This window comes from Emys orbicularis, chromosome 4 (assembly GCF_028017835.1).
Source record: "Emys orbicularis isolate rEmyOrb1 chromosome 4, rEmyOrb1.hap1, whole genome shotgun sequence".
In the NCBI taxonomy this organism is placed as follows: Eukaryota; Metazoa; Chordata; order Testudines; family Emydidae; genus Emys; species Emys orbicularis.
Genome location: NC_088686.1, coordinates 140,190,576 through 140,332,472, shown reverse-complemented (window position 1 = coordinate 140,332,472; position 141,897 = coordinate 140,190,576). Strand labels below are relative to the sequence as shown.

Below are 141,897 nucleotides of genomic sequence, written 5' to 3'. Positions count from 1 at the left end.
CTGAGGTAAGAACACACCTTTTTCCTAGTGGTGACAAGGCCTTCCAGCACTAAGTGACTTCAAATTAGAGCTGGTTGAAAAGTTTTTGTCGTAAGTTTTTTTTTTTTTTTTTTTAACGAGCAAATGGCTTTTAAAGGAAAATCGAAGCTTGCACCAAATAAAATTCTGATTTAAAAAAAAATTTTTTTTTTACAAAAGAAAAGGAATGCAAACACTTTACACTGTTTTTTGTTTAAGTTTTTGCTTTTTGATGGAAGGTCAAGAAATTTTGATGCAAATTAAAATGTTTCCCTTTCATTAACATTTTTTGTAGGAAAAAATAAATGTTATATACATTTATACACTTTATATAACTGCCCCTTCATTAGTATTATCAATTTCCATTCAGTCTAAAGAACGTTTTCCTTTGTTTTTGAAAAGAATGAGCCGGTGTTTGAAGCAAACAGATAATATTCCAGTGTGTTGATTTTTTGATAAGACATTCCTTTGTCAGAAGCAGAAGTTTCCTTCTTATTGGACCTCAATCATTTGATCTTGCTATTGAAGGCATTAATTGCTTTATAATCTCAGCACCCAAGAAAAGAAATGAATTTGTAAATACACAGAAGGTGTTGACATTGGATTAGTGCGGTGAGATAGGAAATTGGGTGTCAGCAATTAATGGAACAGGGGGCGGTATCCTGGGGACAATGCCCATGGTATAAAAATAGGGACTCCATATCACAGACTTCAGCCCACTTTTGCTGCGGTGGCTGACACATTCTGTACACGAGCCAGCTGGTGGAGAAATCGAGCACCATGAAGTGGCTCATTCTGGCCTTGATTTGCCTCCATCTCTCAGAGGGGTTTGTGAGGTGAGTATCCCAGTGCCGGTATTGTAGTGATGAGGACATAGAAGTACCTAGATAGGTAACAGACAGACATCAGCATTTCTGTATTCAATTAAGCCATGCCCTTATCTTTCTTTAGACCTTCTACTATTTCTGTGATATGGGCAAATCTATTTATGCCCCTGCACGGCTTTCCTCACTTTGGGTGGTAAAATATTGACCACTAAGAGGTCTGCAAGATGAAGGAACAGCATCATGGCAGGGACAACATGTCAGGTGATGGAAGGATGAACGCTTTCCTTGCTGATTTCTGAGTTCTCTTTTTCATTCTGTGCAGAGTCACACTGAGGAAAGGCAAATCTGTCCGAGAGGTGATGAAGGAGAAGGGAGTGCTGGAGGACTTCCTGAAGAACCACAAAGTTGATCCAGCCAGAAAGTACTACTTCAATAATTACAATGTTGCTGAGGAACCAATAGCCAACTATCTGGATGTGAGTATTAAGGCTCTTTCTCTCTTCCTTTGCTGTTCTATAGCTTTAACTAGCTAGTCCTTCTTTATTACCTACCTGTGCACATAATTACCTAATGCATTTATGTGCTTGTATGATCCCATTAGAGTAGTACCTATTTCTTGTTCTTTATGGCGATAAGTCAATAGAAGGTTTTGATCCCTCTTCTCAGACCTTGGAAAACGGTAAGTATTTGTAGAAAAAGCGGCGCTTGGGTTCTGCTGTTTATTTTCTGCTCTGTTACTCTGCTGTATGTTCTCTGGGACATTTCCAGAGAAAGGTGTTAGGATTGTAGTATAGGACTGGGAGTCAGAAATCTGGGGTCTATTCCTGGCTGTGCTACTGAATTCTGGGTGAGCTTGGGCAAGTCACTTCCCCTCTCCATGACTCCTTTGTCCAGTATGCATCAGGGGAATAATGGTAAACATCTTATCTCACCCCTTGTGAAGCTTAGCTCATTAATGGCACTAAAAACCTTTAGGATCCTCAGCTGGAAGTAGTTAGAGAAGGGCAAAATGTTATTTAAAAATGATTAATAGCGCAAAGGAATCCACCTGCCCACGTCTTCTCTTTTTTGCAGTCCTTCTACTTTGGACAGATCAGCATTGGAACTCCGCCCCAGAACTTCTTGGTTCTCTTTGACACTGGCTCCTCCAATCTGTGGGTGCCCTCTACGTACTGCCAGAGCCAGGCCTGCAGTGAGTACTGCTCGACTCCTTAGCGTTCGGTGGGTGCATGTCCTGGGTGCATTGTTCCTGAGAAGCATAGTCAAATTCCAACCAGGCAAGAAGAACTGGTCCTCTCAGACAGGCTTTGGGAATGTCATACACCCGTATCTGCTACTCCCGTTCTGGGGCGCTTCACTAAGCTATGGCGACAATATGGATCGCTCTTTCCTCATAAAAAGGTACTATAGTATTCTAAAGTCGTTGTCGACAACGTCAGCAGTGATGCTGCAGTGTATTCTGAAGTTCAAGGAGTCACACTGGGAGACGACTACTGCTTTGAATGGCATAACTATTGGCCAGCCTTCAGCTGATGTAAATTGACATAGGTGCATTGATTTCAAAAGAGCGACACTGATTTACAACAGAGGATCTTGCCCAAATTTCTTAGCTACTCTGGTGATGGGTGCAATAGAGATAAGAAGATAGATAATGTTGGTGACATAAGCGCTAATCCCAGTGGTTAGTGCAGAGGTCAGGCCTAAAGGTTAGAGGAGAGGGTGGTAGTCAGGAATTGGAGCTCAGGGTCTGAACTGGAGTCAGAGGCCCTGTGCCAGAACTAAGGGTCAGAGAGCCCAAGTTAGGAATCAGAGCCGAAAGTCAGGACAGGGTTTCCTGGAGCGAGGCAAGGCGGGAGGCACAGGAGCTATCATAGCTGTAGGCAAATGTTGTGCTGCTGCTGCTGCCTTAGGCACTAGTTTGCTGACTCTTCACAGCAATCAGGCAGCCTACCACAGGCCAGCTGCGCTCATTAGGTTGCCCAGAGACAGGCTCTGCAACAGACCCTGATTCCTGACAGATAGGTACATACAGAAGACGGACGTTAAAAAATGAGGTGATGCAGTTTGCATTAGTGCTCATCTCTGTTATGCAGAAACCGCTGGGCTAACTCTTGGATCTGTTTTTTCACTCCATGGGAAGTCAGCTGTTGGGAAGTGCTGCCCTGTCAGGCTACTCAGTCAGCAGGTGGATGGGAGGCGGTCAAATCCAAGAGAGTCACCATGATCTTGTTTTTAATCCAGCCAATCATGCCAGGTTCAACCCCAACCAGTCATCCACCTTTTCCAACGATGGACAGACCTACACCCTGAGCTACGGGAGTGGCAGCCTGACTGTGCTTTTGGGTTACGACACGGTGACAGTAAGTGAAATACGCACCGCCCTATCCTGCATCGTCGTTCACGCAGTCCAAGACCAGAAGGCACCATCGCGATCATGGAGTCTGACTTCCTGTATAACACAGCCCATAGCACTTCCCCAAAATATTTCTTAGAGCAGATCTTTTAGAAAAACAGCCCATCTTGATATCAAAATTGCCAGTAATGGAGAATCCACCACAATCCTTGGTAACTTGTTCCAATGGTTAATTACCCTCATGGTTAAAAATTTATGCCTTATTTCCAGTCTGAATTTGTCTATCTTCAATTTCCAGTCATTCGACCTTCCTCTGTTAGCTTGAAGAGTCCACCGTTAAACATTTGTTCCCGTGGAGATACTTTTAGGGTGTAATCAAGGCACCCCTTAACTTTCTCTTTGTTAAGCTAAACAGATGGAGCTCTTTGAGTCTATCGCTATAAGGCATGTTTTTTAATCTATTTGAGCTGCATAAATCAGACTGCATCAGACTGCATTAGTATTAAAAACAGCAGAGATCACTGATAAAACTTTTCTCTAAAATATGTGACACATTGCTCTAGTTTTACTGCATGGGACTTGGGGACATTTATCTGAGGACCCTTTATGAGCAAAATGAATCCATGATTGGATTCCATTGGTTTCAGTGTTGTGACACCAGGGATGAATTTGTTCCTGTACATTTGATTTTTATGTTGTTGATTAGACCCTGTTAATACAGGACATAATAAGGGCTTGAGTACATGAGAAACTTGCACCAGTTTTAACTTAAGGTGTGAATTTAAACCGACTTAGTTAAATCCATGCAAACCCCAGTGTCGACTGTCCTATGTCCGTTTAACAGTGGCTTATTTGGGTATAGCTGAATTGATCAGAAACATAAGAGGGCACAGTCATCTGATTTCGTTACCGTAATTTTGTGTAAAATTCCAGGTTAGAGCAATTGTTTTCTTCCCTGCTAGGTCCAGAACATTGCCATCACCAATCAGGAATTTGGTCTGAGTGAAGATGAACCTACCAGCCCCTTCTACTATGCTCATTTCGATGGGATTTTGGGAATGGCTTATCCTGCCATGGCAGTAGGGGGCTCCTATACACCTATGCAGGAGATGTTGAAGCAGGGCCTGCTTACTGAACCCATCTTCAGTTTCTATTTCTCCCGGTAAGATCTCTCTCAGTACCCCTCTCTCTATCTCTATTACCACATATAACACTCTATTTTCCCATTTCTCTTTCACATTGTATCTGTCTATATATATCATATAGCAACTCACCCACCCACTCTTTATCTGACTCTATTTATCTATACATCACCCACCCACCCACTGCTATGTCTCTTCACCCACTTGGTGACAGGGGATGGATCACTTGATAATTACCTGTTTTGTTCATTCTCTCTGAAGCATCTGGCATTGGCCACTGTTGGAAGACAGGATACTGGGCTAGATGGACCTTTGGTCTGACCCAGTATGGCCATTCTTATGTCCTGTCTGTCTACTACCATAAGTACCCCTCTGTTTATTTTCTCTTTGTCTAACCATTGACCCCCGCCCCACCACACATACCATCCCACCTCCCATCCACATATATGTTACAGCTCCTGCTCCATCGGAGGGTAGTTTGTGTAACATATGTCTGATGTGTAACCACGTGTGTTTCCAGCCAACCAACATATAATTATGGAGGAGAAATCATCTTTGGAGGCATTGACACCCAGCTGTTCTCTGGCCAGATTACATGGGCACCCGTGACCCAGGAGGTTTACTGGCAGATTGGTATTCAGGAGTAAGTTCTGTTTGCAACCCCTCCAACCCCCCTACCCTTTATTAACATAGGCAGGAGCCTTTCCTCCTTATGGTCTGTAGGGAGCTTTCTGGCTGTAATTAGTGGAGTCAGTTGCCCTGTGTCAACTCAAACTCTCCATGGAGGAGGATGAATTCGGATCAGATCTGGATTTCAGGCACCCTAAAAAGGAGTTTGGATCCAGATTTTTGGTTCTAGTAATAAAAACTCCTAACCTAGGTTTCTATTCTGCAAACCAATTTGAACTTTAAACACGTGAGGAAATCCCATTCATGTTAATGGGACTTAAGCGTTTACTTAAAGTGAGGCGTATGCTTAAGTGCTTTGATGAACAGAGATGGGCTTAAGCTTGTACTAAGAGTTAATCATGTGCTTCTGTGCTTTGCTGAATCGGGGCCAGGGACAATGTTTGGCTGTATAGAATAAGGGTCCCAGGGCTGCCGGTTATTGTGTATCCAAAACCGGGTCTCATCCTGCATCAGAGGCAGTTCCTTTTGCTGACAAGTTGCTATAATGATGTTTCTTGTATTTCCCTCCTTAGGTTCGCTATCGGACAGCAGGCGACTGGCTGGTGCAGCCAAGGCTGCCAGGCTATTGTGGACACTGGGACGTTTCTGCTCACCATCCCACAGCAGTACATGGGGTACTTCCTGCAGGCTGTGGGTGCTCAGGAATCCAATGGAGAGGTAGGAGCAACAGGTGCCTTGCCGTGCTGCCGAGGACGTCTGTGAGGGATTTTGCAATGCCTGACATGAGGAATTTGGAACACAAGAAGATGAGAATGATGGGCTTTTGGGTGATCAGGCAAGGGTTCCTAGAGGAGCTCAGGGACAGAGTCTTAAAGCTGGTGATGGCACTAATTACATCTGGGGAACAGGAAGTCTCTCCTGAGGTTGGGGAGAGAGCTCCTGATCTCCCGTTCCCCGATGTAGATCAGAAGTAACTCTACCGACATCTGTGGGCCAGACCCGGCTGGTGTAAATCAGTACAGCTCTGGAGTGATGCTGATTTACCCCAGTTGAGGAGCTGGCCCAGTGTAAAATCAGCAGGAGATCTGAAGCCAGCGTGGTGAACGTAACCTTGCTGCTGTTCCCATGCAAGGCAGGGGAGCGTGCGTGGGGCTGGGGAAGCTGCTGCCCATGGGAGGGCGGAGTGCAGCAGGGTGGTTTCTCCCCTCTATTGGATAGAAGGTTCAATACCTGGTAGTGCTACTTGCCTCTATTGGAGGCCCTGTAAGGGCAGCTTCTGCTCTCGATTGTCACAGTTGTAACCTTCATTTGTCTTTTGTTTCCACAGTACGTGGTGAACTGCAACAATGTCCAGAACATGCCGACCATCACCTTCGTCATTAGCGGATCCCAGTTCCCGCTGCCCCCCTCTGCCTATGTCTTCAACGTATGTATTATTTTAACAGCATAAAACACTTTTATCTCACCGAGACAGTGACCCAGCAGGGAGTCAGAGTTTCTGTGCAAATGCAGAGACCTTTCTCCTGCACTGCAGCTCTGTTTGCCTGTCTTTCCTACCAGCACTCTAAATGACGGGGTGGTTGCATTCCAACACTGTGAGCTTGTAGGGCCTGCTGCTGCTCCCATCAGTCACTGCAAAGCTGCCACTAATTCTGCTGGGCCTTCCGTGGCTAGCCTACATAGCCCTCTGCCTAGTCAAACAACAGCCCTGATGCGACCTCTCTCTGTTTTTCCCCCTGATAGAATAATGGCTACTGCACAGTTGGGATTGAACCCACGTACCTGCCTTCCCAGAATGGGCAGCCCCTCTGGATCCTGGGAGACGTCTTCCTCAAGGAATATTATTCTGTCTATGACATGTCCAATAACAGAGTGGGCTTTGCCCCATCAGCCTAGACAAGCAGTTCATCAACCTGAACCGGACGAAGCCTTTCCCCTTCCTCTTTTCCGCTGGACACTGATGGAATCAGACTAAGTTCACATGGACAGACTGCATCCTTCTTAATATGCCTTCCGTAGCTTTTCTTTGGCTTGCATGCAGCAATCAGTGCTCTCCAAATGTATCGTTACAAATAAACTGCAGTGAATCCAATGGTCTTGTGTCGTCTTTGGAGTTTGTTGAGTGAAGGTTGAGCCCAGCTGTCTGTCTGTGGGTCCTGCAACCTTATGATGGTGCACACACTACCCACTGGGACACAAAGCAGCAAGTTAACCTCTTTGGGTCCGTCTACACTGTCGTAAAACCCCTGCAGTACCGAGTCTCCGAGCCCAGCTCCGCTGACGTGGGCTGGGGCTGCAGGGCTACAAATCACAGTGTAGAGGTTCTGGCTTGGGCTCTGAGACCCTCCCCACTCGTGGGGTCTCAGAGCCTGGGCTCCAGCCTGAGCCTGAACATCTACACTGCCATTTTTAGCTCCGCAGCCTGAGCCCCGCAAGCCCGAATCAGCTGAGCCAGGCCAGCTGCGGCCATGCCCTGGGTTTTTTATTGCAGTGTAAACGTACCCTCTGTTATCCACTCTGGGCCAGACTTTTGAAAGAGCTGAGCACTTAGGGTATGTCTACACTTCAATGTAAGCCTGGGCTCAGACCCAGACTTGAGCCCAAACCCCTTTCTGTCTACACACAAATCCTATCATGAACTTTCCTATTATAAATCAACCTCTGTGGTCTATGAGGGCCTGCTTCCAGACAGTTATAGCAACCTGCTTCTGGACTGGCAAGGCTGCCCCCTTGCATGTATTGTTACACTGGAGGGTTAGGCCAAGCTGCTCACAAAGTTCCATATGCAAATTCTGGACCCGCTGCTGGTCAGCATGACAATGTGATCCCACCAGTCTGTGCTTGTGGCCCTGCTCCAGAAGGGCCGGTCTGCATAGGGGGTGTCAGCGGCTATACCGGCTGTATTGAGCCACATCAGCCAGTTCACATCTGCAGTGTCTGTGTCCTCCTCCTGATCCATCCATAAAGTCTGCCTTTGGTGGGTCAGGAAACGCCATCAAAATGTCCACCAGTAAGTCATGGAAGCTCTGTCTGTTTCCTGACACAGGAGTGAAAGCGCAAGCCACAGAAGCTCTTCAAAAGGCGCCGCCTCCATGTTGCTGGCACCGGTAGATGGGAGCATACAGACCAAAATGGTGGCTCGGCAGGCTGTCTTAGTGGACTGTTCAAACTTCCTGTAACATGCTGGGTGGACAGGCAAGATTTCCCACTCTACACCACGGTCAAAGGACTAGAGTAGCCACATTTCAGTAGGGTGCTGGGGAGTCCGGGGAATGGTTGATTTGACTTGCGTTTGTGTGCTGCAGTGTGGGCACCAGAGCCCCAGGTTTGCATCCAGATTAGAAAATTCTTAACGTAGGGTTAACCATCAGTAGTTCCCAAACTGGGGTTCACGAAATATTACAGGGGTTTCTCGGGGGGAAAAATCCCTAATGGCGGACAGAGCTGTCCCTAAGCAGATCAAAGCAAGCATATCTATCACACTGAGGAGATTTAAACGTCAAGACTCCTTATAAGAAATGGAAAGGGAGGTGGATATTTTTTGCTGTTTTTAAAATGAAATAGGCAGCTAGTATTGTTTTTAAAATTATTATGAAGAACAAGTTTAAGCTTTGTTGTAACGTGCGCTGTTTGCCTGGACAGCTCAAGACCTGAATGCTTGTGTAGGAGGAACTCTGAGCAGCTCTGAGTTGGCTTCTTAAATACCTTCATGGTCACAGGTTGTTAAAGTTTGGGAACCACTGGTGTAGATGCTCAAGGCTGGAGTTTTTAAGCCAAGGTGAGCTGACTTGAATCCCACTAACCTTGGGCTTACATTGCAGTGTAGACAGACCCATGAAAACAATGGAGAATTCTGCCTATATTCCTATTGGAAACCAAATTTCCGAATTCTCTTTCTTTGCACAGCTGTGATGGAGAGGCTGATAGTTATCTAGCTTGCACAGGGGGCTGGGGAAGCTTCATTCACTGATATTTGTAATATACTTTGAGATTCTCAGATGGGAGAGGGCATAACAGGACAAAATGTGGTTGTGGTGAAGGAGGGAAGGGCCCTCTGTGTTTCTTACCCATGTACAGTACTCACATGCTGTAACACTGCATGGACACCCTGAGGCTCTGGTTCTGTTCCTAGCCAAGACTATCCTAACCAGTGGAGTGGTATGTGGTGCCCCTGCCTTCTCATAGCCGCACCTCTGCAGATTTAGTTTTGCCTGAGACTCGTTACTGTTTCACACGTTGCCAGTGCAGAACCTAATACGGAAACACAAGCTCAGCCTTAAAGAAGTGATGGACTAGAACAGGGGTGGCCAACCTGTGGCTCCGGAGCCACGTGAGGCTCTTCAGAGGTTAATATGCGGCTCCTTGCACAGGCGCTGACTCCGGGGCTGGAGCTACAGATGCCAACTTTCCAATGCCGGGGGGTGCTCGCTGCTCAACCCCCTGCTCTGCCCCAGGCCCTTCCCCCACTCCACCCCTTTCCCCAAGGCCCCTGCCCCTTCCCCTGAGCCTGCCATGCCCTCGCTCCTCCCCCTCCCCCACAGAGCCTCCTGCGCATGCGAAACAACTGATTGCGGGAGGCGCTGACTGCCGGGGCTGCCGGCGGGTGGGAGGCACTGGGAGCAGGGTGGGGGAGCTGATGGGGGGCTGCTGATGTATTACTGTGGCTCTTTGGCAATGTACATTGGTAAATTGTGGCTCCTTCTGAGGCTCAGGTTGGCCACCCCTGGACTAGAAGAAACCATGAGCAGCAGCTGTGCAAACCCTGCGCCCATTGAAGTCTGTGGGAGTTCCGCCATTGACTTCAATGCGCTCAGGATTCGGAGGTGCAGTGCAGGCAGACAGAAGCAGACAGCACCGATGAGCTGCCGGAGTGGCTGAGGATTCAGGACAGAGGAAGGTTCTGTTATGTGAAGAAGCTGATGGTGAGGAGCTGGCTACTAAAACGTCGTCATTTACCAGTGGATGAACGAGACAACTCCATCAGCCATGAATGCAGCATTAGCTAATTGGCCTTTGGGCACCAGTGAAAAGGGGCGTCTGGCCTGGAAAGCGAGAGAGAGATTAGATACTACAGTATACAACATGGTTCAGTCTGTGTCCAAAGCATGTCATCACTTACTGCACTACTAGAAGGTGCTCAGACACTATAACGATGAGCATGGGATAAGAACCTCTATAGAAAAGAAATTCCTAGTCTTCAGGGATGGCATGGAGGGTGCACAGTCTCTCAAAGGTGATGAAATATTCGGCGATATCGCTGGACTCGTCATACTGTGGACATAGTCGCTCCCATTTGTGGATTTTTGGGGAAGTGGAGCCAGCTGGGGGAGGGTTTTGTCTCCTCGACTCCATAACAGTCAGTTCATGTTTCTGGGCCTCCCTCTGGGCCTCCATAGCCCTCTCCTGGGCAGCTGCCTCTGCCTCCGCCCTCGCTCGCTCCCTCGCTGCCGCCGCTCGCTCCCTCGCTGCCTCCACCTCCATAGCTCTCTTGTGGGCAGCTGCCTCTGCCTCCATAGCTCTCTTGTGGGCAGCCTCTTCCCTTGCATGTTCTGCCTCCCTGGCACTAATTTCTAATTGTCTTAGTTCCAACTGTCTCTTATGTTCATTTTCTTTCTCTTTTGCTACCAGCCTGGCCAGCTTTAGTTTATTAGCAGCGTCACTAGTACTCATTGTCCTGCTTGCTTGTGCTGGGCTGCAATCCCTCTGCAGTTCACTGAAACTGAGATCACTAGTACTCATTTTCCTGCTTTCTTGGGCTGGGCCACAACCCCTCTGCAATTCACTGAGACTGAGATGCACTAAGCTCAGGGGATTCTTAGTTAACCAAGACTTTCACAGTGCCCAGCGTTCAGCTTTTCTGGGCAATTTGTACCCTGTGCAGTTTTAGTTTCTTCTGATCTTCCGTCTTACTTATTTTGCTTCCTTTTCTGTCCCTACTTCCCTTTCCCGAAATAAGCAAACAGAAAATAACAAACCAGTAACCACTTTGTCTGTTCTCCAGCCACCACACTTAAAACTCACTTAAAATCACTACCAGTATCTCAAAGCAATCAGCTGTGCACAGATCCTGCTCGACTACGCCACTGTGACGGGTTGGATCACAGAAACCCCCTTGGGAGCTGCCACCCAATGTGCAAAGACTACCCCTGCTTCTGTTTTCCCTGCCAGCTCAGGATTCCAGCACCCTGTCTTGCTGAGCCAGACACTCCAGTCTGCTCTAACAAAGACTCAGGGTCTGAATCACTTGTCCTAAAGCTGCAAGTTTACCCGAAACCAGCTCACAGGAGTGTGCTTGTCTTTAGCACTCAGATGCCCAACTCCCAATGGGGTCTAAACCCAGATAAATCCGTTTTACCCTGCATAAAGTTTATGCAGGGCAAACTCATAAATTGTTCGCCCTCTATAACACTGATAGAGAGATATGCACAGTTGTTTGCTCCCCCAGGTATTAATACATACTCTGAGTAAATTACTAAATAAAAAGTGATTTTATTAAATACAGACAGTAGGATTTAAGTGGTTCAAAGTAGTAACAGACAGAACAAAGTAAGTCACAAGCAAAATAAAATAAAATGCGCAAATCTATGCCTAATCAAACTAAATACAGATAAGTTCCTCACCAGTTCCAGAATGCTCCCTTTTACAGGCTACTCTCCCTTTAGCCTGGGTCCAGCAATCTCTCACAACCCCGGTAGTCTGTCTTTTGTTTCAGCTTCTTTCAAGTATCCTGGGGGGGTGGAGAGGCTCCTTCTTTAGCCAGCTGAAGACAAAATGGAGGGGTCTCCCCCAAGCTTAAATAGGCTCTCTCTTGTGGGAGGGGACCCCCCTCCTCCCTCCTATGCAAAGTCCAGCTCCAAGATGGAGTTTTGGAGACACCTGGGCAAGTCACATGCCCCTGCATGACTCAGTCTTTACAGGCCGACGCCATTGTCCACATGGTATCTTGCATGTCTCCAGGAAGACTTCTTATGTGGATTGGAGCATTCCAAGATGCATTGTTCTCCAAGTGTTTCCCGATCAGGTACTTAACCTGGCAAATTCCTTCCTAAAGAACCTGACCAAATGCCTCACCAAGCTTACTTAGAAATCAAGCAAGCATACAGCCCATATTCTTAACCTTAAGTAGAAAATGGTATATAAGTACAAAGGATGAATAGATATAGTAGACCATAACCTTTACGGAGATGTGTTACATGGCACAGGCAGCACAAAACATATTTCAGTTATATCATACATACATTTATAAACACCCCCCCATAAAGCCTTATGGGGTACGCTGTCACAGTGCAATGTGGCTTTTCTGCTATTATGTTCCCTTCAATGTGTGTGGGGTCCATTGGATGCGACCTAAAAATCAGGATGGTTTAATTCCAGGGCACTTTCATAAGGTGAAGGATTTTCCCTAGAGACCTTGTTGTCATTATCATTACTTAATATTGATATTACAGTAGCATTTAGAGGGCTGAATTGAAACTGAGGCTTATTATGCTAGATGCTGTACAGATATATAAGGTACGGAGCAGCAAATTAACCCCTCTGAAGCAAAGAGAGAACACGCCCCTGGTCTGACATTTTGATAGGAGCTTTCTCTATGCTGAGCAGCAGTTTGGATTGCAATCATTTGACCTCACTATCTTAGGCCTGGTCTACACTACGAGTTTAGGTCGACTTTAGCCGCGTTAAATCGAATTAAGCCTGGACACGTTTACACGACAAAGCCCTTTCTTTCGACTTAAAGGGCCCTTTAAACCGGTTTCTTTACACCACCTCCGATGAGGGGATTAGCGATAAAATCGGCCTTAGGGGGTCGGAATTGGGTTAGTGTGGACGGAATTCGACGTTATTGGCCTCCGGGAGCTATCCCACAGTGCTTCATTGTGACCGCTCTGGACAGCACTCTCAACTCAGATGCACTGGCCAGGTAGACAGGAAAAGCCCCGCGAACGTTTGAATTTCATTTCCTGTTTGCCCAGCGTGGAGAGCACAGATGACCATGCAGAGCTCATCAGCACAGGTAACCGTGATGGAGTCCCAGGATCGCAAAAGAGCTCCAGCCTGGACCGAACGGGAGGTACGGGATCTGATCGCCATCTGGGGAGATGAATCAGTGCTGGCCGAACTCCGAAGCAGTAAAAGAAATGGCAAAATATTAGAAAAGGTCTCCAAGGCCATGAAGGACAGAGGCCATAACAGGGACGCACAGCAGTGCCGCGTGAAAATTAAGGAGCTAAGGCAAGCCTACCACAAATCCAGAGAAGCAAACGGAAGGTCCGGGGCTGAGCCGCAAACATGCCGCTTCTACGCGGAGCTGCATGCCATTCTAGGGGGTGCAGCCACCACTACCCCAACCGTGTGCTATGAGTCCCTCACTGGAGAAAGACACAGGGAAGCGGGTTCGGCGGACGAGGAAGATGAGGATGGAGAGAACATAGATAGCTCACAGCAGCAAGGAAGCGGAGAAACCGGTTTCCCCAACAGCCAGGATATGTTTATCACCCTGGACCTGGAACCAGTAACCCCCGAACTCACCCAAGACCCTGTGGGCACACAGGGGACCTCTGGTGAGTGTACCTTTGTAAATATTACACATGGTTTAAAAGCAAGCGTGTTTAATGATTAATGATTAATTTGCCCTGGCAATCGCGGCCAGTACAGCTACTGGAAAAGTCTGTTAACGTGTATGGGGATGGAGCGGAAATCCTCCAGGGACATCTCCAGAAAGCTCTTCTTCATGTACTCCCAAAGCCTTTGCAAAAGGTTTCTGGGGAGGGCTGCCTTATCCCGTCCGCCATGGTAGGACACTTTACCACGCCAGGCCAGTAGCACGTAGTCTGGAATCATTGCATAACAAAGCATGGCAGCGTATGGTCCCGGTGTTTGCTGGCATGCAGACAACATCCATTCCTTATCGCTCTTTGTTATCCTCAGGAGAGTGATATCATTCACGGTCACCTGGTTGAAATGGGGCGATTTTATTAAGGGGACATTCAGAGGTGCCCCTTCCTGCTCTGCTGAACAGAAATATTCCCCGCTGTTAACCACGCGGTGGGGGGGAGGGGTGAAGTGACCATCCCAGAGAATTGGGTGTGGGGGGGAGGGGAGTTAGTTGGGTTTGTGCTGCATGTTAAACCTGAAACCGCAGCCCCTCCTTTTACATTGCAAACCCATTTTAAATGGCCAACCCAACGGGTGCTTGGTATGGTTAATGAGAGCAGTATTGTTTTAAACCATCCCCACTTGTTAACAAGGTTAAAAAAGCCAAAAGACTGTGTCTTACCATGGCTGCCTGCAAGCTGAAATCTGTGGCCTGGCACTGCGTGAGTGATCTCTCACACCAAACCTGCAGGCTCTCAATATAAGAGGAAAAATGCGACCTTGTAACGAAAGCACATGTGCTGTGTGATGTGAACAGCAAAATCTAACGTGAAAGAGTGTACCCATTGTTCTCTAAAATGTATCTTTTTTAACCACCTCTCCCTTCTCCTCCACCAGCTGCAAATGTTTCTCCTTCACAGAGGCTAGTGAATATTCGAAAACGGAAGCGAAGGACGCGTGATGAAATGTTTACAGAACTACAGACTGCCTCCCACGCTGACAGAGCACAGCAGAATGCGTGGAGGCAGTCAATGACTGATTTTAGAAAAGCCCAATATGAGCGAGAGGAGAGGTGGCGGGCTGAATCGCGGGCTGAAGAGCAGAGGTTGCGTGCTGAATCGCGGGCTGAAGAGGAGAAGTGGCGTCAGCTTGTAAACAGAAAGCAAGAGTCGATGCTCCGGCTGCTGGAGCATCAAACTGATATGCTCCTGCGTATGGTTGAGCTGCAGGAAAGGCAGCAGGAGCAGAGACCGCCGCTACAGCCCCTCTGTAACCAACAGCCCTCCTCCCCAAGTCCCATTGCCTCCTCACCCAGACGCCCAAGAACACGGTGGGGGGGCCTCCAGCCACCCAGTCACTCCAGCCTAGATGATTTCCAGAGCAATAAGTTTTAAAGTTTTAAAGTGCAGTGTGTCCTTTTCCTTCCCTCCTCCCCCACCCATCCCGGGCTACCTTTGCAATTATCCCCCTAGTTGTGTGCTGAATTAATAAAGAATGCATGAATGTGAAGTAACAATGACTTTATTGCCTCTGCAAGTGGTGCTTGAAGGGGGGAGGGGAGGGGAGGGTGGGGTGCTTGGTTTACAGGGAAGTAGAGTTAACCGGGTGGGTGGGGGGGCGGAGATTTCATCAAGGAGAAACAAACAGAAGTTTCACACCGTAGCCTGGCCAGTCACAAAACTAGTTTTCAAAGCTTCTCTGATGCGCACCGCGCCCTGCTGTGCTGCTCTAACCGACCTGGTGTCTGGCTGCGCGTAATCAGCGGCCAGGCGATTTGCCTCTACCTCCCACCCCGCCATAAATGTCTCCCCCTTACTCTCACAGATATTGTGGAGCGCACAGCAAGCAGCAATAACAATGGGGATATTCTTTTCGCTAAGGTCTGAGCGAGTCAGTAAGCTGCGCCAGCGCACTTTTAAACGTCCAAATGCACATTCCACCACCATTCGGCACTTGCTCAGCCTGTAGTTGAACAGGTCCTGACTCCTGTCCAGGCTGCCTGTGTACGGCTTCATGAGCCATGGCATTAAGGGGTAGGTTGGGTCCCCAAGGATCACGATAGGCATTTCAACATCCCCAACGGTTATTTTCTGGTCCGGGAAGAAAGTCCCTTCCTCCAGCTTTCGAAACAGAACAGAGTGCCTGAAGACACGAGCATCATGTACCCTTCCCGGCCAGCCCACGTTGATGTCGGTGAAACGTCCCTTGTGATCCACCAGGGCTTGCAGCAGCATTGAAAAGTACCCCTTGCGGTTTATGTACTCGGTGGCTTGGTGCACCGGTGCCAAGATAGGGATATGGGTTCTGTCTATCGCCCCACCACAGTTTGGGAATCCCATTGCAGCAAAGCCATCCACTATGTCCTGCACGTTTCCCAGAGTCACTACCCTTGATATCACCAGGTCTCTCATTGCCCTGGCAACTTGGATCACAGCAGCCCCCACAGTAGATTTGCCCACTCCAAATTGATTCCCGACTGACCGGTAGCTGTCTGGCGTTGCAAGCTTCCACAGGGCTATCGCCACTCGCTTCTCAACTGTGAGGGCTGCTCTCATCCTGGTATTCTGGCGCTTCAGGGCAGGGGAAAGCAAGTCACAAAGTTCCATGAAAGTGCCCTTACGCATGCGAAAGTTTCGCAGCCACTGGGCATCGTCCCAGACCTGCAACACGATGCGGTCCCACCAGTCTGTGCTTGTTTCCCGGGCCCAGAATCGGCGTTCCACGGCATGAACCTGCCCCAGTAACACCATGATTTCCACATTGCTGGGGCCTGTGCCTTGTGAGAGGTCTAGGTCCATGTCCATTTCCTCATCACTGTCGTCGCCGCGCTGCAATCGCCTCCTCCTCGGCTGGTCCCGGTTTTGCTTTGGCATGTCCTGGCTCTGCATATACTCCAGGACAATGCGCGTGGTGTTCATAGTGCTCATAATTGCCGCGGTGATCTGAGCGGGCTCCATTATCCCAGTGATAGCTATGGCGTCTAGTCTGAAAAAAGGCGCGAAACTAGTATCTGAAAGACCAGGGGAGGGAGGGGCGAGTGACGACATGGCGTACAGGTACAGGGAATTAAAATCAAGAAAGGTGGCTGTGCATCAGGGAGAAATACAAACAACTGTCACACAGAATGCACCCCCCCCCCAGAGATTGAACTCCTAAGCCTGGGTTTAGCGGGCCGTTGATTTGACGGAGGGAGGGAGGAAGGAAATGAATACAGAACAAATCTATTTTTTACATCTTAAGACGATGGTGCAGCATGACTGATAGCCCTCGGCATTTTCTGGGTGCTTGACAGCAAATACTGGGCGCTTGGCAGTATGATGATGACAGATACCAATCATAATATACTATTTATTGCCAAAAGGCAAGGGGTTGCTGCTGTGTAGCAATGTAGCCCTACGTGTGCCAGCCACATGTCTGCCAGCACCCAGATCGCCCTCAGCCTTTTCTGGGTGCTTAGCAGACAATACTTGGCAGAAAATAGTATACTACGACTGATAGCCATCATTGTCCGACGAGGACAGTTAAAGGCAAGGGGTTGCTGCTGTGTAGCAATGTAGCCCCACGTGTGCCAGCCATATGTCTGCCAGCACCCAGATCGCCCTCAGCCTTTTCTGGGTGCTTAGCAGACAATACTTGGCAGAAAATAGTATACTACGACTGATAGCCATCATTGTCCGACGAGGACAGTTAAAGGCAAGGGGTTGCTGCTGTGTAGCAATGTAGCCCCACGTGTGCCAGCCATATGTCTGCCAGCACCCAGATCGCCCTCGGCCTCTTCTGGGTGCTCAGCAGACAATACTTGGCAGAAAATAATATACTATGACTGATATCCATGATTGTCCGACGAGGACGGTTACCAGTCATAATAAACCATCTACTGCCAAAAGGCAAGGGGCTGGTGCAATGCAGCCCTACGGCTGCCAGCCCCACAGCTACCAGCATCCCGATTGCCGATGAAGGCTACCACTCATGCTGCACCGTCTACCGCCAAAAGGCAGTTAGCTGCTGCTGCTGTGTAGCAATGCAGTCCCACGTCTGCCGGCACCCGGAAGACATATGGTGACGGTGAGCTGAGCTGAGCGGGCTCCATGCTTGGCGTGGTATGTTGTCTGCACAGGTAACCCAGGTAAAAAGGCGCGAATCTATTGTCTGCCGTTGCTGTGACGGAGGGGGAGGGGCCTGACGCAATGTACCCAGAACCCCCCGCGGCACTGTTTTGCATCATTCGGGCATTGCGATCTCAACCCATAATTCCAATGGGCGCCGGAGGCTGCGGGAACTGTGGGATAGGTACCCATAGTGCAATGCGCCGGAAGTCGACGCTAGCCTCGGTACTGTGGACGCGGTCCGCCGACTTCATGCACTTAGAGCATTTTATGTGGGGACACACACAATCGGCTGCATACAACCGGTTTCTATAAAACCGGCTTCTATAAATTCGACCTAATTTTGTAGTGTAGACATAGCCTTAGAAACATAAGCCTGGCTTAACTTGCTTAAGCTACATTGAAATAAAGCTAACTGTATATCGAAACAAGAGCATTCACCGAGGGGTTTGCAGTGGTTTAATTAATTGGTTTTAAAAGCTTTTTAAGTTAAACTAGTGCAACTTTTTCATGGAGCCAAGCTCTGACTTAATCAGAGTGTGGGTCAGTTAGGAATAATGTTAGCTACACTGACCATTACTAGGCATAAGCAGGGCCGTAGCAACAAAGAACGTGGCTCCCTCCGAACATATGTCCGGGCGGGGCCCCTTACAATGCAGAAACTGGAATGCGGTATTTATTTTGCCACTTTTAGGGGCCCCCTTCCTTGCGGGGCCCCCTCCGGTCGGAGGGTACGGAGGGCGCTCGCTACGCCTCTGGGCATAAGTTCCACAGCTATACAGATGCCCCCCGACTTACGCAATCGTTCCGTTCCGGAAAGCCTTGCGTCACTCGAATTTTGTGTAAGTCGGAAACGTATACCCATATGTTACGCAAAAATTTCTGCAACTTGAAAATCCTTTTTCCATAAGTGCGAATTTGCGTAAGTCAGGTCTTGCGTAACCCGGGGAGCGTCTGTATATATAAAGATATAGATATTCATTTGCTGTTTTTCGTCTATATAGTGGCCTTGAATTTTCTTCTCTGAGGCAGTGTGGTCTCCACTAACTCCCGCTCCAGATCAAGTATATGCAGCTGTTAAGAAAAGCAGCAGATCAGCCTCTAACCTTTGTGAGATGCTTTATCTCATTTTTTTGAGCATCACTTACCCTTAATAATGAGACAGTCATTTGATTAAGTTACCATAATTTTGTGTAAAATTCTAGTTGGGAGCAATTATTTTCTGCCCCTCTAGGTCCAGAACATTGTCCTCAAACACCAGGCATTTGGTCTGAATGAGAATGAGCCTCCCAACCCCTTCTGCTATTCTTATTTCAATGGGATTTGGGGAATGGTTTATTCTGGCTTAGTGATAGCAGGACACAACACAGTTATGCAGGAGATGGTGCAAAGCAGGGCCAGCTTACTGAACCCATCTACACTTTCCATTTCTCCTGGTAAGATCTCTGTCTCTCTTGCTATAATTCTCTATATCACCAAATGTTGCTTGTCTGTCTTTGTCTGTCCATCCTTCACACACATCCATCAACTAAACCTCCATCCCCATGTATTTTATGTTCCCTGCCTCACAGAAGGGTAGCGGCTGTGCACCTGATCCTTGTCTGATATCTGTTACCATTCGTGTTTCCTGCCAGCCAACGTATAATTATGGAGGGGACATCGTGTTTGGAGGCGTTGACCCTCAGCTGTTCCCTGGTCAGATTACATGGACATCCGTTACTGGCAGTTCAGTATTAAGGAGTAAGTCCTGTTGGCAAACCCCTATTATCAATGTGGGCATGAACTTTTCCTTCTTATTGTCCGTGGGGAGCCTCTCCAGATGTCATCAGTGGAGTCAGCTGCCCTGTGTCAACTCATCCTCTCTGGGCAGGAGGCAGAACAAAGGAAGAAACATCTGTGCCGTCCTCAAGATAAAGTGGAGGGATTACTGCTTAAAGAGAGGTCTGAACTTGGCCCAGGTGAGCTTGGCATTGGGATCTGGATTTCAGACACTCTCAAAAGGTGCTTGGAGCCAGTAATGATAAAAGCTTCTATCCTAGTCCCCAGTTCAACAAAGTTCTTCAGCATGTCCTAGACATTAGATACATAAAAGCCCTTAAAGTTAGCTGCATGCTTTGATGAATAGAGAGGGAGATAAGCATGCATTGAAAGTTAAGCGAGTGCTTCTGTCCTTGGCTGAATCAGGGCCAGTGACAGTGCTTGGCTCTATAGAATACGGGTCTCTGAACTGCAGGTTATCGAGTATCAGAAGCCTTGTGCTCTTGGCTCAGCCTGCATCAGAGGCATTCTCGTGGCTGACAGACGTGTACAGTGAAATCTCGTGGGCTTCCCTTCTTAGGTTCACTATTAAACAGCAGGCGACTGGCTGGTACAGCCAAGGCTGCCAGGTGGCTATTGTAGACACCAGGACGTTTCTGCTCACCGTCCCAGAGCAGTACATGGGGGACTTCCTGGAGGCTGTAGGTGCTCAGCAGAACAACCAGAATGTAGGTGCTATGAGTGCTTTGCACAGATGCTGAGGATGTCCTGTGAGGGTTTTTGCAATGCATGATACTAGGACTCCAAGACCATAAAGCTGGCCTGTGGTGTGTTCAGGCAAAGATTCCTAGAGGACAGGGCCAGCTCCAGGCACCAGCCGACCAAGCACGTGCTTGGAGCTGCACCGTGTAAGGGGCGGCCAATCTTGGGGTGGCGGGGGGCGCTCGGGGTTTTTGTTGGTTTGTTTTGGTTCAGCGGGGCAGCACTCAAGGTTTTTTTTTTTTTTTTTTGTTTCAGCGGGGCGGGGCGGCGCTCGGGGGGTTGTTTCGGCGGGGTGGCGCGGCGGCCCTCGGCGGGGTTGTTTCGGTGGGGTGGCGCTGCGGCACTCAGGGGGGTTATTTCGGTGGGACGGGGCAGCGCTCGGGGGGGTTGTTTCGGCGGGACGGGGCGGCGCTCGGGGGGAGTTGTTTCGGCAGGGCAGGGCGGCGCTCGGGGGGAGTTGTTTCGGCGGGGCGGGGCCGCGCTCGGGGGGAGTTGTTTCGGCGAGGCAGGGCGGCCCTCGGGGGGAGTTGTTTCGGCGAGGCAGGGCGGCCCTCGGGGGGATTGTTTCGGCGAGGCAGGGCGGCCCTCGGGGGGATTGTTTCGGCGAGGCAGGGCGGCCCTCGGGGGAATTGTTTCGGCGGGGCAGGGCGGCGCTCGGGGGGGTTGTTTCGGCGGGACGGGGCGGCGCTCGGGGGGAGTTGTTTCGGCGGGACGGGGCGGCGCTCGGGGGGAGTTGTTTCGGCGGGACGGGGCGGGGCAGGGCGGCGCTCGGGGCGAGTTGTTTCGGCGGGGCAGGGCGGCGCTCGGGGCGAGTTGTTTCGGCGGGGCAGGGCGGCGCTCGGGGCGAGTTGTTTCGGCGGGGCGGGGCGGCGCTCGGGGGGAGTTGTTTCGGCGGGGCGGGGCGGCGCTCGGGGGGAGTTGTTTCGGCGGGACGGGGCGGGGCAGGGCGGCGCTCGGGGCGAGTTGTTTCGGCGGGGCAGGGCGGCGCTCGGGGCGAGTTGTTTCGGCGGGGCGGGGCGGCGCTCGGGGGGGTTGTTTCGGCGGGGCGGCGCGGCGCTCGGGGGGAGTTGTTTCGGCGGGGCGGCGCGGCGCTCGGGGGGAGTTGTTTCGGCGGGGCGGGGCGGCGCTCGGGGGGAGTTGTTTCGGCGGGGCGGCGCTCGGGGGGGGTTGTTTCGGCGGGGCGGGGCGGCGCTCGGGGGGGGTTGTTTCGGCGGGGCGGGGCGGCGCTCGGGGGGGGTTGTTTCGGCGGGGCGGGGCGGCGCTCGGGGGGGGTTGTTTCGGCGGGGTGTTGCTCTTTTTTTTTTTTTTTTTTTTGCTTGGGGCAGCAAAAAAGTTAGAGCCGGCCCTGCTAGAGGAGCCCAGGAGCTGGAGGCTTAAAGCTGTTAACACCATTAACTACATTTTCAAGTAAGTACAGCAAGTCCTTCCCTGAGTTTAAATTTGGAGAGAGAGATCCTGACCTCCCTTATATCGCTGTAAATCAAGAAGCCCGGGGGGCCTATCACTGACTGGTGTACATCGATGTAGCTCTGCTGAAGCCAGAGGAGTTATCTTGACTAACCTCAGCTGGCCCAGTGTAAAATCAGCAGGAGATCTGAAGCAGGCTTGGTGAACGTAACCTTGCTGCTGTTCCCATGCTAGGTAGGGGACAAGGGAGCATGTGTGAGGCTGAAGAAGCTGCTGCCCGTGTGATGGCAGAGTGCAGCAGGGTGGTTTCTCCCCTTTGTTGGATAGAAGCATCGATACCTAGAAGTGCCAATCTTCTCTGTTGGTAGGCACTGCAAGGGCGTCCTCTGCTCTCGTTTGTTACAGACTTAAACCCTCTGTTTCTTTGCTTCCAGAGAACATGGTTGACTGCAGCAATGTCCAGAACGTGCCGACCATCACCTTCCTCATTAATGGATCCCAGTTCCCTCTGCTTCCCTGAGTTTCAGTGCAGATTCAGAGACCTTTCCCCCATGCTGCAGCTCTGTTAGACTGTCCTTTCTAACAGCACTCTAAATGATGGGGTTAGTCTTCTAGCAATGTGACTTTTCCTGCTCCTATCAAAGCCACTTAAATCTCCCAGTATGTGTGCCAGAGCTTCAGGGTTTAGGCTACGTAGTCAAACCACAGCACTGAAGCTGCCTCTGTCTGTTTTCTCTCTTACAGAAACATGGCCGAGGTTGAGATCACTTACTTGCCTTCTCAGAACGGACGACCTCTTTGGATCCTGGGTGATGTCCTTCTCAAGGAATACTCTTCTGTCTATGACATGGCCATCAACAAAGTGGGCTTTGCCCCATCAGCCTAGACAAACCAGGAGTCAGCTGGACAGGACCACGCCATTCCCTCTCCTGTCTAAATCTTCTCTCCTTGATGCTGATGGAATCATACTAAGTTTATATGGACAGAGTGTATCATTCTAAATGTATCATGGGTCCTGTGTGAATCTGCCTTCTGCTTTTGTATATTCATCAGTGCTCTCTAAATCTATGGTTGCAAGAAAACGGCAATGAGTCAAATTGTCTCTTGTCTTCTTTGGCGTTTTGTTGAGTAAAGATTTAGCGCAGCTGTTTATTTGTGGGTCTCGCAGCCTTCTTATTGCACACAAACTAGTCAGGGTATAAAGCAGCAAGTTAATCCCTCTGTCGTATGTTTCTGGTCAGACTTTCAAAATAGCCGAGACCTCAGTAGCTTCCCAGTGAGAACAGTGGAAAATCCCCACTATATTTCTGTTGGGAATCATGGGTACTACTCTGTGCTGAGCACTTGTAAAACTTCTGCCATTTCATTTAGGTGTTTAAATGGGAACTGAGCTTTATGGAAAATATGGTCCTTCCTAGTCCACTTTTAATTTTAAGGGCCACACTTTCCAAAACAGCCCTCTGAAATGGCACTAGCAGATTTCCAGGTGTATGTTTTTACATGGACAAATATCAGGTTGGAGCCTCAGCTAGCGTAAATCAACCGAACTGCATTGACTTCAGTGGAGCTGTGGCACTTTGCACCAGCTGAGGATCTGGCTCTTGCATCTTTGCACACAAATTGGATTGGGGAAGGGGAAACCTTGTGGTTGAGGCACAAGACTGGGGCTCAAGACAACTGGGCTGTAGTTCCCTGATCTGCTGCAGATTCCCTGTGTGACCACTTGAGATCAAATCTTAAACCTGCTGAATACCTTGAATTCACATCGAATTCAATGGGAGTTGCAGGTGCTCAGCACCTTTCAGGATTTGACCCATTACTTATCAGGGCTTCATCTTCCCTACTGTAAAACAGGGATAACACTGACTGACCTCATGGGGGATTGAGAGACTTAAATTAGTTAATGTTTGTAGAGTGCATTGAGATTATCAACTGGAAGGCAGCTGAAAAAATGTCAACTGTTACGGTGTGACTGCTCCGATCAGGGCACAACATACAGAACTGTTTGATTTTCATGTGTAAATGCCATTTGCACACAAAAGTCCAGGTGTTTGCATGCGCACACACAAAAACTTAGAGGTGAAAATGTACGGATACAATTTTAGGGGTTGTTTGAAGGTCTTTTGAAAAACTCCATCCTGAACAGTTGCTCTCAGTTCCAGATGAGCCTGAATTGGGGGACGCGATGTGGAGTGGAAAGTTCTAACCCACCCAAACTTTGGGACAAGTTGGTTTTGGTTCTGAACTGCTAGCCTCACTCTATGACTCCTCTTCAGTCCTCATATTCTATCTCTTTATTACTAACATAGACTCACAGGGTCGGGCGAATGGCTTTATGATCCCTGTCCGACCTGGTGCATCAGCTGCAAGCAGCTTGCAGGCTAATTTGGTAGGTACTACAGCAGAGAGGAAACAGAGTGAGCCATCATATACACCATTTAGCATTATCATGGAAATCCTCAGCAACCCGTCCACATGGAAAGATGCCTAACTTAGGAGGTGTTGGGTGTGCAGACAGAGCAGTGACATGAACATCCCTTTATTGTCTTAAGACCTCAGTGCTTTTCAGCACATAAACATTAAGTCCTATGCACTCAGGGTGGGATTTTCCAGAGTCTAAAGGGTCTAGATGTCCAAACCCCAGTGAAAGCCAGTAAGATCTGGGCTCCTAATTCCATTACACTCCTTTGAAAATTCCAGCCTCAGCAGCTGGCTGTATTCACCTAAACTGGGCTAAAGATTGCTCAGGGTCCAGGAGGATAAGGAAAATGAGTTCTGTCTTCAAATACTAACTCTGAAAAGTTAACTCTAAAGACCCATGGGGAAGAGTGAAGGTTCTATTAATATTTTGCACAGACAGCGGCCTTTCATCTTTGGATCTCGATGGTGAGATAATTTCCCCTCTTCCCTGCAAGGAGGTAAATAGTTTACAGTGGGCAAAACTGTGGCACAGAACGTGGAATTGATTTGCCTGAGATTACACTGTGAATCAGTGACAAAATGGGGAACAGAACCCAGGTGTCCTCCTATCCCTTCTGCTACTTCAGTGTGTGACATGAGTGTAACTGAAGGCTGGCTTTGGCTCACTGATCACACTCCTTTGAGAGATGTATCATGGGCTAAAGGCACCAGGAACAGCCTAACTGTTTATTATGCATAACTTGTGATTGTTATTACCATGTTCTGGAAGGTTTGATCTCGCACTACTATAGTGGGGTTTCCTATGTGATACAATTACAGACCGATTCAGTATTTCTCATTCCCCTGACCCCTTCCACATTCAGCCACTCACCAACTCTTTCTGGATGTGTTCCCAGAATCCTTTGCACTGATTCCTATGCCTAATCAACGGAGGTAGCTGGGGCATCAGGAGAAGATGGTTTAAGAGATGCTCTTGAGGTCTGAGCAGGACCCAGTTGCAGCCAATAGGGCAAACCTGTTTCAGGAATGGAGCTGGTTCATGAACTGCCCAGGTGAGCAAACATTGTACTTCTTTCTCTTCTCTCACCTTCTCTTCTCTTGACCATACTGAAGAAGTGTGTTAGGAGGCGAGCCCGAGGGCTGAATTCCCTTCAGCTGAGTTAATTTATCACTGGTCACCTACACTGAGCAGGGGAACCTGCAAGTCCTCAATCTGTCCCTGGAGCGCCTGCCTTGGCAATCCTGATAGGCTCATGGAAATAACTTAAGCCATTTCTATTTTTCAATATTTGGAGAGTGCTCAGGTACTATAGTGATGGAGACCATCTTGGGGAAGAGATGCAAGCCAGCTCTTTAACATAAACCTATTGAAATTCAGTGGGTGGACTGGAGCTAGATGAATTTAGATTAGCAATAAGGTGCACATGTTTAAATGAGGGTTAAATTAACCACTGGGACAATTTATCTAGGGATGTGGTGGGCTCTCCATCACTTGAAGGTTTTAAATCAAGCCTGGATGTCTTTCTAAAAGATGTACTATAGCTCAAACAGAAGTCATGGGCTTGATGCAGGACTTATTGGGTGACAGTCTATGGCTTGGGTTATGGTGGAGGTCAAACTAGATGCTCATCATGATCCCTTCTAGCCTTAAAAATCTGACCATATAAGCACTAATGCAGGTAGACAGGCAGACTGAGAGGGCAAATGAAAGGGGACATGAAGGAAAAAGAGGGGAGGCTGAAATGAAAATAGTAAGTTACCACTTTTCTATGCCTCAGGACGCAGAGGTTTGTTGGACCCCGTAGACTCCATACCTGGTGTTTTCTGTTTCATGAGCGCCCAAAAAACCTTCTTGGATTTTTCTTAAGCAAAACATACCTGGTAAGTTGAGGTGAACCTTTGCCATTGTTTATTCAGTTTGTGACTGATAAGATTTGTCCACGTACTCACTCCAAGGAAAATGATCTGTCCGCTCCCGCTGAATAGCAGGGGACTGATAAGCACAATTTCCAAAACTGCCTTTAATAAATTAACGTGGATTAAAATGTGTTAGTGGAACACCAACAAGCCCCAGTCATTGGCAGGCAGGATTGAACCTGGGGCCTCTAGAGCTTAGTGCATGAGCCTCTACCGCCTGAGCTAAACGCTGTTAGCTCAGGCTGTAGAGTAGACTCATTTTACCTCTCTCTCTTAAGTGGTCTCAATGCCATATGATGGGACAGAACACCACACCCAGAAGGTGTGTTGGTTACATTTGGTTAACCCTTCTCCATGCTGAGACCATGCAAACTCAATTCCATCTGGACCGGTGTAGTTAACAATGTGTGGACCCTGGTATATCGGTCTGGATACAGCAATGCACCCAAATACAATTGAATTGAATGCGTGTGCATTCAAATTACAAAACCATATATACATATAAAGCATTGGACATTCAAATTAATATGTCAGTCACCTTATTTGAATGTGAAATCAGATGACAGGTGTTGGGTTGACTTTCTAGTTTGGAAACGTGTGCTCTGTATGTTACTGTGGGATTGCCCTTGAGGACTGACTAAGACAGTCCTATAAAGCCTGGTCCATGTTGTTTCTAACCCTATTTTAACCTTGTTCAGTCAAAACAAGATCAAGACCAGCAGAGGTCAAAGATGTTTCTTCAACAGTATTTAGAATCTGGAAACTTCAGCACCAAAGTACACATCCCTACCACTACTTCAGCTAAAGGAGTAACTTCATGAGCAAACAACAGAAGTAGGCTGTTATCCTATATGTAAACCAGCCACTAGAGGAGGACATGACACATACTTTACAAATATTTTACATTAACACTTTGAAAAACATATTATTTCAGTTACATGGTTTAAAAGCCGCAGGAGCTGAATGCTCTGACTGAGGGTAAATCTGGCTGTAATGCCATTAACTTCAGTGCCGTTACTCCAGACTCATTTTGGTTTAAATGAGAACAGAATTCACCTCACAGCATGGACAAGGACTAAAATATTTACACTCTGGCGAAGTGTCTCATAAATAAAATCTGTTTTGCTTAATTTTATAAACACATGCACCAACTAATGGATGTTTTATTTTCTGAAAGAAACTTTGGACTGAGTTGACTAAAATAACTGAGTCTTTTGACTTCTTGATCACCCCAATTTTTTCCCTAATTTATCAGCAAGTTTGTTCCCCCTTATCAGATCCTAATCACTTCATGCTACTGTAACTGGCAATACTTGCTTTTACTGAAAGGTCAGTGGAGCTGTAAGGACTTTCTTAGCATACTTAAGGCAAGAAAACACACAAAGTTTTGACCTTGGGTGAGTGCAGTGATATGGGAAACTGAAGTGTAAACAGATAGGGCACCATGGGGCAGTACCCCGGGTATAAAAGTAGGGATGCTAGACTTCAACTCACTTCTGCTGCATTGCCCAACGTGTCCCGTATAGGAGCTGGTTGGTGGAGAAACCAGGCACTATGAAGTGGCTCATCCTGGCCCTGGTTTGCCTCCAACTCTCAGAGGGGCTGGTGAGGTGAGTATCTCAGCTCAGAGGCTACAGTGGTGATTGTGGTCAGAGTAACTCACTAGCCAGCCAGATAGCTGGAGCAGTGCACACGTATGCAGCAAGGCCGCACCTGGCTTTATCGCTAGCAGAGTAGGTCGTGTTAGAACTCACCCTTGAAGAGCCACAGTAACTAATACTATGTTAAACTCTCAGTGAAGACAAGGACATTGCACCAGCTAGTCATGCTTAACTCGAGGGCAAACTCTACAATTAACCATCAGCTGCTGACATGATGCTAAACACAACAGTCCCTGTCTATAGTGAGTGGTAGTTCATGGCTAACCTTTAATTGCCACAACTTCTCAAGTCCTGTGAGTGGCAACATAATTAGCTGTGGGGGGACCCAAGTGTAGGGAACAGCATCATGGTAGGGTTCCTAGATGGAGAAATGCTTGAAGGATGAGCAATTTCTCTGCTGAGTCCCTGGCCTCTTCTCTTCATTCTGTGCAGGATGACCCTCAAGAAAGGCAAGACTATCCGAGAGATATTGAAGGAGAAGGGAGTGCTGGTGGAATATCTGAAGCACCACAAAACTGATCCAGCCAACAAGTACCGTTTCAATGAGTACAATGTTGCTTTTGAACCAATGGCGTATATGGATGTGAGTAATGGTTTCTTTCTTTCTTTCTACCAACACAAATCACTCTCTGTTCATCTCTCTTCCATGGGCCCTGTCACCACAGGATACATTATCTTTAAGGGACATGGCTTGTACCATGTGCCAGAGAAGATGCCCCCAACTTGCAAGATCTTTGACAGGCTTCTTGTCACATTTCATGTTCATTTGGCCAAGGGGCGCATCTGGAACTCAAATTTCCCGTTCCCTTTGTGAGCGCCCAGCCATCAGTGAAGAAACAGGAAATTGATCTGATTTGGGGATTACTGTCTGTTCTCCAGAGTGTACAAGGGACCAGCATTATTTCTAGTGTAACTCTCTGGCTGCACGGGGAGTTACACCACAACTCAGTCCAGCTCACTGTCCTCTCTGGGAGAACCTCTGTTGAAATTCATATCGCAATATGCCCTCTCTAGGCATCCTACTATGGGGAGATCAGCATTGGAACCCCGCCCCAGAACTTCCTGGTTCTCTTTGACACCGGCTCCTCCAACCTGTGGGTGCCATCTGTGTACTGCCAGAGCCAGGCCTGCAGTGAGTAATCCATCCCGGCCGGCTGTTAAAGAATTTTGCTTCTAGGTGATTAGAGCCTTCAGTTAATGCACAGAGACACGTCCTCAGGACAGCTCGATTCCTGAGAAACCGAATTCATACTGAATTTTCATCAGTCAAGAAGCCACAGCCAACTGGATTCTGAAGGCCGATCTCTATATAATAGCCTCTATAATGAATCATGACTACCTGGCCCTTTCACCAGATGACTGCAACACACTTTCCAGGCATCAATTAGGCCTCACAAACTCCATGGGAGTTCAGGAAGTGTTACTACCTCCAATATACAGATGGGTAGCCGGAGGGATGGAGCCGGAAATAGAACCCAGGAGTCAGGGCTCCCACTTCAACTAGGGTTGCTAGGTGTCCGGTTTTTGACCGGAACACCCCGTTGAAAAGGGACCCTGGTGGCTCCGCTCAGCACCGGCGACCAGGCCGTTAAAAGTCTGGTCGGCGGTGCTGCGGGTCTAAGGCAGGCTAGTCCCTACCTGTCCTGGAACCTGCTGTGCCCCACCCCGAGCACCGGTTCCACATTCCCATTGGCCAGGAACCGTGGCCAATGGGAGCTGGCGGGTGTGGGGGGGCAGTGCCTGTAGGCAAGAGATGGGCGTGGAGCCTCCTGGCCCCCCCGTCTAGGAGCCAGACCTGCTGGCCGCTTCCCGGGCACAGCGTGGAGCCAGGACAAGCAGGGATCCCGCCTTAGCCCCACTGTGCCATTGACCGGGAGCTGCCCGAGGTAAGCTCATGTCCCAACCCCGAGCCCTAACCCCCTGCCCCAGCCCTGAGCCCCCGAGGTAAGCCTGTGCCCCCAAACCTAGAGCCCCCTCCTGTACTCCAAACCCTCATCCCTGGCCCCAGCCCAGAGCCCGCACCCCCAGCCCAGAGCCCTCCCCCCCACACCCCAACCCCCTGCCGCAACCCGCAGCCCCCTCCTGCATGCCAAATCCCTCGGCCCCACCCCCCAGCCTGGAGCCCCCTCCTGCACCCCAAAACCCTCATTCCCAGCCCCATCCCGGAGCCCTCACCCCCTCCTGCACCCCAACTCCCTGCCCCAGCCTGGAGCCCCCTCCCGCACCCTGAACACCTCATTTCTGGCCCCACGCTGGAGCCTGCACCCCCAGTTAGAGTCCTCACCCCTTCCCACACACCAACCCCCTGCCCCAGCCCAGTGAAAGTGAGTGAGGGTGGGGGAGAGCGAGCCATTGAGGGAAGGGGAATGTAGTGAGTGGGAGCGGGGCCTCGGGGAAGGGGCGGGGAAGGGGGAGGGGCCTCTGAGCAGCGGCGGGGCTAGCGTGTTTGGTTTTGTGTGATTAGAAAGTTGGCAACCCTAACTTCAACCCTTCAGAGCTGGGAATCAAACCCAGGACTCTGGTCTCCCACGCCCATCCTCTAACTCTGAGACCACGGAATATATGAATACATATTTATATGGAAAGCAAGATGCGGGGACAACTAGTGGTAAAATTGCATTGTGTTTCTAGGCAACCATGCAAGATTCAACCCCAGCCAGTCCTCCACCTACTCATCCAAAGGGCAGACCTTCTCCTTGCAGTATGGCAGTGGCAGTCTCACCGGGTTTTTCGGCTATGACACCATGACAGTAAGTGTTATTTCTGTGACACAACAATCCGTCGAGTGAGTCAGTCTAGTGATGACTAACAATCATTAGGATCTTTTTGGCCAAAACCTACCGACACAGAGCCCTGGGGCGGCACTCCACCACGAATCTCTAGGCCTTCCCTCCCCTCTCACAATCGAGTTGTTCTGGTGTGAGTGAGAGGAGAACCAGGCCCCGGGGCATATTGTGGCTACGAATCCGAGGCCTTTCACAATCCCTTAGTACTGGTGTGAGTCACCGCTGAGGAAGCTTCCCCTTATCCTTAGGGCTGTGGTAGCCACTCTGCTCCCCATGCCCCTCCCCCCATCACTAGTGGAAAGGGTGACAAGGAGACCCTTGAATGGCATCAGTGAGGCCACTTGGCCATAGGACAGCCATGAGCATTCTACCTTTCCATACCTCACAGGTTGTATCAGTGAGACAAGGTGAGTGAGGTGATATCTGGTATTAGATCAACTTCTGTTGGTGAGAGAGACAAGCTTTCAGCCTACCCAAAGCTCTTGTGTAGCTCAAAAGCGTGTCTCTCTCACCAACAGAAGTTGGTTCAGTAAAAGCTATTCCCTCCCCTACCTTGTCTCTCTCATATTCTGGGATTGACACGGCTACACCACCACTGCAAACAGGCTTAGTGACACTTTCCCGCCCTCTCTTTAGCTCCAGAACATCTCCGTCACCAACCAGGAGTTCGGTCTGAGCGAAAACGAGCCTGGCACCAACTTCATTTATGCTCAGTTTGACGGCATTCTGGGTATGGCTTACCCTAGCCTGGCGGTAGGAGGCGCTACCACTGCTTTGCAAGGGATGCTGCAGGAAAACCTGCTTTCTCAGCCAATCTTCAGTTTCTATCTGAGCAGGTAAGGGAGCAATCGAACCATCCATCTATCCTATTATTTATTTTAGTGCCAAGAAATAAAGGCAGTCCAGGCCCCAAAGTGCTCACACTGGCTCCATCTCTCCACGTTTTCTCATGTCTCTCTCCTTGCTTTGTCTTTTCTTTTCTTTGCTTTTGTCTTTGCTTTTCTTTATCTTTCTTTTCTCCTCTATTTCTCTCTGCCTCAACTATCCACTCGCTCTCTGTGTCTCCTTTCTCTTCTCATTGGTAACATAGTCAGCTGTAGAAATGCTAACCGAGGACGTCATCACTTTTGATGTAACCACTGTTGGTTGTGATGGCCCATGTGGCGCTCCCTTCCTTGCACTCCACTGGCCTTGGCTGTATTGTGTTGTGAATGTAGGTAATGTCAAGAGCCAGAGGGACATGCTTCCTTTGTTTGCGTGTTTTCATTTAATTTACCTTGAATTGAAATCCCATCCCCGTGTTAACTGTCGATCTGTCTCAGACCCATGTGCTTTGCTGGGAAACCAAAGACAAACAAGAAGGGGCTTTTCTGAATGCTGACAAATCCCCATCACCAGGCAGGTTCTTGTCCTTTTAAGTCTGGAGAGCTACTGAAAGTCTCTAATCCCGCCGGATATACAGTGTCTTTGCTAGATTATTTAGAGATTACTGTGTGTAGCTGATCCTTTCCCTTTGTGCTCACAGCCAGCCAAGCTCTCAATACGGTGGGGAGGTCGTTTTTGGAGGAGTAGACAGCAGCCTTTATTCCGGTCAGATCTACTGGGCTCCCGTCACTCAAGAGCTGTACTGGCAGATCGGCATTGATGAGTGAGTTGAGTTTCCGATCCCAAAATCATTCATTGTCTGTAGTGAGCTTCTGCAACTGAACATGTGGGGCCATATCGCTGGGTCTGACCCTTGCACGCAGCTCAGGAGGGGACTTTATCATCCTCAATATAAAATGCACTGATGCCCCCATGAGCAAGTAAAACTCATGGCTCTAGGGGTTCAAAATAAGGAGCTGAATTCTGCCCTTGTTTTGACTCATACTTCTCCCACTGCGCTCAGTGGGATTTCAGGGGTGCGACACAAGGCATAACTTGGCCCAAGAACTAGCACTGGAGCCTGGCTTCCTAGCAGGTAGGCAATGCTGAGTAAGGATCCTTAAGCCATTAGTGTATACGGGGAGCTTCTCACACTTGGCTCAACGTTTGCACCGTGAGCCCTGCTGCATTTATCTCCTCCTTAGGTTCGCTATTGGTGGACAGGCAACGGGCTGGTGCAGCCAGGGCTGCCAGGCCATCGTGGACACAGGAACCTCCCTCCTCACCGTCCCACAGCAGTTCATGAACAGCTTCCTGCAGGATGTAGGTGCTCAGGCGAATGAGTACGGCGAGGTAGGTGGAGCAGCTGCACTACAGAGTCACTGGTGGTATCCCTATGCCAGTGATTCTCAACCGGTGGTCCAAGGGCTACTTGAGGCCCAATCAGCACACAGCTGCGGCCCATGTGACATCCTCAGGGTCATAGAGGTAGTATATATATTGTGTGCATGAGGCCCACATAACACACAGAGAGCTGTATATGCGGCCCACAATGGTAAAGAGGTTGAGAACCACTGCTCTATGCTCATGGAATGCCAGGAATTGAGAAGCACGGCACATTGGGCCTGGTGAGGCTGAGTACGGCCCCCCAATGCTTATGAGAGCCTGGGTGGAGGAAGGAATGAGGCTGATAATCAGCTTTTCTATCTGCTGAAAGTGCTCAGTGCACTGTGGCGGCCGGGGAACCTCCTCATGGTCAGTGCTACAGTGTCCCTCCCAGAGTCCCAGCTCTCTGCTGGTACAGGCTGTTCATGTGACCTTGCCTTTCTTTTCATAGTATGTGGTTGACTGCAGCAGTGTCCAGAGCTTGCCCACCATTTCCTTCACCATCAATGGAGTTTCATTTCCTCTGCCTCCCTCGGCCTACATCCTCAACGTACGTATTATGGGTTTGGAAGGGACAAGCTCCTCTGACATCTCTTTATAATCTGATCGACAAAGAGGAGAGCCAGGATTCGTAGTCAGTAGTGGGACTGTATGGAAATATTTCTGATGATATGATATCATACAGTGCAGTGCACTGCAGTGCCACATAGCAGAATGCAAAGCAATGCAACGCAGTATCATGCAGTACAGTACAATGCACTGCAATATAGACTAATGCAATGCAACAGAGTATATTACAGTGCACTGCGAAGCAGTATGGTACAATGCAATGCACTACAGTACAATGCAGTGCAATAGAATAAAATTAAATGCATGTCAATATAACTTTGGTTAGCATAGCCTTCTTCGCACAATAACTGCGTTCCAAATAATTTTACACTATTAAATAATCACTAGGAGAGGGAGGAAAAAATTAGCAGACACAGGCAAAATTGAAAAGGGATGTTTCCAGCTGAGACTGGGCATGAGATGGAGAATCAATGAAGAGCAGGCACAAGCAGTTAGTTCCAGACTACAGGACTCGGAGCTGCAAAGAATCATGACAGGTGGAACAGAAGAGTAAGAATAACAGATTTCTTTGCACCCGATCCTCAGCTGGTGTAAACTGGTGTAGCTGCATAGACAGCAATGGAGAATCTGACTCTTTGTTTATATAAAATAGACATTTGTGGGGAGTTCAGATAAAGCTATGGCGAGTGCGGTATAAATACCTAGATAGAGAGAAACTTCCAGTATTGCCAACCGCAAGCATATAAAAATCATGTGGGAGGCTGCAAATATCATGAAATTCACGTACAAATCCTGAGATCTTTAAAACAATACATTTTGGGTGCTTTTTATTTGCCTATTGAATTCTGAGCCTTTAAGACCCATTTGCTTCATGTTTTTAAGCTTTTCTTTGCAACCATGAGAACTAGAAATGTACTTTAAAAAAAAAAAAAAAAGCGTAGACTCTCATGCTTTCTCCAGATTCCAGCAGCTGGGGCTTTAAAAAAACGCACCCATATTGAGGGAGTTAGTTAGCTACAGTGTTAGATTGATGGAAGGATGGATACGAGTGGCCAGGTTGTATGAATAGCCAGAGAGGAGGAGGCTGATGCTACACAAACAGTGGGTGCAGAGAAGGCAGAAGTTTGAGATCATCTCTCCTTGTGTGTTTGGAGTATGTGTAGCTCCTTGTAGTCGCTGTGGCAATATAATAAATAAATCACATGTCAGGCTGGCAGCAACAAGCTTGTGGTGCATTTTACAGATGAGGCGGGCAGCTCTGAGCTGGCTCCTGCAACGAAGAGGGTGTCAGCAGAGCTGTATGGGCCTGGGGATGCTGCAGTCACCTGTTTTTCTTCTCCTTACCCATTGTGTAATGGCCCAGCCTGTCACTTGCATTCTCACAATCCCCACAGAGGGCGCTGAAGTAGGGGGGTGTTTTCACGGGTTGGATGTAATTTGTTCAGTTTTCCACCCAGGGCTACCTTGTGCTCATGATGTCCCAACCCTTCTGAGTCTCACTCATCATGTCCTACCTCCTTGGTTCACAGAACAATGGCTACTGCTCTGTTGGGGTTGAGCAAACGTACCTGCCCTCCCAGAACGGGCAGCCCCTCTGGATCCTGGGAGATGTCTTCCTCAGGCAGTACTACTCCGTCTACGACATGGGCAACAACAGGATCGGTTTTGCCGCCGTTGCCTAGACCTCCTGACCATCACTTGAGCTGGGCTGGGCAGCTTGTCTGTTTTTTCCCACACACTCCTGTTCCTTTCAGTTCCTGTGGACGGATCCTTCTGAACTCACCTTCCTCTGGGCTCTCTCTTTCCTTCCTTCAATCAATAATAATAACCTTTGCTGCAATAAATCATTAAAAGCAATGCATGCCTCAAAGTCTGTCATGTATGCCTCAAAGTCTGTTCCTGCCCAGGGGGGTGCGAGAGCAACACGTATTGCTACAATGCTCAGGGTCTACCTGTAATGGTCCTGCAAGGTCAGATAACAGCAGCCAAGCTGACACCCAGCACCTGCCACAAAGAGTTTGGGGGAGATTATTGGAGTCTCTATAGCCTCAGTCTCTCCATGCTGCAAGTTCCCCTTCCTTTCCCTTTCATGCTCTGCCTCAACATACGTACTTTTCCCCGTGGATCTTTGCCACCCTGTTGTCTGGAAGAAGGAGACTCTGCTGCCAGCTTCTCATCAGGAGGCCAGGGAAGAGTACAGCAACCTTTGCTCTGCTATCACAGATAAATGATCACTTCGCTGAGGCAGCAGTATGACCCACAGAATTGCTTTAAGACCCCCCAAACAGCAAAGAATTTAAGCACATGCTAAAGTCCCATTGAGGTCCATGTTCAAGCGTGTGCTTAAATACATAGCAGAATCGGGACCTCAATGCAGAATTGCCCTGCAAACAGCTTGTACAGCATCCTCGAACCCCTGAGCAGTCGCTGATTGTTCACTAGCCTATGGGAGTGTCTGTGGCTTTTTCACAAATACACAGGAATGATCACATAGAATCATAGAATATCAGGGTTGGAAGGGACCTGAGGAGGTCATCTAGTCCAACCCCCTGCTCAAAGCTGTTCACGAGCTGTTCCTGAACAATTCACTAAGTGTGCCCAAATATTTGAGTGCGTGCATGAATTTTTCATGAATCATTCATGTGTATTTGCAAATAATTGGGGAGCAGAGCAGGCAGAGCTTCATGACTTGACTCTGGATTCGAACTGCCCCAAAGTTTGGAGGTATTGGAATCTATCCCAACATGCAACCCCACATCTAGATGTTGCAATGTCCAGATTTTTGTCCTATAGGACAAATAGAGAAGGTGGTAACTGTAGGCAATGCCTTATGTAAGGTGATATCAGTGCTGCTATATTGCCATCCAGCGGTCTAACTGATAATCTAGTGGTAAGGGCGACAAGGTGGGTGAGGTCATATCTTTTGTTAGACCAACTTCTATTGATGAGAGAGTAAAAAATACCCCCCCACCCTGTCACTGTAATATCCTGGGACCAACAGGGTTACAACAACACTGCATACAACCTAGTGGGTGACCAGAAATAACCCGTACAGCAAAGACTGCAATACCAACTTGGTGAAGCAGCAGGACAGCTGCAGACAGTTGCTGTGAGATCTGGCCCTATAGTCAAAACGATATTTAGGGGAAAGAGAAGACAAAAATGCCTTTAATTTCACCGGTATGCACGGGGGTATGACACAAACTGGATCAGGTGACCAGTTCATAAAACCCAGTCTCCCGCTTCCTGCTAAATCCAACACCTGATGCGTCACATGATGGCGAACTCTCCCACACTGCTCTTGGGCAGTGTTACACATGGGAGGGGGAACTTCATTCCAGCTCCCTGCAGTGATCAGTTTACATGGGATCTTATCTGCATAATGACAGACATTAATATTGGTCATAAAAGTATCCCATCCTTTACAAAAAATCTAACCACTGGTATTTGACTCTATTACCTCCTGTGGCATGGGGTTCCACAGGCCAACCACACACTATAGACCAGCTTTTATAGTCAAAGAATCAAAAGGCTGGGAAGGAACTATCAGCTTATGTAGTCTGACCTCCTATATAGCACAGGTCACCATAGGGTGACCAGATGCCCCGATATTAGGTACTTTGTCTTATATAGGACCATATTACTCACCTCCCCAATTTGTCACACTTGCTAGTTGGTCATCCTAGGCTAGTGGTTCTCAAATTTCATTGCATCGTGACCCCCCCCGCAACAACAAGATTACGACACGACCCCAGGAGCGGGGACCAAAGACCGAGTCCACCTGAGCCCCATCACCCCGGGCATGGGGGGGGGGGCAAAGCTGAAGCCCAAGGGCTTCTGCCCTGGGCAGGGGGCACGTAACCTTAGCCCTGGGCAGTGGAGCTTGGGCTCGGGACTTGCTGGGGCCCAGGGCCAACACCAGCCTTGGCGATCCCATAAAAATGGGGTCCCGACCCACAGTTTGAGAACCCCTGCCATAGGCCACCAACTCCACCCACCCACTAGACCCACCCACTGAAATTAGACCACAGGAGACTAGACTATTATGTGCCGCAGGCAGGGAACAGGAGGGACTCAGGTGCACCAGTGCCCGAGGCTCTGCAGTGGCAGGGAAATGATTCAAAAGAGCCCAGCACTCATTTAGACACCTAATAAAAATACTCCGGCCAGGGCTACACTACAGACCGATATCGATATAACTATGTTGCCCAGGGGTGTGAAAAATCCACACCCCAGAGTGACGTAGTTTAACTGACCTAACCCCTGGTGTAGCCAGCCCTATGCTGGCAGGAGAGCATCTCCCACTGACACAGCAACTGCCTCTCACGGAGGTGGATTAACTACGCCGACAGGAGTTTCTGGAGCAGCGTCACTTAAGCACTACAGCGGTGCACTGCATCGGTGCAGCTTTTTAAGTGTAGACCTGTCCTCAGACTTGCAAAAGGGCTCAGCAGCGGCCACTGAGAACAACAGAGGATTCAGGGGGCCGGAGGCAAAGCAATTTGGGGGGCCCCTTCCATAAAAAAAAGTTGCAATACTATAGAATACTATATTCTCGTGGGGTCCCCTGTGGGGCCTGGGGCAAATTGCCCCACTTGCCCCCCCCGCTCCCACCCGGGAGAACAATGGGAGCTAATGAGAGCATTTTTGAAGCTCTGACGACTTCTCGTGAGAGGCCTAAATGGGAGGTGAGCGCTTTTGGAAAGCTGGCTGTTTAGGTCTGATTTGAAGAGGTGCTGAGCACGTGCAGCCCCCATTGACTTGTGAGGTGTGCTTGACACGTTTAAAAACCGGGCCCAGGGCATGTCTAAACTTAAAATGCTGCTGTAACACTTTCATGAAGACTTTCCCATCAGTTTAGTTAATCCACCTCCCTGAGAGGCAGTAGCTATGTGACAGGCAGTGGCGGATTAACGCACGGGCCCTGGCCAATTTGGGAGTCCCCACAGGAGCGCTGGAACCTGGGTAGAAGTGGGGGGACACCGGTGCCGGAATTGTGGCCCCGCCCCCTGCTCCTCCTCTTCCACTGCGGCCCTGCCCCCTGCTCCTTCTTTTCCATTGAGGCCCCGCCCCTGCTCCTCCTCTTCCCCTCCTGGCTAGGCCAGAAGCCAGAGACGGGCAGTGGTAGGAGCTGCCCAGGTAGCTTAGGCTGCTGTGGGGAGCTCTGGACCCTCCACCTGTCCCGGACTGGGGCTGGGGTGCCCAAAAGCAGCCGCCAGCCTGTGTCTCTGCCCCCCCAAGGCACGACGCTGCTGGTGGGACCCAAGGACGGGGGCCCCTCTCTGGCCTCTTGACTTCTCCCCGGGGCCTGCAGACAGACATGCTCTGCGGGGAGAGGAAGCACTGCCCCGACTGGGAGGCAGTGGGGAGCCCTGGGACGGTCTCAGGCAGCAAGGAGCTGGGCAGGGAGGGCTTTTCCAGTACAGCTCCCGCTGCTACTGGCCTGGCCTTAGCAGCCACCGCACTCTGCCCGGGCTCGCTCAGTGTCTGCACCCGGCTCCTGGCCTCCCGCTGCCAGGCTGCCCCGCACCAGGTCCCTCCTGCTCCCAGTGACAGGCTGCCCCCGCTGCTGCCTGGGCTTTGTGCCCGAGGCAGCAACCATGTACGGCACCATTCCTCCTGTCGCCTCTGGCCTGAGGCTTGCAGCTTTGGGGGTCAATGCCTCTTTCCCCCCCAAACTACGCCCATGCTGCCGCCGCGCCGCACCTGCCTGAGGCTACTACCCATGTTAGAAAGTGGACAGGCATGGCCCTCCTGCTTTTAAAAGTGTGGGGAGCCATAGCCTACCGGCCTCCCTGCCTCTGGCACCCCTGGGCCCCCAAGGTGTGAAAGGCCCAAATGTTCTTTGTGCCAAGGGCCCCAATAAATCTTAATTTAATCTGCATCTGGCGACAGGAGACGCTCTCCCGCTGACATAGCGCTTAGGTCGGTATAACTACATCGCTCAGAGGTGTGAATTTTTCACACCCCTAAGCGATGTAGTTATAACAAAACAGGGCTGTAATGGAGACCAGACCCCGGTGTGAAGAAATGTCCCGGATGTATTTCCCTGTTTGTCTCATCTCTATTTATTATGATTAATTCTTAATTATGATTAATTATTATTATTATTATTTTATTTTGTATTGCAGTAGCACCTAGAAGCCCCTGTCTCAGATCTGGACCCCCACTGTGCTCGGCGCTGTACAAACCCTGAACAAAAAGAGGCCTAAATACCTCTTAAAACTTTCCCTGTGAAAATCAGTCTGGGGGGAAAATATAGTAAAAATGAAAAATTTAAAAGAAAAGTTATGTGTGTGTGTGTGTGTGTGGGGGGGGGGGGGATGAAATAAATAATTAACAACTTCTATGCTGGCGGGTGGGAGGAAAAAAAAAAAGCCAGGGAACAAGGACAAAACTACAAGTCCCATCATGCAATGGGCACCGGGTGGCTCTGGAAGGGCAAACCCCCCTCAGCGGCCCCGGGGAACTACAAGCCCCGGCATGCCCCGCGGCGGCGCGCGCCCGGGGAGTGCTGCCCTCTTTTGGGTGCCGCGAGGAAGCGGGCGAGAAGGTGCCTGACAGCGGGAGGGGGGAGCGCTGCCTGCCCGCCCGCCCGGGGTCCCAGGGGTGACGAGCCCGGCCGGAGGCGCAGTGCGGGCGGCAGCGGCTGGAGCGGCCCCCCCGGGGAGCGGCCGGGTGTCCGGCCAGGCGCGCGGGGCCGCCGGGACTTGGAGCAAGTTGGGGAAAGTCCGCGGCGGGGCGGGCGGCGGGCGCTGACCTTCACGGGAGGGTAAGTGCGCGGGGCGGGGGCGGCTGCAGGAGCCGGCCCCTGCCTGCAAAGCAGCCCGGGGGGTGGGGGGCGAACGCAGCTGGGGCAAAGGGGGTGTTGGGGGGACGCTGGGGTCCCCCCTGAGTGGGGCAGGGTGCGTGGCCGGAGAGCGGCCCTGGAGCTAGCGGCGGACCCAGAACCGGCTGGGGGCGAGCGGGCAGGTGGGCTCCCTGCCCGGGGTGGTGGTGGCAGGGGTCTGTAGCCGCTCAGGGAGAGGGGGGCAGGCTGGACTCCGGTACCAGCACCCGAGGGGCAGGCATGAGTGGGTAGATGGGACACCCTCGCGGGGGATGGGGGCGGGAGCACGCACACTCTGGCCCCGGTACCAGAACCGGTAGCTGAGCACAGCAAGGGGGGGGGGGGAGTTACCCCTTTTCCCAGCAGACCCCATGGCTGTGGGAGGGGGGGAAAGCAGGAGGGGGTGTGTGTGTGTGGGGGGGGGGGGGGGTGTCTGCTTTCGCAGCCGCGCAGAAAGCAGATTAAAAGTGAGTCTCCTGGATCTTATGTAACTTGTTACGGTGGGAAGCCAGCGCTTGTGTGAGCGTCAGGCAGGGCTGCGCTGCTCGCAGTAACGCCAGGCAGCAGAGTTGTTTTGTACTTGTTCCTTTTGCCTTCTGGAAATAACTGCCCAGGGTTTTCTTTAAAGATGAAATCAACTTTGGAAAGTCCTTCCCTGTGCTTGAAAACGGCACCAGAAGTCCAGCAGGAAGGAACTTTCTGGTGTTATTGATACTGACAAGTGTTTGGAAAATATTGGGTGGCAAACTCTCAAGGGTGGTTGGTGTGTGATTGCAGTGGGATGTTTAGACTGAATAATGAATAAATACTTAGTGCTCATCTGAGGGTCCAGCTCGCAATGGGCGCAGTGTGGATGCAACAGCGCTTTTTGCTTTTAAAGCACTCTACAAACATGGTCTGTGCTTTATTATTTACTATCTAAGGATTGAGTGTACGCGTTTGGTGCTGCATGCTACAGCTAATGTTTAGAATCTGAGGCACTGATCCTGCAGTTGTATCTGGGAAGAGGTGAGTGGAGCCTGTGCAGATCCTGTTTCAAGATTAGAACCTTTAACGCACAAAACAAATCAGACCCAACGGGCTGTATTAGAGCTATTTTTTAAAAGCATTATTAATAATAACTTAGCACTGCTATTACAGTACTGTTATTATTTAGATTGTGGTAGCTGCAGGCACTTTCCGGACACAAAGGAAGATACACTGTCAGCCTTAATCTGTGTGCAGTTTTAACATGTTTTCAAAACATGTTGCAAACCTTAGCTAGCTAGTACTTGCCAACCCCTTCTGAAGTAGAAGGCCCCAGTCCTGCTTTGGGATCCATTAGTGTGAGCCCCTTTGCGTGTACTGATTCCCACTGACTTCAAGTGTTGTTAATCCCCATTTTATTGATGGGGAAACTGAGGCAGAGAATCCATATTTGCTGTTGCTCTGCACCTTGCCATTTACACCAGTGTAGAGTGGATGTAAAATGCTGCCCTTCTGATTTGGTGTGGTTTTCACATCCATGATGCGTTGGCGTAAATGACTCCACAAAGTACAGGTCAACCGTGAGTTGGGCCCAGGGAAGCAGGTCACTCGATAAGCAATGCATTTTGTTAGTGTCAGGGATAAAACGCTGGGATGCCTGGCTTCCAGTCTTGCGCTGTTAGCGGTGAGAACACACTGTGCCAGATTCAGATTGGGTGCAACTACAGCCTCTGATTAATTAATTGTAAATCAGGAAGGATTGCAACAGCCCTCCAGCATGTTTCCTGATTCCACTGAACCTCAGCAAGTCAGATGATGGGGAAATTTCCCTTTAAAAATATGTGGTTTTTTATTATTGTTTCTTTTAAAATGCAACAGATTCTTCATGTGACCGGGGGGGCTTCTCCTTGAATTGTTTGCCATGATTTTGGGTTGCTTCTTGTTTCTCTGAGGGCCTGGAGACTTTATTGAAGAGAGTTGAATAGATGGTTAGCTTTTTCTTTTTTTCGCCTTTTAATTTCCTCTGCCGTGTTTATTTGACTTCATGCCACAGTGCTCCTGTGCGTGGGGGCTTGGACTGGGGCGGTGTGGAAAGATCCCTGCTTAGTGCTTCTCCTTGTACTTCTGTTTATGAATGCTGGATCTACACCTAAACATGACTCTCTCTCTTTCTCTGTCAGGTGGGCGGATCTAGTAAATAGCAGTAGTGGCTTGCTTTATTTCCAGAGCATTTGTCTCTCAGATTCAAAGACAATTAGAACAGGACTATTAAGGCCCTGATCCTGCAATCAGATCCATGTGGGCTGGACTTCCATGCTTAGGGCTCTGGCTGAGTGAATCCAACTGCAGGATTAGGTACTTGTCAACTGATTATTTGTACGTATGTAGAGTTCATGTCGGTGAAAGGGTCTGGATTGACATCCCTGCAGGCTAACCGCAGAGCAGACAGCAGGGAAAGTGGTGCCCTATACTTGTAGGGCTATGGAGTGGCCACTGTTGAAAGCTCTTTAGGTTTTGGGAATAATCCAATTGGACAGCAGAAGCCATGTGATTTAGGTGACCAATCGTGCAGCACCAAAAGCAAAGGATGAATCCCAAGTACTTGAAGCAGTAGTCAGGGAGCAATCCTTAGCAAGCGGCTCAGTAACATGTTTACTGGTGGATAATCTGCAAATGCAAAAAGGGGCGGAGCTCTTGCAATGAATTGTTAAGAAGATAAGAATGATGAGACTGGGTCAGACCAATGGTCCATCTAGCCCATAGCCTGTCTTCTGACAGTGGCCAGTGCCGGATGCTTAGAGGGAATGAACAGAACAGGCCAATTTATCGAGTGATCCATCCTGTCATCCAGTCCCAGTTTCAGGCAGTCAGGTTTAAGGACAACCAGAGCATGGGGTTGCACCCCGACCATCGTGGCTAATAGCCATTGATAGACCTATCCTCCATGAACGTATCTAATTCTTTTTTGAACCCAGTTATACTTTTAGCTTTCACAACATCCTCTGGCAATGAGTTCCACAGGTTGTGTGCTGTGTGAATAACTATTTCCTTATGTTTGTTTTAAATCTGCTGCCTGTTAATTTCACTGGATGACCCCTAGTTCTTGTGTTCTGTGAAGGGGTAAATAACACTTTTTCTCCACACCATTCATGATTCTGTAGATCTCTGTCCTATCCCACTTTAGTCATCTCTTTTGTAAGATGGAGAGTCCCAGTCCTTTTTAATCTCTTGTTGTATGGAAGTTGTCCCATAGACCTAATCGCTTTTGTTGCCATTCTCTGTGCTTTTCCAATTCTAATGTATCTTTTTTGAGATGGGGTGACCAGATCTGCATGCTGTATTCAAACTGTGGGCATACCATGGATTTATATAGAGGCATTGTGATATTTTCCGTCTTATGATCTATCCCTTTCCTAATGGTTCCTAATATTCTGTTAGCATTTTTGAATGCTGCTGCACATTGAGCAGATGTTTTCAGAGAACTATACACATTGACTCCAAAATCTTTCTTGAGTGATAACAGCTAATTTACACCCCATCATTTTGTATGGATAGTTGGGATTGCATTTTCCAATGTGCATTACTTTGCATTTATCAACATTGAATTTTATCTGCCATTTTGTTGCCCAGTCCCCCTCTTTTGTGAGATCCCCTTGCTACTCTTCGCCGTCAGCTTTTTGAATTTACAAAATTACCCAGGATAGTTATCATCTGCACACTTTGTCATCTCACTGTTCACCACTTTTTCCGGATCATTTATGATTATGTTGAACAGCACTGGTCCCAGTACAGATCTTTTGGGGACTCTGCTATTTACCTCGCTCCACTATGAAAACTGACCATTTATTTCTACCCTTTGTTTCCGGTCTGTAAGGACCTTCCCTCTTATCCCATGACTGCTCTTTTAGCTTAAGAGCCTTTGGTGAGGGACTTTGTCAGAGGCTTTCAGGAAGTCAAAGTACACTATATCCACTTAATCACCCTCCTCCACATGGTTGTTGACCCCCTCAAAGAATTCTGATAGATTGTAAAGGGAAATCATGCCTCACCAAAAGCCGTGTTGACTCTTCCCCCAACATATTGGGTTCATTCATGCGTCTGATTGTTCACTACAAATGGCTCGCCAATCTCTAGTGCGTGTACTCGAGGAACTTGTTGCATTTATACCTGTCTCTGTATTTGCACGCATAAATGTACATGCGGATCTATTCTAATCTATTATTATTTAATTGATTGTAGTACAGAAAAGACATTCTCTGCCCCAAAGAGTTCTGCCTCTCTGTTCATCCCATGATGAGCGCTGTGGTATCTGAACATTGTCACTGCTGCTTGAGCTCTTTCTGTAGAACAGAGGTGGGCAAACTACGGCCCGCGGGACCCTCCTGCCCGGCCCCTGAGCTCCTGCCCTGGGAGGCTCGCTCCCAGCCCCTCCCCTGCTGTTCCCCCTGCCCCTCAGCCTCAGCTCACTGCGCCGCCGGCGCAATGCTCTGGACGGTGGGGCGGCGAGCTCTTGCCGGGCAGCGCAGCTGCAGAGCCGCGGCCTGACCCGGTGATCTGTGTTGCGCGGTGGCGTGGCTGATTCCAGCCGGGTGGCGCGACTGCCTGTCATGGTGCTCTGGGCGGTGCGTCTGTAGCGCCGCCAGCTACCGATGCTCCTGGCAGCGCGGTAAGGGGGCAGGGAGCGGGGGGGTTGGATAGAGGGCAGAGGAGTTCGGGGTGGTGGTCAGGGGGCAGGGGTGTGGATAGGAGTCAGGGTTGTCAGAGGGCGGGGAACAGGGAGGTTGAATGGGGGCGGGATCCCGGGAGGGCAATCAAGAAGGAGAGGGGGGGTTGGATGGGGCAGCAGGGGGCAGTCAGGGGCAGGGGTTCCGGGGGTGTTCAGGGAGAAGGGGTGTTTGGATGGGGCAGGGGCCCCGGGGGGCAGTCAATAATGAGAGGAGGGGTTGGATAGGGTGGTGGGGGGCAGTCAGGGGTGGGGGGTCAGGGACAGGGAGGGGTGGATGGGGCAGAGGTCCTGGGGGGGCTGTCAGGGGACAGGGAACGGGGGGTTGGATGGGGCAGGAGTCCTGGGGGGGCCGTCAGGGGGTGAGAAGCGCGGGGGGGGGGGGCGGATAGGTGGCAGGGGCCGGGGCATTGCCTGGCTGTTTGGGGAGGCACAGTCTCCCTTAACCGGCCCTCCATACAATTTCGGAAACCCGATGTGGCCCTCAGGCCAAAAAGTTTGCCCGCCCTTGCTGTAGAGGCTCCTGCTGTATTAGTGATCAGTGTGTGTACTGTGGGCCGGTCGCCTTGTGGGAGGGTGAGCAAAAGGGTAGCAGGTCAGCTTGTGTGTCTATAGACACATAACTGCAAAGTACACACTCTAACATCTGGGGTATTTGCAGAGGAGGTCAGGGATGTTTTCAAAGGGACACTGGGCTCGCCTGATTCCAGGGTTTGCCCTTATCAGTAGGAAATTACACCAAGGTGTGGCTCGGTGGGACAGCATGAGTCCAGTTTCCGGGTGCTTTGTTTGAAGCCTCCGTTTTTCGATCCAGAGCAGCAGGTCCGCTGCACACATGTCCCAGCGATTGAAATCAGGTTCCGCCTCCCACCCTGCAATGAGGTTTGCAAAGCCGGCCGGGGGAGACAGCAAACTCTCTGCAACGCTGTCTGGAAAGGGAAGAGAGAGCCCTGCATTTCCTAGGAACTGAAGTGATTAGTCATTGTGTGTGTTTGGGGGTGGGGGTCAGCCACAGTGCTAGGAGGATGTAATGGTAAAGCCTGACCTGCAGCAGTAGCAAAACCTATTGTATAATTTAACACAGAGAGGCTGTGGAGGCAATGCAAGGGACTTCCCCAGCGCCACACTGGGGAAAGGGGTTGAAGGGCCACTCCTGTAAATGCCCTTCTGCTTCCCCGGCAACCTTTCCCCACCTGCCGAGAAGTACCAAGCTGGGGCTCAGCCTGGGAAACCCGGTGCTCTCCTGTCATGGTGGTGTGTTGGTTGACCTCTTGTCTCGTGGCATGACTCTGTGTGGTGTGCTGGGAAGCTCTGTGCAGTGTTGTGGTGCCTTGGCCGGGCTCATTGAGTCATATGGTGTGATGCCAGCCCTGGGCTGTGAGTGGTGCTGGGGCTGCTCTGGCCATTACGATGCGGATCTCTGGAGCGCTGGCTCAGCATGGCTTTCCCCGGGGTTTGGTTATTGCTTTAATGACATGATTAGCTGAGGTTTATAGAGTCTCTCAGCACCTGTAGCCGACAGGGAGGCAGGCTCTGGAGAGGAACCTAGGTGGTGAACTGCAGACTGTGTCTTATTCCTTGTAATCTAATTTAGTCCTAGTGAAAGTTGCTAGAATGACTGCCCTGGAGAATAACAGCTTCTAGTTCAGAGTACGGCCCGGGCCGTGGCAGGGCAAGCTTCTCCATCATGATGCATCAACTGGCTTTTAAGGGGGCCCCTAGCGAGTAGTTCTCCATGGCCTATTTGGTGTTTTCCCTGCTGACGAGGCCAGGTACAAGGGTGGAACGAACTCCCACAGGAACAAAGAATGGTGACAGACCTCGCTATCTTCCCCTCCCTCTGCAAGGTGTGTTTCTTCAACCTGCCTTCTCTGACATAAACACAAAGCAGAGCAGACGTTTAAAAAAGCCAGCCCCCCAAAAACAAAACTCCCTACTCCAGGCACAGTTCTCCCCCTTGGATAAGGATGAGAGAGCGAATGAACCACACCTGTTAGTCATGTCATTTAATGCACTGCTGGAAGGCGTTCACACACTGCCATGAGGAGGGCAATAAAGGAACCTATTTGGAATAGAATTGGGGCCCGGAAGGCACTGGACTGACACCCACCAAACTGATTCCATCTCAGGGCGATCCAGCTCCCCCTTTCCATCAGTGTCTGTGTTGCTAGCTCTTGGTCACTTTCTTCCTGTTTCTGTCCATAGATACGACGTATTTGTAAATCTCCCACTGAGATTAGCTGAAGGCCAAAGGCCTCCATTAAACACAGAAAACTAGGGTGAGTCTGACTTTCTTCTCCATATAGATTTCCTTCAGCAACACTGACAATCCAGATTTTGGTCTGTCTAGATGCTTATATGGCCAACATTTGGATAGCATCTGAGCGCTCCCCAAGTGTGTTGAGAAATAGCACTGAAATCTTCCTTCTTCCCTCCTGGCCTGTAGGAGAAATAGCCTGATTAATTGTGTGTCTGCAAATGGGTGTGTTGCATGTTCATGTGGTTGTGTTGTGTTGCGTTGCGTGTCTGTCTTTGGGTGTGTGTGTGCATGAGATGATTATTGAGAGGAAGCTGAGTCTTAAGCTTTGCATTTAGTTCTGAGCACGGTGAGGCTTGTGTGTCTAATCTCACTGTTGTTCTTTATTATCTATGTACTATGGTAGTACCTAGGAGCCGGAGTCCTTGCTCAGGACCCAATTATACTAGGCTCTGTACAGATGCAACAAGAAGATGGTCCCTGCCTCAAAGAGCTTCCAATCAAAGTATAAGGCAAGAGACGACAGGTGGGTACAGACAGACAGATAGGGGAGCGCAAGGAATGAGACAATCTCTTGAGGCAGTGAGTTCCACAGTCTAGGTCAATCTCTTGTGAAAGTTCCATCTCCTGCATTCATGAGCCTTTGCCTGTTGGTCAATCGTTTCATTGTTCTGATGGGATGTAGCCATTCTGGGCAGTGGGGGTTCCAGAGAGAGACGACCTCTCAGGTAGTCAGGACCAATCCAACTGGAGCTCTTGTGTGTGCTGCACCAGTAATTTTTTTGGCCTCTTAGACTTAACAACTCTCAGGCTTTTGATACCCTGCAACATGCTGTTGATAATTCATCAAAAGGTTCCCACAGAAATTCCCCCTCGAGAACCTATGGCTCCTCCCACAGAAATCAATAGCAAAACTCCCATTGATTTTAAAGGGCCAAGTCCTTAGTCTTTAACAACCCCCCTGTCCTGGGTAAGTGTGTTTCCCAGACAGGAGGGGTCAGGGACTGGTGCATCCATCCCTTTGTTTCCTCACTTAACCAATAATGCTTTCTCATACTCAAGAAAGGAGGCAGCACCAGCTGGCAGAAAGAAGTCTGTTGAGGGCACTTGCTGAAATTGATCCTGAGGAGGATCTGAATTATACTGGTAGGAGAGAATGTGGGCAATTGTAAGTCATGGCAGTGGGAGTGAAGACTCTGGGGTATCCTGGCCTATTCTTAATGCAGATGCTTCCTTGCCATGGGTATGTGAGCCCCAAGGATAAATTCTCTCTGGGCGGGCTGATCTAGCTGTATCCAGGGGGCAGAGATCTATTGTAATGTTTGTTATTGTTGCACATATTTATTGTGGCAGCACCTAGTGGGAAAAGGGTGGGAGAGGAAACAGAGGGGAAGTGACCTGCTGGAGATCAGACAGCAGGTTAGTGGCAGAGTTGGGAGTAGAACCTAGCTCTCCTGAGTCCCAGTTCGGTGCCCTAGCCACTAGCCTATGCTGCCTGTCAATGATACTGGTTACTCCATTATTCCAAGTCTGGCAAGGTGTCAGGAACTGTGATTTTCCAGGGCAGGATGCCTCTCTTTGTAGCACTCCCCAGTGCAAAAAGGCAAGGCCGGCTGGAGAAAGCATGGGATTGTGTTTTCCTGGGTCTGATTCATGCTGGCTCACGGTCACCGTTTCCTGTCAGGGGCTGCCATGGTGCCGTATTTGCTTTCGGAAATTTACAAGGAACTTTATAAGCTGCAGAAGCTGATATACTCAGCATTTTACAGTATTGTACAAGAGTGCATGGGTTGAGGCTCGGCGCACGTCTAACGTAGCACTGCATCGCTGCTGGGCTATGTAACAGGGAAGCAGACGTGCCGGGTACCAGCTCTTGAAGCTGTGGATGGCGGAGTCAGACAACGCAATTGTCCCTGTACTCATGGTTGATATTGGTAAAGCACAGTATGCGGCGGGAGGGGGGGAGGAGAGAACTTAGGATTGCATGAGCAACTGGATTCCTCTTGCACCAGGTGTGGACAGTCCGCTCAGGTCATAGCTTAAGCCTGGTGTCATGCTGGGGGAAACAACATGGTTTCAGTGGAAGCCCAAGACTGGATGTCTATGGAGACTGCATTTCCCCATTGTGACAACAAGAGATGGCTCTTTTACAGTTGCGGCCTCTCTGAGTGGCGCACCAGCCTCTGGAAGGCAACTGATGCCTGCAGGACTCTATGCCAGCATGGGAAACCATGGTACCCCAACCATACCGTATTAGCACCTTCTAGGTTAGGATTGTGTTACATGGAGAAGCTTGTTAGCATGTCTTCCCACTTTTGGAAATCACCAGAAGGCAATTCTCACTGCCTCGTCCCGCTTCCCAGTTGGCTGATGGCTGTTTCCCAGGAAAGGTTTCTGGTGAGCCATGTAGTGACTGAGAGGAAGATGAAAGCTGGAGGGGGCCGTGCTAGAGAGTCCAAATTTGCTGTTCTTATTTTAATAGCAGGAAATGCTTTCTGAAGTGCAGAAAGAGAAGTTTGGGCTTTAACGTGCTGGAAGACAAAGGGATTTTTTCCCATGATGTATCACAGTGACAAGAAGTATGAGTTAACTTTTTTTTCCTCCATGTATCTTCCTCAGCAAGATCCCCGGAAGATCCCCTGTGATTTATAATAATGTCATGCCTCTGCCTTCTGACAGATTTTGAGGCTTTGCAGGTTTCCTGTTGGAGGAGAAATCAGTGAGACTGAGAGAGGGCGTTTACATAGTGTGACTTGTTTATTTACACAGAGACACACTAGTCTGGGAACCCAGGTGGTCACAAACGGCATACAGGCAATCCCTTCTTTCAGAAATCTCAGATCAAACACCTATGTCCTGTTCTCCAGAAGCAACCCTGCACTGAGAATTAACTCTAGAAAGAGAGAGATCAAGGCAGAGACCAATCCTTCTTTCTGTTTGCAACAGCTCCCTCCAGGTAATCTGACTCAAAAAGCTAGTACAAATATAGCATATCTTCAAAGACACTACTCCCACACTAAGAACCCCGCCCCCTTGTTACACAGTTTTACATTGCCATCTGCTGACTGCCCCATAGCAATGATATCTCATGTTTATATAGTACCCATCACCTTGAAAAATGCCAAACTTCTTTGAAATTTTTGCTTTGAAATTTCAACATTGCTTTTGCTGATGTAAACAAGTAATGTACCTATAGATAGTACATTATAAAGAAAGAAAAATGCCACACAATTTCCCTGTGAATAGAGGAAGAGAGAGAGAGCAAGAACCACATGTGACAGATGTTAGTCATATTGCTCAGTGCATGTCTGGGAAGCGCTCGTATTATGGTGATGAGGACAGTACAAGAACTTCAATAGAATGTAACTTCAGAAAAGTTTAAGTGAATTTAGCACTGGCCACAGGTGCTGAATTGACTCCTGGATTCTTTTCCGGATTCTGTCATTAACTTGCTCTGTTTCTAACTACTAGACCATTAGAAATAAGGCATGCATTTTTAACGGTGGTGGTGATTCACCATTGGAACAAACTAGTGGTGATTCTCCATTCTTGGTGTCTTCAGATCCAGACTGGATGCTTTCCTGGAAGATAAGCTTTAGTCAGACACAAGTTCTTGAAGTCAGCCAGAGATTATGGGTCTACTTCAGGAGCAAGTGGGTGAGGTTCTGTGGCCTGTGATGTGCAGGAGCTCAGAGTAGATGATCATGATGGTCCCTTCTGATCTTAAAGTCTATGAGTCTGTGATACAGAAGTGTAATTCTGTGGCCTGTGTTATACCGGAGGTCAGATTAGATGATCACAAATGCCTTCTGATTTTAAAAATATGTGAATCTAGACCATAGTCCAGCCTTGAAATATATTTTGGGGAGGCCTTCATTGGCTGGGTAGGTTAACTACAAGGTGCTGCTCCTTCTCTGTTCTGTCTGTGCCTCTGTTTTCCTAAGTGGGATACTAATACCACCTAAATAAGGATGATCATACTTAACTGCATCCCAGGGAACGTGTGAGATTTCATTGCTACTTTTAAAGTGACTTGAGGCTCTTGGCTAAGAGTTACTCTCGAGGTATTATTATTATTGTTGATTATGTATTATCAGCTTTCATCATATATTATTAACAAGGGCAAAATCCAGCAGGTTTTTGGGGGTTATTGGATATGCTTAGGCTCTAACTTAGGTTATGTAGTATAAAGCCTTGCTTTTATGGACTTAAATGGTGTGGCAAACTTGGCACGAGGCTTTGGAGTGATTTTATTTTTATTTTGCTTTAATTTTAGAAGCAAAACACCTGGGGTAATAATTCAGTGATTTGTGGTGGTTTTGCCTTTTTTTAAAGCTTTTATTTAAAATATATACCGTATATACTCGTTCATAAGCCAAATTTTTTTTTAGTAAAAAAGGGAAACATCAGAGTAGGGGGTTGACTTATGAACGGGTATAGAGGGGGGAGAGGTGGGACACAGCCCCCTCCCCCAACAGAGGGGGCAAGGAGAGGCAGCAGAGCCAGAAGGGAAGAGGCGGGGCCAGAGTCTCTCCTCTTCTGGCCACGCTGCTCTCCCCCCCCCCAGCCTCCGAAGCAGCTGCAGCTTCGGGGCTGGCAGGCTGCGGCCGCGCCGCTTGGCCCCGCTTGCCGGAGCACGTTGCAGCCAAGCCAGAGACATCCTCCCCTGGCCCACCCCAGCTAAGGTGGGAAGGGATGGGATGGGGAGAGTGTGGAGGTCCCGGGCTAGGGGTGGGTCAGGGAGGGGCTACATGGGGAGGGGTCATTTGGGGAGGTTCCAGGTTAGGGGTGGGGTCATGTTGGGGTTGGTCACAGAGGTTACTCCCCTGACCCCCAGCTTCTTCCCTCCCAAAATATTTCCCCACCAGTTGCTGTCCCGGCCCGTCAGGGTAAGCTGCTGGCAGGCCAGGACACTTTGTTTACTTAGGTTTACCTCTGTGCCTGCAGACGCTCAAGGTAAACAAACCTTCTTGGCCCGCTAGCGGCTTATCCTGATGGCCCGGGAACCAAAGTTTGCCGACCCCTGAATTTTAGGGTCGGCTTATGAATGGGTCATAAAAATTTGCCATTTTTACTTAGCCATCTTGGGGGGGGGTGGGCTTATAAACGAACCAGCTTATGATATGGTACTTAAGAAATCCGAACAACTTAGAGCCAAATGCAGTGCTAGTGCAGTTCCTACGGACATTGCTGTGGTCCCACGGTTGTAATGGAGAACAGAATGTGGACGCCCAGGATTTAAAGAGACTTTGCCTGGGTAGTGTGTCCAATAGAAGAAAAAAGGTGGGCTCAAACCTAATGGAAATGCTCATGAAATGGATTTCATTGCATTTCTCTGCATCTCTCTATCCACGCCTTTCAAATGTTCCTTGTCTTGGGTCTTGTCTACATGGGAACATTGCACTGGTTTAACTTAAATCGTTTTTTAAACTAATATAATTAAACCGGTGTGAATGCCATTGTTGATGGTCTTGTTTTGGTTTAAGAGTGGCTTAGCCTGTTCCCAGTCGATGTAAGTGAAACTGAAAAATGCCACTTTTTTATTGGAATAAGAATATTCACACAGGGGTGTGACCAATTGAACTGAATTATTATTTTGTGTATTGTGGGAGCAGCTGGGAACCTGAGTCTGGGATCCAGCCCCCACTCTTCTAGGTACTGCACAGACACCGAACAAAAGCCCCGGCCCCAAAGAGTTTACAGTCTAATCTGTTTAAGTTCATACTTTAAATTAAGCTGGAACAACTTTCTTGTATAGATAAATCCCAAGACCCAGGGTCACTAATGTTTCATGCAGATTGAGTGTCTCCCCATTTTTATTGTTGAAAATTTACTTCAGAAATAAAGAATCCTGAAACTGAAGTTATAGGTAGTCATTTATGTTAAAGGGAGGAATCCCAGAATATTTCAGGATATCTACACGAAGATTTTATTGTACTGCATGCATCTAATCTAATCTATCCGTTGTCCTCCTCCATCACTGTGATATGTGGGTAGCTCTGTTTTGGATTTAAATAGCCCTTGAGAGGGTTGAAAGCTAAGCACAACTGTGCAGTTGTTGCATGAGAACCAGGAAGGGAAACTTAGCAGAAACAGAAAGTGAAACTGACCAGGCTGGCTTCACCGTTGTATGTGGGGCTAGCTCCATAGATGGTACTGCCAGCACTTGTGCCATCAGTGGTGAAAAATAAGCCAATCAAGTGTTTAATGTGGGTGAGTTTTCGCTTGAGGAGGGAATTGCTGATTCATCCTTTGTATTTCTGAGAGCAGGGTGCCTCATTGGTGCTGGCTGGAATCAGAGCAGCCAGTCACCTGACTGATTTGTCAGATTCCCTAGCAGCCTGGTGGGAGCTCTCAGAAAGGCCTCAAAGCTGCAGCAAGACTGAGGTAAACAGTGTGTTGTAATATTAGCAGATGATAATGCAAAACCACACGCAAGCCAGAGGGTGGGGTGGGGAGGAGGAGGGAGGCAAAAGGAACAGATATGCTCCCCTCCCCTGACTGGAAAGACATGTTTACAGCCAGAGAACAGAGAGGGGACTTTTTGGAAAGGTGGGAGGGAATGGGAAGAGATTCCTCTAGCTTCCTGAATCGCTGAGAACAGCACTAGCTTTTGAGCATTTCCTCCTAGCATGAAGGCTACTTTCCCCGATCCTTTGAGGGAAGATGATGGGTGAGGTTTGGTTTCAGCATGGAGTGACTGGGGGGGCCGGTGAGAGGAGACCCACACCCTATCCATGGGGTGAGGCTCCCAGAAGATGCCCAATGAATTGGGACCGCAGAGTTGTGTAACCTAGTGCGGAGGGAGCTGTTCCATGCTATTGCCCTGCAGAGCTCTAGCTCAGGTCAGAGGGACGTGGAGAGAATGATGCGAGCCACCCTGGGTCAGTCGAATTGCCAGATATTTCTCCAAGCCACTAAATATATTTAATAGCCACTAATGTGGGAAATACAGCCCTGTCACCTCACCTCTTTCCTTGTCTGAAACAGGTTCAGGACACAGCGGCCTATTCCATCTCCTCTGTGCGAAGGCCCTTCTCCTTTGTCTTTCAGGACTCCAACCTGTGCCCTTCTGCTCCTCTGGATTGTCCCTTTCATAGGATCCTTCCCTTCACGCCCCAATCCTTTTCTTCCCATACACTCCTCAAGGAAGCTAAGCGACAGTGCTGATAACCAGACACAGCTGCTTGAGCCAGAATCTCTCGGCTCGCTAGTGATTGAGTTGGCACCTGATAGTCGGAGCCTTGTGGCAGCTCTCGACCCCACCGTTGAGAACCCAGGCCTAGGGGGTGCCCCGTTAGGGCTGGATCCTGATCTTGGTTGTGCCAGCATCACTCCATAGTTTTCAATGGGATTACTCTGAGGTCAGACTCAAACGTAACCTTCAATAAACTCTAAAATGCGGGGCTTGCACCGAGTGGGGGGGGGGGAAGGGGAAGGAGCAAAGCTGGTGTTGCTGATTTCTCCATTGTCAGTTACATTTTTACAGCTTGGAACTCTGCCCTCCGTTAATTAACATGCCTGAGAAGTGGGCTCGGGGCTGGGACAAAGGTAGATCCGGGTGTGAAAGCAGGGATAGTTGAGGGCTATTTGGGAAGTCAAGTCACACTCTGTCCTTTTGACTTGTTTATTATTGGGTATGAGCAACAGCTGCAGCTCCTGTGTCCAGAGAGGCCGAGAACTCATGGGGCGACGCAGGCACGGTACAGTTACATGCAATCCACCTTGTGTTAACCCTCCCGGCCGCCCAGGGTGGGCTGGCTGATGCACATTTATAAATACTACCTGCTTCCCAGCACTGCGGTGCATCTTCCAAAACAGCCAAGGTGAGGGGAGACGAGGGGGATGGTTGGCGGTTTCATGTAGGTCCACCTCCCTTAGGAAGGGGTACAGGGTTCCTTCAACGACTGGATGCTTTATCCCTTTAGTTTGAGATTGCCAGGAGCTTGCAGGTATATCTATGCTTCAAGCTGGAGCTGTAATTCCCAGCTCAAGGAGTGCTAATGCGAGCTAAGAGCTAGTGTACTGGTCTGATTCTGACCCCCATTGCCCCTAGTTTTACATTGCTGTATCTCCTTTAACCTGTTTGAGTCAGAGCAGAATCAGATTTTGCTTGTGTACCGGTCTTCTGTGGTAACTGCTGGACCATGATCCTTCTTTTTTTTTTTTTTGTAGGTTCCCCCCTTCTCCCCCTCCGTTCTCATGAGCCGTATGGGGATCGCTCCTCCAGGGGTAGCCATTAGATGAAGTGGGCTGTAACCCACAAAAGCTTATGTTCAAATAAATTTGTTAGTCTCTAAGGTGCCACAACTACTCCTGTTCTTTTTGCGGATACAGACTAACACGGCTGCTACTCTGAAACCTGTCGTTAGAAAGTGCGGCCTTTGCTGAAATTAATCTGAAGAGCTGCCATTTCCCCTGTGTATGTGCGGAGGGCCTTTCACAAGGTTTGGCTAAAGTCATTCTGATTTTCCCTTTGCCCTTTTGCTCAAGGGTAAAAAGGATGGGGGTGGGTGGTGTTTTACACGCTCAGTCCCTGGGTGTTGCTGGGTTCCCTTTGCCTCGTTTCCTGGGTCACTGAGCTCGAATTGATTTACCTTAAATGGAGGATTGATCTCCTGCCGTGTCTTCAGGGTGTGTGGTCTTGTGACTCGGTTAGGACAGAGTTTTAGTGAGCTTTGTCCCGCCTCCCCCCGCTGCCTGGCTTGTGATGTTTAATTCTGGCGGGGGATTGCCACCCCTCCTTGTGAGTGCACCGCTGGCTAGGTGCACTAAGGAGTAGTTCTCCCTTTGCTCTGAAGCATCGTCTGTTGGCCGGATCCCCAGGCAGAGCGGAACGCTGGGTTGATCAGCTACAGTGATCCCCGTCTGTGTTTTCCGTACCTTCTTCCAGCAACTTGCGTCTGGTTTGCCTTGTGTGCGTACCCAGAATCCTTTGCAGCAGTTGCATGGTTCCTAAGTCAAGGGGCGAGGGGAATGAGTGCAGAGGCACCCAGTGTCCGAGGAGGACCAGATGCCAGGGACGGGCATGGGGCCTAGCCGATCCTCCTCCTTCCACATACGGGCACTTTGGAGGCCATGACCTCCAGCTGGGCTGGGGGCCATGCTTTGAAGTGTGATTGATCATTGATCTCTCTGCCCGGGGTTTGCTTTCCCTCACCTAGGATGAGGGCACTGGCAGGTTTAGGGAGCTGGTTTTATTAACTCTCTCACTGCTGCCACAGAGGCAGCCAGGGGCATGGCAGTTTGTCCAAGGGGATGGATGTACCTGGCACGTTGGGTCAGAACCGGATCCTACTGTGTGCCTGGGGCAGCACCTGTCCAGGTGGCTGTGGATGCTCTGGTAACCCTGACACAAGTGGAAGTGCCCCAAGGTAAATGGGGCTTGCGTGTCCCCCTCAGTCCGAGTCCTGCTGTTGCACGCCCGCCTGGAGGGGTAATGTTTTCACTGTGCTAAATGTCTGGGCTGCTTCTGACTGTGGTATTTAAAGTAAGGGAAGGGAAAACATTTGGCCTCTGACCCAAGTGCCTGTTAACAACACAGCGGTCCACGTTGCTGAGATGCCGGAGCTAAAAACAGGCCCTGTGACTCAGTCACTCGTTGGCCTCCTGCCCTTATTTGCTAAGGTCTCCCCTCCTGGTGGGCTCCGGGGGGCCTGCCATGCCTATTAAAGGGCCGCTTCTCCCTTTCAAGGCTGCGTGTCCCCGGTGACATGAAGGGGGCCCAGCCCAGGATGCCGCCCATGCGGCTGTGGGCGGTTGTCTTCCGTCCATCTGCCTAATCGATCTCTCTGCCCCTGCCTGCTTCAGCTGTGAGGTATCGAGGGCAGAATTTCACAGTTTGCCACTGGGCTTATGCAGCCGGATGCCAAGGATGTTTGGAAACAGCGATATCAATTAGCTCTCCCCTTTGGTCTCCGTCCCCTTGCGTCTCAGCCCCTTCACAAAGCCAAGTGAATGGTTGGCAGGTTTCATTCCTGTTCCATCTACTGGTGAGCAGCAGGGCCTTGTTTCCACATAGGTGTGTCGCCCGTGCTGTGCCCACATCGCTTAGTCTAGAGGCCTGCACTAGATGGGATTGGATCGGAGAGTGAGTCGGTTGAACTGTTCGGTAGTGCCCACCACGAAACGTCACTAGTGTGACAAAAATAATAGTATGTTGGTGGTGAACCATGAACGCACAGCGAGCGTGCAAGTGGTGCAGAGCTCGGACACCAGTGATATACTCCCAATGCACAACTGATATGCCAGTGCACCGCTAGTATGCCAGTGGTGCGCGAATAGCACACCAGTGGTGCATGACTAGTATGCCAGTAGTGAACTGGTGGTACATAAATAGCATACTAAGGCTACCCTGCCAATTCACAACCAGTTCTCCAGAAATATGCCACTGCTGCTGCTCCAGTGCACTAGCAGTCGGCTCTTTCGCTATTAGTACGCCCAAACTACACTGGCACCCCAGCACACCATCCGCTTGTGAGAGGGACCCCGGCGATGTGCGCGTGCAAACCCCTATTGCCATTGGCCTTTCTGGGGTCGCAGAGGGCTTTCTCATGACTGAGAAGTACCACAAAGATGGCAGGCGCTATGAAGAAGGTACTAAGGATCAGTCCTAGAGTTTAAGGCCAGAAGGGACTGTTAGATCATCTAATCTCACCTCCTGTGTCTCACAGGCCAGCCCTCCCTTCAGTGTTCAGCGTGCGAAGAGACATAGCCTCGCGGGAAGCTGCCTGAGCCACAGAGATGGCTTTCCGATGATACAGCCTCCCAGGGCCTGCCAAGGGCTGTAAATAACCCGAGCGTCAGCAGCCAGCCGTCGTCTCAGTGTGGGCTCATGGCATACGTCTCCTCAGTTTGCCCTGTGCTCCGCCACATAAAACAAGACTTGCAGTCCTTTGGGGACACTAGCCTCTTGTTCATAGTGCCCCTCTCATCTCTGCCTGGGGTGGGACGTGCCTCTGGTGCCATCTGCTTTGACCCTTCTGTTTCAGAGGGCTTGGGTGAGGAGGCTTTCGGCAGCTTGTGGTCTCTTCTCTCCGCTCATTTTGGGCCTGATCCTGGGAATTGCAGGGCATGGCAGTTTGGAATCCATCAGGATCAGGCCTTTGGAGAGGTGGCAGGATTAGCTGGACTGGCCCCTTCGTTGCCGTGGCGCACTGAGAGATGCATGGTGCGGCAAAATGTCTGGCTTGGGGATGGGCTATGGAGCCTGGCACTGGTTCTGATCCCACCCGGGTCAGTAGGTACCAGAGTTGTTCCCGTCTGGCTATTCGACGTGATCAAGGTGGGAGTCTGTCTGTTGGGTAGCAGACAGGTGCCCAGGTCGCATAGGTCGCCATCATGTGGCTGGGGGATGGGAAGTGCTGCCCCTTGTGTTAGTCTAACAGGAGGGGCAAGGACTGGACACTGAACTCCCCACTCACGCCCCACAGGGTCCCGCCAGGGGAAGGCTGGGGCCAGTGGGGGAAGCTTGCCTTGCGGCTGCCCTGCTCTGTGCTCGTAGCGGGGGACTCCATTCTCCAGAGCCGTCAATCCAGTGCTTTTCACCAGCACGAAACCAACTTCGAATCAATAAGGTGTGTCTGATTTCCCTGATCCTGCGGGCGACTTTGGGGCTGCTGCCATCAGCCAGCTAAACCCTAGGAGGCCCCCCAGCCGAGGGGGGCATAGGATGCCCAGGAGATCTGTGCCCCATCCCCCTACACATGGGGAGAGAACTAGCCCTTGGCTTGCAGTTGTATGTGCCCAGTTCTGATCTGTGTGAACGGGACCTAGAAGGATTCTGTTGATGAGAAGGGCGCTCAGCCCCGCACCCTCCTCCAGCAGTGTGTGGACGAGGTTTGTATGCACTAACTGGTAAATAAACAGAGGCCTTCCATGTCCCTCCTAGCTATTTAAATCCACAGACAAGTGAAAAGATAAAGATAGGCCCTTCAGTTCAGCTGGCCTGGGAATACTGGCAGCGGGAGCCCTGCCGTAGGAGCCTCTCTGACCCCAAACACAAAGGGGGGAGGTGGTAAATAGACTCTCCACAAGGGAGGGTGTGTACTGGAGTCCCTGGGCAGCAGAGCCAGCTGTGTGAGCCTTCACACAGAGTCCTTGTCGCTGTCCCCCTCTGAATCGGACTCTCGCCCCGGGGGTTCCCGCTGGTGCCAGCTCGGAGTGAGAGGCTCCTGGCGTCAATGCCGCATCTGTCTGAGCTACTGTTGTGTCTCTGGAGTGTTCCGATGGCCACAGGGAGCGCAGGGCTCCTGCTATTGAAGCCTGGGTGGGGGCAGATATTAGTGAGAGTGTAGTGGGGGGGTTGGGGAAGGAACAGCTGGCTGTGTGCGTGCAAGAGCCATCATCCTTCCCCTGGAGTATGGGAGCTAGCTGTGAATGTCCTGCACCATTACCTGGTCACTGTCAGCTGTGGGTGTGCCCAGGGGCAGGGGAAATGCTGCAATGGGCTTTTGGTTTGTAGCCGCAGCTGCTCCCCATCTGCTTACCCCCGCTTTTCTGCATGCACCGTCTTTCTGAGCGCAGCACCTTTGCCTGCTCGTTTGCCCCTGACAGGCCAGTGCCGTTTCACGTGGGTTGGGGGCAAAAGCTGTGGCGGTTGTGCTTTTCCCCCCCAGCTTGTGCAAACCACAAATGATGGGTGTGCGGGAGACCAAAGAATGAGACAACCTACAGGTTTGTGTGTTCAGAATGGACAGGGGCGTGGGTTGTTAGGAGTAGAGATGAGGCCAAGCCAACACCCCCCCACATCAAGGCACCCTGAATTTGGGGGCCAGTTTGGACCCGAATCCGGACTTTGTACCTGTCAGGTTGGGAGCTGATGGCCATGCCCTGTGCCACTGGAAATTCTAAGGTCTGATTCTCCGTGATTCCAGCGCCTTGTGCAATCAGTTACTCCAGTGCAAAGGGAGCGTAAAACACTACTGAGTGGGAGTGGCAATGATTTACACCTGCTCTGCCCTGGTGGAAATGACTCCCCAAGATGTAGGGAGAATCAGGCCCCTGATGTGGTCACTGACAACACCTGTGCAAGGTGGGTGTAAAACTCGAGCACATCGGGCTTCTTCCCTCATTCACACTCGGGGCAACAGTCAATGTCCTCTTTGCCTAGGTGGCATTGAGTCTGCAAGCTGCAAAGCAGGGCTTGGCTCGGGGTGTTAGCTTAGCTCTACGTTAGCTCCTAACAGCCTGGCCAGGGACCCAGCTCATGTCCTGATCCTCAGCCGGTATAAATCAGCACAGCTCCCTTGAACGTAGTGAAACTACGCTCACTTACAGTCGCTCAGGATCTGACCAAATATGCCCAGCCACTGGACTAGAATGCGATTCATTTGCAAGGGCAAACGCAAATAGCAGAGCTCACTCATCTCTGAAATGCACCTTGTTTCCCTTTGACTTCCCCAGCATGTGCGCCGGGAGCTTTGCTACGACGGGGTGCATATTAGCTGTCTTTCCCTACTGCTTCCCCATCATTGCACCCACTGGTGGTAGGACAACAAGGGTAGACAGGACTCTGGTTGGCAGCTCAGGGTCTGGCCATCGGGATGTCTAGCCCTGCTCAGAGCAGGTCTAGGTGACGCAAGGGTTAAAATGCTGTCACCGTGCCTACTATAGGGCTCTGTTGATAGAGCCCAGCAGGTGATAGCAAGGGGGAGTTCTAGGGGGAAATCAGGGGAGTTTTACTGGAGAAGATAGCGTAGGCAAGGTCTGCGTGAGAGAGGAGTTGGTCCCATGGCTTTTCACCAATTGTGGCCATGTGAGCTGAAACCAGCAGCCTCTGTTTCGTTAACCCTGTCACTAACCTACTCTACCCAGAGTAACAACACTTGATTGCATCATAAAAGGGGCTTCTCTGCTGCCAGAAGTGCCATCTTTGGGGTGAGCTGTGAAATCAAGGCCCTGACCCTCGTGGTCAATAAGGATCACATGGCATTTATCGCAAGAATAAGGGTGTTAGTCTCAGTGTCCTGGGCAAATTCCAACTTGGGTGACTGTATCCTTCCTATTAAAATTCCACCCTCTCCCCCTGCAGTTTCAGTTAGATCCATGATTCTTCCTGCTGCTACTCGGAATTGCTATGCAGCTGTTAAACAAGTCTCCTTCCCCAGAGGCAGCTGCATTTCAGCTGTGAGAACTCTGAGTCCTCCAAATTCGTAAAGCGCTTTGAGTGCCATTTGGACAAAGGGCAAGTCTAGTGCTGAAAGCACAGGTGTGGGGGCCGGTATCCCACAGACTCCCCCTGTTCTTGGGTAAGTCACATCACTTGTCTTTGCCTTAGTTTCCCTGTCAGTAAAATGTAGCTGATAATTCCTGCCACACACGGATATTGCATGGCGTGGTTAATAAACGTCTGTGTAGCGCTTTGATATCAGTGGGCAGAAGTTGCAAAGGAAGGGCGGAGTATTATTCCCTGGAGGCTCATTAGCCTCTAGGAGAGGTTTGTGGGCCTAGTGGTTAGAGCAGAGGACTGGGAATCAGGCCTCCTTGGTTCTATTCTTGGTTCTGCCACTGACTTCTTGTGTGGCCTTGGGCAATTTCTGTAGCTTTGCTTCGTGTCTTGGTTTGCATATCTGTAAAGGGAAGATAATGACCTATCTTGTGGGGTGGGTTGTGAAGCTTGCTTAATTGATTTATGACTGCAAAGCACTGATTGATCCTTGGATAATACCATGTAATAATAGTTCCTGGCTGTTATGAGTGCCATGATAAGACTATGCCCGGGTTGAACAGAGCCGCCGAAGCCTTACATGCTGGCAGAGAGGAACTATAGACATGCGCCCTCGACCTGTCCCCATGCAAGGGGCATCTGAGTGTGACTGCAGAAGCTCTGCCCCCTTCCTACACATCACAGGTGGCTGCTCACATCCCCTCCAGCTAGTGGGCAGCAGTTGGGAGGTGCGGGAAATGTGCGTGTCGTCTTGGATAGGTCACAGTCCGTGCGGTAGGAGGGCAGGAGATGTGGTGACTCCTCGTGGCCGTTGGGTCTATTTATTTATTTATTTTAGCCTGGCTTAGTAATTTCTTCGTCTCGTTAAGAGAATGAGACAAGCAGTCCCGGGGGCCTTTTGCAACTTCCTCTCCCCCGGCGCTACATTAAAAGCGGGGCCCTGAGGAAATGAGGAAATGCAGGAGTCAGACAGATTTACCCGGGCAGTGACGGGGGGATGCTGCTGGGTGTCCCCGTCCTAGTGAGGATCTGATCTCATCTCTCTACTATTCCTGGCTGCGGGGAGCCACGCTCGGCATTCAGGTAATGAGAATCGTGAGCAGCGGGCGTGTTGCACGTTCCTCCGTCCCCACTCCCAGTGGGTGCCAGATAGAGCAGAGCAAGTGGCTGTCCTTGCAGGACAGGAGAGGGCGGCACAGGTGAAGAGGGCATCTGTGGGACTATGTGATGACCGAACTTGTTGGTTTCCCCCATGCTGGAAGCAGAGCTGAAAGAGGGTGTGGTTTAAAGTGCCAGGGGGCTCTGTTCCTGGGATGCCTTGTAGGAGAGTAGCCAGCTCTGGATGGGGAGGAAAAAAGCTCTGCAAGTTCGTGGTGCCCCCAGAGAGCACTGTGACTGTGGGACTGGGGTTCCGAGGGCAGGGGGAGCTGTCCGGAGGAAGCTGGATGTCCGAGCTTTCAGCTGGCTGTTGTCATTACAATTTCATAGTGGGAAAACAAGAACAAACCAAAGCCACTGGTCACGGTGGGGTGAGGACAGGAAAGGCCTGACACCTGTCGGAGCAAATCTCAACGCAGAGTAAGCGTCTCTGCTCTGCGCCCTGTCTCGGTTGCCGGTTCTTACCGGCTCTGCGTTCTGAACCGGACAAGCAGGCATTCGGTTTAGAAGGGAATAGGGGCAATTTCGTCACCCCCACGTCTGCGTGCCTCCCTCGTTGTTGCTCCCTGTCCATCCCCGTGGTGCATACCAGCACCACTGCAGTGCCCTCTGGGTGCAGCTGGGAGCTCTGCCTACACCTGCTGTGCAGTACAGCCTTCGCAGTGTGACGTGCACAGCGTGAGCACCTTCATGGGATAGAACGCTCCATGCCATCTGCGGTGCAGGGCCTGTTTGTTACAGCTGTGCAGGGTTGCAGTGAGCTCAGTGTGGAATAACCAGCTGAGAGATGTAACCGTGCAGTGGCTTCTGTGCCAGCTGTGAGTAGAGCCCCCTCCTTGACTCCTCCTGGCTCTGGTATCCCATGAACTCCTCGCTGGTGGCACAAATCTAGAGCAGGGACGCTCAGATTGTCGTCCCCCCCACCCCGTCAGCCTGTGACGTGACCCCCAACTTTTAAACCACGAGCTGGGGCCTGCGTCACTGGGCCCCCAGAGTCTCCGTGGGCTGTCCCTAAGTTTTAAACTTGAGGATGGTGGTGATCACCTGTGTGGTTTTTTTTTTTTTTTTTTAGGGCCCTGCAAACTGGGTGTGGCTCTGAGCCAGTAGCAGCTGCTTGGTTGGGCTGAGTTTGGGTGCCCCTGTTTTTTAGGCGTGTCTGTATATCTTTTGGGTCTGCTGGGCCTCTGCTAAAACTGTGCGAGGCTTTTGGTGCCGAGCCGGGCCACCCTTTGGTGGGCACTGCCCTTTCCTTCCCTTAGTGGCATTCAGAAAAGAGAAACAAGGAAGGAAGATTGCTCTTGTGTGTGTGTGTGTGTGTGTGTGTGTGTGTGTGTGTGTGTGTGTGTGTATAAAGAAACAGAGTTATTTTCATTTCTTTCTTTTCTGTTTCCTTTCCTAAACACTTCTGTTTATCAGTGAAGCAGCACAAACTGAGTGTCAAAGGTCGGATCTCCCCCCACCCACCGGGCCTTCCCCACTCCCCATTGGCTCCCTGTAGCAACCTTTCCACTGCTTGGGAGTCAATATTCTAATTGATCTTTCCATTCATAAAACGCCATGATCAGCCATGGCTGGGTGGCTCAGGGGATTAGCAATGGGCCATCGAGCCTCCCCCTTCTCGGCCTCCAGTTCATATCTGTTCAGCAGGCCTGTGTGGAATGGGTTTGGTGGCTCGTAGTTCAGTCTCCAGCTGAAAGGTGTCGAAGGCACCGCAGTTAGTCCCCTGGGTTGGGCTTCTGAGCAGAGAGGCTTCCCCCTGCTCCCCAGAGATCTTTTGAGAGCAGGGTTGTGGGGCAGTATGTAGGACGCTTGCTCTGCTGTACGTGGCGCTGTGGATCAGTCTCTGAGGCGGGCACTCTGGCCCCCTGTGCTCAGTGGTGCTGGAACAGTTTTGTATTGTGTGTGTGTGTGTGTGTGTGAGAGAGGTGGGGGGGAGGCTGAGAGCCATTGAACCAAACTGTAAACCTTGCATATAATGGAAACCACTTCAAGCCAGGGGGTGCAGTAGCACCCCTAGTACCAGCGCCTGTGCCTGTGCTCTAGGACTGTGGGACACTCCAGGCAAATCTGTTACTCCATAGGGGATCCTGTCCACCTGTGCATCGCATCTGGTGCCCAGGGATGTAAGTCAGAGTGACCTCTTATAAAGCTGATGTATCCGTGACACCAGATCGCACAACCTCACCTCTCTGTAACAGTGCAGCTGCTCTGCCCTGGGCACTCAGACTGTGCCCTGAAAGAACGGTGCTGTGCATGTGCCTTGGCGGCTGGATGTATACTCTCTGTGGCAGGGACAGGCAGCCGTGCCCAGGATATTGCATCCAGGGGCCCTGTCACCAAGTGACTGCTTGGCCCCTCTGCCTTAAAGCTTTTATCTGTGGTCCTTCTATGGAGATATTCTTTACAGTGCATTAAATGTCTTCTACGGTGAGGCCCAGCTTCTCCTCTGCTAGGCAGGACAGTGTTCCTGCCAGTGTGAATCTCTGTCAGCCACTCACCAGAAGCGTGGATCGTGCTTGGAGAGGCAGCATCCCCTCCTTCTGTCCCATCTGTCTGGAACACGCCGTGCGCACAGAGTGAAATGGAGAGCGGAGGGGCCAGCACGAAGCACTGCGGAAGTCTCATATAAACCTTGATATTCACCCCCGTGTAGGGGAACCCTGCATGAGGCCTACAGGGGTGCCTGTCCTACCTCCTTTTCGGCCTCCCAGTGAGTACCACGGCAAGGCTGGCAGTTGGTTCCCCTTGGCTAGGGTGGGGGCCTGTAACCTGAGCCATCCTGTGTGCTTTGCATGTGCTATATCTGGAAACTGGCTCGTTACGAGCTTTATTTTTAGTTCTGATTTTTATTTTGTTCGCTTCCACTGACTACGTGGCTCAGACTTTCCCCAGAGTCATTCGGTGGCAAGGAGGGTCCCATTGCTTGGGGGATCTGGACGGTAGGAGATTGGGGGCGTGGGTAGTTCAAAATGGCAGCACCTTGCTGTGTGAAGGAGAAGCTGAGCCATAAGCAGCGCTGGGTGTTAGGCTGCCATTCCTTCTGTATAAATAACTGCGGGGCATATTTTAAAATGTCACGGGCCGTACTGAGCCAACTGAGTGATAATTAGCTTCTGGGCAAGCACAGCGGTGCCTGGTAACAGGCAGCTCCACAAACCTGGTCAGTCGCTGAGCTATGGGTGTATGCAACTTCGGAAAATACACCCTGTTGCCAAGCAACTGTCCCGATGCACCAGGAGTTGCTGTCTGTTGGTTGATGCATGAACGGTCAGTAAAAACGACTCCAGGGGTCTGATTCTCTGGTGCTTCACAAGTGTCATTTGCACCTGTGCATAAGGAATGCAAAGTCCTCCCACAGCACAGCCTTCCACTCCCACCACTGGTAACGTTTTTGTACCTGCTTGTACTCACTTTGCACAGGTGCAAGTGACAACTCAGGTAGGGAATCAGACCCTGTGGGCTTTCGTCCCGTGGTGACGTGTGCTGTATAAAACCGATCATAGACAGACAGGGTCCAGTTCTGTCCTTGGTTACACCAGTTCTGTTCTTGGTGGAATTACTCCAGATGAACATTGGTGCAAATGAGAGAACAATAAGATTATGACCCCAGTGAAAATGAAAAAGATCCATCAACAAAATGTGCGTCAATAAATAACAGTGAGATACTTTTAAGGAAGATTAATTCTTTATTCTGGCATCATCCATTGTATTTCAGTCCTTTAATTTAATTTACTGTGGATATCACAAATAAGCGGTTAGCTCCCATGCTACAGACTTTCTCTCTGCAAAATCACTGTGGGCATGATTGTCTCACTTACTCTGGTGTAAAATGGATGAGATTGGGATTAAGCCTAGTATTTTATGTTTACACAGCAACTTTTCCCCAAAGGATCCCAAAGCCCTTCACAAACTTAGGGCATGGTCCTGCAAACCTGTATGACTAGGGGCTGGTCTACACTACAAAGTGAGGTTGGATTAGCTACATTGCTAATATTAGCTACATTGCAATATAATTAAGCCGCCATATAACCCAGTGTGGTCATTGCTAGGAGAGGTGGATTTACCACATCGATGGATGAACCCCTTCCGTTACCGTAGTAAGTATCTATGCTGCAGCTATGCTGCTGGAGCGTTTCTAGTGTAGATATATCCTAGATTTTCCAAAGATCCGAAGGCCAGAGTGCTCAGCTCCCAGGATTGGGGCCAGGCTTTCCAAACGGCTCAGCACCTAAATGTGCTGTGTCTTTTGGAAAAATTGGCCATTTATTATGCTACCTAAGTGGGAACACCGCTCTTTAGAAAAACGGATTCTTAGTGTAGCGGATCTCCAACTGTGATCCATGCTATATAAATCCAAGCTGTTGGTTTCTGTGTGTGTTCTTTTCTCTTTACTCTGGAAATAGGTCCTAAAGTGCTACATTTGGATCTGAATCCAAATTCAGAACCATACAGATATTATCTAAACCTACCCTTGTGTGCGCTGTTAAAGATTTGCCGCATGCCACCCCAGAGACAGCTCCATTTGACTGGTAAGTGAGGTGATCCCCATGTAGAATTTGAAGATCAACTTCTAAAGCTCACTGGGATCCTTTGGGCTTAATGGATTTTAAATGCGATGGGCCTGAGTCTGATTGTCCTTTAATTTATCCCTGTGTAAATCTGGAGTAACCACATTAGTATCAGGGGTAAGTGAGGAGAATCCGAGAAATAGGTCAGTTCTCTCCTGCCATAACTCTGTTGGCCCAACGTGTTGTTCCTAGAGTCCCACCTGCCAGAGGGCAAATGCCATCATAGTATCAACGTGGAAATTCCCCAACAGGTGATAGCAGCAACCTCCCTGCACCGTGGCTCAGGCAAGGAATATACCCCAGATTCTGCAGGGAATGAATCTTCCTCTCTTGGTCCCTGTCTGGCACCCAGTGGGTGATCAGCATTGTGTTAGCATGAGGTATGAATCAGCCAGTCCCCACCCCGACGTGGCTGATACAGGCCCTGCAAGCCAGGGAGGAGCAGCTCTCTGCACTGTTGAATTCTTGGCCTGACCCCCAGCTGCGGCTCTGCGAGGCTCCCATTTGTAGCTCAAGGCTGCACACACAGTGCCTTTGTTAGCCTGAGCTCCAGCCAGTGGGGTTGGGACGCAGAGCACGTCAACTGCAGAGCATTGCTTCTTCTGAGTGGGCCACTCCATCCCCCAGGCAGGGAGCAAATTCATGGATGCCATTGGAGACTGCGTAGGGGAGTGAGCAGCCCTCTAGCTCAGGGACATCTAGCACCCTGATGCAAGGGGCCAAGACATCAGCCCTCAGCAGCGTAGTTGGGGACCAGGCCCTGGATATCGAGTCCCTAGTGCACATTGGGCCCACTCCTGCTGGTCAGGCCTCTTTTCCTCCTCCGTCTCCCTTACTGCTCTGCGCCTGCTTCCCATCCTCCTCCACTGCCCATGCTGCTCTGGACCCTCCGCCTCCCTGCTGTTCCCTAAACCATCTGAGTTTAGGATCCACCTTCTGCTCACCATTCACGGGCTGGACGGTGTTCGTAGTGGGGTGTGAACAAGACTCCAGCTTTCGAGATCCCAACAGGACTCTTGTGCAGGTATTCCAGCCCCACAGCTGACCAGACCTGTCCGTCTCCCCGTCCCTACTGCTTGCCCTCTAGGCTTCCCTGAGGCATAGGCTACCGGACACCTGTATTTTCCCAGGCTCGGGACTTTGTCCGAACCGTGTGAGACTGAGCCCTGTGAAACAGCTCGAATGCAGTCTGGTTGGGATGGCTGTGAGGTGATCTTCAGAATCTGATGTAAATCCCCCACCCCTATTGAAAGCTGCTTGTGCTGTCTCGTCACCTGGTGTAAATCGGCTTTGCTCTATTGACATGAATCTACATCCGTTGAGGCTCTGATCTTCTGAGAAACTCAGAATGTATCCCTGCATGATGGGGTCCTGGCTTGTGACTGGGGCTCCTAGGTGCTGTGGTAATACACACAATAAACAATAATTCATCATGGTGCAAGAGATGCAGTGAAGCTAGGGGAAAGGGGAAGTTATCCTGCATCTGGCGTGGGGTCAAACCAGACGTAGCAACACATGCTATCTAGAAAAGTTCACAGACCGCATGGATGTGGGTGTATGTCCAGTAATAGAATTGCCCTGCCAGCATGGGACAGATCAGTGACCGTAAGGATCAGCCCACAGGTAGTGACCCTAACAGGACAGGAACCGGGTGTTAACCCCTTAGTGCATGCTGTGTAACCAAGAATGTGATTGGTGGTGAGTTAAAGGCACCAGGAAGAATGTTTCCCTGTAAGCAGCATGGTTGGCCTCTGAAGTGACCCTTCCCCTCCCTGTAAAGTGGTCTCCTATCCTGGGGCCGGAGGTACCTGATAATGAGGAGGGGAGTGGTACTGGTCGATCTGGCCCCAGGCACCTCTACCCCTGTGTGAGTGAGTGTTCTTGGGGCCCTCATATGACCTCCTTCCAACCCTGGCTGCCTCTCCCTTGCCCCACTGTTGACATGAAATCCAATGTCTTCCTAAATATATAGAAGCCTGGAATCCAGAGAAGGGTCATCCAGGGACACAGCATGAGCTGAGTGATTTATAGAAGGCACCTGGGCTGTTTGGTTGGTTGCAGCTCCCCATTTGTGCCATTCAGGCTCCTGCAGTGCAACAGCAGATGCTGCTGCAGGGCGAAAGCATCACTCCCAGAAGCATGGTGGGTCCCTGCCTCTCCTGCTCCACTGTCTTCTCTGCCCCTGGAGCCAGCAGCCTTTAGAGCTTCCCCAGCTCTCCCACCCTGGGGCAGCCACATGGCTCCTGGAGGCTCATCCCTCTGAGTTTCTTCCTCTCTGTTTCTCAGCCCCAGGTCAGCAGCACCAGCCCACGGGTCATTGAGACCCAGTGTAACCTGAGAACATGATCCTTGCCAGGGTGGTGGAGCAACTGCCCTGCTTGCTGGAGCCCCCTGCCCTGAGCTTCCAGCAGGGAGGGTGGCTTCTGGGGTGGGTGTCTAGAGCTCTGTTTCAGATGATCCCATCCCAGATTCTGGGGCAGAAGGCAAAGAAATTCTATTCTCTTCCTCTTTTTTTTCTCTTCCTTTCTTTCCTTCTCCACTCCCCATTTGTTCTCTTTTGTCCCCTCTCTTCCCTTCCCTCCCTCTCTTCTCTCTATTTTCTTCTTCCATTCCTTTCTCTCCTCCCCTCCTCCATTGCCTATACACTCTCTCTCTCCTTCCTGTCTGCCGTTCCCACTCCCCCCCTTCCCCTCCTTTGTTTTGCGAGTCCTCTGGCCTTACCGCCCAGTGACTGACAGGAGGCACTGCTCCGAGTGGGGCCAGTGGGAACAGGTGCTTGGGTCGCAGGGCTGGAAGGAAACCCAATCCCATTGGCAGGGCTGCCTTGCTGGCTGACTGCTGATGCACCCTACAATCCCCGAGGTCGGGCCTGGGGGCTGCTGCCCGAGACAGAGCAGCCAGGTGGTGCCTTTCGGTTGGGGTCTTGTCTTGGTTGGGAGGAGCAATTGCTTAGATTCATGTCAGGCCCTGCCTAACTGGGATGGGCCCTCTCCCTGGCCTTGTCCAGGTTTAATCTGGGTTTAGACTCCGATGCGATTGCACTAGGGCAGGTAAGACCTTGCACGAGGAAGGGCCCTTTTTCTCTCCCCCTTGCCAGAGGCCTGCCCCTCTGCGAGTCACTTGTTTCCTTCTCCGGGGTAGGAGCCAGTCAATGGGATATCATTCTAGCTGCAGGGAGGGATGGAGCTAATAAAGGTAGGGAAGGGGTTACAGAAGTGGGGAACGTGGCTGGAGTGGTGGAGCGAAGGGGGCAAGGTGGCTGGGTGAGAGCTGGAACCTGAGAATGATCTGAGCTGTAATCTACCTCGTCTATGTCTGTCTATACTTAGATCTAGTTTGTCCGTGGCTATTTGTCTCTAGATCTAGATGTTACTGGATGACACTGAGGCTAACGCCTCTCATCTTGCAAAGAATAACAAGAATCTTTAATGGTCCACAGCTCGCCGGGACCTCACTTGTACGTCCGGCCTGAAAGAAAGCACTGCTCTGGGCCAGTGGTTTGGTTTGCTCTCGGAGGGAAGAGCGCCCCCCTAGTGAATCACCAGCACCACATCCTGCAGCACCCTGGGCTTTCCTAGGATGGGTCTCTCCTCCAAGTGCTGACAGGCTCCCCTCCCGCAGCTTAGTTCAGGAGGGTTCATGAGACCCCAGTCTGTGGTGACCGTTCTCCAGGCTGAGCTTGCTGCCTTCGGTTTTCAGGGCCCTTGTGACTCCAGTGGTTTTCATTCTCCTTCTGTCAGACCTGTTAGCCTCCCCCCACGCTGCGGGTGAGTCAGAGCGAAAGCAGAAGCTGCTGAGCGTTACCGAGGGTGAAGCCAAGCAGAACCGTCCGGGCTATTTTAAAACCGGCCTGATTTCCCCCTCCCCATTTCACATCAGGGGCCTGCCCTCACTTCGGCTTCCCTTTTCCCCTCACCCTCACCTCTCCCTCTCCTCAGGTGATTGGCTGAGGAATTTCCTAAGGGGAAATAGCAGAATTCTCCGCTCACCGCCACCCCCTGTTTCTTGTAAAGCAAGTTTACAGTTAGGGGAAGGAGGGAGGCACTGAGTGGCGCAGATTTCTTGGTTGTCCTAGGCCGTGTCTGTGCTCACAGGCAGCCCCACAGAGAGACCAGTGGCCAGCACTCACAGTCGTTTGACTCTTGCTTGTTGTCTCTTACCTTGTGTATGTAGAGTGCAAGCTCTTTGGGGCAGGGGCTGCCTTTTTGCTCTGCGCATGTACAGCGCCCAGCACAGTGCGGCTCTGACCTAAGTATAGGGCCTCTATGTGCTACTGTCATAGAAATAATGAACAATGATGGTGACCTCTTAAGCCTCAAGACGGATATGCAGGAGTTTGCACCCACTGAGCTAATCAAGATCAATACCTGGTTACCTGCACGTGGTGGTGGCGTGTGATATGCAGGAGGTCAGACTGGTGGATCTGGTGGTCTCTTCTGGGCTTAAACTATTTATTTACTTGGCATATGCAATCCGGTCATGCCAAGCTACAGCATTCTTCTCAACAATGTTCAAGGCACGACCTGCCTAAGCATAGGGGTCAGCCCTGGCCCAGCTACACCGACGGCTAGGCATTGATGGCTGACTCAGGGCGTGTAAATAAGTTCCTCAGTCAAGATACGCCATGGATGGTTTTCCTGTCCCCTAGCATGTTTTACAGCAGTGTGAGGGAACCTCCTTGCTACCTGCTAATCTGTGCATTGATTCTCTGTGCCGGTGCATGTTTCTGTCTAGACTCCCCAGTGCTTCCAGTTGTCTTTGATCTGCCGATATTTCAGATGCTTTCATGGCAATCCCAAGCTGGATCCTGAAGGGCACAGAGTACCCTCAGCCCCCCCCAAGGGACATGAAGGCACTCGGCACCTGGCAGAGTTCACCCCCCATGTCCTCTCTCTCTTTCATCTCTTGGTTGCGTCAGCAAGGAGGGAGAAATGCAAACCCGACCAGAAACCTGGAGTCAGGAGAAGCAGGGTCGCTTGGGCATCACGTGGCAGAGTGAGGAGGCAAAGGTTGCTGGGGGCTCTGGTACTACGGCGATGAAGGGGCCATGTGAGACCCTGGATGGAGAGGGGCCGCGTTGTGCTCTGTTGCGATGCCCTGAATCTGGAGTAACTCCACTGAAGTCAGCGCAGCTGTTCCACATTTATGTCAGGGTCGCTGAAAGCAGGGTCGCTGGACTGGATGGATGGCCACGTTGCTGGGCATGGGGGACGGATGCCATCGTTCTGTCTGCACTGCCTGGTTCCGCTCCCGTGGGAGTGTGGACTTTCGGCTGCAGCGACAGGGCAGGAAGGGAAGCAGGTTCTGGTTTACGGTGACTGTCAGGGACAAGCCTGCATTGTAATCTGAAGTGGGTGGTCATGGCTCAGTGCACGTCACATGACCCCCTCCTCCCCAGTAGATAGCCTGTTCTGACTCTGAAGGGCCCAGAGTGGGCTACTGGCATCCTGTAGGACCCGGCCTCTGTTTTGGCAGAGAGAGGCAGACTCATCCTGGAGCGGAAGCAGAGCTTACTCAATGCCCTAGGCTGAGAGCCGTTCTGTGCTTTCATTTCCTACTCCTCCCTCTCCCATCCTGCTCATCTCTAGGTTTGTCCCTACAGCTTCCCCCTCTTTGGGCGCTTCCAGCCCCTGCTGGCCTTGGAGGTGAGCTGGGGATGCAAATTCAGAGCCTCCAATGGCAGCACTAACTCCTCCTATTCCCTGACCCAAGGGGACCACCTGTGCATGTGAGAAGGGAGTTGGGCCTCTCTGGTCCAGGCAGTCCTTGGCCTGGTTGTTGCTAGCAAGTGCTGGTGGGTTCTGTGCTGTGGATACCAGTCTGCAAGGAAATGGACTGAGGCCCATTCTCATCACAAAGGTGACCAAGCAACTTCACAAGGGCTGGGTTTGAAATCCCTCACCTGCACAGCTGTTCTCCGATCAGCCTCCCCAAGCCACCCTGTCCTCAGTGGAAGGGATTATTAACTGCTTCATTGCCAAAGCGTGCCCCAGGTATATTCATGAAACGTGCTCCTCCAGTTCAGGGTTTCATTTTCACTTGCTCTCCTGACTGTAGAGTTGCGGTGTGGCTTTTAAACAGCTGCTGTTTAATAGGGAAGCAATTTCAAGACCGTTTACAAAGTGCTTTTGGGTGCCTCCAAGATGGGCTCATATGATTTGTTGTCATTGCTGCTTTAAGGCTTTTCCTTGCATGGGACACTTGATGTTTATGATTATTACTCCTCACTTGCATTAGCTGAGACTTGTCCACAGTCAGCCTTATTTTATTAGTTCCAGGCCAGTCTATCATCTCTCCATCCCTGTGGCGTTTATTTCTGCACTTCCCTTGACTCTGCTGCCCCTCAAGGCTTAGCATCATCTTACAAATTTCGCCATGTCCTCTGCTGTGTCTTCTAGGTAGTTTGCAAAAGTCATCTAACTGAAATGACACTTAATACCCCTCCCAGTGGGACCCTATGGGCACCTCTCACCACTCTCCCCCCACCGCCCCCCCAGCGAGATGAGCCACATATAATTAATTACCTTCCTCTTGCCGTTCAATAGCCAGCTTTTGATCCATGTAATCGTATTTCTGTCCAAGCCGGCTTGATTTAATTTCCCCCTTAGGATATTGCGTGGCACTGTGTATCAGATGCCTCATTGAAATCCAGATATATTGTATCCACCACGTCTCCTCTGTCTAACATTATGTATTTTGTTTAAATAGAAAAACCCTTCAGATTTGTCTGGCTACATTTATTCCTAAGTAAACCCGGGTTGTTTGGCTTCTGTGTTTCCCCTTTAAATATTTCCTCATTCCTCTTGGTAGAGGATGCGAGTTAACTCACAAAGAGGGTCTTTACCCTGATTGTTCTTTGTTCCCTCTTTAAAAATTGGTATCAGGCTGGCACAGGTTGTGCCCTGGAATGAATGGAAAAAAACCAAATAAGCTACTAGCTGGTGCAGTTTTTTCCCCCCCTATGGACCCTGGCCTCGATTTTTCAAAAGTGACTAGTGCTTTTGGATGCCTAGTTAGAGACACCGTAAAGGGGCAGAGGGGCTCAGGGCTGTCTGATAATCAGGCCCCTTTAAGAGGTCTCAGGTTAGGCCCCCAAACCTCTAGTGCAATGGTTCTCAACCAGGGGTAGGCAGAGGTCTTCCAGGGGGTACACCAACTCATCTAGATATTTGCTTAGTTTTACAACAGGTTACATAAAAAGCACTTGCAAAGACAGTACAAGCTAAAATGTCATACAGACAATGATTTGTTTATACTGCTCTGTATACTATACACTGAAATGAAAGTACAATATTTATATTCCAGTTGATTAGTTTTATAAATATATGGTAAAAATGAGAAAGTAAGTAATTTTTCAGTACCGGCATGCTGCGACACTTTTGTATTTTTATGTCTGATTTTGTAAGCAAGTCATTTTTAAGTAGGATGAAACTTGGGGGCAGGCAAGACAAATCGAACTTCTGAAATGGGTACAGTCGTCTGGAAAGGTTGAGCGCCATTGCACTTCTGAAACTCTTGGCCTGTGTCTTTTGCCTGAGATGTAAAACTCCGGCCCTGCCCACCTGTAGGTCATGAGAGAGGGAGGATGGCCTAGTGGTTAGGGTACTAAGCTGGGACTTGGGAGACCTGGGTTCCGTTTCCTAATCTGCCACAGACTTCCTGTGAGAGCTTGGGCAAGTCACCTAGTGTCTCTGTGCGTCAGTTTCCCCATCAGCCCTGCCCTGCCTCACAGAGGGTTGTGAGGAGAAATGCTTTAGAAAAGACTGTGAGGTGCTCAGATGGGCCATGTAAGTGCCAAGGATAGATGATGATGATGCATCTCTCTTCCCCCCCCCATAGATCTCAGGTTTCTTATAACAGTGGGTCAGTATCATTGTTCCTGTTTTACCCATGGGGGAAACTGAGGCACGCAATGGGGATGTGACTTGCCTGGCTGAGGTCACACCGTAAGTCAGTGGCTGTGCCAGGACCAGACCCTAGACCTTGATTCTCAGTTACTCCGTTTCCATGCTGGAGGGAAGGGGGCTTTAAGCCACTTCTGCACTGCCTGGATTCTGGAGCCGTGCACGGGCCTGCCCAGTCCCCTACAGACCTCGGGAAGCAAAGAATAACTACAGCACAGTACACTCTGCCCATGCCTCTGACCCCTCCCCCCCATGCCAGGGGCTGGGAGCAGGGGCCATATGGAGCCTTTTCACTAGCTCACACTTGGGTGTGCAGTGTCTTTTCTCAGGGGTCCGTTCCACACCCTTTAAGGCCCTTTTATGCTGCCAGAGTAGCACAGAAGGGCCATGACATCACTGAGAATCAGTCCTCCTTTCTCTTGATTTGTACTCCAGTACCCTCTCCCCCCTGGGTCATGTATAGCTCTTTTTGCAAGCGTTGTGATGTTAGCTCAGGTGTCCTGGACAAATTCCCTTGGAGCTAATTGCATCCTGCCTCCACGAATACCCTTTGCAGTTTCCACTGGACTTATTTTCTCCAAAATGCAGTGCATCCTTAAACAGCACCCTGTATTTTGCCTCAGAGGTGACTGCATTTTAGTGGTGCGAGAATTGATTGCTAATACAGCAGCAACTCTGTAGTGAAGGGGATGAGAGTTTCCATTCTGAGCCCAGTTTTGACGTGTTCCCACCCCCTAGAATATTAAAATGCTTTGGGGCCTTTCTGAATGAAAAACACTCAGTAAATGTAAGTCATTGGCTGGGCCTCTGGACTGGATTATTATCCAGAGCTGTTGATTGGTTTGTGTTTGTGTGTGTGTTGGGGAGCAAAGATATGGTATTTAAAAACAATACACCTGTTCAGACAGTGTCTCCACGTACCCCACACCTTCCACATCAGATAGGTAGCATTAGCCTCGCTTTGCAAACAGAGAGAATGAGGCGCAGAGAATTTAGGGGACTTGCTCGTGGTCCGAAAGCCACAGATGGAGCTCAGGGGTCCTGGCTCTGAGGCTTGTGCCTTAAACGCAAGATCATCCTTCCTCCTGCTTCCGTGGTTATCAGCATCATGGGTTCCCAGGTGTTTGAGTGTGCAAACCTTGGAGAAGAGAGAGAGGCAAGGGTCAGAAGTGAAGCGCTGACAGGACTGTGTGGGATGGGAGTTAGACAAGTCCTCTCCCCCTGCTGCATTTTTCTGCTCTGGATTGGCCTCTGTAGGACACTTTGTAGTGTCACAGTTCATGGGAGTGGCATGTCTTGGCTGAGTGGGAAAGGTACCCCATTTCCCCCTGACCACGCTCAGTTCCTTAAGTCCATTCAAAATATACAAGGAAGCATCCCTTCCCTGTATTGCCAGATTCACTGCTCCTGCTGCTGAATTGTGCACCTCCTGCCTTCTTCATCTCTATTAATATCTCTCCTCTCCCCTCCTCCCCCCCACATGTCTTCAGCCACTGCAGTCTGGAGGGAAAATTCTGCTTTGAACCACTCACCATCTTCCCCAGGTTATGGATGATGGGCTATCCCAGTGTGAGCTAGCAATTAGAGTAGTGGACTGGGAGTCAAGACCCCGGGTTCAGTTGCACAGCCTGGATCGGCAGGTGGTTTAGTGGATTTGTTCTCAAACTTTTCCTAAGGTGACTCACCAACTGCATTTTGTCTTACTTTTATTTTGTTTTTGCGACCCATCATTACATATAAGCACACTCCGCCCCGGCACCGCAACCCTAACCCCAGTGAGCCGTGCCTGCACTGACCCAGCAGCTCCTGTCCCGCAGGGCCAGGCCAAGCTCCGGGCTCATGGTGGGCTCACCCCCACCCCTCCAGGAACTCCCCCTGGCCCGAGACAGAAGGAAGGGTGTGTTTGCTTAGGCAAGGGCCCCGTGATGGGTTAATCCGGCCCTGGATGTGGTGACCCACTTAGAACCTTCCCGCGACCCACCATTTGGGCGACTCTTATCTAGTGGGTAGAGCAGACGGTCCCAAGTCAGGACTCCTGGGTTCTGTTCCCACTGACTCCCTGTCCCCATCTGGAAAATGGGGGTAATGACACTGAGCTGTACCTACCTCGCAGGATGGATGAGTCAGTAATACTCAGTTATGGCTCAGGTAGGGCGGCTCCCTCTGGAGCCCTCTCGTCTCTGCAGGCTTCTTTAGCACTGCTTCACTGCACCTGAATGGACTCCCATCCCCTTTGTATGGACAAACAAGAGCTCTGTCTGTGTCTGGCTGCGTCGCTCTCCGTCGCCTCGTGCTGCCTCTCTCGCCTCCAGACTCTTGCGTGCAGGCTCGTGGGACAGAAGGGGCATTGTTTGCATTGTTCGAGGGTTAAGGTTTCACTCTGGCTTTGAGTTTAATTACTCCTGACAGTCTCCCCACCACCATGCTATGGGGAGCACCTCTAGGTTTAGGGGACAAGGGAGACTGGGTGTGGGTCATGCTAGGTCAACTAAGAGACAGTCAAACTGTGTCATTCCACTTCCCGTGGAAGGCTCTTTTCTTTCTTCCTCTTTCTCTCTCTGGCTGTCTTTCCCTTTTTCATGTTCTTTCTCCTCACATATCTTTCTTTTGAGTCCCACCAGCAGCACATCAATGGGATTTCCCTTGAAATCCAGGAATAACTAACTGGCTATTACCCTCTTTCTTCTCTCTCTGGCCTATTCTCTTGTCTTTCCCTTTGTGCTCCCACCCCCCACCCCCACCCACAGCTGGGTTCCTGGCCCTTGGGTTTCTCTTGTAGCAGTAGAGACATCACCTGGAAGCTCTCCATGGAAATAAGAGGCAGTCTTGGGTCTGGGTGGGTGGCAGAATATCTGGAACCCTGACTGGTCCCTTGTCTCAGAGCTGGGAAGTGCCTCAATCCAGGGCATCGATTTCCAGCTTCCAGGAGAAACCAGCACAAAAAGATCAGTGAGTGCTGGGGTCTGGATTCGCCTCACTGCAAGGATTCCACGCATTGCTGGTTTTCTTCACCCACCCACTTTCTCTCCCTCCTATCAGGCAATGGCTCTGATTAGGAGCTCTCTCCCCTTCTTCTGCCAACTGGCCCGTGTTTGACAGCAAGGCAAAGTGACTTTGTCATGAAAGAGCCTGGCATCCGAGTACACGCAGGGTCCAGGCCTGAATCATTTCCTCTCCCAGAGCAGGGACAGCAGCGAGTCCAGGCACAGTGGGACTAGAGAGACGAAGGCCAAGATTGAAAAGAAATGGAGGGGCCTGAACTGAGGCTCCTTGGCGCCTACTTAGATATGTGGCTGTGTTCAGCTGCTATGCCCACAGGATATTCTGGTGCCTGGCATTTCTGAAAATCAGGCCTCGCTTATCTAGGTGCCGAAATATCGACCAGGGCACCGCATTTTAGACCCCTGTTTTTGAAAATCTTGGCTGAATTTCCAATCCCTCAGCAGAAGATGGCCTACTGAGGTCTGGGAGGTGGAGAACATCAGGCCTGAATCACTGGAAACTCGTCTTCCCCCCTTCCCTAGCAGAGGGTTGTGCCTTTGGTCCCTTGATATGGCAGCATCCCTTGGGAAAGGGGTTTGGGTCAATGAATGGGGAGCGTGCACCATGGCCTAGTGGATAGAGCACTGGACTAGGACTCAGGAGACTTGGTTCTATTTCCAACTCTACCGCTGGTCTGTTGGGTGAGTTTGGGCAAAGTCTCGTCCTTGCCCCGTGCCTCAGTTTCCCCATCTGTTCAGTGACCTCCTTTATAAAGTGCTTTGAGCTCTCCTGATGAAAAGCGCCAGATAAGAGCTAGGGATTATTATTTATTCCGAGCGCCTTCAGTGGGTCATTCCAGATCAGTGGTCGAAGGTGGAAAGATGATGATTTTGGCCCCAAGTTTAGTGTTGGTTTTTTGTGTTTTTTTTAAACCCCAGGATTTTACAAACCGAAGGACAATTTTTGAAGCTGTCACGGGAAACAGTGGATGGCTTTTTTGTGTATCCCTCTTTTGGGGGTTGGTTTATTGCCATGGCTGTTTATTTGTGCTGGGGCCCAAAGATCGAAGCTCTGTTCTGCTCGGTGTTGACTGGGAGTCAGAGGGTCTTTTCCTGAGTCTGGGAGGCAGTTTGACACACTGGTTAGAGAACTGACTTCCCGCGGTTCAGTTCCCTGCACTACCACAGGCTGCCTGCAGGTCATTCAGCCTCTCTGTGCTGCAGTTCTCCAGGTATAAAGCAGGGATAATAATCCTTCTTTCCTTTGCCTCATGTATTTCGATTGTAAGCTCTTCCGGGCAGAGGCTTTATTACGTGTATGTACAGCACCTAACGTCCTCATAGTTAACCCTTATATCGCGCTTTTTAGAATGATCCCTCAGGTAATAGTCACAGGCTGGCGCTCCCTTAGTAGGACTAGTCTTGCAGTCCTTATGGGACACTGGGGCCCTGATCTTGGCTGGGATGCCACTGGTGGTAGAGGTCACTTGGCTGTGGATGCAGCTGTCATACAGAGAAATATTCTGGGTGGCCATGGGCAAGCTCCTTTGCTGCCCTGTGCCTCAGTTTCCCCATCTGTAAAACGGGGATAACATTACTGACCCTCCCTACATGAAGCACTTTGAGATATCTAGATGACGGGCACAACCCAAGAGCACTGCCATTAGAGCCGGATCCCTTGGGCTTGATTTAATCCTATCGCAGCCTTTGCTATGGTCCAACACATCCCGTTTCTTTCTCTCTCTCTCTCAGCAATTCCTTTGTGCCTTGGGAAGAGCTGTGACCTGCCCCACACGTGCGCCATGGCGTCGCGTATCGGCCTGCGGATGCAGCTTATGCGGGAGCAAGCGCAGCAGGAGGAGCAGAGGGAGCGTATGCAGCAGCAGGCGGTGATGCATTATATGCAGCAGCAGCAGATGCCGCTGGCCCCCACGCCTGCCATCAACACTCCAGTCCAATTCCAATCCCCACCGTCCGTGCCGGGAGAGGTCTTAAAGGTACAGTGCAGATTAGTTTGTTTCCTTCTCTCCTGGGGGGGAGAGTCTTGGCCTTGTTGAGAGCTCTAATTGTTTTCCCCTGCCTGGGGGGTGTGTGGATTTTTAGGTTCAGTCGTACCTGGAGAACCCCACCACGTATCATCTGCAGAAGTCACGGGACAAGAAGGTCCAGGAGTATATCTCTGAAACCTACGGGAACAAGTTTGCTGCTCACATCAGTCCTATCCGGCACTCTCCGAAGCCTCCCCCTGCCGCCTCGCCGGGCGTCAGGCCCGGCCATGTCATGTCCTCTTCAGCCGGCAACAGCGCCCCCAACAGCCCCATGGCCATGCTCAACATCAGCTCCAACCCGGAGAGGGAGGTAAGGAAATGGCTTGGGTTTATAGAGCACCAAGATGACTAGGGGAGAGGAAGGGAAGGATTTAAAAGTGGCATGTGATCAGTGTCTCTCCAGTCCTGGCTTCTCTCAGCAGGAGGCGCTATAAGGAGCAGAGCGGAGAGCTGGGATTTCCCAGCAGGAGGCGTGGTGGGACATAAGATATAAATACCTAGCTAGCATGTAGCGCATTTCATGGACAAGGTAGCACATAGCATCAAAAATGAAACCACCGAACTGAGGAAACCCTCAGCTGTCTCTTCGTTTTCGCCCGGTGACCCCGCACCTCCAGCCGTGTGCTCTATCAGAATGCAACTTTCTCTTCCAGATAGACGAGGTCATTGATGACATCATGCGTCTGGATGACGTTTTGGGCTATATTAACCCGGAAATGCACATGCCCAACACCGTGAGTGTCTCTGATTGACTTCCGGACGGTTATCCTGACTCTGGAGGGAGGGGAGGAGCCTGCATTTGACATGTGCTGGCTAGGGAACAATTAGAGTATATGTGCTCTAGGTTAGGGGAGACTGAGCTCTTCCAGCTAAAGGGTAGCTGCAAGGGACCCTCCAGGGAGAGTGGTGACTCTGCTACCCATACCCTCTGGGACGGATTGTCTGTGGCTCTCTGCCCCTTCTCTTGGTGGCTGAGAGCCAGGGTAACCGCTGTACACTAGTGCAGTCTAGCAGACCTGGCACAGGGGGCGTGGACGGAGCACTGCTGTGCTCTTGCTATTCTCAGCTGCCAGGCCAACCCCGCGGGGCTGTGGGGAGCAGAGAGTAAGCTAGAGCAGCCTCAGTGGCTGCTCTAACTCACACTGGGGGCCAGACAGGCTTTTGGCCGGGCTCAAAATATAGGGAGGCTCACCGGAGGCATGAAGCCGCCTTTACCACCCTGCCCCCTCAATTCCTGCCCTGAGCGGAGCTCGGCTGGTACTGAGAATGTGGCAACTGGGGTGTCCCTGCATCGATTGCTGCTACTAACTGTCAAGGCTGCAGCCTGGGATTTTGCTGCACACTCTCTGTATGTCAGTGATGGCTTTTGCCTGGCCCAGCGCCCGGCAGGCAGTGGGAAATCATGCGTCGTGGTGTGTACAAACTGACTGAGCCTCTCTCCCCCTGCCCAGCCCCTGGAGTTGTAGTGATTATTATTGCCGAGTAAGTCAGCAACAAGTGCTAGTCTGAGCTGGCTGCAGCCTGACCTAGAGACAGTAAACATCAGGTTGGCATTGCTGTGTGTGGGCTGGGGGAGGGGAAAGCTGTGCAGTAGCACGACTGACTGCTATGAGACTCCATGAGCCCTTTCCTTAGGCTCCTGCTTTTAAATGAGCCCCAAAGGGCTGGGAGGGCTTAATAGATTCTAAGCCCAGAAGGGACCATTGTAATCATCTAGTCTGATGTCCTCTACGACCGCTCTAGAACCTCGCCCAGCTGTTCCTTTTATCTCAACCATTTCTTGTGCAGGAGCTGACGCCTGATTTTTTTTTTTTTTTTTTAAAGATTTCTGGTCTTGATTTAAAAAAACCCAGATTCTGTTTTGTGCAACCGTGACTGTCCCCCATCGTGCAAACTCAGCAGGGTTTGAGGCCTGCATTCCCTGCACTGGCTGCTACCACTTGAACTTCCGGCCTGACTGTGAGGATCACAGTCTGGTGGTTAGAGCAGGGGAACCGGGAGTCTTGGTTTCAGTTCTTGATTCAGCCACTGCATGTCCATGGGCGAGTCCATTTACCTCTCAGTGTTGCCATCTGTAAAATAGGGCTAAGGATACCTAACTCCCAGGGTGCCTGGTGAGGCTTTCTTGATTATGTTTTGAGATCCTGTCCTTGGATGGAAGGCACCATAGAAGGTGAAGATTGATTGATTGATTTTTAACATCCCTTTCCGTCACCTAGCGTCCCACCGTGAAAACGTATCATGCAGCAGTGAGGCAACTTAAGGCTTTGTAAATGTTTCTAGCTGGGGTTTTCAGTGGGGTTTAAGGGAGTTAGTGCCTAGCGCCCAGTGACAGTCAATACCTCCCTTAGAAAATCTCAGCCTGATGGATTCCGTGTCTGAGTCATCACCACCCTGCCCCTCGTGAATTAGGTCAGTAGCCTTGGTCTCATTTTGCACATAGGGAAACCGAGGCACGGAGTGGTGAAGTGACTCGCCTAAGGTCCCGCAGAGCAGGGAGTAGAAATCGGGAGTTTCCAGCTCCCAGTGGCATGCAGCCCCTAGATTGTGGTGCCTTCACGCTAGGCCTTATGATTTGGAATCTTCCCGGAGAGCCAGCCCTGAGCCAGCTTTCTAGCTCCCTGATCCCATCTCCCGCTCGTCCAGGAGGAGGACGAGAACCATACTAGTCCCGTGCTCCCTTGTTTTTCAGCTTCCAATGTCCAGCAGTCACATGAATGTATATAGTGGTGACCCCCAGCTGACGGCCTCCCTGGTGGCTGTCACCAGCAGTTCCTGCCCCGCTGACCTCACTCAGAAGAGAGACCTGACAGGTAACGCATGTGAGTTCTGACTGCAGCCTATGTGTGCGTCCGTGTCTGTCAGATCGGGCCAAATCCTGCGTCAATGCTCGTGCCACTGATGGTGGCGAGGGTTACGTGGGGTGAGGGTCAAACAGAATCCTGCCCACCCTGTTTGACGTTAGGTACTGAGTGATGCTGGGAGAGGTGGTGAGAAAACACAGCTTTGTAACAAGTGTGGTGTGACCTCTTGGGTCTGTCTTGTAGATGCCGAGAACCGTGCCTTGGCTAAAGAGCGTCAGAAGAAGGACAATCACAACCTGAGTGAGTGGATGGTTCATTCTAGCTGCAAGGCTGGGTCTCCTGCCCTAGTTTCCTTCAGCCCAACCCCCATTCTTTTCCTGGAGGCCCCTCTGTCTGTATCGCTGGTTTCCCTTTCACTCTACCTTCATCCTACTCATCTGTCTGAACAGCCCATTCCACCTAGCACCTCTCGTGCATGGCGTATAGGGATCCCCACAGCATCCCCCGAGCAGGGCTCTATCTAACCCAGTACCCTGGCTGACAATGGCCAGCCCCAGATGTTTCAGAGGAAAGTATAAGAAACCCCATTATTGTGATTATTTTATTTTTATTGCAGTAGTGCCTCAGGTCCCCAGTCATGGACCAAGCCCCCATTACGCTAGGGGCTGTACATACAGAACAAAGAGACAGTTCTTGCCACAAAGGTCTTACAATCGAAGTAAGATGAGACAGTCTCTTCTGGACAGTTATGGGATAACCTGTTTTGGGGGAAGTTTCTTCATGAGCACTGTCAGGCCCTCATTATTGGCTTGTGCCCTGAAATATGATGGTTTGTATCCCATAGATATTGGTACCATGTCTAATGTAACTCTAATATTCTCTTTCTCCATAGAAATGTCTCTTCCTTTGTTTGAATAGTGCTAAGCTCTTGGTCTCAATGGTTTCCTATGCTAAATAGCACCCTAAATCTCTTCCACCCCACCTCCGAGCCCCCTTGTCATACCCAGGACCTCCTATGACACCACATGCTACCCTCAACCACTTCTATCCCATCCAATGTGGCTCTACACGGCCCCACCTTTCCCAACGTCTCTTGCAACCCACCCTCCTCTCTATACCATCCCTCACCCACTGAATGTTTCCCCATCTAGACCTTTGCCACCCCACCTCTGACTGCCCTGTGCCCATGGAATCGATCACATGTAAACTGCAGTCCTCCAGAATTGAAGGATGCATGTTTGGGTGACAGGGACAAACCAGCTTCTGAATAGCTCTCCTAGTCCCTTTGCCCAAAGCTGGGTGAGGAGAACAAGGGACGAGAATCTCTCTGGGGAACTTGGTGATTCCCATAATCCAGGCTGGGGACAGTGGGGGGCTGAGTGTGGTACAAACAGCAGAGCGTTGAAGCTGGTCCCAAATTCCTAAACCTGGGTCAGTTTCCATCTCTCTTTCTGTTCCCTCTCTTTAGTTGAAAGGAGACGAAGGTTTAACATCAATGATCGCATCAAAGAACTCGGAATGCTGATCCCAAAAGCCAATGATCTGTAAGTATCACTGCAAGCAGTACAAGTCGCTTTGTCTTAGATATCCCATGTGGATTTGGTGGTGCGTGGCAGAGGAATTATTAAGGATAGTCCAAATGGTGTGGCCCTGGGGGATGAAACTTATTCTGTAGATCAGGAGAAAACTTCCTAATGGCAACTGTTGAATGTTCATCCCAGAGAAACAGTGGGGGTCCCGTTGTTTGACATGTATAACTTAACTGGACAAGGCACCTGAGGATTTACGGTGGAGATCAAGCTGGCCCTGGCCAGGGGATGGACTAGATGTAGATGATTGTCTGCTGTTTCCTAGTAACAGCTTGTTCCAGTGCCGAGTCAGATTCTGTTTCACACACTGAGAATTTTCATTCCTTCATCTGATCTTCCAGCTGGGCAACTGCTTTGATACTGGCCGGTCAGGTGTCAGTGTCTGGTCCCACATCGAATTTCCTAGGAGTCTCGTGCTTGGTGTTTTCAGAGACTGGGATAATGGCTTGTGTATATTGACCCAGGCCAGTGCCATTCCCTACATCAGTGTGTCCAGGATGGTAATTCAGGGCATTACATTTGCAGAGGCGCATTTCAGTACAGCAGTGCTCTGCAGAACTTGTCCGGGCCTTGGAGCTGGTTAGAAGGAGCTGACAGCACAGACTGTAATGACTTCTCCCATGTTGTACCCCAGGGATGTTCGCTGGAACAAAGGGACGATCCTGAAGGCCTCGGTTGATTACATCAGGAGGATGCAGAAGGACCTGCAGAGGTCGCGGGATCTGGAGAATCACTCTCGGCGTCTGGAAATGACGAATAAGCAGTTACTGATCCGTATCCAGGTGGGTTCCTATCTCCCCCCCGTCCCTCCCTGTTCTAACCAGCCTGAGGGTACTTCCTCACTGTAATAAGAGACCCACGGCACGGCCACGGGTCACCTAGGTCAGTTGACTTGGGCTCACGTGGCTAGAGCTGCATGCTAAAAATTGTAGTGTAGCCATGCAGTCTTGGGCTGGAGCCCGGGCTCTGAAGCCCTGTGCAGGAAAGGGCGTTGGAGGGCAGGCTCCGGCCTGGCCTACGCTGCTGTCTTTAGCTCCACGAGCCTGACTCAGTTGACCCAGACTTGAAGACTAGGTGCCACAGTTTTTTTTTCTTCTCTTGGTGTAGACCTAAAACACCTTCAGGCGCTCCAATCTTGTTCTTGCCCCTTCACAGTGGGTCTGGGCCAGATTCTGTTCTCCCTTAAGGCCCTGAAATTGGAGCATCTTCATTGACCTAAATGGAGTCCGTCCAGACTCACGCTGGCATCACCTGAGATTTGTTTCTGTCCCTTTGAGATGCTCCATGCACACGCTGAGCCAAAGCTAGTGAAGTCACTGGCTAGGTTCCCACTGACTTCGGTGGGCTTTGCATCAGGCCCCTGGCAATGCTGTTTGCACAGCTCACTTACTGCAGACATTCAGGTGTGGTAGGGGGCTGCTCCTGTCTTGTGACTGACTTGAGTGCTGCTTTGCAGGCCAGGCCCTTGGCTTGCAGCCCACCAGTGACAGGGACGAGCTAGTTTGGGAGAGGTTCCATTCAGCACAAGGAACGCTCGTGGCATTCGCGTGGGAGCCAGGCTTGCCGTGTTCGTAGCTGTTCCTGCCGTGGGGTGGCCTGTGCTTCCCGGGCTGTGGCACTTGGGCTAACCCTTTCAAACCTGTTTGCTAATGGCAGGCTCCAAATCCATCTCTGGGCACCTAAAGAGAGGTTTTTAAGGAGCCTCGGTATGGATTTAGGAGGCTCACTAGGCCGCCAGGTTGACCTAGGGTTTATGGTACCAGGTGGGGATGCTGGCGCCAGCTTTACCCGGAGATTTCATGTAGAGTAGCGAGTAGCCTGCTTGCACTAAAGCACTGAGCCCACAATGTCTGCCTCACCTTATCCTTGGGTCGCCGACCACTGGAATTCAGCCTATGAAACAGCAAACCTGGCAGGGACTGGGGACTTTATAGGTTAAAGTTTGAAGTACTGTCTTCTTCTTTGCCTCTTCCTCCTTCTCTCTTTCCCCGGGCATCCCCTTCCACTCCCCCTCTCTTTGTGTAGTTTGCCATCTTTCCCTTCTGCTGTCTCTCTTGGAATCTCTTCACCCCTCTCCAAGGTCCCCAGCTGTCTGCCTTTTCCATCTGGCCTTGTCACCAGTTCAGTCCCCTGAGAGGGATATTTGAAAGGGGTGGTGCAGCTCGAGGATTTGAAGTGAGCCACGCTTAGTGGCAATGGGAAGAGGTGGGAGTAACCACAAAAATGCTGTTAGTGGTTCAGGGAGCCATGGGTCTTATTTGCCGTACTTGGAGTGGGTGGTGGCCAAGGCGAAGGTGGTCAAAAGTGCCTGACTTAAGACATCTGAAACGGTCCTGATTTTCAGAGGGGTCAGGTGGTCAGCCCTGTCTGAAAATCAGGCCCCTTGAAGGGGTCTCAAGTTGGGGGCCCAAAATCATTAGTCGCTTCAGACAGTCTTGGCCTGTAGCATCCGCACTAGCAGCTTTGTAAACCCTGCGGTCCTTAATGTGACAGTGGTACCTTTCACCCATTATGCCTGGCTGCCAGATTGTGTCAGTTCAGCTCTCTGGCTGGGGGAGGGTTCCCCACAGAGCAGTTAGTGGCTCCCTCCCGCTCCCTGTTGTGTCGTTGGTGCCCCTAGTAAGGACTCCTGGCTTGTGTTCTCTGTCCTACAGGAGTTGGAGATGCAGGCACGCCTCCATGGGCTGCCCGCCTCCTCGCCCTCTGGCGTGAACGTGGCAGAACTAGTTCAGCAGGTCGTGAAGCAAGAAGTGACCGGAGAGGACGGGTCGATGGAGCCTCAGCAGCCCCAGCTACCTCCAGATCAGGAGACGCAGCAACAGCCACCCCTGCCGCTGCTGCCTCCATCTCCCTACCAGCTGGACTTTACCCACGGCCTGAGCTTTGATGATGGCTCCAGAGGGTTCCGTGACCAGCTGGACCCCAGCCACCATGTCTCTTTCCCCTCTTTATCCAAGAAGGAGCTGGACTTGATGCTGATGGAGGACACCATGTTACCTCTGGCTTCTGACCCCTTGTTCTCCGCCATGTCCCCCGAGGCCTCAAAGGCCAGCAGTCGCAGGAGCAGCTTCAGCATGGAGGATGCTGACATGCTGTGACAAGGAGCCGCTCGGAGCCTGGGGAAAAGGACGAGGAGTGAGGCTTGTCGGTGAAGACACGCCCCCACCCAAGAGGACCCCAGCCCACACTTGAGCCTACATAGAAATACATTTCTCTATGCAAGCGTTGTCACAGTCACTGGGAAAGTCAGACCCTTGTTGCTACAACTTGATCTGCAAACTTTCTTGCTTTGCCATTAACTAAGCGGAGCTCCCTGGCTTCGAATGACCCTAGATTTACAGCCCAGCTGCCTTGCCTTTCAGCTGAACTTCCCACAAGCCACACGCAGTGCAGGAGTGGAGGCTGGAAGCCGGGCTGTCAGGTATGAGAAGGCGACTTCGAGTCCTGGTGGAGGCTAACAGGGGGCTTGTCGCTCAGAGCGCCTTGCTGCAAATGTGCATCCAGCCAAGCTTTACCACATGAACCCGTGTTCCCTCAAAGTCTTCCCAAGCCCTGGCGCTATCGCCCTGAAGACATCGGCAGAGGCTGCCTCGTACCGTGTTCCCGCGTTGGGCTTCCCCTTCTCTTTTCGGGCAGGGATGTGCAGCTTTCCTGAGGGAGGGTGTGGTGTCCCTGGTCGTCACGGCGTAGGGGAGGTGTGTTTCTCAAGGCTCATTGGGTAAGAAGGCTGCAGGGGGGAGGAGGAGGAGGGTAATCTGAACAAATTATTTAGTGATACCAGAGGGACACTTTCAAAGCCGGGAGCAGGAGTTGGATGCAACAGTCTCATTTATTTGTCACCTGGGTTTGTAAAGGCACCGGCTTTGAGAGTGGACCTATTGAGACCCACTCAACTTCCACCCCATTAGAGATGGGACCCAGCCTCCAACTTCGGAAGTGGGTTCCTAACCCTCGAAAGCGTGTAGGGGGTTGGGATGCCGGTTTGGGCCCATCTCTGCTTCCTCTCAGTCTGTTCAGATGAATCTTGAAACTTCCAAGTGATATTTGGTCAAAACCATCAGTGTGCGCCTGGTATGGAACTAAACCCTTACTGATGTTTCCAGACACCAGCTCTGGCTTTGCACCCGCACTTATTGGTGCCAGCCAGTTTGCACTATAAAGCACTTGGGCAGCTTTTTCAAATGCACCTAAGGGTGTGTTCACACTGCAGCTGGGATAGGGTGACCAGAGAACGAGTGTGAAAAATCAGGGTGGGGCGTAATAGGTGCCTATCTAAGACAAAGCCCCGAATATCGGGACTGTCCTTATAAAATCAAGACATCTGGTCATCCTAGCTGGAGCGAGCCTCCCAGCCCAGGCAGATACGTGGTAGCCGGGCTCACACTAACAGGCTAAGAACAGGAATGTGCTGGTTGCGTCGCGACCCAGGGGTTGAGACGGGCTTGTACTCAGGCTGGCCTGCATTGCTGCCTGGGCCGTGCCATTTATATTGTGGTTTTTAGTGCGCTAGCTGGAGCAGAGCGAGCATGTGTTCGCCTGCCTGAGCTGGGAGGCGCACTCCCATCTGCACCCGTAGACATGCCCTGAGTGACTTGCGACTACCGAGTATATCTTTGGGCTGCATCTGAACCTGAGACCTGGGGGCATATGTGTGTGGGAACCTCCCCTATGAACCACACCTGGAAAAGGTGTTTGCATGTGCCCCTGTACACTGAAACCTCCAAGTTGGGACCCTCATATCCAGCATCCCCAGTGCCTGAACCTAGCAAATCAAGCTCATGGAAGGCACCCTAAATAACTGGTTCAGTTATCGTCAGGGTGAGCTTAGATCCCTTCTTCCGTTAAAACACTCAGAGGGCCAAATCCTGGCAGGCTTTGAGTGCCCTCTGCTCCCAGTGAAATAAGTGAAAGACCTGACTGAGTTGTTTTCTTTCTCAGTCTTTACTCAGGCAAGCCACCCATTGGGGCCAGTGGGAGGTTTTGCCTGAGTTAAGGGGCCTCTGGGTTTGGCTCAGTGTGTTCAGTGTCATCACGAACACGTGGAAGATGGCCACATGAGGTCAAGGGACCTGGATCCAAATGCTTTCTGCTGAAATGTCCATGGGAGGGAATTTTTCTGCCCTTAAAGAGCACAAACCCAGCCAGCAGGGCCGGCTCCAGCTTTTTTGCCGCCCCAAGCGATGAAGCGGAATAAATAAATAAATAAAGCCGCGATTGGCGGCACTTCGGCGGCAGCTCTACCGTGCCGCTTCATTCTTCGGCGGCAATTCGGCGGCGGGTCCTTCGCTCCAAGAGGGACTAAGGGACCCGCTGCCGAATTGCCGCCGAAGAGCCGGACGTGCTGCCCCTTTCCATTGGCCACCCCAAGCACCTGCTTTCTTCGCTGGTGCCTGGAGCCGGCCCTGCCAGCCAGGGGTAGAAGCTGGGGGAAGTTACATGGGGTGGAGGGGAATCTGAGTTCATTGCTCGATGAGCTTGGCTCTGAAGAGGAGGAGAACAAGGTCTCTGTTCTACAGGGTTCTCGGGCAGAACTGAGGAGCTCAGTGATATGGGGACACTGGAGTTCTAAATCTCTCAGGTGGGTGCCCCTCCAACCCATGCTGCCCCTTCTTGAGGTTGATCCCAGAACCAATATCCCTTTGACGAGGAATTGCCAGGGAACGTTTAAAACAACCTCTTCCCTCCAACAAGTCCCTCTTCGACTTCCTGTGTCTTCATGTTCAGGTTGAGTTCTCTCTCGCTGGGCGTGGCATCCTAGAAACCATGGAAATTAGCCCTGCTGAGCTCAAAAGCAAACATCAAGGAGTTATCCTACTCTGGGAAAGGTCTCTTCTGTGTCCTCATTGTGGCTCTCTGTCTTCCCCCTCGCCCCCAATTGCTTCCATGTTTCTGGCAACACAAGCCATGTTTTCGCTGATTGGAAGAGGATATTTCTATCCCTGACCAAAACAAAGTTTGGTCCATTAAGAGAATGGAATCGAGGACTCCTTCAACATGACCAGCGCTGTCTCCTGACCTCATTTACGTCGTCATAATTCTGAGCTGGGGTTCTTCAGACAGAAGGCAAATCGGTCTTTATACTGTGTCTTTTGGATCCTTAATGTAAACCTGTATCTGGGCCCCCACACAGAGACTGGGTAACGGGGCAGCCACCCTGGTGTGAAGCAGCAGGAGGAGGATTGTACGTTGGTAACGATTGCCAAAATCTTAGCCAGGGCTCTTTGGCTTCTAAGAGTCAATCCCCCCCCCCCCCCCCCCCCCGTTATCCTCAGATAGTTTTTGGCCTAAAGAGCCAAACCACTGAAGAATTTCTTTGCACAGCTTTGTAGCTCAATTGTTTTCTGCTTTCTCAGTGCTGTTGATGTCGGCACAGCCACAAGGGGAATTGGGATGGGGAAGAGGGGTGCGGGGATCACTTTTATTTAAAAGAAAAGATGACAGTATTCTACAGTAAGAGCCTAAGGGGAAGATGGGGAAATCTTTAGTAATGATTAGGGTTGTCAAGTGATTAAAAAAATTAATCGCAATTAATCATGCAATTAATCGCGCTGTTAAAAATAGAATATCGTTTCTTTAAATATTTGTGGATGTTTTCCACATTTTCAAATATATTGATTTCAGTTACAGAATACAAAGTGTACACTGCTCACTTGATATTTATTTTTTATTGCAAATATTTGCACTGTAAAAAACAAATAGTATTTTTCAATTCACCAAATACAAGTACTGTGGTGCAATCTCTTTATTATGAAAGTTGAACTTACAAATATATAATTATGTACAAAAAATACCCTGCATTCAAAAATAAAACAATGTAAAACTTTAGTTTAGAGCCTACAAGTCCAATCAGTCCTACTTCTCGTTCAGCCAATCACTCAGACAAACAAGTTTGTTTACATTTGCAGAAGATAATGCTGTCTGCTTCTTGTTTACAATGCCACCTGAAAGTGAGAACATGCATTTGCATGGCGCTGTTGTAGCCAGCGTCACAAAATATTTACATGTCAGATGCGCTAAAGATTCATATGTTCCTTGATGCTTCAAACATCATTCCACAGGACATGCGTCCATGCTGATGACAATTTCTGCTTGATAATGATCCAAAGCAGTGCGGACTGACGCATATTCATTTTCATCATCTGAGTCAAATGCTACTAGTAGAAGGTTGATTTTCTTTTTTGGTGTTTTGGGTTCTGTAGTTTCCACATCAGAGTGTTGCTCTTTTATGTCTTCTGAAAACATGTTCCATACCTCATCCCTCTCAGATTTTGGAAGGCACTTCAGATTCTTAAATCTTGGGTCGAGTGCTGTAGCTATCTTTAGAAATTTCACTTTTGTATCATCTTTGCATTTTGTCAAATTTGCAGGGAAAGTGTTGTGGGCAGCATTATCTCCTGTAAATGTTAACAAACTTGTTTGTCTTAGCGATTGGCTTAACTGGAAGTAGGACTGAGTGGACTTGTAGGCGCTAAAGTTTTACACTGTTTTGTTTTTGAGTGCAGTTATGTAACAAAAAAACCCTACATTTGAAAGTTGCACTTTCATGATAGAGATTGCACTACAGTACTTGTATGAGATGAATTGAAAAATGCTATTTCTTTTATCATTTTTACAGTGCAAATATTTGTAATAAAATTTCAATTAGTATTCTATTGTTTAACAGCGCGATTAATTTTTTTGAGTTAATTGCGTGAGTTAACGGCGATTAATTGACAGCCCTAGTAATGATACTACATTATACCCCAGTAACTGCCTTAAGTATTGCAGGAAGGCTACAGCAAATTGTAGTGTTTGGGGCCATTACTGGAGCATGATGTAATATCTTTTTTATTAGTAATGTCTGGATCCCAATCCTCAAAGTTCAGGAGTGCTCAGATCCAGGCTTTATAGATCAGGCCCCATCTCCAGCCCTGATTCTGCACTGAGAGCTGCGCGGGTGGGACCCCTGCACACACACAGAGCTCCCTTGACTTCAAACCCTGGTGACTCGTGCTGAGCCAGGACCTAAAATCATAAGGGAAAACTCAATCTGCCAACTCCCTGAGAAGGAAAGAGCTCAGGAATTGGATCGTAGGGTGCTGAGTGTGAACGTGACCATAGGGTACAGCTCTGGGGCAAGCGCGGGTCTGTGATGGGAGTGAGATGATCTCCAGGGTATAGGCATCTCCCGAGCTGACAATGAGAAGTGCCAGTAGGAAGTGACGTTTGCATGTGATGGCAAAGAAAGCGAGTGAGAGAAAGGGGGGGAGAGGGCGCACCCCTTCACCTCTTGAGATGGGCAATCCCCAGCCCCTGGCAGGAGAGTCAGCGTAGGGCAGGGGAAAGGGACGTCCCTAGCCCGTATATTTGGTAACAGGAGAGGGAACGACTAGTCAGTGCCCTGAGATAGGAGTCCCGCAAGGGGAGCTCTTACAAATGTCAGTAATATAAATGCAGGGTTTCTGGGGGAGGTGAGCAGACAGGATTCTCTGTGGCTCTTTCAGTGAGTGGGGCCTGCAGGATGGGAGTGTCCGTTGTGCCAGGTTAAACCAAGGCATGTGCTCCCTCTGAGTGAGCCATTACATGCCTATGAACGGGAGTAGTCCTTCAGAGCAGGCCCCTGGAGCCCTGTAGACTCGTGTTAAGTGCCTATGGATGTGCAGTGTTCATCCTCCAATACAGCCATTAAACTCCTTTACGCAACGCAAGCGTCTGTGTGGACGCACGGTGTTCCTGTACACCTTTGAAGTGTCACCCGAAGAGTCTTGTGGACTTCTGCTAAGTGCCTGTGGGTAGGCAGCATGCATCCTCTGCAGCAGAACCTATAGAACCTTATAGATCCACGTTAAGTGCCTATGGATGCACTGCCTGTCGGCAGAGCCTCGCACATGTAGACCTGCGGATGTAGGCTAAAAATCCAGCAGATACTGGAAGTGGTGCACGGTCAGAGCCAGTTTAGGAAGAGTTGGTGAAGTTATAGCTAGGGTAAGGTTCCAGGAAAGGTGGGTGGCGAGCCGTGCCCAATGGGATGAGAGTCAAATTCTTGGAAGTTCTGGTGGAGCCATAGCCAGTGGGCTGAGAGGAACATACCTAGACAGGCCTAGTTTGCTTTGTTGCTCAGATGCTCTCATGAGGAGTCCCTTAGAGGAAAATAAAACTGCCTGGTTTGAATCCAAAGCTCTTTCTGAACCCACAGCAGGTTGATTCTGTGTTATAACTGTGCACTATTCACGACATGCTTCAACAAACACAGGATGCGGTATATCGTGTGCATTATGCCGTGTGCTTGAGTGGCTTCAGGACGTGGTATGTACTAAGGATGGGCACATATGTAATCTTCACTTAAGATGTCAGCTTGAATCACTTGACTTTTTTGTTCTTGAGGTCTGAAACCGTGGCATGCCTTTACGCTTCCTTTCTGTTGGTGGGTGGGACAGGAAGTGATGTCATCTAGTGGAAAGATTTTTTTCCCCGTCTGTTGCAGCGTCTGCAATCTGACCGAAGCCAAGATTTGTGTGGGAAGATCTGACATAAGATTTCAGATACGATGCGGACCCAACTGTCTCAGAAAAGCATGTGAATTTGGGAGGGCAAAGCTTGGAAGCCAAGGTTTGCAAAAGCGACTAGTGACTTTGGGTGCTGTATTTTCAGACAGTGCTGAGCACCCCACCCTCTGAAAATCAGGCCCCTTTAAGATGACTTGAGGTGGGTACCCAGAATCACTAGTCACTTTGGAACAACTTAGCCAGACACTTTGTGAAGTGCTCCTCCTCAATAGTATATACCATAGTGCGGCATGCTTCATGGACTGTGAGTTGCAGTGTGTGCTGTATGCAGAATGGGGTCAATGTCTGTCAGATACAGTATATACTGCACTCAGCTCATGGCTATGGGATGCAGAACATGCCACACCATTATCCCCTGCTCCAGCCTGTGTGAGAAGTGGGGTGCTCCCCATGCCATGAGAGAACAGTCGTGGATTTTTTATCTCTTTTGTGTTTTGTTTTTTAATGCACTGTGCTCTGATTTAAAAATTTTACTACTGTTTTATAAATAAATGTACAAAAGAATGAACTGGAATGGGAAAAAAATCATTAAAATATATTTATTTACAGCCTATCCGTGTGTAGGGGTTTATTTGTGTGGGGCGAAGGGCAGCAGCCATGGTGATCCCATGCATTTCCACAGTGGCTGTCATCCCAGAGATCTCAAAGTGGTTTATGAAAGCAAATCAGTATCACTTATGCCCATTTTACAGAGGGGGAAAACTGAGGCACAGAGTAGGGAAGTGACTTGTCCAAGGTCACATGGGCCAGAATTTTCAAAAGGGCTCATCTCCCATAATCAGGGACAGATTTTTCCAGAGAGTTCTGGTCACCAGATTTGGGGTCAGGAAGGAATTCCCCCCATCCCAAATCAGATTAGCAGGAATCAGATTTTTTTCACCTTTCCCTATGGCACGGGGTGTGACTTGTCTGCTGGGATCACCTGGGCATTTTTCACCTAGTCAGTTCCCTGACATTGCAGGGGTCTTGGGCATTGGTGGCACCTTGGTCTCTCATCTCTGCCTGTGGCACCCAACAGTTCAGTGTCCTGAGGACTAAAATGCTTTAGTTTTACTGACGTCATAGAGGTATTAAGGGGAAACTGAATGGTCTGGGATATGTAGGACGGTCAGACTAAATGATCTGGCCTTAAACTCTATAGTATTCTATGAAACTATTTAGGTGCCTAGATATGTAGCCAGGTTTTTGGAAGAGTCCTGCATGTGCTGAGTTATTGAAAAATCTGGCCATGAGTGTCACAAGGGGGAGTTGCGGGGGGCTAAAAATCTGTTGTTTTTTTTTAATTGGGTGCCTGAATGAGAGCTGAGCTTTGCTGAATGCTGGTCCCACAACAAGTCAGTAGTTCTGGGACACTTTGTGACCGGTGGACTTAGTGTTCGAATCCTGACTGCCATCAGCCACAGGTACTTTTGAGTTCAGTGGGATCAGAATCATCCCCTTCCATTTGTCCTTCCATTTGTCAGACGCTTTTTTGTACACACATCTCCTCCCATGAATGTTTTCTCTAATGATGCTACAGTTTTTATGCACGAATATAACCCTGACATCCACATGTGCCTGGTGGTAGAGAAATCTGTGTCCGTATCCATCATTCAGGATCTTTTCCAGGATGTAATTTTTGCCCCGTGATGCTTGTCACTGAGAAAAACCGGATCCTTATTTATACAGGTGCACTATTATTGCATTTGAAACATACTGCACTTGTGACTTGGGAGCACAAGATGGTGCTGTTGGCATAGCTGTTCCAGAGCTTTATATTCCTCTGCAGGTTTTGATTTTGATGCTGGAGCTCACTCGCCTTCTGCAAAGAAATCAATGAGAGGAACTGGTCTATAATTATTTTCCTTTGTCGTGGGTGCTGAATAGTGACAGTCAGAAGCCCTTTAAAGACGCACCAAAACTCCCAACTTTTGGGGGGAATTCAGACGATTTTGATTTATTTTTAAACGCTGTAGAATTTTGTTTGCAGTGTTGTTGTAGCCGGGTTGGTCCCAGGATAGTAGAAAGAGAAGGTGGGTGAGGTAATATCTTTTTATTGGGCCAACTTTGCTGGTGAAAGAGACAAGCTTTTGAGCCACGCAGACCAAACCCTCACAATCCCCCTGGGAAGCAGGGCAGGGATATTATATCCAGTGTGCAGATGGGGAAACTGAGGCAGGCTCTGACTTGCCTCAGGTCAGGGAGTCTGCAGCAGAGACCCAGGTCTCATGTCTGAGGCCAGTGCCCTAACTGTGTAGACATTCTCCCTCTAGTTGTTTGTGTCACACTCTCTAAAGCACACCGGCTCTGTGGTGTTATCAGCTGCCACCCATCCTCAGTGAGTCAGTTTGGGACGATCTCTGATGTGTACATGCAGTGGAGGGGGGTGCTAATGGAGAAAGGAACCCTGAATCCACGGTGTGTCCAGACTCAGGCACAATGAACATGATAAGTCTGGCCTGGCTCGGTTCCGTGCCGTGCTGGCAATGTACCCCTCTGGGTGATGGACGCATGCCATCCTCTGTCCCTGCTCTGGTGTCAGTGGCATACCGCCAGCCTGCCAGAGATGAAGGTAATCATCTCTCTCTACCTAAAGCACTTCAAGCAGCTGTTGAGCAAAGCACCCTTTCTAGTGCTATTGGGGGGAGGCGTGAGTCCCACCTTCAGCCTCGCTGTAATTGGCTTGAGCACCGGGACTGCAGCTCTCAATCTGAACATTTACGCTCTCCAGGTGGGATGCAGGGAACGGCTTCTGAATATATTCAGGGGTTCTCCCGCGGTGCGGTCAGCTTTCCCTGAACAGTGGGGGTGTCTGAGGATAAAGGGAGAGAGCGATGCCAAGTTTCCCCTTGAATTTCTTGGGCTATGTCTACGCTACGACCAGCGGTGCGGTTCCCCTGCTTATGTCCACGTACTCAGCTGCGTCTCCACTGCCGCTACCTGTGCTATGCTGCTGTTTATGCTCACGCAAGCTTGATGGGAGCTAATGTGTGTACCCAAGCAGGGCACTCTCACCCCTCCCTTGTAGGGTCGATGTAGCCTTGGTGCTAATGCCCTGGAACCATAACCCAGTGGTTAAAGGGGAGGTTGCGGAGGTAGGACTTCTGGGCTGCACTCTGAGCTCTGGGGAGGGACTAGAGCTTGAAACACACAGTTTTTATGCCTGCCTGTGGCAGGGAATGTGGTTTAGTGGATAGGCCACTAGCCTTGGCCTCGGCCTCAGGAGCCCTGGGTTCTAGTCCTGGCTCTGCTGTGTGCCTCAGTTTCCCCTAGCTGTAAAATAGGGATGCTGCTGCTGACCTCCTTTGTCAATGGCTTTGAGATCTACTGATGGAATGTGTTTGGGTGGAGCTTTTAGTGGTTACAGCAGAGGGGTTGGGAGTCAGGACTCCTGGGGGCTGCAGACAGCTCCTGGCTGGAGCCTGGTTTAGCCATTGCAGTGAGGAGCTAGCAGTCAGGATGCACTATTGGGTTCTCTGTCCAGCTATGCCACTGTGTGATCTTGGACCAGTCAATCAGACCAACAGTTTTCATATTGGGTAGCGAAAGCTCGGCCCTTAAGCAAATGGCCTGGTTTTCAGAGGTGCTGAGCACGAACAGCTCATCAGCTTGACACTGGTTGAAGATCAGAATTTGGCCAATTTAGTGTTAAGTGCAAATGAAGCTCCCCCATCGCTGTGTGAAATCCAGCTTGGCCCACAGGGCTGCCGTGGGTAGAAAAGCAGTTTCCCTATCCCCTCAAACTCCCCCTCCCACCAACCAGCCATTTACATTGGGCCCATTCTGACATCCTGCCGTGTGGCTGAGGGGCTGTGTGCCTGGGCCTGGTAACCATGGTGACACCTTGCAGCTGCAGGCCTCTGATTAGCAGTCCAGCTGGCTAATTAAACCCTCTGGGAAGGTGGGTGCATGTCTCTCAAACAAGCCAGATCCTACCTGAGGAGTGGTGCATGCGTCTGTTAGAGCCTGCAGAGAGGGCTGCCTTCGACTTCCATGGAGGAGCAGGTATTTTTTTTTTATTCCTATGTTATCATGCAGGGGCACAGAGTTCGAGTTTGCCTCTCCCCTCCCAGCCATCTCCCCTCAAAACTCCTCAAATTCATGCATGTCCTGGAGATAAATTTAAGGGCCTCCCCTGAGTTGACCCAGCAGCAACCATACCGGGGTTCTCGCTAACAGTGGCTTGTTCCCCCCGCCATGGAAGCAAAGAGACTGGGTCTACAGCTGGGGAACATGCCAGCCCTTCCAACCAGGCTGCAAAGTTTAGGAGCAGAGAGGAGAGATGCACCTGCCTAGTTCTGATCAGGTGATCTGAACCGCCTGAAGTTCACAGGAGTGGTTCAGAAGTGGGCGTTTGGGTCACCCCGTTCCAACGAGAGGGGCCGTTTAACAAAATTTTCATCTGGATCTGGGTGCAGATGTCAGGTGCTCTAAAGTTCAGGAGAGTTGGATCTGAGCCCATCTATAGGCAGAGGGAAGTGGGGAAACTAGCTTATTGGATCTTTTTCTCCAGGCCTTTTGGTTAAAACCGAGGGCCTGATCCAATACCCATTGCAATCAATGGGCCAGACCTCAAGTGCAATATTACTTTAATTTCTCATTTGTCCTCTGTTAGGTGACTAGCTGCCAGAGCAGGGAGACAAGCTTGCTGATGTAATCTGCCTTTTCCATATTCCTGCAGGTTGACATTTTCAAGAGCGCCTAAGTGATTTAGGGGCCGAAGGGCTTGTCTGTGCGGCGCCGCAGTGCAGACTCCAGGGATGTGACCTTGTAGACCTTGCTGGTGTGAACTAAAAGGCGTTGATGTGGTCCCGTTTCAAACAGGACTATGGTAATGTGCACGGGGTACCTCGTCGTTTGCGCCAGCAGGGTCTAAGCTGGGTAGTTAGCGTGCTCCACAACTCGCACCCCTATAGTCTGGACTGTGGTGTCGTGTAGACAAGCCCTAAGTCTCACTGGGGATTTGAGTTCCTCAATTGCTTTTGAAAGTGGAATTAGGCTCCTAAGTCACTTTGCTTTTGAAAATGTTATCCCCTGGTTTTTGAGGCCAGAGATGGAGGATGGCCCAGGGATTAGGGTGCTGGTCAGGAACTCAAAAAACCTAGGTACAATTCCTTGCTCTGCTATAGGCTTTCTGTGTGACTTGGGCAACTTATGCTCTGTTCACCATCTATAAAACGGAGATAACCGCTTTTCCCAGGTGCATTGTGAGGATAAATCCACTCAAGGACCGTGAGTCAGGTACATCTATACTTACCTCCGGGTCCGGCGGTAAGCAATCGATCTTCTGGGATTGATTTATTGCGTCTTGTCTAGACGCGATAAATCGATCCCGGATCGATCCCAGAAGTGCTCGCCGTCGACGCCGGTACTCCTGCTCCGCGAGAGGAGTACGCGGAGTCGACGGGGGAGCCTGCCTGCCGTGTCTGGACCCGCGGTAAGTTCGAACTAAGGGTACGTCTATACTTACTTCCTGGTCCGGATGTAAGCGATCGATCCCGGATCGATCCCGGAAGTGCTTGCCGTCGACGCCGGTACCTCCAGCTCAGCGAGAGGAGTACGCGGCATCGACGGGGGAGCCTGCCTGCAGCGTCTGGTAAGTTCGAACTAAGGTACCTCGAATTCAGCTACGTTATTAACGTAGCTGAAGTTGCGTATCTTAGTTCGAAGTGGGGGGTTAGTGTGGACCAGGACTATGATACTACAGTAAAGGTGGCAGCTAAGTACCCGAGGGAGGTAGGTTCCATTTTATCATGAACCACCCCACAAATCAAACCAGAATCAAATCCCTCAATAACAACCTGCCGCACCATACAGTCAAGGGGTTGAGCGTATGCTCACCAAAACTCCTCACATGTCTAAAGCTTCAAGTGACCGAGCTCTTTGCCAGTAAGGTATTTTAGGAAAAAGCTGCTCGCGCAGGCGGAGTTGCAGCATTTTTGTCTGTCACTCGTGAAAAGTTCTGGCTGTGGGTCAGCTCCCCACAGACAATAGAATTAAAAAAAATAAAATAAAAAAAAAGAATACCTTAAAATAGACTTCTGGGATGGAAAAATCACACAGGCTAATCTTGGAAACTTTGTTAAAAGGGGGGGTGGGGAGGGGAGAGGAGAGAGAGAAAGTAGTTTCAGACACTTACAAAAAAAACCCTGATTTGATTTATCTGGGGAGTGTGAACACTAAATAGAGAACAGCGCCTGAAGTGTGAATTATTTCCTATATTAACACAGAGAAAAACTGATAGCCTTTTCATGTCAAGAGAATAGCGAGGAGGGGAGGAATGGGGGGGGGGGGGAATGACATTGTTCAATCTCTGGGTTTGCTCACTCTTTATCAGACTGAGATCAAAATTTATTCCCAGGATGAGGCCTGCGGCCCGGCTGAGGCCCTAGAGATTTTTAAGGGCCTAATTAAGAAAACAGGATGAAAATGGCGAAATAAGAGGGCAATTTACTTCTTGCAGAATAGGGAGATCAAATCAACTTATGAGCAATTAATGTGCACAAGGAGAGAATAAAGGGATGCCGGGATATGGTAGAGGGCCTCATTTTAATGACATGCTCTGGTGTTGGCATAGAGGATTACTCTGAAGGTCAGATGTAGATTGAAACGACCTTGCAGATTCTTAACCCTCCTTCCAATTAATAGAACCAACTCAGAAATGCAAAAGACCCTGGCTTGGAGCGCTGTCATCCCTTTACGTTCAGAAAGGGGGGGGGGGGAAGAGAGGACGAAAGGGGGTTTCCTTCAGTTAAACAACAGCTGCCAAAGATGGGGAACTTGGGCAGGCGGGAGAGAAGGGGCTCTTAATTACTACATACGAGCCATCCAAAGGAAAAAAAAAAAAAATCGGTGTCAAGGCTCCAGCTAGGATATAAAAAGGCAGGAGCGTGGAAAAGCTCTTCCTTTTTAAGTTGCAATTCTTATTAACTCCCCTGCAGGGATAGCAGCACATGGGTGGCGTGCTGGGTAGGAGTCATGTTGCTGTTCTCTTCCTTGGGGGGCACTCTGGGACCAGGAAGCAATGCTGACACGATGAGGGTGGTGGTGGGGCTTTAAGCCAGATCCACAGTTGCTCCTGTAGCTTGTGTAAGCTTTTTGCACCCGTGCAAAGTGTGTGTGAATCACAATGGTCTCCTTTTGCACAGGTGTAAATGACTACACGGGGCAATGGAGACCAGGGCTCCCTGATCCGGCCCGATGGTGCTTTTCCAGCAGTCTTTTGAACCAGTGCAAAGTGGGTGTGCCTGTGGGTGCTATGAGTTGGGGGTGTTTTACCCCCACTGGGTACAGGGGTAAATGCCCGTGCAAGGCATCAGCCAGGGAGAATCAACCCAATATGTTGTTTGAATGATGTCAGCCCCATTTCCCTTGTTTTATTTGTTGATGGAGCCTAGTGCATTGAAGCTCTTTGATGGTCGTGGCTGGGGCCTCAGGGAGCGACTGCAATCCAGTAATCGATAGAAAGAGCAGGGGGAGCCAAACTCTGGATCCAAACTCTGGGAAAGCTGGCATTTGGCTCTGACTCTGGTGTTGGGGATGCCTGGCCATCTCTACTAGCTGGATGAATGTCACCTGGCTAGAAACTCCCCTTAGTCACTCAGCTCCTTTGGACAACTAGGGACAGAGTCTCAAAAGAACCCAAAAGAAAACACCATGTGAATAAATAGGTCAGTTTCCAAAGGGCTATGCAGCATCCTGAAGCTCCCACTGAGAACCATGGGGAATCCCCTCCCTTCCATCCCCATTGAGGGCAATGGAAGCTGTTGGGTACTGAACAAGTAGTGACTACAAGGCCACACCTGGTAACGCTTTCTTGGCCCCTTGTTATTGTGCTGGGCAGTGTCACATGGCGACAGCTCCATGCTGTGGACAGACGTGATGAGCTGAACTGGAGGTGGTCTGGGCTGTGTGAAATCGCACCCTGATCTGTGGCTATATCTACCCGGCAATGTAAGCCCCAGGGTTAATGGGACTTGAGTCTATGGACCCTGGGTTTCCAAGCCCAGAGCTTGAGCATCCACACGGCATATTGACCTTACGTTAAGAAATTTGGAGCCCAGGCCCCACCAGCGTCCGCCCTGTGGTATGGAGAACTGAGTTCAATCAACCATATCCCAGATTTCCTAGCGCCCTCCCAAAACATGGCTGCTCTAGCCCTTTGTTCATGGTGCAGTGTGGGGAAAACTGGGCTATCCGCCCCCGCGTGACACATCCCAGCTGAGATTAGGGCCCCACTGTGCTATGCACTGGACACGGACAGAGTAATACAGTCCCTGCCCCCAAAGAGCTTACAGTCTACATAGATAAACTGTACATGATTTTTATTATTAAGTCTGCAAAAGAACCCTACATAAATAAATTACAACGATCTGGACGTGTCTCTGTGGATATTGATTTGTTTTTCCTAAAGTTAATTAAGTATTTTAGGAAAAATTCTCCGAGCGGCCACCAGCAAGAGTTGGTGGCTGTACTCTGAGGCCACCAAAAAATATGCTGTGAGAACCGCTGTCCTAGAAGCTGTTTCTCCAGATCACAGTAACACCATGCAATTACTGCAGAGGGGGGCTGCAGGTAAGGGTGATGGGGCAGCATCAAAACTTGATGGGGTCCCAGATCTGGAATGATAGGCTCAGCTGAAAGATACTGCTGTCGTGCCCAGACAGAGCTGGGTAGGGGAGTTCCGGAATCACAGCTGGTTCATGCAGGGCAGAATTGAAGTGCCTTGGCAGAGCGGAGGAGCGGCACAGGACTTGCATAGCTGGGGTGTTAGGTTTGGATTGATATGCAGTGATTGATATACATGAGGGGAAACTGATACAGCACTTACCTGTGGCGGGGGAGCATAGGCTAGTAGTTGGAGAATAGGTCTAGGAGTCAAGATTTCTGGTTTCTATTCCCAGCTCTGCTACTGGCTTGCTGTGAGACCTGGCGCAAGTTACTCAATGGTTCCGTGCCTTAGTTTCCCTGTCTATAAAATGAGACTAATAGTACTTGTCTTGCAAGGATAGTTGAGAGACTTTTTATTAACGACATCCTTGGCCGATCTCTTTCAGGTTGGGATAATGCGTTCTGTGATGTTGCACCCACCACCAAATGGAAGGGTCAAAATGACGGGTGAGCACTGTCCTGTTGATATCTAGGACTAGCTCTGCACTGGGGGTTCAGACCTCTTGATGTATGAATGATATGTTACAAAATCAAGCTTTGTCATAACTCTCCTAGTGTATTATTGGCAATAGTAAGGTAGCACCTGGAGGCCCCAACGAAGGTCAGGGCCCCACTGTGCAAGGTGCTGTATTTACACTTAGTAAGAATCATAGAATATCAGGGTTGGAAGGGATCTCAGGAGGTCATCTAGTCCAACCCCCTGCTCAAAGCAGGACCAATCCCCAACTAAATCAAGAGATTGTCCCTGCCCCAAAGAACTTTCAGTCTAATTAGAGAAGAGAGACAAAGGCTGGGAGAGGAAAGAGGCACCGAGAGGGGAAGTGACTTGCCCACTGTCACAGGGCAGAGCTGGTTTGCACCCCTTCTTGGAGAGAGCTTCGGCAAAACAACGGTAATGCTTAGGTGGGAAACAGGATGGACCCTAGTACTTTGCAGGACAGTAGTGTATTGGCTTTGCCAAGGGAAATGCACACTGGCCCAGCATCAGATCCCCTCCATGCAGTTCTTAATCTGCCCTTACTTAGGCAAGAGTCCTTAGACCTGGTCTACACCAGGTCAGTTTAGCTATCTCACTCCTCGGGGAGGGGGTGAAAAATCCACAAATTCCCACTGGAAGCCAATGGGGGCAAGGAGGGGGCATAACTGTCCCCAAATAAGTGCTGAGAAGATGTGGAGGAAAACCAGAGAAGAGCAGCTAGGATTTGGCCCATTATCCTGGCTGGATCTGTAAGGTCAGTAACCTCTGTTAGTGACCAGCCTAGCCCCGGTCGATCAAGGGCACATTTTCTCTTGAATCTCCTCTTCCTCTGTTCTCTTTAGGCCTAGCCCTCCTCTCACAGTGCTGTACCTCTCTAGTGCAGGTGGGAATGCTACCCTGGTAGGAGATGAATCAGGCCCACTGAATTCTGAGCTAGCCCTCTCAGTACTGGGACAAGTACCACGGGGGGCATCTCTCTGGGCCCTGCCACCACACCTGCTCGGTGTCAAAGGACTTTCCTGCACTTGGATTCTCTTTAACTGAAATCGCTGCACTGTTGCAAACCCCTGGTCTAGAAAGTGACTTGCACTGGTGCAACACGTCCGTGGTAAGAGTTTGCACTGAATGGTTCAGCTAGCAGTGTATCTACCTCTTGCCAATCCAACTCCTTAGTGTAGACAAATTCTTTGTTCCTTGGTGCAAGGCAGATGGCTGCCACTCTTGCTCCAATCCCTCTCCTATGGCTTGCCACCATCTTTCCCTGCTTCTGTGATAGTGGGTTTGGTGATGACATGGATGCTATGCCCACCGGGTACACGAGGGGGCAGCATGTCAAAGGAACAGCCCTGCAAGCACTTCAAACCATGCTGTACTGAGATGCTTTAAGTTCTCTTCAGTCACATACATTCCATGCACCACTGCCCCCCCTCTCCCCCCGCAAAAGCCCGTCTCCTTGGCCACTGACCCAAGTTCAGTATCAGCCTGTTGTCATTGAGATGGGTATGAGGTCACAACAGGTAGTCAGGGGGAGGATGATGATGTCACAATGTGTTTTCATGGAGAAAGCTATGAGGTCACAGTCTTTCAAGAAGGATGTCTCAACTCTGGGCTGGTAGACGTGGAGAGTGGGTGGGATTGGCTCCCAAGTTTAGCTCTGATTCATGGGCAGCCAGCTCAACCTTGAATGGACACGGGATTGCTCAGGGTTTGAGACAAAGGGCTCAACCATAACTACCCAGGCAGGAGCTGTGGAAGGGAGAAGGAACAGCAGTGGTGGGGGGCAGGCAGCGAGAGGAGAGATTGAGGTCCTTACTGGTGGAGATTTGGAAAGCCAGGTCTCTGTGCCAGGCCAGGTCCTTTCCCAGAGAGCTACGGGGAGCACAGGGAGGCATTGTATTAGAGACAGGGACACACAGTTCAGGAAAGAGAGCCCCCCACCCACAAGGCAGAGAGGTTTCTGTTGAGCGGTATCAGACTGTCCCAAACACCCCTATTCTGCAGCTGCTTCCTATGTGCTCCCCCTTCCCCTCCCAAGGCCAGATGAGGTGTCAGGATGGGAGCCATCTATTGCAAAGATGGGAGGGTTAAAAATAAACCTGACTGGAGACAACAGAAGACGAAGAGTCTGAATTTTTTCCCCAGAGGCGCTGAGCAGCTGCAGCTCCCTTTGGAGTGTGGGTACTTGGCACCTCTGAAAAATCAGGCTCTGAGAGTTTAAAAATCAACTCGTGTAAACTGCCAGCACGTCTAGGGAGGAAAGCATTGCTCCTGAAAGATGCCTGGTTTTGAAATAGGCCAGCGGGGAGCAGAGGGGCTGCTGGACTGGAGCCCTGGAAGCTGGGAGTACGAGCAAAGCCGACGCTTCCTTGCAACAAGGGGTGGAAGTGAAATGCTTCATGTACTACTATATTGTTGGATCACAATGTTACTCCTCCAGGGCTGGGATTCTACCCAAATGGGGCCCAGGAAGGAAACCCAAGGAGATGGCACTGCTTGGATAGGCATACCTGTACTAGCTTTGAGCTAGTTAGCATGGCTAAAAAATAGCAGTGAAGGTCCAGCAGCATGGGTTTTAGTGAGGATTGTACAAAGCCATCCCTGGATATATCCTTGGGTTGCTAGCCTGCCCTGGGATCGACGGCAAAAGCACTCCCCTCTCCTTGAGTTCTGGCGGCTGAATCCCTACCCTATCCCACCCCCACCTCTTAAAGGCACAGGTGTATAAATCACATGGCACATCAGCCCCTTAAACTCTTTACTCTGCCAGGGAGTTATGCTGTTTGCCCTTGGGCATGTTTAGCCTACAGGGAGCCTCCTCTTCCTCCTGGCACTCAAGGGGTTATAATCTGCTTTTAGGAACATAGGGACGAACAGACTAGGCCAGACCAATGGTCCATCTAGCCCAGTATCCTGTCTCTGACAGTGGCCAGTGCCAGGTGCTTCAGAGGGAATGAACAGAACAGGGCATCATCAAGGGATCCATCCCCTGTCGTCCACTCCCAGCTTCTAGCAAACCAAGGCTAGGGACACCCAGAGCATGGAGTTGCATCCCAGACTATCTTGGCTAATAGCTTGGGGAAGACCGAGTCCAAAGCATGCAGATATTTGTACACTCTAGGATCTCTCCCTAGCTTTGATGGGATCGCTTCTGTAAACCGGAAACAGGTGCTGGGCTAGAAAGTTTTCCTTCATTTTTGTTTCTGAGATCCCAGGGCCTGCTTGTGCCTCACACTGCGCAGGACGGTGTAGTACAAGGGGCCTGATTCTGATATCACTGATGTCAGCTCTGCATCAGTGCAACTCCACCCGTTTCAGTGAAGTTACTCTTGTTTTATGCCAGAGTAGGAGAAGAATCATGCCCAGTAGGGTGACCAGAGGTGCTGATTTTATAGGGACTGTCCCGATATTTAGGGCTTTTTCGTATATAGGTTCCTGTTACTCCCCACCCCCGTCCCAATTTTTCCACACACTCTGGTCACTCTAGGGGCTTTACCTCTAGAATCAGCCCCCTCGAAGACTAATAAAGTCATGCTCCGGAAACTGGAGTGGACAAAGCAAAGGACAGTATCCTGGTGGCAGCAATCCCACAGCCAGGGGACACGGAGATGACTTAAGAGGCACTTCAAAGCTCTGATTCTGTGGGCCAAACACTCAGGTCTTTGAAGACAATGGAAGTCATGCCTGAGTAAGGACTGAGAGACGGGACCTCAGGCCTGGGCTGCGTGGCTCTGCAATGATCTCCTATTTGGGGAAGACCAATATTATCCTGAGGAAGAGTCACTGCGGAATTGGCCAATCCATGTGTGACAGGGTTGGGGGCTGGTTTTCGCTATCTCATTGAGAGTTGATGGATCTTAGGACCTGGGTTTGAAGGGTCAGAGATGCCTTCAGGAAGCCATTCTGCTTCTAGGTCTTGTGGTATTTCTGTATTTTCCTCCCCTTCACCCACCCTCACCCGCCTTTCTTTCTGGCTAAAGATGAGCCCCTTTAGCTGCCGAGTAAATCCGCTCCGGCTGCTCCTTCCCTGCCTGAAGTCATAATCCTCCGTTGGTGACATCACCGGGGGTTGTTGTGGAAACGGTTGCAATGAGGTCACAAACAGGGGATTACATTTTCAGGTGGGGAATAGGCAGCAAAGCCGGACTGGCTTTGAAGAAACAAGAGTAGCTCTTTGCCTGTAAATCTCCGTGGGTAATAAAGAGAGAGCGAGAGATGAGAAAATATCTGATCTCAGTCCAGAATTGCTTCCAAAGAGAAGGAGTCAGGTTGATTCTCCGGGTGAGTCCATGGCTCCAATGGAGTTACGCTGCAGAGGCATTTGGCCCAGTGTTTTACCATATGTGGCTTTTTAAGGCATTAGGATTCTGCTAGCGAACATGGAGCTTGTAGACAGCTTAATTACAGCCAGGCTTATTGAAGAGATAGGAATAACAAGCAGAGTCCCAGTAGCAACTTGCCACCAGCCAGTGACACCAGCAGATCCGGAGATGAAAGGATTATGACTCATCAGGCAAAGGGTTGGGAAGGAGAGCATGCTGCAGTAGAATTGGCGCTGACAGAAAATGAGGCCCAGGTATGGAGGCCAGGAAAGGCAGCTAGGGCTGCTAGCCCACGGGAACAGCAGCTCACGTGAACCTCTTTGGAGCAGAAACGGATGACGCAAGAGATGGACGAGGCAAGCTCAGCATCCCTCTGAGACTGCTTCCAGCGCTACGTCTGGTGGAGACTTAGAGAGCAGGGAACGTAGTACCGGGGGAAGTGCCAGCTTGACACCCCTGGAGAGTATAGGCATCTGTCCGTCCCATGCATTGCTACAGGCTGGGGACCGACTGGCTAAGCAGCAGTTCTGCAGAAAAGGACCTGGGGATTACAGTGGATGAGAAGCTGGATATGAGTCAGCAGTGTGCCCTTGTTGCCAAGAAGGCCAGTGGCATATTGGGCTGTATTAGTAGGACCATTGCTAGCAGATAGAGGGAAGTGATTATTCCCCTCTATTTGGCACTGGTGAGGCCACACCTGGAGTATTGTGTCCAGTTTTGGTCCCCCCATTACAGAAGGGATGTGGACAAATTGGAGAGAATCCAGCGGAGGGCAACGAAAATGATTAGGGGGCTGGGGCACGTGATTTATGAGGAGAGGCTGAGGAAACTGGGGTTATTTAGTCTGCAGAAGAGAAGAGTGAGGGGGGATTGGATAGCAGCCTTCAACTAGCTGAAGGGGGGTTCCAAAGAGGATGGAGCTCGGCTGTTCTCAGTGGTGGCAGATGACAGAACAAGGAGCAATGGTCTCAAGTTGCAGTGGGGGAGGTCTAGGTTGGATATTAGGAAACACTATTTCACTAGGAGGGTGGTGAAGCACTGGAATGGGTTACCTAGGGAGGTGGTGGAATCTCCATCCTTAGAGGATTTTAAGGCTTGACAAAGCCCTGGCTGGGATGATTTAGTTGGTGTTGGTCCTGCTTTGAGCAAGGGGTTGGACTAGGTGACCTCCTGAGGTCTCTTCGAACCCTAATCTATGATTCTATGAGAGCCATACAACATGGCTGGTGGCAGGGCAAGCTCCCCTCCCTCCCCCACGATGGCCCTGCCAGTGCACCTCGACCTGGAGACATCTCCTCTGGGTAGGTGGGATATTGTGTATATAGCACATTCAGTCTTTGGCCCCTTTGCTGAGGCTGCCATCACAGAGGCCAGCTGTTTTTTGGTAGGAATTGTTTAGACCTAGATCATAGCTCTCTGGCTTGGGTCTGTTTCTTACTGCAGCGCAAGCAGGCCTAGGGATGCCACCTCTGTGGTACAAAAGAAACAGGATACCTGGGATGATCCAAGCCCCTAAAACTGGATGGCTGGCAATGTGTCCTGAGCACCCTGAGGGTTTCCCAGGATAGCTACCTCCAAAAAGGGATGGTCCTGGGGAAACCTGGATGGCTAGCAACCCTCTGCACGCCACGAGGAAAAACCATGTGGCAGAGTCCCCTTCTCAGGCCGACGAGCTCATCAGTTCTGAGGTGCTGGATGATACAGTTCCCTTGGAGCCTGGAATTACATCAGCGGAGATGTGAAGAGAATTGCCTCCTGGTGTACGCTCTGGATTACCTCCCGCGGCAGGAGGGTGACTTTGAATGGGCTCATCCACCCCCCATGACGTCAAACCAGACCCTGATTTAATTTTCAGTGCTGAAGAAAGCAGCAGATACAAAAACAGCCAATGCTGCACGGGGGCTCAGTGACCGTTCTGGGCCTATTCTGGCACCCACAGTCAGGTTCAGCAGCCCAAAGGAGCCCCAACTGCTGCCCTGAGACTAGTTATCCATTGCTCTGCTCGCTGTCCACCAATCACTGTTGTACCTTCCATTGCAACCCTTGCCACATGCCTGATGCCTTCTGAAACAGAGCAGCTGCCTTCAAGCAATGTCTCTGGAAAGTTTGCCAGCAGCTAAGTGGTTAATGCTGCTCTCTTACTGAGATGCCTATGTATATTTCAGAGGGCACTAAGTCTCAGGCTTAACAGTGCAGTTCAGAAGACATCAAGACAGAGAGTAAGGATGACCTGGTGGAAAAGGCACTGGCCTGGGAATCAAGACCCTTCCCAGCCCCTCAGCTCTGCCACTGACTCATTGTGTGATTTTGGGCAAGTCCCTTAATCAATCCGTGCCTCGGTTTTCCCATCCACAAAATGAGGATGACGATAATACTACTGACAGGGAGGGTAAATTAATTGCTATTTGACTGATTAGCACCTGGAGCTCCTCAGGTGGAAGAGGCTGTATAATTGCAGAGTGTTAACATTAAAAATGTCCTGATCCCGCTTAATCTATCAGCTCCTCAGTGTGACTTTTGGGGCCGAGTCTAGTGACAATTAGAAAAGGGCCCTGCAGTGCCAAAACCATCAGACCTCAGCCAACCTTGCTCTGCCTTGCCTCATGCATGATGAGCAGAGCTGAGCGCTAAACACAGCCTGGAGAATCCTTAGAGCTGGTGATGCTGGGCTCAGGTACTACGGGGATGGGTGCAGTAAAAGAGACACACAAAGCCAGATTGGATTCAGTGGAGCTATGCTGATGAACGCCAGCTGAGGATCTGGCCCAGGGATTATATTTGTTGATAGGCAGAAAGAACCCAGCTGGATTTTCGGAGCCTGGGCTGGGGCTTACCGCACTGGCCTCTGGAGGAATCACTTGTTGGCTTGTCAGTTGAGCAAAATGGCTCTGGAATTATTGAGAGAGAATGAACAGCGGACCCCTTGATGCCATCTTTACCGTCATTTTTCTGACTGCAGAAGCACACACCAGAAAATCCAGACACTGAACTTCGGCTTGGAGTCTTGGAAAATGGGAACTTGGTGTCCTCTGCTCACGGGCAAGCTGAGATCCCTAGATCCAGGATCCTCGACTCCTGGGGAAACAAGGTCTCAAAATTAGTTGTATATAGATTACGGTACCACCTAGAGGCTCCTACTGAGATTGGGGCTCCATTGTGCTGGGTGCTGTACAACTGTAGCAGAGACAACCATTGAGATCCCAGTACATTTGTCCCTCTAGCAAGCTGGGTCACTGGCCCCAGTATCCTTGGCCCTTAGGAAAGCTGGAATTCCAGGAACCTTGGACTCAAATTTGCACTGGAAAGATGGGTCTTGGGGTCCTAGGATCTCGGACCCACCAACTCTTGGGAAATTGGGGGTTTGGGACATAGCATCCAGTGGATTCCTTGGCCTAAGCTCAGTGGGGGAGGGTGTCTATCTATCCCACAGTCCGAACTGGAATTCTTTCCTTCTTTTCCCCCACATTCCAGAGCCAGTTTAATCAGCCTGTAGTTTTCATTTCATGCCTTTCTCCTTTTTGAGGGGGCAGTGAAATTTATACAATATTTAAGCAGCATAGCGGAGTCCTGGAAGATATTATTAATGTAAAAGGGACAGGCTGGAAATGCACTTGAACCTGGTTACAATTAGAGGGTGATTTTTCTAAAGGTCAATGAATTCAGATAATATCCACAGGGGGGAAAAGAAATTTAATACCTTTTTAGTGAATTAATTAATTATAATATTATATCGGCTTGGGGTTCTTTTCCAGAGTGATTAAGGGAACGATCTGTCTTCCGAGAGGCTGGGGGAAAGGCAGCGAGCGAACGGAAGACTGACAGAGGGAGCGAGCGAGAGCAGGAGGGAGAGAGAGTTTAATGCAAGAATAATGGAGCCTTTTCTTTCCTTTCAAAACTTACTGTATTTCAAGGCCACACATTCCGGCCTTGCTGGGCTCAGACCCTTTCATTATGGTCTCACCCAAGCCATAGACGGTAGAGGCCGTCCTTATTTTTATCTTTTAGGAAGTGACTTTGGAGGGTTTATATATGTGTATATATATATATATATGTATATGTATGTATGTGTGTCTGGAAGTGGTAGAGAAAGCAGCAGTGAGGGAAAGGCATGCTGGAAGCAGGGGGCATGCATGTGTCCCGTCCCACCCCACCCAGCTCAGTCCTGCCCTTGCAAGATCCCGTCATTGACATCCTGTCCCCCACACCTCAATCCTAACCTGCCGCACCCCCCATCCAGTCCATTCCTGCCCCCCTGCCCCAGCTCTATCCATGCTCCTCAATCCTGACCCTCCCACGGCTGTCCCACTTCTGGCTCCCTACCAGCTCCAGCTCTACCAATGCACCTGTAATCTTGACCCACCCCCTGGCAGCTCTGTCCTGACCTCCAAAAGACCTGTTATTCCAGCACCCTTCCCCTCGGCCCCACCTCCAGCTCTGCCACAGCATCTCCGTTGTGATCAGCAATGCGTGTAGTCCAGCTCACACACACACACACACCCCGGTTACAGCGCAGGGATCTGTACTGCGATCTCCCGACACTGCCCTTGCCAGTGACCTAGAGGTACACCATAGACTGCTGCAAGCTCTGTGCGCTGCCCTGCGGTAGGCTTGAGCAGTGGTACAGCTAGAAGTGGAAATTTGGTGGACTCCCAATTTGTGGTGCACGGGCGATGAACTGTCCCCGGGGCACGTCCAGGGGGTGAGTGACCGAACTCCCCTATTCCTGCATGGGGGAAGGAGGGACTTCATGTTTGTCCCGGGGCAGAGGCATGGGTGAGCTTGGGGAGGCAGTGGCTGGGGGAGGAAGAGGGTATTGGGAGCAGAGAGGCAGTAGGGAAGGGACACGCTGCTCTGTCCGGAGGTGACTGCTCACCTGTCCAGATCCCTGGAGTCGGACAGGTTCTCTTCCTGCCCTTGCCTCACATCTTCCCCACCAGCCCCACTCCAGAGCTGCCCCATGCCTGGCCAGGTGTGTCTGCCAAGGGGAGGGTGCTGGGATGGGACAGGAGCCCCGATGACCCGGCTTTGGCTGCAGAAGGGAGCGGGCCAGGTGGACATGTTGAGCTGGGTAGCAGGCAGGGGGCACGAGGCCGGAGCGGGTGAACTTTACACGGGCTTGGGTAGGCTGTGGCCCACTTTCAGTGATGCCCCTGCTTGAGGCTGCAGCGTAGGCATCTGCCCTGGATGTCCTCCTGGCTGCCCTGCCCGTGACTTGCAGGTACAGCAGGGTGATCTGAGCAGCTAGCTCCTCCTCACATAGTTCTCTGACCCCTGCCCGTGCGTCTCTGCCGGGACATCCTAGTCTCCGGGGAGCAGGTCTCCTCGCTGCGGGTGACTGTGCAGGCAGCTGTGATATCGGAGGCCCCTGTTTCCCAAGTGCCCCTCAAGTGGGAGCGGTGCTCAGGACATTGCAAAGGGTGTGAGGCTCCCTGTTAGGATGGTCTCTGGGGGCCTCCAGATAAACTCTCCTCAGCCTTGGGTGCATCTTCAAGCACCCCCGCTCCCCAACAGGTAACATGGCTCACTGGACATAGACCTAGGAACTGGGACTCTGGGATTCTTGGCACTGCCACTGGCAGGTTGTGCGACCTTGGGGGAGTTTCTTCCTTTCTCTGTGCCTCAGTTTCCCCATCTGTAAATCAGAGTTAATGAAACTTACCCTTTTAAAGTGCTTTAAGACTTGTCTAAACACCTTTTCTAATGTCATCCCTCCTTCCGCCCAGCACGTTTTGTGAGGGGGCAGCATGGTCCACAGAACGCAGGACTCCTGGGTTCTGTCCTGCACTATGTGACCTTGGGCAAGGCGTTGCCCCTTTGTGCCTCAGTTTCCTCTTCTGTCAAGCAGGGACAATGGTACTTGCAGCAGAGAAGCATTTTGAATCCACACTCACACGCCTGAAAGATTTTTATTCTTTTTAGCCGGCTCTAACTCCAATTGGTCCCTGGGAACCCAGCAATAGCTTCAGACCAGAGTCCCTTGCTCCATAGCCTTCCCTGGTGTTAGTTTATCTGCAGTCCAAGCTGAGGCTGAAATTTACACTCTCCGCTAATCCACCCAGCCACTGAAATTAATTAGAGCCTTGTACATTAGAAATTAACATAACCTTTCTGGATATATGTTCTTATAGTGCAGGAGGGGGGCAAATTCCCTCAGCTGCCTGTAATTGGAGTTGCTTTTTTCTAAACCTTTCCCCCTTGTTTTTTAAAGATGTGGACATTTCAACTCATTAATCACGGATCCTGGTAGCTGGTAAAGTTTAAGAGGCCCGTAATTGCGTTCTGTCCTGGCAGTGTCTCTCTATGGCGGGGGGGGGGGGGGGGGTGGTGAGAAGAGGGTAGGTGTGTCTTGTATGTCATGAATGTTCAAGTTGGCACGTATAGGCGGGAGAGAGTGAGGAGGTCTGGGGGTGTGGCAGGGGGGAGAAGCCGGGAATTAAACTGCCTTCTCTCTGGGAAACTGCAGTTCCTCTTGGCATGGGTGACGTGCAGAATGTCGTGTGTGCCAGTGTGTGTCTGGGTGGGTGTGACCTCAAAGTCTAGGCTGGGAGAATGCTTAGAGGTTCTTTTGGTTTTTGGAACCTGTTATTAAGAGCTTGTCTACAGGGGAAATGGACTGGAATAGCCCTTGTGGCCGAAGCTGTTCGGCAAGAGCTACTCCAAAATAGCTCCCCATATGGATACTTGTCTGGAAAAATGAGTGCACTTGCAAAGCGATGTAATTATTCTGGAATAAAATCACCTTTATTCCGGAACATTGTATCCCCACAGGGAACTAATCTGGAATAGCCACTGCAGTCCATTTCCTTCTGGAGACAAGCCCCCAAACCCATCAGGGCCAGGAAGGAGCATTTTGTTCTGCAGTCTTAGATCTTGATGGCCGCATAGTTATACATAGATTAAACACCCCCACCTCCTGCTATCCCTCCTCATACCCTCTCCTCTCATTTCTCCTCCTTTCCGTCTCCCTGTATCCATCCCTGCCCCCAGGCCTCTCTCTTTTCACACATCCCCTTCCATTTCTCTCTGCTCCTTCCCCAGCCCCCTGCCTCTCCACTCCCATCCTTGCCTTATCTGGTTCTTTGCATGTATCCATTTCTCTCTTCCATTCCTGCACTAGTTTTAAGCAACAGTGAAGAGGCTATTTTAGTAGCCCACTTGGCCTTCTCAAAGCTATTTGTGGGTCTGTAGTACCTTCCAGGACCTTCCCCCCAGTATTTCATGGTGTTGGCTGGGACGGGGAGCTTCATAACTACCTTGTAGATGTTCCATTGGGTTGAAAGGTGGCAGATGAAGGCCTCAGAATCGAAGGCTTAATTATCTTTAGATACATCTGCTCCTGCATTTGACCAGGGGTAACTCTACTGCAGTGGAAGAAATGGTCCCTATTTCTACACCCACCTGGCCTGATGGGTGTAGAAACCAAGACAGTAGATGCCACACTGGGGCTGTTGCAGTATTGTGGGAGCAGAACAGGCTGCTGGGCTCAGCAGTGGCTTTGATCAGCGTGCCGGGTGCTGAACCCTTGGGAAAAAAACAGGTCCCTGCTCTGAGGGCCGAGCACTTGAAAACCAGGCCCTGGGCTCTTGAGAAAATCTAGCCCCACCGGCACCTTAACGGTGTCTGAGAGATTAGCCACCCGAGAGGGAGTCATGGGGGGAAAAGGGCGTTTAAAAAGGCCAAGCTATTAAAGAGTAAGAAGGGGGCTCCTCGACCATCCTGATGAGCAGTGCCCCATGGAAGGCCTAGGTTTGATTTTCCCAGCCCAGCCCCTGGCTGGCAGGAATTTGGAGAGCTATGGAGATAGCTCATCTAACTCAGCATTTTCACTGGTGGCTACTAATTTGTATTTATTGCTTCTGTTTTTGGCCATGTGGCTGCATGTAATTAACCGTCACAGATTCCTGTGTGTGGGGGTGTAGCAGTGTGGACTCACCAGCAGGGTGTCTCCTGCTGGTTGCCTCAGGAATTAGCTCCTCAGCCTCAGAGCGCCCCCTGCTGGCCGGTGTCTCACCTGCCACAGGCCCAGTGTCCCTCCTGGACCCCAGTGCCCCTTACCTTAGAGTGCTGCCCCACAGCAGTGCCCCCACACTCTGGGTCTCCCTTCCCAGGGGAACCCCCTTCCCCTATGCCCACCTTGCCTTAGTGGCTACTGCCAGTCGTCATCTAGCCCCCCTTTCTCTGGGGCAAACTGCAGTCTGTAATGGCCACTCATCATTGGCAAGGGGGTTGGACCTGCTGCCTTTGCCTATCCCGGGGCTGCACCTCTGCCACCCCAGTACCTGCTTAGGCCTTAAACAAGGCCTCAGCCTGGGGAGTTGCCAGGCTGGAGCTCCTCTTGCCCTTCCCCAGCACTGCTCTGCCCCAGGTACCCTATGCTCCCAGGCAGCTAGGTCCTTCCCACTCCCAAGCTGGAATGAGAGTGACCTAGTGCCTCCCTTAGCCCTTATGTCAGGGCCAGGTGTGGCCTGATTGGGTGTGGCCACAGCTGTGGCTGCTTCCCCAATCAGCCTACCCTTTCCCCCAGGAGCGGGGTAACTGCCCCACTACAGTGGGGGTCATTATTATTATCCCCATTGTATAGATAGGGAAACTGAGGCACCAATAAGAGGAAGTGATTTGCCTAGGGTTACACAGCAAGTTGGGGGCAGAGCTGGGATGAGGACTCAGAACCTCCTGTCTCCCAGCCCTCAACTCACTCCCCCACACCTTGCTTTCTGATTGTGAAGCGCTTTGAGAGCCCCCAGGAGGAAAGGACCTGACAGACCGCACCCCGGCATTCGTATCACTGAAAGGTAGGCTGTACACTGACTGGGTATGTATAGCAGAACACAAGGAAAGCCAACACAGGACCCTGCCGAATCCCCATTGGTCCAAAGACATGTCCCTGCGCTGCGTCCTTATCTCATCCCCTTGCCCTTCTCCTCTGAATGGCAGCTGTGTGAGGAGTGGCTGGTTTGACGGCCCAGACTCAGGGTTTCCTGCCTTTGGCTGAGGCCCTGTGGTCCTACCAGTGAAATGTTGGCGAGGGAACTTGTCCTTTATTTACCACCCTTCCATCTCCCCTGCTACTAATGTCCCTGCACCCCAGCAACATGTTTGGGGGAGCAGAGCTTGGCACGGTCCCTGGCAAGCTCTGAGGGGAGAGAGAGGCACCCTGCCCAGGCTGACACAAAACCTCTCCAAAGGGGGTCCAGCGTTGGCCTGTTGATATTCAAGGGGGAATCCGTACCACTGAGGCCTGGAGAGAACATCCTGTGGGGAACCTGAGAGAAGCACCGATGCCTTCAGCAGCTTCTCCTTCCCACTGGGCTTGGATACGACTGAGAGAAATTGCTTGCCAGACCCATGGGCATCTCTCTCTCTCCCTCCTTCCCCATCTCTGCCCCTTAGAAACCCACCATCTTTTATCAAACCAGCACTTTCATGTCCCCTCCACCTCCCTCAGCCAGCGTGGCTCTGCCGGAGAGAGCCGGCTCGCTCCCATTGTGCTATCTTTGGGTCCTAAATTAAAATTTATGACATCTTGAAATGAGCAGTGAGGGTAATTTTGCTTCTTAGCGAAGATGCTAATGAGTCCCCTTAATGGCGTGAATAAGGAGTTGACGGGTCGTGTGTCACTTTGCGCAGCCCGCGCCGGTGGTGTAATGGCCGCAGTAAGTGTCTGTAATTATACCCTGTCTCGCTGTATTTTGGCAGCCGTGGTGGGAGAACAGGCGGCTCACTCACATACAAGGGAGGAGGGGGAAGGGGAGAGAAGGAGAAATCCCAGAGACCCCTGCGCTTCTCCCTGGTCTCTGGGTCCGTCCCTCGGTCCTTGCGTCTCTTTGATGCAGCAGGCTTTCTGGGCTTGGCTGGCAGCGTGGAAATGTTCCCTAGTTTCTGTCCTAAAGCGCAAGCTGGCTGAAGATCGGTTTGTTTGGTTTTTTTTCACAAAGTCCCTCCACCCCCTGCTTCATCATAGCTGAGGCTGGCACTGTTTGCCACACAGTAGAAGCAGGAGATGGCAAAGACCTGTTAGATCAGTGAGTGCCGAGCAGGAAACAGTCTCCAGGGGTGGGGGTCAGGGATGAAGTAATGGAGAGCCCAGAATGAGCACAGCTTCCCCATCGCTGCTCAAAACAGAGGGGAGATGTCCATCCCCACTTGGCTTGGGTAAGCAGCACGTGCCCCCTTCTCTCCCTGGCCTGGGTGTTGCCCCACAGTTTCCCCAGCTCTATTACTGATGCAGCAACTGCTTCCCTGCTGTTCAGTCTACTTTAACCCACGGGACAGGAGGTATCAGCCATGTGAACTGATGCTGCCCGAGCGGTTGAGTTCATTCCTGGATTGATTCCGATGACCGACGGGGTTTCACTGGGGAAACGTCTGACCGTTGATCTCAGCCAGAAAAGCCCCGAATTTACCCCTGGGATTCTTGAACGATTTGTTGTGCTATTGAAACATTTCACAGGGAGGCAACTGTGGTAGAGGGGAGAAATCTGCCCTGTTTACTCCCCAACATACAGAACAGGTGATTGTGACCTGGGCAGGAGGTGGACTCTGCCAATGCATTTCATCCCAACTCTCACTGATTCCCTCCACCCAGCTCCTTGGCCCTTGTTCCCATTCACGAAGCCCAGCATGAGTACTAAGGGCACATGCACACTCGGCATGAGTACTAAGGGCACATGCACACTCGGCATGAGTACTAAGGGCACATGCACACTCGGCATGAGTACTAAGGGCACATGCACACTACTCCCACCGTGTCAGGCTCGATTTTCAACAGACTTCAATCCCTATGTGCCGAGCTCGGTAGAAAATCTGTCGCTAAGGGTTTGTCTGCGCATGGAGTTCATCAGGAATAATCTGCTTCAAATTCACACCCTAATTTATTCCAGAATAGTTTCATGTGTAGAGAAGCCATTAGTTTTGGGGGGGGTCCAGCTTTGCCAGGGGTGGCAATTCAGAGCAGGGTTAGATGACATGATTAAAATGCCAGACATGGTTGCGTCTACTGTCGCTAGCAACTCTGCTAGACCCATGCTGGGGAAGCGCTAGCGCAGACTACAAACTCTTTTGGGGCAGGGGCTGTCTCTTTGTTCCCTGTTTGTACAGCACCTAGCGCGATAGGTCCATGGCTGTGGCTCCGAAGCACTACCGCAATACACGTAATTAATTAACAGGTAAGGCCCAAGTAGCTAGAATATACAGCAATTGACTCAGTTTTAGTTGGCTCTCCAGGCAGTCAGGAGTTTGGCACAGAAGGGCGTCCAGCATGGGAGGGATCTGCAATCCCTTTGCTGGGTGGAGTATATTTACACAGAATTGTATTTACACAAAGTCAAGTGACATATAGTGAGACTCATAGGCTTTAAGGTCAGAAGGGACCATTGTGATCATCTAGTCTGACCTCCTGCACACTGCAGGCCACAGAACCTCATCCACCCATCCTGTAATAGACCCCGAACCTCTGGCTGAGTTACTGAAGTCCTCAAATCTTGATTTAAAGACTTCAAGTTACAGAGAATCCACCATTTACACAAGTATTTGACCAGCCTGGCTGGGTTGTTTTTTTTTTTTTTTTTTTTTTTTTTTTACAGATTTGCCAGTTGCCAGAAAAAGAATTTAATCTACTGGTTTTTGTTTTACATGGGGCTAAAGATTTGCATTATTAGCACAATGCACTGGGATATCTAATGTTAAAAGTTTCCGTGTCCAAGATAAAGATACTGCAGTGTTCCCAGTTCTGCAGTTTTAAGCAATAACAGATCAAAACTGTTGAAAACACAGCAGCTGTCTGCCCACCACCAAATCTTTAGACTGACTAGAGGAATCGCCTCAGTATTGAAGTGGTCAAATATGAGCTTTGCATTAGATGCAACCTCAGCTATTCCTGTCTGGAATTCTATGACAGTGCCGTTCAAAATAAGAAATCGCTAGAAATGGCAAAATCGAACGGCAAATATAAATTCAAGAATAGACTCAATGGATTCTTTTTATGTATAAAGTTCCAAAATGCTCACATTCATGTATATAGTGTGACAAAGTTCCTCCTCTATCTTAGTGGGTCCTGCGCTTATTGGCAGATTTTCTTGCCTCAGAGATTCACCATGTGGGTTGGGGAACAGCCCAGAGACCTTCCCCTCTGGAAGAACCCACAGTCCAGGTCAATTGGGAGGTTTGGGGGGAACCCGGGCCCACCCTCTACTCCAGGTTCCAGCCCAGGGCCCTGTGGACTGCAGCTGTCTATAGTGCTTCCTGTAACAGCTGCATGACAGCTACAACTCCCTGGGCTACTTCCCCATGGCCTTCTCCAAACACCTTCTTTATTCTCACCACAGGACCTTCCTCCTGGTGTCTGATAACACTTGTGCTCCTCAGTCCTCCAGCAGCACACACTCTCAGCTCCTTGTGCCTCTTGCTCCCAGCTCCTCACACTACAAACTGAAGTGAGCTCCTTTTAAAACCCAGGTGCCCTGATTAGCCTGCCTTAATTGATTCTAGCAGCTTCTTCTTAATTGGCTCCAGGTGTCCTAATTAGCCTGCCTGCCTTAACTGGTTCTAGCAGGTTCCTGATTATTCTAGTGCAGCCCCTTCTCTGGTCACTCAGGGAACAGAAAACTACTCATCCAGTGACCAGTATATTTGCCCTCTACCAGACTCCTGTACCCCACTGGTCTGGGTCTGTCACAATAGTTAAAATACAGATTCAATGCAGTTTGGGAAAAAATAATCTCAGTGAAGAAGGACACAAACAAAGCAGCTTAGAGAACATGCCCAAGGTAAGAAAATGAATCGTGAAATTAAAAAAAAAAAAAGAATATTGGGTTCTTTTTCCTTTCCTTCTGTTTTCTGAGCCTTTTGAGCTGCACTCGGGTACTGTTTTCAAGCTCTTCTCTGCTGTGGCGAGGCCTAGAAACTTACCTTTTCCCCTTTTAACAAAAGCTGAGATTCTCCCCTGACTCCAGGAGCTGGGACTTTAACCAAACCACCAAATATTCTGAGACTTGCTATAAAAGCACGAGAGTTGGCAGCACTGTATTGGGGTCTAGCCCTGTCCAGAGCAGGTCCAGAATGAAGGTATCTTGTACCTCCTGTATTCAGGAACTAGTGCAGGTTAGGGAAGCCCCAGCTGACAGTAACAACTATAGACCATTCCCACTGGGCTCAGAGGTCCCTGTGTTTTCCCCTGGAGTGCCTCTTGTGAGAGGAATGTAAAAAGTCCACAGTCTGTGGGAATCCACCTCGCATGGAGGGCTGAGCTGAGGCATTGTGACTTGGGGCTGCAGGGCAATGCTGAGTCCTGGCCATGTAGCCTGCTCTTTAGGAACCTAAATACCTCTGAGAAAGGCCAATTTAGGGGCAGGCCACCCAGGTGACCGCCTGGGGTGGTAGGCTTGGGGGGCGCTGGGCTCAGGGGGAGCTGGGTTTTTTTTGTTAGTGACAAAAGGGAAAATAGAATGTTTGAAGTGACATGTTTCAGGTATTCTGTATGTGGAGTCATTTTTCATGAACCTCCTAGAATGTTCTGGACCTTTCTGGAATCTTGTGGAACCTTCCAGACTTTCTGAGAACTACATTTTCCTCAAACTTCCTAGAATGTTGTCAGCCAGGCCCTCGTGGGCAGATAAGGGGTGGGGCATCACCAGTCCATCAGTGAGATTAAAAATACAAAGTTACAGATCCTAGTGTGCAAATTTACCATCTTATATGACATGGATAAATCATGCATGGAAATTGTGCATCAAAGTTGAGAAATGGGCTACAAATGCAATAAAAAATAAGGTATTCAAAAGGGTACAGGAACAATTTTTATAGTGTGTGTGTGGGGGTGTGTGTGTGTGCTGAGAGCCATTGAAACAAACTGTAAACCCTGCATATGATGGAAACCACTTCAAGGCAGGGGGTGCAGCAGCACCCCTAGTTCAAGCACCTATGTAAAAGTTTAACAAATGGAGCGAGGGCTAGCCTTTGCTCTAGCCTTTGAGGATTTGGTCTGTAGTGTTTTACACCCATTTGCACATGACTCTACAGGTTGCAAAACAGAGCAGAATTGGGCCCATTCATTTCCTCCTTATCGTTAATGAATGGACCTTCGGAATCCTCTCCAGTGTGACCCCCCCACCCCGGATAAGTTCGTAAGAGGCCTTGTTATTCCTCTTTACCCCTCGAGTTAACATTAGCTCATCCTGCCATGTTTGGGTGCCCTTATCTCTCTCCCGGCATCTCTTAGTGGATTTTGTGGTTGCTTCCAACTTTCTTATTATTTAGATGCTGCAGGTAAGAGCTTGAGGGCCCCATTGTGGTGGGCCTGGCACAAACACAGACTGAGAGACCGCCCCTGCCCTGAAGAGCTTACAAACCAAACAGGCCCATAAAGGGGAAGAGATGGGAAGTACTATTATCCCTGTTTTACAAATGGGAAACTGAGTCACAGAGCGATTGCATGCCTGTGTGTGACAGCTGCCATCTTGGCCAACGGGCAAGAGATTGCCAGCGCTGCAAGTGTGAGTCTTTCCAGCCTGTGCTGCCGAGCCAGGCCCTGGAGCTGGGAGCTGTAACCGGCTCACATCCTCGGTGGATCAGGCACAGAGTGGGACAGATGACCCACAGTAACCCAGGGGTTACACTAGGAAACTGTGACAGAGCCAGGATTCAGATCTCCTGAGTCCCAGTCTAGGGCCTTAACTGCGAGACCATCCTTCCATCTTTAACCTCAGAGCTCAAAGCCAGTCCTGGGGAAGTCCTATTCACTGACTCCTGCACCTTCTTTGGGTGCACTCCTTGATGATCACAGCATAGACCAGACCACGCCAAATGCAGTGCCTTCTGCAAAGGCACAGTTCAGAGCGGCCTGGGGCAGTTTTCCTTGGCTCTGTGTCATATGCTATTGTACCATGAATTTTGTGCATATGGGGGCAAGGGGATCCTGTGACACAGAAATTTTGCTCAGACCTTCACCTCTTTTTCCCAAGAACATGTCTCTTTGTTGCAGTGTTCCCTTTATGCATCCGTTACGCTCTCTTCTCTGTACATCCCTGCGCTTTGGAGATGGAAGCCAGGGTTCCCCGTCTCACGAGTGAGTACCGTGGTTTTATGCCCCACCCAAACAGCCACTGCAGAAACACCGAGCCCCTCGTTGCTATGCGAAAGCACCGGTTCAGTGCTCAAATGTGCGGTCCAGTGTGCAGTAGCCCAGAAAATCATTCAAGAGTGCCTGTAGGGAAAACCATTAACACACCCCACAGCAGACTGAGTGGTCCAGTGGCTTGGGCACTAGGTTAAGATTGAAGAGGCCTGTGTTTAATTCCCAGCTACACCACAGACTGTCTGCATGACCTTGGGCAACTCACTTAGGCCCAGATCCTCAAAGGTTTTTAAGTGCCTCGCTCCCATTGATTTCACGTCTCTTTGCCTCAGTTTCCCATCTGTATAATGGGCATAATAGCACCGCCCTACCACACAGGGGTTGTGAGGCTAAATACAATGAAAAGAGTGAGATGCTCAGATACTGTGCTGATAGGGGTCAGATAAGTACCTGAGATTGACTGATAGCCTACGAGAGCTAATGCAGGGGAACTGCCTGACCGTGGCTCACAGATCTGCCCCATGCGATTATGCAAAGGTGTGCAGAGTTTGTAGCTTGCAGTGCTCCAGGGCTGAGCAATTAGACCAAGACAGAACAGTTCACGATAGACCCTGGGTACTGCTCAGATCAAGTTGGACCATCACCTGGGACTTATAGGCTCCAGTGGCTTTACCTCCTTATCAAAGACCAAGGAAGCTCCATCGATGCATGGAAATCTTCTCTTGCACATACTGGACCTGTGCCTTACTTCTCTTGGGTGCTAACATCTCTGGGCAGCTATGATCTATTTTATGCTGATTTATGTGGAACCCACTTGTTCTCCTGGCAAGTTGCCAACATGGCCCTTTTCTGGGTAAAGTTTGGACAACCCTCTTTCCCTCTTTTCCTTGTTTCTAAATTGCCCATGACATCCTTTGGCTGGATGCTAGGATCTCTGGGCAGCTGTGCTCTGTGTTATGCCAATTAAGTACTGCCCTTGGCGAGTAGCCAATGTGTCATCTTGGCCAGGCAGCGTCTGGTCACCCTCGCCTCCCCTGGATCTAAATTCAACAAGCCGAGATCTTACTGGGCCGATGCCAAGTGTTGAAATCAGCCTGCTAATTCCACCTGCTGTGGGGAAAAAACGCCGATGTCAAGGGAAGCCCCCGGAGATCGGCCATCTCCAAAAGAACTTCCCGCGGAATCAATGAAAGTGTCTATTACAGAGACACAAGTGGCAGCATTTTAAAGGACAATATCAATAATCTGCAAAGAGCTGTTCGCGTGCTCAGACTGGGGCTGGCAAGCAGATTGCCGGAGAGATCACAACCACTGAAATATTGAAGTACTTGCATATAAACTGCTCTTTCAAGTATTTTTGACAAGGGTACTAATTAAATCTTAATTGACACTGCACTAATTAGCTTCTTAATTACATGGAACCACATAATTAGCAGCACACTCTGCGCTAATTGTTAATTAGGAAAACCAGCCCCCTGTCCCCCCGCCTCCCCTTGTCTCTTTTAACTAAAGAGCCTCTTGTATAGAGAGGAGATGGGAACAATAGAGCTGGTAAATCCCCCTTCAGAAGGGCCGGCTGCCCCAGGAGAGAGCGGCTGCTGATTCTGCACACAAGGGCTGTGGGTGTGTGGGCTCCAGGTGTGGAGGCTTTTGGGAGGGGGTCGCAAAGGGTAACCCCCCATAAAAAGATAGGCAGGGGCAGGAATGAGTGATGTTTAATGAGGTCCTAGGGTGAGAGGTGTTCTAGATCTAAGCGCAAAGTGTTCATTCATGATTATTAATTATTAGTATTGAGCAAAGGAATCCCCGGTCTGGAAAGCTTACGAATGAACCAGTGGGCACCAGATCATTTAACCCTTCTCGTGCCCAGCGGCTCAACCCCTCTGTGCCAGTCTCTGCTCTCTAGCTCTTCCAGGACATGGCTGATTAACCCCATGCATACCAGGGGACTGTTCTTGCCCATCTAGTGCTGGGCAGTTTTCACTCCCCACACACTGCACCTTTTAACCCCTCTCTTGCCCAGCCCCTATCTGGTACCCAGCTTAACCCTTTTAATCCGTGCCCACACTGAGCTGGTTAAAGCCTCCTGGGCAGAATCACGTAACCACTTGTGTGATGGCCTACCTACCTGCCTTCCACGATGAGCTGTTAAATGGCACTGTGCCATAGCATATAGACCTTCCCCGAGTGGGCCGTTAACCCTTTCTGTGCTGGGCTGCATAGCTGGGCCCCATGGCCCTTAACCCCCTCTGTGCCGGGCTGGAATGTTCAGCTCTTCCCGCCCACCCCAGGAGATGTTTACCTGGTTCGATGGTAACTCCCTTTAAATTGCCAGGCCAGGTCCATAGCTGGGGCAGTGGTTTGTAGTGTAATCTGTTGTAGCTCCACCAGCTGGGGAATTGGGCTCATGCTCGCCTGGAGTAAAAGCAGCGCCTTTTGTGCAGATCACTGTGTACCAAGCCCTGCTATTGATTCTGCGTCTGACCTTCCCCTCGAAAAATATCCTTTTGCTTTAAACTGTCTAGTGCTTAGTCATAGAAGGGGAGTTTTTCTAAAAAAGTTAGATGCAAATCAGCCAAGTCATTTTCGAGTGACACAGCTGCATCCCCCACCTCGTTTTTCTGGTTCATTTTTTCTTCTCTTTCCATTGCAGCCTCCCAGCTGGCTCATGCTGCACATCTGCATTCAGTCTCCTTTGGAGGCGTTAGCCCAGAGTGGGCATCCTGCCGAGTTTCCAGGTGTGAAAAAAACACAGGAACTGCAATTTTTCAGTGGTGATTCAGGTTGGTTTAACCCTTTTATCTGGTGCGCATTGTGTTCTGGGGCTTGTCCAGAGAAGGGGAACTTGCACTGATGACGCTACAATAATGCAAACCCCTAATGTAGACACACTGTAGCAGTGGCAAATGAGGCTTGGACCAGCATGGAAAGTCCTGTCATGCACCAGCATTGTCAGAGAATCCTAGAAATGTAGGGCTGGAAGGGAACTCAAGGCATCATCTAGTCCAGCCTCCCATGCCAAGGCAGGATTAAGTAAATCTAGGCCATCCCTGACAGATGTTTATCCAACGTGTTCTTAAAATCCTCCAGTGATGGGGATTCCAGCAACACTGGTGGGTTTGCACTGGTTATATTTACACCAGTGCAACCCCACCCCCACTATAGTCAGGGCATAATTCTCTCCCCCTCTCTTTTCTCTGTTTCTCCTTCTATTTCTGACTTGTCCATTCCTTCCTATCTTTCCTTCTTCCATCTTAAATCCGCCTTTCTCTTCCTTCCAGCCTCTCTTTTCATTCTGCTTCTTCCCTTTATTTCAGTGTTGATTTCCTTTCTTCCCCATCCCCTTCTTCCTTGCTCCCTCTCACCCTGCTGCTCTCTCTCTCACTTTCAGCCAAACTGTTGACCCCAAATCCTCTTTCTGCTGCAGATGCATTAATGCGTTTTCTTAAATGGTAAGTCCTAAGGTCTAAGCAGCATGGGGCACTGTAGCTTGCGTTTGCTTCTCAGCATTGCAAGGGCAGGAGCAGTGTGTTTACAGCCAGATGAATGTGCTAGGGTGTGTGTTTGCATGGGGGTGTGCTCACATCAAGATATGCGTGTGCTAGCTGCACTCTTTCGCACAGTGTGTGTAATTGCATGTGGCATTCATATGGGTGTGCCTGTTAATCATCCTGTATACACTGGCCTGTATGGTGTTAGAGTTAATGCATGGTAGGAGAGCGCAGTGTAAGTACACGGACAGTATTACGTGATCCTCTGAGTTTATTGCTGCATAGGCATGTTACACCTGAAGCATGCTACTTGTGTTGCTTGTGTACATTTATACCAGCATATGCTGCGCTGCTGGTGCCAGATTCTCAGCTGGTGTAAATCAGTGGAGCTCCATCGAAGTCCACCCCATGCCAATTTACCCCAGCTGAGGATCTGGCTCTTAATATTTTCATCAGTACGCATGACACCAGAAGTTGAACTGTACATATCTGCATGTGCTGTTTGATAGAGCAATGGTTTTCAACCTGGGGTCCGTAGACTCCAGGGGGTTCTGCAGACTATGTCTAAGATTTCCACAGGGGTCTGCACCTCCATTCAAAATTGTTTAGGGTCTGCAAATGAAAAAAGGTTGAAAACCACTGGGGTAGAGCATTGTGTGCCACTGTGTACATATATCTGTGCATTGTGGGTTTTTTTGTCCTTTTGTTGTTTTTGCACATATGTTTCTCAGTGGTGGTGTTTTGCTCATGTGTTGGTGTGTACATATATGGGGTGGATTTTGTGTGTGTTGGCATGATATGCACACATATTGGCTTTTTGTGTGCGTATATGCCTATATGTTGGGGTTTGCCCCTGTGTGGAGGTGTGTGTCTATGCTAAACAGCTGTTACGTTGTTTTGATGTGTCCCTATGCCCGTGTATTTGTGTACTGATGTGTGCCTAAGTGTTTATGTTGAATTGTGCCCATATGCTGGTAGGTTAGCTTGTGGCCCTGTGCTGGTTTGTTACATTGTGCACATGTATTGACACGTGCCTATGCTGAATTGTGCTGGTGTCTTAGGGCTTGTACACACTAGCGCTTACTCTGGTGGAAAAGCCACCCCTCTGAATGACGTAAGCTACCCCAGCGGGAGAAGCTCTCTGGTGTGTGGCATGACATGGCCATCAAGCAATCTCTCAGCAAGGACTGTGGGAAGCATCAGCATCTTTGCACAAAGGATAAGGCTCTGACCCAGTATTACCTGACTGTACATTTTAAGGCAGCGGTAGCAGCTATGACAAACAAATGTGTGGAATGCAGCCTTCAGCTCCACCAAGAAGCTACCACAAATTGCATGGCTGCAGCTGAAACTGCTGTCCAAGATATTATAAAAGTCACGACTGTAAGAATGACAAATCCTTTGAGCACTGACCCTGGAACAAACCCAGACAACCGACAGCAACGTCTACTATGCCCCCACCTGAAACTGCAGAAAGTTTGTGCATGATCGGAGAGAATGGCACACAAGAAATGAAGCTGTTTGTAACCAGTAGGTTACAAAGGGGGGAGCTAGACCTCTCTGACCCCATAAAAAGGCATAATCTGAAATCGTTTGGTAATCTCAACAAACTAGTCGAACAAAAGAAGACAGAGACAGCACAAGCAATAACTACTGTCCGCCAGATATCCAGCAAGCTGACAGTTATTGCCCAGACCAGACTTGTTGATATCCAGGGTCTGATGAAGTATGAGCTGGCACCTGTCCCATTTTCCCTCTTCAACTTGGATGGATCTCTAAGAAAGACCCAAAAGAGCAACACACTGTCTTGGCTGGAGAAAAAGCTGTCAGTGGTTGAGCTACAAGCATCCCAGGAGCCAAAAGAGACAGTCAGAGACAAAAAGACACCTTGTAAAAATTGGAAGTCAAATCCTACTGAGGAAAATAGAAAGGAACACAAACTCTGGCAAGTCAAGTGTAAAGTAGAATTAGGCAGGCTGAAAGAATTTGAAGAGCAACTAGCAAAAGACACAAACAAATGGCAAATTTTTTTTAAGTGCATCAGAAGCAACAATCAGTGGGGTCGGTGGACAATCAAGGTGCTAAAGGAGCACTCGAGGAAGAAAAAACAGTTGCGGAGAAACTAAATGAATTCTTTGCATAGGTTTTCCACTGCGGAGGATGTGAGGGAGACTCCCACACCTGAGCCATTCTTTTTAGATCAAATCAGAGGAACTGTCCCAGATTGAAGTGTCAGTAGAAGAGGTTTTGGAACAAAATGATAAATTAAAGCGTAAGAAGTCACCAGGATCAGATGGTATTCACCCAAGAGTTCTGAAGGAATTCAAATATGAAATTGCAAAACTACTAATTGTAGTATGTAACCTACTGCTTAAATCAGCCTCTGTACCAGATGACTGGCAGATAGCTAATGTAATGCTGATTTTGAAAAAAAGGCTACAGAGTTGATCCTGGCAATTAAGGCCCGTAAACCTAACGTCAGTACCAGGCAAACTGGTTGAAACTATAGTAAAGAACAGAATTATCAAACACATAGATGAATGGGCAACAAAATGGCAGATGAAATTCAATGTTGATAAATGCAAAGTAATGCACATGAGAAAACATAATCCCAACTATCCATACAAAATGATGGGGTGTAAATTACCTGTTGCCACTCAAGAAAGAGATCTGGAAGTCATCGTGGATAGTTTTCCTGGAAACATCTGCTCCATGTGCAGCAGCACTCAAAAAAGCGAAATAAGGAAGTATTATTTACCCCTTCACATAACACAAGAACCAGGGGTCACCCAATGAAATTAACAGACAGCAAGTTTAAAACAAACAAAAGGAAGTATTTCTTCACACAATGTACAATCAACCTGTGGAATTCCTTGCCAGGGGAAGTTGTGATGGCCAAAAGTTGTCGGCGATAGGTCGAGGATGATCTCTTTCACGGGTTTTATTTTTCATGGGTCCTTTGGTGACTGAGGAGTCCGATCCTTGAGACACAGGCTCGTTGGCAGACGTTGCAGGTTGTGTTGGAAGACAGGGTTGGGCCACGATTTCTGTGTGACAGTTGTCCGTCCTTTCTTTTCTGGCATTTTTCTGTGACCAGGGCAAGGCGATTTTCCTCAAAGGTGGACGTTCCCTCTCTGACAAGTCTTCGCCAGTTATCCCTGTCCTGGGCTGCTGTCTCCCAGTGTGCGGTGTCGATGCCACATCTCTTGATGTTTATCTTGAGGGTGTCTTTAAAGCATTTCTTTGGCCTCCCCGTTTCCTTTCTCCTTTGGTGAGTTGGGCGTACAGCGGTTGTTTTGGTAGGTGTGCATCAGGCATGTGCACACAGTGCCCACTCCAGCTCAGCTGGTGCTGGATAATCAGACCCTCAACACTGAAGATATTGGCCTCCGTGAGGACACTGACATTAGTGTGACGATCCTCCCACTTTATGTTGAGGATCTTCCAAAGAAAGTGCTAGTGCTGGCATTCCTGGTTTTATAGGTCACCCAGGTCTCACATCCGTAGAGAAGAGTTGGGGTTACCACCGCCTGATAAACTAAACTAAAAGTCTAGCATGTGTTCTGATGTTATGATCGTTGAACGCCCGGCGAGACAGGCTGCCAAAGGCAAGGCTGGCACAGCGGATTCTGTGCTGAATCTCGATGTCTATGTCCTCTGTGAGAGATGACTGCCAAGATAGGCAAAGTATTCTACATTTTCCAGTTCTTCTCGGTCAATGTAGATCTTCCTTGCTGGGTCTGATGATTGACCAGGAGCTGGCTAGTGGAGATCTTTAGTTTTGCCGATGTTCAGAGTTAGCCCTAGGCTTTGGTAAGCTTCAGAGAAGCCGCTAACGGCTGTTTCTAGAGCCACCTTTGAGTGTGCAACTACTGCACTAACATCTGTGTACTGGAGTTTGGTTATTGTTGCCGATATTACTTTAGTTCTGGCACGGAGATGAGAAAGGTTGAAGAGGTTGCTGTCAGTCTGATATTGGATGCCAATGCCCTATGGTAGATGCTCTTGGGTTAGCGTTTTCATAGCTGCTAAGAAAATGGAGAAAAGGGTGAGTGGCAGTACACATCCTTGTTTTACATCAGTTCGGTGACAAAGGGCTCAGAGTTAGAGCCACTGCACAGGATGGAGGCAGTCATCTGGAGGAGTCTTACAATGGTGGTAAATTTGCTTGGGCAGCCAAACTTTGACATGATTTTCCACAGAGCCTCATGGTTGACAGAGTTGAAGGCTTTGGTCAGATCGATAAAGGCCATATTCAGCTCCTGGTGTTGTTCTTGACATTTTCCCTAGATCTGCCTGGCTGCAAAAATCATGTTGGTGGTGCCTCGTGATGGTCTGAAGCCACACTGGGACTCTGGAAGTGCTTCCGCTGCAAGAGGGAGCAGGCAATTCAATAAGATTCTAGCAAGAATCTCCCCAGCGATGGAGAGGAGGGCAATGCCTCAATAGTTGCAACAGTCAGCCCTATTTCCCTTTTTGAAAATGGTGACGATGTTAGCATTACATAAGTCAGCAGGGATTTCTTCGGTGCACCAGATTTTTAGGAGCAGCAAATGAAGCTTGTTAGTCGGTGTTTCTCTCCCCACTTTGAGTACTTCAGCTGGTAGGCCATCAGTACCTGGAGCTTTATTGTTCTTCACATGCTTAATTGCTTTGCGGACCTCCTCAGGTGTTGGTGGGTTGGCAAGAGTTTCGCAGATTGGGTGCTGAGGGATGGAGTTGATGATGTCGTCAGTCACAGATGATTCTCGATTTAGAAGCTTTTGGTAGTGTTCCTTCCAGCGCTCTTTGATGGATTCGTTATCTTTAAGAAGGGCACTACCATCTTTGGATCTCAGCGGTGTGAGACCACATGACCTTGCTCTGTACAGGGTCTTTTTCTCCTCACAAAAAAAGCTCCACATATCATGTCTGTCAGCGAATGTTTGGATTTGTTTTGCTTTGTCCTCCCACCATTTGTTTTTGATTTCTCGTATCCTCCTTTGAACCTCAGCTTTGAGCTGATGGGAAGAGCTCTGCTTCTGACAGGATGACGGATGGTTTTGCCAGTCGCAGAAAGCTTTTCTCCTCTGGTCCAAAAGGGCTGTGATCTCAATGTTGTTGTCGTTAAACCAGTCCTGATGGCAGCGAGTAGCAAGGCAAACAGCGAGTAGCAAATGCCCTGCTCAGTCGTGACCGCTGCTGCTGAAAATGCCCCCCTATCCCAGTCCAGGGGCAAATGATGACCCTCTGTGGTCACCGCCTGTGTGTGGGTCTGTGACTAGGGACTCCTTGTGATCACTTCACCTGTCCCCATCACCACTTGCCCATCGCCGCAGGACTAACTGGGTTCAAAAAAGAATTAGATAAGTTCATGGAGGATAGGTCCAACAATGGCTATTAGCCAGGATGGTCAAGGACGCAGCCTCATGACTGCCAGAAGTTGGAACTGGACAACAGGGGATGGATCGATCATTTGATAATTCCCTTGTTCTGTTCATTCTCTGTGAAACATCTGGATTGGCCACTGTCAGAAGACCAGACACTGTGCTAGATGGATCCTAGGTCTGACCCAGTATGGCCGTTCTTATGTTCAACATTAGCTATTATTGACCTCATGATGCTTCTGGAGGTGGTCCCCACTGGTACTGCCAAGTGAAAAACGTTTGGGGAGCTGTCCGGTCAGCTGCTGAACATTGTTGTTAGACTAAAACGTGAATACAAGGCGGCTCTTGGTGACAATTATGCAAATGAAGAATCATTCAAATCTGGTGAGAGAGCCCGTAGGCACAATGTCCAAATGCAAGAAGTTTGGAACCCCACTGTGTTAACACTGTTTTACCAAAGCAACACGTGAAGATTATATCAATTTCAAAGGCTAATTTTAACATTGCAAACTTTCTCCTCGAGGTCTGGATCGTGAAGTGTGAGCAGACAGTGTCACCGGGTTGTGAAGTGCACCTTGCTGGTGGGTTTCACCACAGCGAATGAGCAGTGCGAGTAGTGCCTGGCCACCATTCTGCAATACTGGAACTCGAGGCAGTTCACGAGGAAGCAGATTCACCCATGATCTTGCAAGTTGATCTTGTACAGTGCTTTGAGGTCTGAAAATGAAAGATGCTATTTACAAATAATTCACAGTCAACCTTAATTCTCCCCCAAGGGAGACTTAGCCTGGGGATTCACCCCAGAGCAAATACCCAGAGTAAACAGGGTGCTTGGACTCAGATATGGTATCTGTGTGGCTAAGGCTTTGTCTTCACTACCCGCCGATCCGGCGGGTAGCAATCGGTTTATCGGGGATCGACTTACCGCATCTACTGAAGACGCGGTAAAATCGATCCCTGATCGCTCTGCCGTCGACTCCGGAAATCCACCTCGGCAGGAGGCGGCAGCGGAGTCGGCGGCAGCGCGGCAGCGGTCGACTTTCCCGCGTCCTCACCGCTAGGTAAGCCGACCTAAAATACGCAACTTCAGCTACGGTATTCACGTAGCTGAAGTTGCGTATCTTAGGTCGGACCCCCGCTGCAGTGTAGACCTAGCCTAAGATATTGCTCTATTCGTGGGGTACATGAATTCCATTTCAAAACTGGGGTTGGCCCAAAGAAGAGATTCGTGCCCGTGCGCAGAGTGGCTATGGAGCTGGGAATGGACGTGTGTCTTAGGCTGCCAAACAGTCACGCTCTCAGGGTGTGCGACTCTACTTCAGCTTTCAGTGACATTGGAAAAAAGAGATGGCTGAAGATAGCAGCTGAGCACCCAGAGACGTGGGTGGAGAAGGAATTTAGAGCTCTTCTTCCCATTTCTGCCCACCCCTAGCAGCGGGAGTGTGGGGGAAGGGGGTGTGCCAGAATGCCTCTCACATATTCATTTGGGCACCCCAACTCCCAGGCTCAGGGGCTATAGCATGCACTGAGTCTGTCTGTTCTCAATTCCCCACTCTGGTTTTGGGTGTGAGGCAGGGGTCTGCATGGAGGGTGTCTATTCTGCACTCCCTGCCCTGATCTGAGTGCTTCTGGCATTCACAAAGCATGTCCCTTCTCAGCTGCCTGGGTCTCAGGGAGGTGGCTGTGATATGAACTGAACATACCCACTTCCAGAAATCCCTCTTCTCTGGTCTGAGTTCATATGTCCACGGTGGGCCCATTCTCAGCACCCTTACAGTCACAGTGCTGTTTGCCTGTAATATGGGCCAAGTCTACCTGGTCTCAGCTCCCCTCTGTCTCTGCCTTGTGGCCCAGACCGACAAAGGGAATTGCGGGTTACAATACACAGCATTGCCACCCCTAACTTTTAGAGGTCTAGAAAATCATTGGAACAACAGTGAGACCCTCAAAGCCTGCATGAGGTGGTTAGTGTCCCTCTAGAATTAATGGGATGGATTTGAATAGGGATCTGTTATCTCCCAAGTGAGCGCCCTAATCCCTGAGGTAAGGGGTATTCTAATGTGGGCTGCTCTTCATCTCTTGTTGAAATTGGGCCAAAGCAAGGTACACCTCTGAGAAGCCCTCTAGCACAAGGGATGGGGGTTTTCCCTGGGATGTTGATGACCCTGGTTTAAGTCTTCCCTCTGCCTAGGGTGGGACAGGCCTTTGAGGTGGGAGTGCCCTCAGCCTTTCCTGTTGCAGCTGCTTCCACTTTAATTAACTATGAATTGCTCCAAAGCAAGCTCTTTGAAAGAGCTGCCTTCTCTGGTCTAGAGGTTTGGGCACTCCCCTGGGATGCTGAGGGCACTGGTTCAATCCCTGTGGTGGGAAAGGGGGTTTACAACATGTATTGGCTGCCGCTGGGGCCTTTTACTTAAATATTTGTTGGGGGGGGGCACGCACACATGTGTAAAAAGCAAGTCACTCTTTTGTCCCCTGTGGCTAGGCTACCTGCCCAGGCGGTGGGAGACCCCAGGCCCAACCTCTCCTCTGCAAGGGGTTGTGCCAAGGCTCTCCCACTTCCCAGCCCCACCCCCAACCTGGCCCCCAGCCACCGCACCACTCGCCTCCCAGGCCCACCTCCCAGGCCCAGGCCCACACCCAACCCCTCCTGCCCTTGCCCCCACCCACCACACATGTGAAGTGAGCCATCTCTGTTCAAACCCCCTTTTTTTTCCAGAAAGACAAGGGCCTTCTGCAAGCGAAAGGGGACCTAAACTGGAACCTCCCACTTCTCCAAATCCTTTTAAAGAGTCACGGGAAGGATTTGAACCCAAATTATCCACCTCTTAGGCAAGCAACTTAACCACTGGATTATAGAGTGACCCTAAACCTCTGCCTGGCCTGGCCAATAGTTAACTAAAGTGGAGACAGTTTCAAGAGGAAAGATCTCAAATCCCTTCTCTGTAGGAAGCAGGAATGGGATTTGAACCAGGGCCTCTACCACCACAGTTGGGGGCCCCAACCACCAGGCTATGCCAGACTTCAGACTTCTTACGAGGGTGCTTTGATTTGGAGCATTTAATACTTATTTAAAGTGGAATGGCTTACAAGAGGTGAGGCAGGTGCTGTGCAAACCCCTTCCCAATCAGGGGGGGCGGGGGGCGCTGAGTTAGCACCAACAGCATGTACCCTAACCACCAGGCCTGCTGCACTTGAGCCTTGCTTTGGCCCAAGTAGTAGTTAATTCAAGTGGCACAGGGGCGAGATAAAGGGTTTCAAACAGCAGGGTCTGAGGCCTAGAACCAGCCTCTCCAGGACCATAGGCAAGGGCCCTGGCCACCAGGCTATACAGGGCTGCTTGTAGCTTGTATTTGCTTTGGACTATTTCATAGTTAATTAAAGTGGACCTGCGCCAAAAGGGAAGGTACTTGCAGCTCCTATCACAGTTCAAGGGGAGACAGGGGAGTCAAACCAGCATCACCAGGCCCCCACAGGAGGCTTGTAACCACCAGCCTATAAAGCACTTCTTCTGCATGGCTCTTCTTTTGGCCCAATTAAGAGTTGATTAAAGTGGAACAGCATCAGGCAGAGAGAAAAAGCACAAATCCCCTCTTTGTCACAAGCAAAGCCACAGGCAAACCAGCCCCCTGGCGAGCAGCCTAACCACCAGGCTAGGGCAGGGCTTCACACAGAGCCACTCTGCTTTGGCCCCATTAATAGCTGATTAAAGTGGAACAGCTTCAAGAGTAAAGATTGAGGGAAGCTCCCTCTTCAAACTCCTGCTCCTCTACAGGCAGGCAGAGAAAGGAATCAAATGAGGTTCGTCACTATCCCAGAATGAACCCTAAGCTTTGAGCTACACAGGGCTTCCCACTTTCACTTGTTGCTTTGCCCCAATAAATAGTTAATTAAAGTGGAACAGCTTAACGAGAAAAGCCTAGTGGCGCCCCACAGCGGAATAACTTATACACCAGCAGTCAGGACACTCACTTTGGAGATAGGTGCTCACTGCTCAAACCCCTTTTCATTAGCAGCAGGGGGCGTGAGCCAGGCTCCCCAGCAGCCTGGGGGAGTCCTCAGAACAGTGGGCTACAGTGTGTGACCCTAACTCAGACTTAGGGGTGCTGCTGTTGGCCCAATGATATAGAAACACTGAGCTCACCACACCTAAGGCCTTTTGTCAATATAGGCACAGGGGAGCTGAAACTGGGACTACTTGGTCCATATTACAGCAAACAGCACCGTGACTGTAAGGAACCCGAGAATGGGCATGACCCTGGCATATAGCCCTGAGACCAAAGCAGAGAAGTTGCTCAAGTCACACCACAGACGCAGTGCTAAAATCTGGAGAGCAGGCATGCTTTGTGACTGCCACAAGCATTTAGCTCAGGGTGGGCAACGCAGCACAGACACCATCAGGACAGGTCCCTCACCTCACACCCAAGACTAGGCTGGGGAGTTGAGAACAATCAGGCTCAAGGCATGCCCTAGCCACAGAGCCCCGAGACTGTGGGTTTGGGTGTCCAAATAGGCGTGTGAGAGACATTCCGGAGCTCCCCTTCCACCACACTCCTGCTGCTGGGAGGGGTGGGGGGAGACGAATGCTAAACCCCTTCGCTGCCCACTTTTCTGGGTGCTCAGCTGCTGTTTTCAGCCACCTCTTTTTCCCCATGCGCCTGAGCAGGGAGTGCTCAGCTTCTTGACGTTGTTCCACTTTAATTAACTACCAAGTGGGCCAGGAAAAGGCTCAGAATTGCTCTATAAGCCAGTGGTCAGGGTGCTGACCGCAAGGGTCGGAGATCCTGCTCCAGTGCCTCCCTCTGTTATCCAGGAACTTAGACCAACTTGGAATGAATTGGGAATCTCCACTCCAGAGGAACGGGGCCTGGACGAAGCATAAACGTAATTGATGGGCTGCACATGCATTTTATTAATGCTCCCTGATTGTACACAGTCGCCTGGAGACACAGAGGTTAAAATATTCCCTTATTTGAAATAACTGCTTTCTTTATTGAGCCCAGTGTATGCATTGGATTGATTGAGCCCAATGTACGTAATGTGAAGTTGGACCTAATAAAGGAGAAATGGGTTTGAACTGGAAAAAAAGAAGTGAGCCCAACTTAGGTGTCCCATTGTTGTCCCAACCACCAGGCTATCCAGCCCTTTAATTAACTATGAAATGGTCCAAAGCAAATACAAGCTACAAGCAGGCCTGTATAGCCTGGTGGCCAGGGCCCTTGCCTATGGTCCTGGAGAGCCTGGTTCAACGCCTCGGACCCTACTGTTTGAAGCCATTTATCTTTCCTCTTGCCGCTGTGCCACTTGAATTAACTACCACTTGGGCCAAAGCAAGGCTCAAGTGCTGTAGCCTGGTGGTGTGGGTGCTGGCTCAGCCCCCCCCCCCCCGGGATTGGGAAGGGGTTTGAGCAGCACCTCTCTCACCGCTTGTAAGCTGTTCCACTTTAATTAAGTATTAAATGCTCCAAATCATGAACCATCATCTACTACAGCCCACGTGAGGCCCCTAACCACTGGGGCTAAAGGTCATGAGGGAAAGCTCATTCCCCTCTCAGGACACTCATCTTGGAGGTGGCAGATCCCTGTTCCCAATTCCTTCTGTGCGTTGGGCAGGGGGAGGAAACTGCCACCACTATCCTGGGTGCACACCTCAACCTAACGGCTATAAGGGAGGCTGTCTCCCCCCTTGTGTGGAGTCAGGCGGATGCTGAGCCTGCCTCCCAGCTCCAGTCCTGCAGGGAAGATAGGCAGGGCAATGACTGTTGGCTCCTGGTTTGAGAATTGGGCTGGGGGTCAGGCATGATATAGGCAGCGGGTGCCCAGAGTAGGGCAGCAGGATATGTGCTCAGAGGCAGACACATAGGCAGGGAGGGAACTTTTAGAGCAAAAACCTAGGCACCAAGTGAATTCAGGTGCGTCCAGGGTCAGGCGGCAGCCGAGCAGGGGTTTTGTGGATCACAGCGGCGCCTAAACCTGGGACTTAGGCTCCACCCGCCCTTTGTGGATCTGGCTGTGTGTGTAGGGTTACCATATTTCAACACTGAAAAAAGAGGACACTCCCCGGGGGCCCCAGCCCCGCCCCTTCCCCAGCCACGGCCCCCCCCTTCCCCAAAGTCCCTGCCCCAACTCTGCCCCCTCTCCTGAGCACCCCGCATTCCCCCTCCTGCCTCCTCCCCGGGCTCCGGCTGCTGCTGCGCCGGGGAAGTTGCTTCGGCCCCGGCACGCGGTGGAGAGCAGCGGGAGCCGGGAAAGTTGGAGCCCGGGGAGGAGGCGGCTGCGTGCTCGGATGCCGCCCGCCGCCTCTGTGCCCTGGCAGATCGGCAGATCGCGGGAGTTGTAATTTTGCTGCAGCCACTCGCACTCGGGATCCCCTTACCATGCCTCCCTATCTTCCCGGACATGTGCAGCTTTTTGGACATTCCTCCGGGATGGGGATTTGAGGACCAAAAAACGAGCGAGAAACTGCCACCAACAATAGCCTCCATCAGGCAGCACCTGAAAGGTGCAAATTATCAGTCATACCTATGGAATCATGCAACAGTTCAGTATCTTCAAGTGTCCTCTGTCAACTAGGGATGCGCGATAGATAGCACAGGACATCTTGTTCCTACAATCAGGGTGCTGGCACCTGCTCCTGCAGCCATCCTCCCATTTCTGCAGTGTAGCCGTGAGAGCACCTGTGCAACAAGGAGCTATAAATACGCAAGGAAGGGCTTCCATGCACGCACCTGTGACAGTGACGAGTGTAGCAAGCGCATGTTGAATACGTCAGACACAGATTCTGAGGGGGACTAGAAATGTGTCAACGATCTGCAAATTACTGACTATTTTTGTGAGTAAATATAGCTCAAAGTGGTGTTGCATTAGACGTTTAGTAGCTCATAATTATAGGTGAGGGTTACATAAAAATACATACCGGTAGTTATATTTTTTATTCACATGATATATTCATACAAGACATTCTACAGTCCTTCTATTAAGAGTCATTGCTGTTATATAAGTAGTTTACATGTATTGTCATTGTATTCAGAGATAGTAAGAAGTTAATTACAGTTATACCATGTGTGTTTTAGACTTAAATCTCCTGCCAAGCGGAAAACATCAAAAATATGTTTTATAATTAGGTGGTAAGGATCTTTTTATCTGCAGAACTTTATAAAAACAACAGAGAAAAAACTTCTCTCAAAGCAGTTCATACCATAAATAATGGGAAAATGCCATGCGACTATAGACTTTTGCTTTAACCCGTGGCAAAAAGTAGAGGAAAGTGCATAAAATATATCACCTGGGGCAAAATAGTTCCCAGAGTTTCCAAACCAGCACTATTTTGAGTAAATAGTTGCATTATCAATTGTGTTTAGAAGCTTTCTGCCAATTTTGATCAAAATTAAACCATGTTTCTGTGAATTATGGCCCTTTGGGGGATTTTATGATTTTTTCAGACGGGATGCCCGATAATGTGTAAACGTTACGTGACACAGAAAAGCTGCATCACTTGCAGCATTTACAGCCACCCTGCTGCTGATCCCCAGATATGTGCTTAACGTGATAGCAATGACATTTTTCTAGCTGATCGGTTACCCCTTAGTGCCCCAAATGGATCCTGGCTGGTAGAATACACGCCAATCTCCCCAATATCCAGCAGATCAGTTTCAGACTCATTTTTGCCTCTTCCACGTCTGACTGCTTAAAACCCTGCTCCAATAACCTTTCCGTAAGTGGATTCCATTTCCTCAACCCGCCACTGGTTCTGCAGCTCCTGTCCTTGATGCCTAAGCAAAGTCAAAACCCCAAGGCAGCGGTTTTGAAAGCTTCTTTCTCGCTGTCTCTGTTTTAAGCACAGTTTTCCAGGAAATATAAAAATGGCTTAACACCTGCTGCAGCGTTCGTCTTTCATGAGGACCTGAACGAATGTAGCTCTGGTACATGGTGCAGCTGGGGGAATGTAGCGCCCTGTTTATGAAAAAAGAGGAGGTGGTGGTGGTGGTGGGGAGAAAATAATTCAGATTTTTCACTGGGGGCAGGGGCGGGGGGAAAGGAGCTGAGAAAAATTGTTCACATTTGACAAATCTTTCCAATTAGGGGCCAATTATGTCGTCAGATTCTTAATTGGGATTCCGGCAGTTTTTCAAGCTTGTAGGGTAATTACAGGCACAAAAATTCTATTAAGATGGAAATTTGGGAGAAATACCTTATCATAACATTTAGGTTTTGCCATCTGTGCAGACAGGCCGTGGCTAGGATGGAAAGGGGGACGCTCCCTTTGGGGCTCTCTCTCACAGGAGACCTTCTTGAGCCAGATTCTGAGCTGGCTGCAAATCAGCATCTCTCTGTGGAACTGTTTGTTGCAACGGAGATTCTGGCCCACATTGCTGGGGGAAGATGGGGGAGCTAGAGGTAGAAGGAGTGGGGGTTTGGCGTGTTTGTAGGTGTGAGGGGGTGAGGGATTTTAGGATAGGAACCTGGGGGCGTGGAGGCACTGGAAGTGCACTCAGATACCGGGGATATGAATTCTAGCATTACTTCCCACGGTATGAGGATGACTCATAGTGCTAGTGTACTAGGGTGTGAATTCAGAACTCTCTGCTATCTATCTATCTTTCTATTTATGTCCCTGTCTGGGCAACCATGGCACCAGTGTCAGATCTGAGCCCCACAATTTCTAACTAGAAAGAACAATGACAATCGCTCTATCTTTTTTCGCAGCATGTAGAAGAAAAAGCATGTGATTAGTTTTGAGAGGCCTGATTCTCATTTTAAAAAATGAAGTGTTACCAAAAAAAAAAAAAAAAAAAGGCCTTAAACTGGATGTCAACTACGCTCACTTTAAGACCCATTTGTACTGGCATCAGAGGGACTGAGTGTGAATGAGAATCGGGCTGTAGGAGTTTTGTTTGCTAGTTTGTCTGTGTGTGATTCGTTTTGTATGCATGAGTAGGTGAATTGTGTGTATAGGAGTAGGAGTGGGTGTGAAGAACTTACTGAGGCTCTGTCTTCACTGCTTGAGTTAATGTGGGTGATCGGTCCCCTGGTTCGCTTAGCCTGGGTGTGAGCAGCCACACTGCAAAGCCCCTCTGGAGTAACTGCGTCCGCACCAGTGCTGTCTCCCCCATGTGTATCGCTAGGACTTCTGGGGGAACATCCCACTGTTCTTTGTGTTGCAATAAGTTGAGCTTTTCTAGGATTCTTTGCAAGTGACCTTCTCTGTCCTTCTGGGTCCACGGGGCGAACTGTGGGAACTGGGGAGATACTGGAGGACCATCAGCATTCAAGTGACTGAGCCTGCACCCACCCTGGATAGTGGGCGGTTTACCAGCCCAAGTCCAACTGGCACATGAGCTTTAACCCACACCCCTAGCCAGATCAGCTACACTGATTTGCACCAGCTGAGGGTCTGGCATATGTGTGGATGCTACAGTATTACACCTGGTGCATGATTCTCCTTGTGTAAATCAAAAGCATCTACACTGAAGTCAGGGGAGTTTTGCCAGGGGAAAACTGGCGTGCGAGTCCCTTAGTCTCTGTCCCTTAGAGTCTGGAAGCCGGCCTCCTAGCACTAGTGCACAGGAGATGAAGATCAATTCCCTCGTCCTTTCCTGCACGTAGTTCCTTTCCCTGTATCGCTCCCTCTCCATGTGTCTCGTGACTCCATTCTTGGCATCAGCATTTGGTGAAAGGACCCGACAGGAAGAGAGGGAGGAAAATCAATGCCAGCAGCTTGGTGGATGTGTTACTGCTCCGTTCCCCTCCTTGCCCTTACCTGGGCACACAGACAAATCCTGCAGTGTTACACGGCTCCAGGGAGCTGTTTGTTTTCCTGCACAAAACTATCTGCAGGGTAAGACAATGCTCCATTCGTAGCCTCTCATGCCAGCGGAGCCTGCAGCTAATAGACAACTCCTGGGGCAGAGCGGGGCCATGTTTCCACATCAATACCCATCCCTGGATGCTGGAGGGTTTGAACCTTGGATCTTCAGCATGAACCTCTACTACCTGAGCTAAAAGAAGAACTCCTCTTGCAGGTAACAATAGTAGACTCGTATCTGGATCAGCCACTAGAGGGGGACAAAGACCCATACTGTCTCGGATCCTAATTCATTTAACCACCCGCCTAGCTTTTAAGCACATGGGCCTAGATCCTCAAAGAGTATTTACAAAAAGAACAGGAGTACTTGTGGCACCTTAGAGACTAACAAATTTATTAGAGCATAAGCTTTCGTGGGCTACAACCCACTTCTTCGGATGCATATAGAGTGAAACATATATTGAGGAGATATATATATACACACATACAGAGAGCATGAACAGGTGGGAGTTGTCTGTTGGTAAGACAACTCTGTTGGTAAGACAACTCCCACCTGTTCATGCTCTCTGTATGTGTGTATATATATATCTCCTCAATATATGTTTCACTCTATATGCATCCGAAGAAGTGGGTTGTAGCCCACGAAAGCTTATGCTCTTATAAATTTGTTAGTCTCTAAGGTGCCACAAGTACTCCTGTTCTTTTTGCGGATACAGACTAACACGGCTGCTACTCTGAAAAGGGTATTTAGGCACCTAACTCCCATTGACTGCAATAGAAAATCTCCCATGATTAAATACCTTCCTGAATCCATCCTTAGTGCAGGTTACACTGGAATTTGAACCAGGAGTACAAGAGAAACAGTGTACTGCCCTCCTCTTACTTAGCCTGCTAAGCCCCTCCCTTCCAGGTCTTGAGTTATCCCTCCCGATCAAGGGAGGACAAAGATGGCTGGGACAATTAAGGTGCTGTGGAG

General features: G+C 50.1%; 3 protein-coding genes and 1 pseudogene across 3 annotated transcripts; all 4 read left to right on the top strand.

Annotated features, from left to right (window-relative positions):
* The first annotated feature begins 798 nt into the window (after nt 1-798).
* On the top strand, nt 799-6,866 carry LOC135878525 (pepsin B-like). Its single transcript, XM_065404220.1, has 9 exons — nt 799-854; nt 1,168-1,321; nt 1,920-2,037; nt 3,087-3,205; nt 4,161-4,360; nt 4,861-4,983; nt 5,543-5,687; nt 6,298-6,396; nt 6,714-6,866. The coding sequence occupies exons 1-9, from the start codon at nt 799-801 to the stop codon at nt 6,864-6,866; spliced, it is 1,167 nt and encodes a 388-aa protein (XP_065260292.1).
* Nucleotides 6,867-18,453: 11,587 nt separating this feature from the next.
* On the top strand, nt 18,454-22,484 carry LOC135877891 (pepsin B-like; annotated as a pseudogene).
* Nucleotides 22,485-27,490: 5,006 nt separating this feature from the next.
* LOC135878526 (gastricsin-like) lies at nt 27,491-34,885 on the top strand. The gene is made up of 9 exons (XM_065404221.1): nt 27,491-27,546; nt 28,030-28,180; nt 28,612-28,729; nt 30,229-30,347; nt 31,020-31,219; nt 31,909-32,031; nt 32,453-32,600; nt 33,085-33,183; nt 34,733-34,885. Exons 1-9 carry the CDS (start codon nt 27,491-27,493, stop codon nt 34,883-34,885), a joined length of 1,167 nt encoding a protein of 388 aa, XP_065260293.1.
* A 5,049-nt stretch (nt 34,886-39,934) lies between these two features.
* TFEB (transcription factor EB) lies at nt 39,935-89,350 on the top strand. Its single transcript, XM_065402550.1, has 9 exons — nt 39,935-39,975; nt 79,510-79,754; nt 79,861-80,115; nt 80,459-80,539; nt 82,498-82,618; nt 82,853-82,909; nt 84,078-84,153; nt 84,833-84,980; nt 86,853-89,350. The coding sequence occupies exons 2-9, from the start codon at nt 79,560-79,562 to the stop codon at nt 87,294-87,296; spliced, it is 1,377 nt and encodes a 458-aa protein (XP_065258622.1). The 5' UTR covers nt 39,935-39,975; nt 79,510-79,559; the 3' UTR covers nt 87,297-89,350.
* Nucleotides 89,351-141,897: the final 52,547 nt, after the last annotated feature.

Coding starts and splice junctions, on each gene's coding strand:
- LOC135878526 (XM_065404221.1), top strand. CDS start 27,491: ATGAAGTGGCTCATCCTGGCCCTGGTTTGCCTCCAACTCTCAGAGGGG. Junction 28,730..30,228: donor CTGCCAGAGCCAGGCCTGCA/GTGAGTAATCCA, acceptor TTGTGTTTCTAG/GCAACCATGCAAGATTCAAC. Junction 30,348..31,019: donor TCGGCTATGACACCATGACA/GTAAGTGTTATT, acceptor CCCTCTCTTTAG/CTCCAGAACATCTCCGTCAC.
- LOC135878525 (XM_065404220.1), top strand. CDS start 799: ATGAAGTGGCTCATTCTGGCCTTGATTTGCCTCCATCTCTCAGAGGGG. Junction 3,206..4,160: donor TGGGTTACGACACGGTGACA/GTAAGTGAAATA, acceptor CTTCCCTGCTAG/GTCCAGAACATTGCCATCAC. Junction 4,361..4,860: donor TTCAGTTTCTATTTCTCCCG/GTAAGATCTCTC, acceptor GTGTGTTTCCAG/CCAACCAACATATAATTATG.
- TFEB (XM_065402550.1), top strand. CDS start 79,560: ATGGCGTCGCGTATCGGCCTGCGGATGCAGCTTATGCGGGAGCAAGCG. Junction 80,116..80,458: donor GCTCCAACCCGGAGAGGGAG/GTAAGGAAATGG, acceptor TTTCTCTTCCAG/ATAGACGAGGTCATTGATGA. Junction 82,619..82,852: donor TCAGAAGAGAGACCTGACAG/GTAACGCATGTG, acceptor TCTGTCTTGTAG/ATGCCGAGAACCGTGCCTTG.